Source organism: Lemur catta, chromosome 22 (assembly GCF_020740605.2).
Source record: "Lemur catta isolate mLemCat1 chromosome 22, mLemCat1.pri, whole genome shotgun sequence".
NCBI classification, from domain to species: Eukaryota; Metazoa; Chordata; class Mammalia; order Primates; family Lemuridae; genus Lemur; species Lemur catta.
Window position 1 is genome coordinate 12400152 of NC_059149.1, and position 143577 is coordinate 12543728.

Here is a 143577-nt window from a genome sequence, read left to right on the forward strand (position 1 = left end):
GGCAATCTAGAGAAAATCACGCTGGGCTAGGAAGTGGGTAGCCCAGGTTCACTTCCTAATCCAGCCACTAATCAGTGTGACGTTAGGTTTTTAGCTATTCTTTACTTTCTGTGTGCCAGGCATTGTGGTCAGCGTTTTGCAAACCATTTAGCTCACTTCATCCTTAGTTTAGGTATTAGCCCACTTTATAAAGGAGGAAGTTCATGCTCAGACAGTTAAGGATTTGCCCAGGATCACGCATCAGGGAAGATACAGAGGTGGGCTAGTCTGGTAGCGATTAGCTAGCTAGAGTCCTTCCGATTCCTTCCATATGTTCCCTTCCGTGTGACTTAACTCCTTCGCCGGAGGTGGGGGAGGCACCGTAGCGTCCCCTGCCTCTCCCTTTGCAGCTAGGAGCCGGGTCCCGCAGCAGGACCAGCTGGGGAGCTGTGTAGAGCTGACTTCTTTTGCTCCAGCCGAAGAGAAAGAGCAGAGCAGTAATGGCAAGATGCTAAGAGCTGCCCCCGCTGCGGTGCATGCAGCCCCGCTGTGCGCAACTCAGCACCACCTGTCCCTTCTGCAGTAATCTGCTCCCCTGTCCCCCCACCCTCTGTTCTGCCTGCCCGGAGCCAGTTGACCCTGGAGTCGCATGGTCCCAGAGGCTCACTGGTATGTGGCAGCCTGTGTGTGCCTATATATAGAAAGACACACGGGCGCAGGGGCCACCACTTACTTCCTCTGCCTGCTTCTCGGTTTCCTCCTCAGCCAAAATAGGCCCGTGATCACCCCTCCCTGCCTGGTGAGCTCATCGGCCAAGGCCAGCCTCCCCCTGCTCCCTCTTCTCCTCCCCTCTCCCTCCGCAGGACGGAGGGGCCAGGGAAGCACAAACAGGCAGGAAGGGGACGGTTATTTTCAGGACCTGGCTGCATTGTTGGTTCTAAGAGGGAGAAGAGGAAGGGGAAAGCCCACCGGCAGGGGCCAGAAGTGGTCTCGTATTTCAAAAAATCGCGGGGGTATTTTTAGTCGCTTTGCTCATCCGACAGCTGAGAAAGCCACCTGTCTGCAGTTGTTGGCATGATGTCCCCAGCTAGGATGGCCCCAGGGTCTTTGCTTTTTGCAGTTTTTCCTTGCAACCTTTTCTGCCCCATTGCAGTCCCAATGTAGTCCTGGCTGAGCTGAAATCTGTGTGTGTGATGAAGGGCCAGCGCCGAAGCCCTTCCCCACCATCAGCCAGACGGGAGGGATGAGTGCAGGGGAGGGGGACACCCCAGGTACCTAGGGGAGGGCCCAGCGTGTGCTGTGTGAATGCAGCCATGTGGCAGGCGAGGCAGTGGAGCCTTGAGCTGTGTGGCAGTCAGTCCCTCCTCGTTCCCCAACACAGAGTTACAAACACAGGCTCTTCACCACTTCCTTGTTTACTCTGCACGTCCACGGAGCAGAGCGGTGGTGTCCTTCTTCCTCAGATGGCAGCTGTGGCTGTGAGCTTCTCACCCCAGCTTTGAGAACAGCCATTCACATGAGCTTTGGACACATCCTTCCCTGCCTCTCCCATTTGGAAGTTGTGTGCATAAAGGCCTTGCCTGGATTAAGGAGTTCTCTGCACAGCTAAGGATGGGACAGTGGGGGCCCTGGTGAGCTTTAGCCACCCCTGCAATGAGCAGGAAGCAGAGAGTGCAGAGAAGGTGGGGTGCAGTGGATGGGCTGCCCCCAGCCCCATGGCAGGAGTCGTCTGGGACTGGAGTTCTCAAGGCTCCAGGAGCACACAGCCTGCCCAGGTCACCTGACAGCCTGGTCCCATCTGCCCTACACTGTGCTTCCCGCCTGGCTCGGCCCCAACCTTCTGTGTCTTCCATCACCCGGGGAGCAGCTTCAGCCTCCGCCGCGCCCCGGAGCATCTCTCGCCCCCTTCAACTGGGGCTCTTGGTGATTTGAGGTTCTCTTTTGCTGACTTGGGGCAGCACTCCTTTTTCTTTAAATGGTCAAATAGTAAATATTTTTGGCTTTGTGCATCATGAGGTCTCCATTAGGACTACCCAGCTCCCAGCAGAGCACAAAAGCAGCCATGGGCAGTATGTAAACTGCAAGCACGGCCGGGTTCCGGTAAAACTTAATGGACACTGAAATTTGAATTTCATCTCATTTTCATGTGTCAGGAGATATTATTCTTTATTTCTGTTTTCAACCATTTGAGAGTAAAAACCATTCTTAAGGCCGGGCGCGGTGGCTCACACCTATAATCCTAGCACTTTGGGAGGCCGAGGTGGATGGATCGCTTGAGGTCAGGAGTTCGAGACCAGCCTGAGCAAGAGCGAGACCCCCGTCTCTACTAAAAATAGAAAGAAATTAGCTGGACAACTGAAAATATATAGAAAAAATTAGCCGGGCATGGTGGCGCATGCCTGTAGTCCCAGCTACTCGAGAGGGTGAGGCAGGAGGATTGCTTGAGCCCAGGAGTTTGAGGTTGCTGTGAGCTAGGCTGATGCCACGGCACTCTAGCCTGGGCAACAGAGTGAGACTCTGTCTCAAAAAAAAAAAAAAAATTCTTAGCCTGTGGACCCTGTAAAAACAGGTGGTGAGTTGCGTGCACCCCTCAGACCAGAGTTTCCTGCCCCTGCTCTGACTTGCCGGGTTTCCGATGCTTCCTTGCGATGCGCCAGGCCTGTGTTAGGACGATCAGTGGGAGAAAGCCCCCACAGCTTCCCCTGTTATAGTCCACGTACAGGAGGCCAGCCGAAGCTCCCTGCAAGATTTGGAGAGAAAGATCCCCCCCCACTGAAAATGGCACAGAATTAAGTGCATAAATATGGCCCCAGCCATTTGCATAGTGAGCCATTCTGAGTTGTAGGGTGTGTCCCAAGACCAGACCATATCCTCGGGACTATGATGTATTTTGCCTAATTAGAGGAACAGGCCACATTATGTGGTAAAGAGCTTGGGCCCTGTAATCACATAGACTCTCATTCAAATCCAGACTCTGCTGCCAGCCAGCTCGGTGACATTTGGGCAAATTACGTAATTTCTCTGGGCTTCATTTTCATCTATAAAAGGGAAGGTATCTCCCTCTTAAAGTCTGTCTGGATTCCGTGAGGACATATATGAGCAGATGAGCGTCACGGCAACACATAGCGAGTGTTCCCTAACCATGATGCTATCGCCCCTAGTAACGACATGCCATGCTTTGGCCATTGCGAGTTAGGCCGTGTGCAGGCCACCAGCTTAAACTGAAAAGAAGAGAACAAAGAAGGCATCGTCTGTGTTGTTTGGCACTGCGAGGGGAAGAGTGTGCTTTGGTTCCAGAATACTTGTGTTCTCCGGGTGGAAAATTCCCCAGGGTCAACAGAGACTTATTTATCCTGCTGTCCTGGCTTAATGGAAATATCCCTTTTAAGAATATCTATCTGACTCCCTCTGCGCACTCAGTAAGCACATTGTTGATATGTATGGTTTGGGTACCTCAAGGAATTCACCACACTGGGAAAGGGCGGGGGAAGTGAATGAACTATTTGGGGGACTCTCTTGGCAGAGCACCCCAATCTGTGTATGAGACCTGGCAGAGGAATTCTGAGGCTAGCCAGCCTGAGCAAGAGTCTTAGTCCTTAATCATTGATGGGTGGCCTGTATGGGTCCAAACCACGCCCCATGGTGTCCATGGGACAAGCCCTGCTCCCCTCCGGAAGAATGCCCCGTGCAGCCAGCCGGCCTCTCCTGCACCACATTGCTCTGTGTGTGCAAAAGCGTAGTAACCTGCTTTCTCTCCTCTTTCTCCCCCAGCAAACTCCGGAACCAGGCACAGAGCGAGCGATATGGGTATAAGGAGGTAAAGTGCCACGTGCTTCCCTGAGACTCCCCCCTACTGCTTGCCCCGATAAGAGAGGGGAAGGGAAGGCCCCCTCGATCTCCCCTGGCCTGGAATCCCCCTGGGCCTCACCTCTGGGCCTCCCTGAGGCTAACTCCTTTCACTGTCCCCAAGTCTGGCTTGCACCAGGCAGTCCAGAGCCCTCCCTGTCACGGGAGAGAGGGAGGCGCCGCTGTGAAAGGCTGGGGACTTGGTCAGTACTACCTGGGTGGCCCTGTGGTTGGTTTCTTTGGACACTGTGCCTCTTCTTTCTCCCCAGGTGGTGCTTAAAGGTGATGCCAAGAAGTTACAATTATATGGGGTAAGCGTGCTGGGACAGCATTGGGGGGGACCCCAGCAGGGAAGGCAGATGGTACCTTTCTCCACCTCTCAGCCTGGACCCTTTCAGGAATCTTCTTAGTCCCTGCCTTCATACCTCCTTTGGCCAAGTGAAAGAGACTCACCGCAGCAGGGGATCAATATATGGAATTCATTATGTCTGGAAGCAGCTCAGGCAGAAGACATGACGGGTTTGGCTAAGCAGTGGCACGTGGCCCCAGGAATCCGGCAATGCACAATCCTTAAGGGGAGGATGGACACACCACTGCATGCCTTGGACAGATGGCAGCTGACTTTCCCCGTGTTCAGCCCCTACATCCTGGTTTCACTGAAATAATAATAATAAGGTCCTTTTACTCTGGTGTATACCCTGTCCTAACAGACTGTATCTGACTAGTGTGCTCATTCCTACGGCTGTTCGCTGTTCCCCCACCTCTTCCCCCCAACCCCTACCCCAATTCCTTAGGTCCCCTCAACTCTGACTCCTTTAGGAGTTGGCCACTTCCCATCCCTCCTACCTATGCTGTGCCTTTGAGGTCACCTAACCCATTTCCCAGGGCTTCTGTCCATAGCCACAGACACTTCGAATCAGAGCATGTTTGTGGTTGTCAGGAAGCAAGGAGGATCGCAGTATCCCTAAACCTGAGACCGCCTAGACATGGCCTCATTTTGTCTGCTACTATATCTCTGCTAGCGCAGGCGTTTAAGCCCTCTTGTAGGAGAGTCATTCAGCTGCGATCAAGGGGGTTAATGTATAGGGACATAAGTCTGGATTTAAAGAATGTAACTGACCACACACACCATACCCCCATCCTTCTAGCTGCTGTTGATAAATCCCCCCTCGCCAAGTGTGCTAGGTTAGAAAGGATTTGAAGCCATTCTTCTAAAACAGCACTGTTCTATGGAAACTTCTATGTTAATAGAAACGTTCTATATCTGTGCTGTTCGACGTGGGAAGCGTTAGCCACGTGTAGCCATCGAGCGCTCAAAATGTGGCAAGTGCAACTGAGGAACTAAATTTTTAATTTCATCTTAGTTTGCTTCATTTAAATTTAAATTAATAGCTACACGTGGTTAATGGCTACCATATTGTCAATGCAGTTTTCTAAACTATGGCAAAAGTTTCTCTGGCCGACAGAAGGGACCGGGCCAGAGCTTCATTTGCTTGGTTGGGGAGGAGATCGTGGGTGTTCAAGATGGGTGAGTGAGGTGCTTCCCCAGTCTCCTCTGACGTGCCCGACTTTCTCCCCGCAGCAGACCTGCGCCGTCTGTCTGGAAGACTTCAAGGGGAAGGATGAGCTAGGCGTGCTCCCGTGCCAACACGCCTTCCACCGCAAGTAAGTGGGGATGTGTCGGTCGCCCTTGGAAGGAGGAATAACCAGGGAGCATCATCTGGAACGTCCCAGTCCCTGCCATCTCCCACTCACCCCTCACCGGGGGTGCCCCGTGTCCTGTCTGGACACCAGGCGAGCCAGAGGAGGGGGGAGGTTGAGGCAGGGATGGGATGTTCTTGTTCTGAGAAGCAGCTGCAGAAGTCTGGGGTATTCTCTTAGCAATCACAGCTCTTCCTTCATCCGCAGGTGTCTAGTGAAGTGGCTGGAGGTGCGCTGTGTCTGCCCCATGTGTAACAAGCCCATCGCCGGCCCCTCCGAGGCCACCCAGAGCATTGGGATCCTACTGGATGAGCTGGTGTGAGCGCTACCTCTGCACCGAGACCTGGAGAAGACCTCTTGCCTCGTGGGTGCCTGGTCCCTCTCTGCAGGCACAGCTCCAAGGAACAGGACTGTTGGGGGGGTGATGGTTCCCCTTGGCTAAAGGGGAGGCTGGTGCAGGGCTGGGCTTCCACCGTCAGACTTGCCCCACCTCCTGCCTCCTGAAGCCTTCCTCCCTGCTCCTCAGTACTGGTGGCACCACTCGGCGAGACCACTGGATCCTGGTACCAGACTGTCTACCTGCCTGGTCCCTGCTCTTGGGGAAGGAGTTCACCCCAATCAACAGCATGCAGAAATCCCCTTTCAAGGTTCCCCTTAGGGAGGACAAGCTGTCCTGACCCAGGAAGGATGAGACGGGCTCTGCCCCACCTACAACCTTCCCTCTCCTCCCCACTCCTAACGCAGGAAGGTCAGAAGGAAAGATCAAGGAACCAAGTGCTCCCACCAGAGGCGAGGGAGGCTCTGTATGAAACAGAAGAGCAGGGACATCTCAAAGGAGAAAGTCAATGTTTACATGAGACCTACGGAAACAAAGGCCGCTGGCGGCCAGCTGGCTGCAGGGTAGTGAAGAGGCAGCCCCTGCCCCCTGCCAGGACCTGAGGTGCTAGCCCATCTCTCTCTTCCTCAATCTCAGAGCTTCCTATTCCACGTGGGGGTCTGTGGGCCCCTCCAGAGGAGGGCTTGTTCCATACTCAAATTGATTCCCAGGGGCTTTTTGTAAAGGATCAAAAGGGGCCTGGGGAGGAGGGTGTCTGAGGTCAAGGTAGCAGCAGATACCTTCTTCCCCTTTGTAAATAGTATTTTTGTACTTCATTCTCACCATCTCAGGATTTATACATGGATCCCCAGCATGGAGGGAGGGAGGGGGACATTTCTGTTACTTCCCGGAATGGGTGAGGGTGGGAGAAAGTTATGTATTTAAAGAATTAAATTTAACAAGTTTCTCTAACCTACTTTTGCCTGTGGTTGTGGCCAGTTGGCTCTTTTCTGCCAATAGCAAAAAGAAATTTCTCTAACTGCCTCCTCTCACTTCCCCATACCCAAATCAAACACCCACACGTGAAAGTTCCTAATCCTTAAAAACAAAAACCGATCTTAGATTATTACCTGCACAACACAGGCTAGGACTAACACCAGTGTACATTAAGGACTTGCTAAGCCAGGTTTATTCATCTGACTTCCAGAATATTTTTAAAGGAGGTTGATGTTTTCAACCATAGCATTCAGTCAAGTAAGACTTTAAATGAATAGACTTTAAACCCGTAATTCAAGCAATCAGCAGTGCCCTTTAAACACACCTAAAATGGTCCAGGTTGCTACCAAAGAGGCTTGATCTCTTTTATTGTACTTTTTTCTTAGCTGCTATCTGACAATCACTGCCACAACTGGCCTCCTGTGCCAGACCTAGCAGCAGTGCATGGTGACACTGCATGGCCCTGTGTGCACTCTGACCTTGCACCCCTGCCCTCCAGTTTTGCTCTGTCCATGACCCAAGGGGGGCACCGAATCAGTAGTGGGTATGCAAAGTGCATTGAGAGTGCTGGGAATTGTTTTCTTGGCCATGATGAGCACGGAGCAGCCAGGCCACGGTTGCCTGCTAGGTGTTGAACACAGGAGGAATGTTTGCTGAGCAAGTACAGCGTGCGGATGATCATAGATACACGAGACGTCCATGCACCCAGAGGTGCCAGGCCCACAGGTAGGTGTGATTGTGCTATGAAGGCTGTCGGCACAGTTTGGGTGCTTGCTGCACGGCCCCAAGACACTGGGGGCACCTGTCTTGGTGTAGGGTCTTCTGCCCAAGGGTGCACCTGTCCTTGCCACTTCCTCCCCCCACCCCAACTTTTGCTTAAAGCCCCACACCCTGATTGCTGCTGCCAGCTTGCTTTACCACAGGAATAAAGTGCATTTCCGAAGCAAAACACAGAGCCTTCCTTGTATCTCCGGCTGCAGCCTCGTGGCAGACACATCTTGCTGGGATCAGGCGGGGAAAGCGTGGCCAGTAGGTTGGCTGCAACTTCCCTGATGTACCATCTCCCCTTCCTCTTAAGGAAAATTCATCAGTGTTAGCAAAACTCTGATGAAAATGCTAGCACTAAGACATCTGTGTTTGCAAATTTGAAGATCAATGTCCCGAAGTCAAAAGGACTGTGGGAAACTGCCTTGTAGTATTTTTAGTGCTTTGAAAACAGGCAGAATGTTACCACTGTGCACAGAGAAGGGAAAACAGGATATTGTTTAGCCGATCGGATATGAGCTGGCAGCAGCTGAGCACAAGTTCAATAAGCACAGGTCCCAAATTCATAGTCACGAGTGTGGTCTTGTTCCTTGGTTCAGTGTTTCTAGAGCAGCTGCTACCTGGGCCAGGTGCTGGGGGACAGGATGGTCCTCGCCCTGGCAAGTGGGGTGAGCACTGTGTCTGGGGTGAGCAAGCTTGTATGGCTGGGAGAACTTTGTTTAAGTCGAGGCTTCTAGTGTGCCCAGCACCCAAATTGTGTTTATTGTACCCGATAGGTAGGTGGTTAGCCCTCCCCTCCTTGATTTCCTATGACCTTTATGTCTCTTTGTGCCCAGGGAGATTTTTGAGCTACTGAGCACTCTTCCCAGTCTTCACGGCTCTCCATTGGTGCTGGGCATCAGGACATTTTTCTGAACCACTTTCGAGAAGGCCCTCCTATTCCTTTTCCTCCCTCTTCCTTTCTTTACCCATTTTTCCCCTCATCCCAGGCTGTTTTCTGCTCTTGCTGAGAGCACCAAGCCACTGCCGGACCCTCCCGATGGGCCAGGATTGTCATGCATGGTTCCAAGGATACTCAGATGACTAAGGATTGACACCCAAATCGTGGTGTAACCCCCCCTTGCAAGAACCAACTCTGAGTTTCTGAGTGTTTGCAGTTGCATATGTCCATTATTTCTCAGGAAAGTGGCTGATACCCTCAAGGACAGGAACAGAAGTCATGGTGACTTTGATACAAGGTGGGGGCGGCCAATAAATCCAAACCCAAATGAAGGAAAAACTAGATTTGCTCAAGTGTCAGAGAAATCAACCTGGAAGCACTGTGAACGTCAGGTCGGGCATAAGTCAGAAAAAATCAAAACAAATCCCAAATGCAGTGGAATCATCCTTTCTGCCTCCTTCAGTATTGACCAAATTTCTATTGGATTCTTTTACTCACCTTTTTTTGATGGCAGAAAAACAGAGAAGCTACAAAAACCCCCATAAGGAAGACATTGGAGTATTTTACATCTGGAGGGTCAAGACCAAGAGGCAGTCAACCTAGCAGTGGTCTTCAGGATTAGGTTGTAAGCATGAATCTCCATCACAAACTCAGACCTTCTAGAAGGTATTGTTCTCTTCCCTTTGAATTACCTTTGACCCTGAGCCACCAACCTTCTGAGATAATGGGAAATCCATACTATGTCTGCAATGCTGTCTTTCCTTCTAGAAATATTCATGTATCTCAGAGTCTCACACAGATCTATGCTCCCAACACCATCCTTCTAGACACACCATTTAACCATTGAGCTGTGTCCTCTGGGACCCTGCTTTGGCCCCCCGTCTGTCATGCTTGGGGCCCAATTGAGAATGTGGGAAGCTTGCTGTCCCAGCTTGTCCAGGCCACACAGAGCTGCTCGCATTGCCACCACCTCTTCCCTGGGAGCCAAGGGGCAGGTCCCCACTAGCCTCAGGACCAGCCACTTTCTTTCTTTTCAAGCAGAACAGCTGTAGAGTCAACCACCCAAATTCCACCATGAACATTTCACTTTATCAAACAGCTAGCAACAATATTTTTTTTACATGCATTGCAAAGAAAGCTTCAGATACCAGTATACTTCTTACATTAACTTACACAGCTAGCTTTTTTTTTTTTCTGCAAGTGAACTGAGGACGAACATAAAGTTGCCTTGAATAGGAAGATAAGCAGAGAATTTGCTGAGAAATTTTGCAGAGTAGCTCTGACTTCGGTGTGGTTTTAGGAATAACTCAGGTATGAAATCATTTTATATTTAAAATGTGGTGATGGTGGTGTAGAGTTCTTCACTGCCTCAGTTAACTTTTAACCTTGCTAAATTATATGCTGCGTGTCAAAGCAAAGACAGAGAGAGAGACAGAGAGAGAGAGAGAGAGAGGCATTGGGAGGGAGGACACCCTTTGCTTATCACACATATTAACATTTCTTGCGCCATTACTCATGGAATATTCTTGTTTTGGACTTTTTCCACACCCTAAATTTAGCAAGCTAGAATTATCTTTTAAGTACCACTTTGAGCAACCATTTTGAAAGGAAGAATGCTGACTAGAAGGAAATCTGTGTTTCCTCATGGTTAGAATGTAATATCCTTAACTTCATCACTCTGCCAAGAAGCAAAATCTTATTCTATGCTGACAATATGGCCAATGCAGTAATCCCACAAATTCATCACAGGTTTGCAAGATTAAGAATTTATACATTCAGATTTAGAAACATGAGAAACCGATTTTGCTGCCGGGCAATGAATTACAGGCAACCTTGTGTTATGTGCTCCGGAAGTTGTGCACATTGAATTGAATAATTGCTTTCAACATGCCAGAGGGATTTCATTATTTAAAGAAATTCTATGTCGGAGTCTTTGTAGGCCTAAAACATTCTTTAAAATGGGATTTAAGGACTTTTTCAGTTTTTAATTTATGTGTTTTGAAACACTAACATCTGCATATAAAATATGTTTTTGTTAAAGTGAGACATTCCCGTAGGATAAAAAAACTAGAAGTAATTTCTTTAAAGTCTGCAATGTGAAACACACAAAGTGAGTACTGAAGAAGAAAAAGCAGTTCCGAATGAATGATTCTTGTTCATAGTCATTAGTTTTAAAGGGGGAAGAGCTCAGTCTTTGAGAGACAAAAGGGTGGCTGGCAAGAGTCAGGGATGAACTGTGGCTGTGTTTTGGAAAACACGGGTGCTTGCCCTTCCACTCCTCATTATGAGATTAATTTGTATGGTGGAATAAACAAAGCCAGCTCTGGAATCCAAAGAATGGGTTTTAAACCCAGCTCTGCCTCTAATTAGCTGGGGGACCCCCACCCTACATCCTTAGTCTTGCTAAGCCTCATTTTTCTTCTCTGTAAAATGGAGATAATAGTAACCACCTCGGAGTGTGGTTAAGAAAGTACTTTCAAGAATGTATGGGAAAGACTCAAAGTCACACTAATATGGGCTATTTCTGTTTCTAAAACCATAGGGAATTATGCAACCAAACGACGAGACTTAATGAAAAGTCTGTAAGAAATAAGAAAGCTCATGTATTTCTCCCCAAGGATCCTAATTAAGACAGCTGTCTTTTATTGAGCATGTCCTAAGTTATAGGAACTGCATTCAGGATTTTCTTTATATTTAGTCAGAGCTGATATCCATTGAATGTGCCATTTGTAGAGAAGTCCAATATACATAATTGTACCTTTTTTTTTTTTTTGAGACAAGGTGCCCCTCTGTCACCCAGGCTGGAGTACAGTGGACCAATCATAGCTCCCTACAAACTTGAACTCCTGGGATCAAGCAACCCTCCTGCCTCAGCCTCTCAAGTAGCTGGGACTAATTAGCCTGGCTAATTTTTAAATTTTTTGTAGAGATGAGGTCTTGCTCTGTTGTCCATGCTGATCTCAAACTCCTGGAATCAAGCAATCCTCCCACCTCAGCCTCCCAAAGTGCTGAGATTACAGGCCTGAGTCACCGTGCCTGGCTCAGTTAAGTTTTTAATGGTGATGGAATTTTGGACAAGAATGGAAGGGGCCAATAGAGGGCCACTGGAGTGGTTCTTCAAGACTTGGACAGAAATGGTGACAGCAGCAGGAAAAAAAAAGAGGATGATTAATATTTTCATGATAAAAACCAATAGGACTTAACATGTGGGAGGGAGGGAATTAGCAAGGATGACACTCAGGCTGTGAGCTGCAGAACCAGGTGGATGGAAGACTGTTCAAAAGAATATGAAGCTTGTAGAAGGAAAAGCTTCAGAGGGGAGGATATGAGTTTTAGTTTCGAAAGGTTCACTGTACCCATGTGGAGATACCAGATAGAAATCTGAATGCATGATTACGAAGCTCAGCCAAGGATACGGGCTAGAAGTCCACAGGGAGGGGACACAGATGATATTGAAGGTCACAGGAGGCCTGGGATCGCCCCTGGAGAGAAGGCTGGGCTATGAGAATAGTTTCCGAGACAAAGACCTGAGACACTACAACCTTTCGAGACTGGAAGGAAGCAACAGATCTGGGAAGGGAGGAGAAAGACAGAGGGGTGGGCTCACCCCAGGTGAAAGAAGAGAAGCATTTAAGGAGAGAAAGATCAAAAGCCACGTGCTTGTCAGAGACCATATAAGAGGGATTTGCAAGTGTCCACTGAACTTGGCAATGAGGAGGCTACCGTTGGCTTAAGCGCGAGCAGTTTTGCCAGATTTGGGGGGAGCAGGAAGCATAGAGTGTGTTGAAAATGAATTAGAAGAGAGAAAGAAGCCATTCCTAAAAAATTGAAAAAAACCCAGAAATAAGTGAATCTAAATGTATATCAAGTTGGTCACGTAGCCATTGTATTAGTCAGAATTCTCTAGAGAAACAGACCAGTAGGACAGATGGACAGAAAGGTAGGTAGATGGATACACAGGTAAGAGGAGATTTACTATGGGAATTGACTCACACGATTACGGAGGCTAAGAAGTCTCACGATACATCATCTGCAAGCTGAAAAACCAGGGAGGTCGGTGGTGTGATCTAGTCTGAGTCAAAGCCCTGAGAAGCTGGGGATCACTAATGTAAGTCCCAAAGTCTGAAGGTCTGAGAACCTGGAGTTCTGAAATCCAGAGGCAGGAGAAGATGGGTGTCCTGGCTCCAAAAGAGACAGCGAATTCACCTTTCCTCTGCCTTTTTGTTCTATGCAGGCCCTCAGCAAATCTGATGGTGCCTGCCCACATGGGGTGAGGGCAGATCTTACTTATCCCCTGATTCAAATGCCAGTCTCTTCAGGAAACACTCTGGCAGACATGCTCAGAAATAATGCTTTACCAGCGATCTCAGTATTCTTTAACCCAATTAACACCTAAAATTAACCAGCACAGCTATGTAGGGAAAAAGTCTATTTCAAGTGACTTGGAACACGGCATTTGGTTGTAATTATTTACTAGGTGTATCCTAAAGACAAAAAAGAACAGCAAAGAAATCTTAAATTGTGTTCGATAATCTTATGTTTAGTAATAATGCTATTATTATTTTCATACATTTACGTGCATATTTTAGGATAAAGCCAATAAGTAATTATGTTATTAGGAACCAAGATTTCAGGAAAAGAGAGGAGGGATATGTCTCATATTAAACAAGCATAAGTCTAAAATCTTAAATTTGAACTGCAATATTAATATGAATTCATGATTTCTTTTCTCCTTTTAAAGAGCACATATTTCCCAGACGTGTCCACTGAGGCCTAGAAAATGAAAATCAATAGGAATTTGGGAGCAATGGTATCTCATTCTTCACAGTGTAGCCCTTGAATAGCATTTTCCCTTAGAAGACACCAGGGCTCTTTGGAGAGATCATTCAATCTCGCCATTCTAGAAAGCAAGGAGGCAATCCAAGACTACCGATCATGTTTTTTTTTTTTTTTTTTGAAACAGAGTCTCACTTTGTTGCCTGGGCTAGAGTGCCGTGGCGTCAGCCTAGCTCACAGCAACCTCAAACTCCTGGGTTCAAGCAATCCTCCTGCCTCAGCCTCCCGAGTAGCTGGGACTACAGGCATGTGCCACCATGCCCGGCTACTTTTTTTCTATATATATTTTTAGCTGTCCAGATCATTTCTTTCTATTTTTAGTAGAGACAGGGTCTCACTCTTGCTCAGGCTGGTCTCGAACTCCTGGCCTCAAATGATCCTCCCACCTCGGCCTCCCAGAGTGCTAGGATTACAGGCGTGAGCCACCACACCCGGACTACTGATCATGTTAAAAGAACACAGAAGCCAAAACTAAAAGACTCCCATTGGCAAAAGATGGGACAATTTAAGTGTAAAAAGGATAATGACAATGGAATAAAACTCATCATATCTATAAAATTCCTATGAAATTAACAAGAACAGCAAGAACAAAATATCAGCTATCCATTGACGGTTGCTAGGGCACTGAACTCATTCTAAAAATTGGTAAATGAAAGGAAAGGATCAAGCCTTTTTTATCCTTCCTGTACAAACTGTATTTCAGGGTGATCAAATAACTAGTTGGTGAGGACCAGCCTTAGAATCAATGTTAATTTTTTTTTTTTTTTTTTTTTGAGACAGAGTCTTGCTCTGTCACCCTGGCTGGAGTCTACAACACAGAGGCATCATCATAGCTCACTGCAACTTCAAACTCCTGGGCTCCAGTGATCCTCCTGCCTCAGCCTCCCAGGTAGCTGGGACTACAGGTGCATACTGCCACACCCAGCTAATTTTTCTATTTTTTTGTAGAGACAGGGTCTTGTTCTTGCTCCGGCTGGTAATCTTAAAAATTTTGTAGCCTCCTATGCAAAAGGATATAGTGGTTGCCTTGCTCTTACCAGGCATTCAAGGACTGTAAATATTGTACTATCATTTTTCCGTTTGGCCTATAATCAGCAAAGTAGCTCCGCTGCAAGCAATAATTATCTTACAGTGTGTTTCAAAATCCTATTATTAACCATGTTTAGACCATATGAACCTTGAAAGCATAGTCAGAATATTGTGATGCTTTAATCACATTGGTTGCTACTCTTAGTAGAATGAAGGGGAGCAAACGCTCCTATTTTACTTTCTCTCACTTTTGTTTTTCCTTATGTAGAGGGCTTCACCACCAATTGTCAATCATATGGTCTTTGGAAAGCTGAGAGGTATGGCTTAGCGTTTATTTCCAAATTCCCTGGAATGTATTCCAGCCTTCCATTTTTTCGTAAAGGCAATATTTTTAAATTTAATCTCTTTATACGTAATCACACTCATACATAATTTTATACAAGTACATAGAGTAACATACATGTTTTGTAAAACAGTGTGGTCATTTCATTTGTCTTTCCTTTTTCTTTGGTTTGCTTAGCCCTTCCGCCTTCCTCTCGCCCTCCTTTTTTGACGTCAACATCCTCCCAACGTCACCCATCCATGCTGAAAACCTGGGAAGGATCCTCCCATATTTCCTTCTTGCTCAAGTAGTCTTATAACTGCGCACAGACAGAGCATTCTTTTTTAAAAGCATTGTCTTACCAACAGGGGTTCACAGCATCTCCCACGTCTTACGTTCACCATTTAACAAAACCTCGCGGAAACCCCTCCTAGACATTTGGTTTAGCTCCATGTCCTTTTTACAAAAAATGGCTGGAAAATTCTCTAGTGTGGACGTGCCATTGATGAGTCTTTACTTTGTTTCCAGGTTTTTGCCCTATGAATAGTGACGCGATGAACCTACTCATTTACCTTTATAGTCTTGAGTCCCTATCTGTACATACGATTATTTGTATTTGACAGTTTCAAGAGTAGAGTTACCATTGAATTTCTTTATTTTTTTAAGAGATGTTGCCAGATTGTTTTCCAAAAACTGCAGAAAGAGAAAGAATATGAAAGGAGAAGGCAACCTTGGACACAAATGCCTACTCCATGAATTTAAATTGTGTGGGTTGCATGATGGGGGAGGTATGGTGTGAAGACCAACCCAGTTGTCCCCTGGGCTGGGCCTCTGTTGAGTGCCATTCACTTGGTACACAGTGAGAGTGGTGTTGGAGGCTTGTGGAACTGAAAGGTTTAGAAAGAAAGGGTGGAGCTGGGAAAAGCACAGGCTTTGGAGTCACCGGTCCTAAGTTTACATGGCAGCCCTGCCACTTTCCGCTGTGAGATCTTGGCAAGTTGCTCAACTTCTCAGAGCTCCAGTTTCCTCATCTGCAAAACGGAGATAATGATGCCGGTCTCAGAGGGTTGCTGTGTGAGGAAGTGTATGTATGTAAGGCCCACAGCTGGTGCTCATTAAATATGACAGATTATTTATCAAACGCCTTCCTTGTGCGACACTGTGTCCCCGACCAGATGAAAACCTGTTGAAGGCAGCAACTGTATCTCATTCATCTTTGTATCTTTACATATCCAATCCCTAACTTTCTTTTCCCTCCCACCAACTATGTCAAGGTCTTTTGTTCAGTTAAATAAGCATGGATTAAAATAAGAGCAATAATTTATGACTCAGCAGTGGATAACATAAGAGCAACAACAACAATTTCTTTTATGGGTCATTTCAGACATTCACTAAAGACAAAAGAGACTAAAGACACGATCCATCAACCAGCTTCAACCCACTGTCAACACGTTGGTAATCTTTTTGTTCTATCTCTCGAGCGCTCCTTCCCCACCACCCCTCCCATGGAGAATTTTAAAGCAAATCCCAGATATCATGTCACTTCAACTATTGAGTAATACTTGTGTGTATTTCTAATGGCACTTCACGAAGTGTGGTCTGCAGGCTCCTGGGGGTTACCAAGACTTGTTCAGGGAGACTGCTAGGTTGAAAACTATTTTTATAACAATACTAATATATTGTTTGTCCTCTTCATTCTCATTCTCTCAAGAGTACAGTAGAATTTTCCAACACAGACTGAATGCAGCAGCAGACCTGAGCATCCGTCTGACACCTATGAAACTAGATATGAAAGAGAGTTGCAAATGTTTACAAATTTGTTTACAGAAATGTAAAACAATGCAAGTCTCATCACTCTGTTGCCCAGGCTGGAGCGCAGTGGCATCATCATAGCTCACTGCAGCCTCAAAGTCCTGGGCTCAAGTGATCCTGGGACTACAGGCACACGCCACCATGCCCGGCTAATTTTTCTCTTTTGTGGAGATGGAGTCTTATTATGTTGTTCAGGCTGGTCTCAAACTCCTGGCCTTAAGCCATCCTCCCACCTCACCCTCCCAAAGTGCTAGGATTATAGGCATGAGCCACCGCACCCTGCCTAATTCCAGAGCATTCTTATCATCTGAAAAGAAAACCCCATACCCATTAGCCGTCATTTTCTAATTTCTCCTGCCCCCTCCTTCGTCTGGCAACCACTAATCTACTTTCTGACTCTACTGATTTGCCTATTCTGGACATTTCATATAAATGGAATCATACAATATGTGGCCTTTTGTCTCTGGCTTATTTCACTTAGCATAATGTCTTTAAGGGTCACTGATGTTGTAGTATCTATCAGAGCCTCGTTCTTTCTCATGGCCAAATGATATTCCATTGTACGTAGATAGCACATTGTGTTTATTGATTCATCGGTTGATGGACTTGGGGATTGTTTCCACTGGCTATTGTGCATAATGCTGCAATGAGCATTCGTAGCCAGGTTTTTGTATGAATACATGTTTTAGTTCTCTTGGCTATATATCTAGGAGTAGAATTCCTGGGTCATATGGTTAATTCTGTTTAACTTTCTGAGAAACTGTCAAACTATTTTCCACAGCAGCTCCACCATTTTCTATTTTAATCAGCAATGTATGAGCACTCTGATTTCTCTTCCCATTTCTTAACATCCTTGCCAAAATTTATTTCCAGTGTTTTTGATTCTAGCCATCCTAGTGAGTATGACTCAATAACTTTTTACAGTGTAAAGGGTCCTAAGACTAAACACTTTGAGAATTGCTTTTCTAACAAATAGCTTTAAAGACTACATAACCATGCCAACGTTATCAATCTAAAAAAAATAACAATAATTCCACAAAACTGAGTAACACCAGGATAGTCAAGTTTGCCTGGGACAGATCCAGGTTACACCTCTGTACCAGCATAATTATTAAAACTGCCTTCTTGAACTCTCATCATATTCCGCTTCAATGACAAATGATATAAACACCCTAAAAGCTAGTCTAAGTTCACATTTTCCCTATTGTCTTAAATATGTCTTTTTTAATAATTTGTTTACTGAAAATAAGATCCCACATTGCTGGCTGAGATATCTTAAAACTTTTAACCTATATCAGTTCTCCCTCCACGCCATTGCTTTCATGCTGCTTATAATATTTATTTAAGAAACTGGGTAATTTGTAGCATTTCCCACATCCTTGTGTTGACTGATTATACTATCTTGGCGTTTTTTGTTTCTTTATCCTCCATATTTCTTGTCATTTGGTAGTAGATCTAGAAGTTTGAGTAGGTTTAGGGTCAATTTTTGTGAAAGGATTTTTCACAGGTGGTGCGTACTTCCTACCCCATTGCCTCAAGAGGCACATGGTGTCTGGTTGTCTCAATTGTAATCATGTTAGATGAATCAGTAGTTCAGTGATTAATTTTCCCATCAATCCTTTATCTCGTAATTGTAATGACCATCGGTGACTGTCCTTGTCCCCATACTTCATTAGAGGGTGTGAATAGTGACTACTTTCTAATTCCATCAGTTCTGTGGCACTTTTTACCCTCACAAAACATACAGCAGAATAAATGCTTGATTTTTTTCTCTTTTATATACCAGTGTTCAAAATAAAGAGTTGGTTCCATAGGTGAGCCAAAGGTGGATGAGGAGGGATTGTTTTTAGTATCACCAAGAATTCATGGATTTGTACATATTTGAAATGTTTCAATTCATTGCAGTCATTATTCTTTTTCATGCTCAGATTGTTCCATCTTTGGCAACTAAAGGGTGCCCCCTCATCTTGGATCTTGTGTTATTTTTACCTAACCTCAGAGGCATTTGATAGCTACCTTGCTTTCCGGCATAACAAAACACTACAAGCTGTGCACTGCCTACCCCAATTCTGAAATCAGTCATTTCCTAAAAGTTCGCTGGTTCCTGTTAGTGGGAAATGGCATTTAGACTATGAATTTGGACTACGGATGCTCATAGCTATTGGACTGTCATTGCTTCTTGGTCCGTTCAGTGAACACAATCAAGATATACATATTTTGTAGAATGAGAAAACTTAATTATGAAATCACACTGACAATGCCAATTCAAATTTCAGATTATAGAATTTATATCTAACTTCATGGACTTGACACTTGTTTCTCTTTTCACTGAAAGCCTTGGTTTCTAACAATCTTAAGATAATTGCTTATTTGCTATTTTTACATAGATGTAAATTATACACAATATATGTAATAGCAGCCAAATAACGAGTATTATTACTAATAATATTATTACTAAATGCAGTTGATTTCTTTGTCATTCTTGTCTGTCCTTAGTGTTACACTAAGGATATGCAGTCAATGAGTTTTAAAGTCAGTTTCTTATTTTTCTATGTGGTTATGCTAGTGACTCAATATACATTTTATTTCTATTCTTTTAGGAAATACTTTGTTATTTTCTTTTCAAAAATAATTATGTAAAACATTTACATGATTCCAAAGTCACAACTATAAAACGCAGTATATATATAGAAGTCTGGCTTCTATTCCTATTTACTTCACCCTGTTCTTTTCTTATGTGTAACCAATTTTATCAGCTTGTCATTTATACTCTATTGCTTCTTCTTTAACATATAAGCAAATGCACACAAGATTATTTCTATTTTCCCATCTTTCTTGCAAGAAAGGCAACATATACATGGCCTCTGCCCTGTTTTTTTTTTCACTTAACAATACATCCTGAGTTCCTTGACAGTCCACAAAGATGATCCTCTTTCTTCTGTACAGCTGCACAGAACTGCATTGTGTAGATGTACGTGGTTTATTCAGCCAGTCCTCTGTGGATGGACATGTGAGTTCAACAAACATTTATTGCATGAACAAATTGTGCCAGGCACTAGGCGTAAAGACATGGCCTCTGGCTTCAGGAAACTGAGGGTAGCGGGGGAGATCTCTACAATACAAGTACTTTCCTCATAACCAAGTTCGTGCTTGGATCCACTTAGCACAAGGGGCACAAGGAACAGGGAAGAAACCTAACGCACAAGAGGGACACAATAACTGTCTATTGATTGGCATCTTGCTTCCACGAGGGCCTTTATACGGGAGAGTCCCCTTGGGAGCAAATGGTTATCAGTGATTGAAATTGCTTAGAAAATCATGAGTGCCACCAATTGGTCAGCGAGGGTAGTGAAAGAGGTTCTAATGGCAAAATTCCCCCGGAAAGAGGAAATGTAAGTTAACCCAGCAGCTGTGGTTTAACAATAAGAGCCAACAGCTATATATTAATAGAATTTTCCGCTGAACAGACATTGTTCTAAGCAGTTTACATATATTTAACTCCTTTATTTCTCATAACAATCCTCAGAGGTAGGGATTGTTACTACCCACATTTTTTTCCAACAAAGTAATTAAGGCACAGGCTGGGCTCAGTGGCTCACGCCTGTAATCCCAGCACTTTGGGAGGCCAAGGCCAGAGGATCGCTTTAGGCTAGGAGTTCAAGAACAACTTGGGCAACACAGTGAGACTCTGTCTCAACAAAAAACGAAACAAAACAAACAAAAGCTGGGCGTGGTGGCACAGCCCTCTAGTCCCAGCTACTTGGGAGGCTGAGGTGGGAGGATCACTTGAACCCAGGAGGTGGAGGCTGCAGTGAGCTGTATCTGGGTGACAAGAGCGAGACCCTGTCTCTAAAACAGAAAGACAAGAAAGGAAAGAAGGGAGGAAGGGGAAAAAAAGAAAGAAAAGGAAAAAAGAGAGAGAGAAAAGAAAGAAAAGAAAGAAAGAGAGAGAGAAAGAAAGAAGAAATTAAGGCACCGAGAGGTTACTGAACTTTCCCCAAGGTCACACAGCAAGAAAGAAACAGGGCGGGCAGGCACGAGGACATCGTAGATGGGAGAGTTGCAAGTAGCGTACCAAGAAGGGCGTGCCCCCTCCAAGGTGGGACAGAAGTATTGTATGTGTCCCTGCACCATAGCCACCTCCTTGGAGGACATTGGATTCTCGGCATGTCTCACCCCTCCCTAACCGCCCCCCACCCGCGCACAGTCCACACCTCCCACTGGATCGGAAGACCCTGCAGGGCTTTCTCTGGGCTCTCTGGGGGCGGATGCGGGACGAATGCCGAAGCCCACAGGCGACCTGCTGGATTCGCTGCAAAGATTCAGCGCCGGGAGCCGCGACATCCCCCGAAGATCCCCCTCCGGGCAGTGGCCGGGCGGTCTCGCGCGCGACCCCTCCCGCTGTCCGAGGCCCATCTCTGCGCGCGTGCGGTGGCACAGATGAAGTTGGCCTCCTCGGCCTCCAGCCACACGGTGGAAGCTGTGAGAGTCCCAAGTTCCCGAGGACAGACTGGCGCTGTGACGTCACCAGCCCTGGGGAACCGAGGGTCCGGCGGACGCAAGGCCACCCTCAGGGGCGACAACGATGCCGACCCGGCGCGAGAACGGCTGACACACAGCGACCGCACGGCGTGTGGTCAAACCGAGCACAGGACGGCCGGTTCCCTCAACCCCGGGGGCCGGGGCGGCTCTCCAGGCTGGCTCCGGGGATTGTCCCAGGCCCCGGTCGTGGGTCCCAGGGACCGTGCCCCATACGCCAGCCTTTTAATTCCACAACGCTTCTGATCATAAACGAAAAAACTAGTTTCAGAAAATCAGGCCAACACAAACTGGAACATTACTGCGCGTTAAGTTTGTCACTGGGCATCACACTCTCCCACACAACCCCTAATTAAAAGATCCCCTGAAGTTCATGTCAGACGGGTAATGTGCCGACGTCGTAACAAGGTTCCAGGGAGGCACATCTCACGCATGCGCGTGAAAACCCAATCATCACGCTTATGAACTACAAAAGGATCAGCGTGGGAACGCTGTTAAGGAGCCCCAGGTATGTGCCACTAATTTTACAGAAAGGGTGACCAATATAGTCCATATATTCAGTCTTGATATATAAAATCCTCTACATTAAAAAAAATCACACTGCCATTCTGTGATTATTCGTTTTGTTTGTGTCTTAACCGATGAAAAGGGAAATAAAATTAGAAAGCAGATTGTTATATATGCAAATATATTCTCCCTGGCTCCACCTTTCCGCCTTTTTTCTGAACCTGGATCTTTATTGGCTTTACGACCGTAGGTCGTGAAATGACGGGGCGTTACGGCAGTATTGGCGGAAGCTGGCCTTGTGCTTTACGGCAGCAATGTTAGCTGGGTCCGGATCCTGCTAGTCACGGGCGTTCTGTGGGCAAGCCTGCAGGTACCTGTCCCTTGTGCTCGTGTCATGGCTCAGGGGTTTATTTCTTAAACTTTTATTTTTTTTTCTTTTGAGACTTCAGAAAGGCTGTAGTAATTTCTCCACTTCACTGTTACAAGCCTGAGACCCTGTTACCGGAGAGGTCCCTTTCCCTTTTCGGGGGTCCCTTCCCTTACACGCACTTTATTGTTATCCCGGTGAGACTCCCCGCTTCTCCAAGACGGCTCGCCGTTTCATTTAATTTGATTTTAGTTGTTTATGTTCTCTGGGAGAAGTCCAGCCTCCGGTGATCTCTCTTTAGCGGGATCACCTTTCCCTCTCTCCCTTCCTCCTCCCTCGTCCTCTGGGGGAGACCAGCCTTGGGTGCTGCCGCCTGAGGAATGGAGCTTGACAGCGCGCGGGAGACCCGGCCGCGGGGGGGCTCTTCCTTGCCTGGAGACTGGTCTCCCTCCGCCCTTGGACAGGCCTTCTCGAAGGTTTTGCACCGTCTTACCGGCCAAGAGGCACGACTGGGCAAAGCAAGAGATGCAGCTCTTAAAGACCTCGGCGCTCTAATAGAAGACACAGAGTGTGATAGATTATTTGAGGGGAGCGGCGCACCGCTCCGCGGAATGCCGGAGATACTAGGGCAGGTGGCAAAGGCTCTGGAGAAGTACGCAGCCCCACCTAAGGAGGAGGACAGTAGAGGTGAGGGTCACAATCAAGTGGCCGAGAGGGCCACAGAAGTTGGGTTACTGTTTCTTAAGCTGTTGGGGAAAGTTGAGGCTTCCAAGAATTCTCTGGTCTGCCCTGAATGGAAGACGAGTCTCCGCCACTTGGCAGGACCCATCTACATTTTTGCCATCACACACAGCTTGGAGCAACCGTGGACCAGCCCAAGATCTCGGGAAGTTGCTAGAGAGGTCCTCACGTTACTGCTTCAAGTTACTGAATGCGGTTCCGTGGCAGGATTCCTACGCGGAGAAAATGAAGATGAGAAAGGGAGATTTACTATGATAATGGGACTTCTCAAACCCGATTTGAATAAGTAAGTACTCCTTATGCTTTGCCACCGACTTGAGCCTCCGCCTCATGTTTTAGAACGTTAGAGCTCAAAGGAACCGAGTGTCTTCGTCAGTAAAATAAGGGTGTTGTAATAGCACATCTCTTAAGGTCCAGAAAGGTTGTGATTTGCTATAAATGGCATAACTGGGTAGTAGCAAACTTGAGATCATAACCGACGTCTTCAGACTCAGTTTTCCAGGGACTCTTTCCAGCCCTCATGACAACTGCCTTGGAAAATTTGCAATTCTGTCCCACTTATATGGAATTAAGTTAATAACTCCAAACTGTTGGAATTTGGATGGGGATTTGGAGGGGATTTAAGTTCATGGTTTGAATTTAGACTTAGTGATCTTGAAACTCACCATTAGTTACTAGATAGGGGTGGTTACCAGATAAGGAAGCAATGATTGGGATGGAAAAAATAAGAACACTTTAGATTGCTATTAGCTAAAGTACTTCTGGTGGGTTTCACTTACTACTTTGTTGGCACTGGGGTGATGAGCTGTCATTTTACTGGGAACATGGACTTAAAAAGCTTGATTTTAAGTCTGGTGCTTCTTTTTATTGCTCTGAGTAGCTTAGACAGCCTCTCTGAATCTCAGTTTCATTGCTTGTAATATAAAGATAATATACCTATTGCACTGTTACTATTTTGTGGATTAGTTGAGTCATGTGTGTAAATTCATCTTATAAGCTATAAATTGGTGTTCAAATATTGATTCATTTGTTTCCTTAGTATAATAATATGTTTCCTTTACTCCTCTTTCACTTTTCGATACATCCTCACTGTAACCACCACCTGTGATTGTAAGTGGCTACTTCTCATTGGATTGGCTTTAGACCCAGAGCCGGGTGATTATTAAATGTATTTAGTGCAAGTTATGTAAATTATTCTGATCCAAATCTTGTATAGTATAGAATCAAGAGTTGTCTTATGTGCGATGTATTTTTTTCAAGGACAAGAAAATACTCTGTTTAGCTTGAACTGGTTAATTTTCTTTGCTACTTAACACCACCATGTCACTTTACTTGATGTGGTTTCATGTGTCCGTTTAGGGAATCCTGGAAGAATAATCCTGCCATCAAACATGTTTTCTCATGGACTCTGCAACAGGTCACTCGACCCTGGCTGAACCAACATCTGGAAAGGATACTTCCCCCTTCATTGCTTATCTCAGATGATTATCAAACTGAGAACAAAATCCTGGGTGTACACTGCCTGCATCACATTGTGCTTAATGTGGTAAGCAACCTCTGCCGTCTGTGCTCTGTACTGATGGGACAGACCAAGTCATTCACAGCTGTTCCTCATTCATGCTATCACTATTTTATTTTTGAGTCTATCATTGATTAACTGGTTTTCTATTAATGCTGTTATTAAGTTTACTTATTTGTAATTTTCCTCCTTGTATTTTTCCTCTGCCAACCTGGTATTGGATCTCATAGGTAATGTAATAACTAAAAGGATAATTATAGAAGAAACAGGAAAGCATGGGTCATTATCAAACTGAATAATGAGACCTTGAGTGATTGACTTCCAAGAACAACAATAACAAGGACAAAAAAAAAAAAAAAGCTTCTACAGGTATCAACTCCAAAATGTGAAGAAGAAAGAAAAAAAAGAACAAAAAAATAAGATCAGAACCTGAAATGGATTATACCAAAATGTGCAAGCTATTACTCAAGGAAACTTTTTTAAAAAGAACTTTGTACTATGAAGCTTGTAAATTATACACATAAGTAGAGAGAGTGGTATAATGAATCTTAGTGTACCCATAATCCAATGTCAGAGATAATCAACATTTTGCCAATCTTGGGAAACTTTTCTTTTAATTGGATAATTTGTCTAATTCCAGCCAGCTGCTGATTTGCTGCAGTATAACAGAGCCCAGGTTCTATACCATGCCATTTTCAACCACCTGTATACACCGGAGCACCACCTCATTCAGGTAATCATGATTTGTTCATAACTTTGAGTTCTCTAAATTTCAGTAGAAGGTGGCATTATGTGATTAGGAATAGTTGAGAGACGTTTTCCTCTCTTGGAAAGCGAGGATGGTAACCAGAAGCTGTTGCCACATTGAAAATATCTCAACACCAAGCAGGCATCCACATTCCTCAATCAGATAAGCCAGTGTTTTATCTTCTTCTGGGTCAATTGTGTATCACTTTGGGGGCAGCTTTATGTCTGAATAAGTTCTATTTTTATTAATTGTTCTTAATTAAATGTTCTTCCATCTGTGCTGCTTTATATCAACACACACACTTGAAACTCCTTGTATATTAGATATTTTAGTGTCATTTATTCTTTCGTTCAACAGACATTACTTGAATAACTATTATGTACCAGTAACCATTGTAAGTTCCAAGAGTAAATGAATCAGACAGAGTTTCTGGCTTTAGGATATCCTTTGGAGAGACATTTATGTAAATCTATGAACATATGTTTATGTATCCACATGTATCTACAGTACAGAGCGATAACTATATTAGAAGAGGTTTGTATAAAATGCAGTGGGTATTCAGCAATAGGCAACTAACCAGGCTTGGGGTGGTATGAGGGATGGTTTTAGGAGGCTTTGGGAAGGAGCTGATAATTGCTTTTATGAAGGATGAATAACAGTTTCTTAGAAGGAAGAAAATTTGAAGAGGTAAGAAACAGGCTATATAAAATTAGAGGTAGAAGCATCCTTTCTTTCTTTTTTATGCCTTTCCTACCTCCTCTCCACCCCAGCCCCCTACCCCCACTGCCTTTCTTTTTCTTTTTCTTCCTTTTTTTTTTTTTCTTTTTTTTTAAGAGATGGGGTTTCACTATGTTTTGCTCAGCCTGGTCTCATACTCCGGGCTCAAGCGATCCTCCTGCCTCAGCCTCCCAAGTAACTGGGACTACAGGTGCGCACCATGACGCCTGGGTAATTTTTCTGTCTTTAGTAGAGATGGGGACTCGCTCTTGCTCAGGCTGGTCTCGTATTCCTGAGCTCAAGTGATCCTCCTTCCTCGGCCTCCCAGAGTGCTAGGATCACAGGCATGAGCCACCATGCCTGGCCCTGAGGAGAAACTATTAACTTGAGACTGTCAGATCAAGAGAAAGAATGTAAAGGAATAAGCACTTAATATATTATTACTAGTCTTTTAGAATTCTATGACATGGACCCCAAGGACAGTGGATTAATTAAGTTCCTAGAAAAACCAGTGAGAACTGTGAGTGAAAATAGATGAACTATAGTTTCCTTCTATTCCTTCCTCCTAGGTCGTGCTCCTGTGTCTGCTGGATTTATTCCCTGTCCTGGAGAAAGCCCAGCAGTGGAAGGGGGATGGAGCTCGACCTACCACACACTGTGACGAGGTGCTGCAGCTGATCCTGACCCACATGGAGCCAGAGCACCGCCTTCTCTTACGCAGGACCTATGCAAGACACCTACCGGCTTTCGTGAAGAGGTGAGTCCCTGGGCTGCTGGTCTGGCCGTGTTCCCCAGCTTCAGCACTTCGGCATCACATTTTCTCTTTTGTCTTTAGGTTGGGGATCCTAACTGTCCGGCACATGAAGAGGCTGGAGCGAGTGATCACTGGTTATCTGGAGATCTATGATGGACCGGAGGAGGAGGCTAGATTGAAGATACTGGAAACTCTAAAACTTCTCATGCAGCATACTTGGCCCAGGTATAGCAGTCAGGCAGACAGGTGTGCTAAAAGGAGTAAAACTCAGCCGATTTTCTGTTCAGAACTTGCCCAGGTGTACATTCAGTACAGAGTATCAAGGACATGCCATATACTTGAATACCTCCCATTTGCACACACCTATAGGAGTTTGAACTGAGCAGGTGGCATTAGAAAGATAAAATAAACCTATAGTTACTTCAGGTGCTCATATTTGACCCTTTCGCCAGGCATCAGTTCCAGATTCTGCCACTATTAAATCACTTCTCTTTTAAACTCAAGTATATCTTAAGACTGGCTTAGATTGGTGTTCTGAAGACTACTCACCCAGGTGCTCTTTGATCCCCACAGGAAAAAAAAAATTCTATGGTCAAGTAAGTTGGGAAACCTAGGTTGTACATCTCTCTAGATTTATAATGTATATTAGAGTATAAAAGGCCGTTTGGAAGTGCTGCAATAAAGACATGCTTAATGTGTTCATCCTTAACACATTAACTGCCATGTGAGCTGTACTTAAGTCACCCTAGTTTTGAGCCCAGGGCCTTGTGAAGCATATGTAACTCACATGTCTCTTTACCTTGGGAGCCACGTGAACTGTTTTTCAAGTTGCATGTAATTCATGCATAGAAAATAATAAAAAATAACGAATTTTTCATTAAATTAGGATCATTTTTGTTTTTGAAGTTTTTATTCTGTTTTCATAATAAAACACTGTGGCCTCATGGAAAAATTTGTTTTTTTCTAGTGTGGCAGTCAATGTGTTAAATCTAATTGAGAGTGCAGTACTTCACAGCACATCATTTCACATCTCCAGTGATCAGAATGCTAATTTAGGATTTGCTTGCTTTGAAAGCATTCCAGCTCTGGCTTGAGATAGGTGTCAGGAATAAATTGGAACCCAAACTGTTGAGTCAGCAAGAGTCTTTCTTGCACAACTGAAAATTTAATTCAACCAGAGAATCCAGTGCCCCAACAACATAGAGCATCTATTCTGGACCATAGTCTCTCACTTCCTTATAAATGTACAAGGAATCCAGAGTAACTTTCCCCCATGACAGCCTTTCTCTTAGTCACATTTGTAACTAGATTGCATTTGTTTACTTACTATCTTTCTCCACTGCTGAACTATAAACTCCAGGAAAATGGAAGACCGTATCTATTAGATTCCCCCAAAGTGTACCCAGTACCTGGCATTAGGTACACAAATATTTGAAGAATGAATGGACATGAATAGATGAAAAAAAGAAATTGTATCAAATTAATTGTGTCAGAAGTTTAAAGAACAGAGACCAATATTTCAAGAAGGGAAAAGTGAACAAATGTAAGGAGGTTAAAAAAGAAATATGTTGTCTGTGTATGAGGGGGCAGAGGCTGGGAAATGGAGGGTAGAGATTATAAATTGAGTAACAGATGGAGGGCTGAGAGGTACACAAACCATAGGGAAAGGGTGAATATTTTTTAGATTAAGGGAAAACTTTTTTCTCTCAGTCACATTTCTGTTCATAAATATGATTTATTGTGCATGTTTTCACATTACAAGTTAAATTATTTTCTAGATTTTATTAGTTTTTTTTCATTGTGGTAAAAAATACATAAAATTTACCATTTTAAAGTGTAGTTTAGTGGCACTAAGTACAATCACAAATGTTGTGCAGTCATCACTGCTATCCATTCCAGAGCTTTACCAAAGGCATAAAAACTTTTATAAAAGTAAATAATTAGAAATAAATAAGTTGGACTTAGCTCATGGCAAGCTAGGATCTGAAATTAAATGACAGAAATTTCAAGATGACATTTAAGTTTCAGAAGCCTCACTTTATTTTTAACTTCCAGGCCTCAGATGGTGTAAAAGTTAAAGGTTTGTGGGCTCTCTCCTGTTCTGTGGCCAAAAGTACAGGCCTTTGGTAAGGGGTGATCCTGCTTCCCCCTTCTCAGCCCATGAGGGGGCTATTTCCTTATAGTAGAACCAAACTTCTGGAAGCAAGGAAGGTATTCTTAGGCTAGCGCGCGCGCGTTTGTGTGTGTATGTGTGTGTGTGTGTGTGTGTGTACACGCACACATATGTGTATAGGAAGTATGCCAACAGGAGACTTAAGAAACCTGGAGTGGAGTCTCTGGTTCTGTTTCCAGCTCTGTGGTTTTTTACATCATTTAACTTTGGCTTTAGTTCCTTCATTTGTGAGATGAGGGAGGGCTTTCCACTAGACAGCCTTTGGTCTCTTCCAATTTTAATATCCTAATTTAGAGTATGAACATAGTTTTTCTTCTTGATTCCAGAATTTCCTGCAGACTTGTGGTCTTATTGAAGGCTCTCTTGAAACTGATATGTGACGTAGCAAGGGATCAAAACCTTACCCCAGAGTCTGTTAAAAGTGCCTTGCTACGGGAGGCCACAGACTGCCTGATTCTCCTGGACCACTGCTCCCAAGGACAGGTGAAGGTAAGACAGTCTGCGACTCAGTTTCAGCAGGGCCTCATTATCCTCAGGTAATTCCTATGATTGATAATAATTTACTATGTGCCTGACCAAGCCTGGAAATGAACATGCAGAGTTTCAGGTTTTTATCTCTGAGCTCTCTAGCCTTCGGTAGAGTTTGTGCAATATCTTATTCATCTTTTAAAGTTATTCAGAACTATTTAAACCAAAAGGCACAAGGATCAGCAGATGTCACTGGGGCTAAGGGCAAGAGAGAATGCAATCAAGAGTTTGGGGCAGGGCACAGTGGCTCATGCCTGTATTCTTAGCACTCTGGGATGCCAAGGTGGGAGGACTGCTTGAGGTCAGGAGTTTGAGACCCCATCTCTACTAAAAATAGAAAAAAATTAGTGGGGCGTGGTGGCACACACCTGTAGTCCCAGCTGCTCAGGAGGCTGAGGCAGGAGGATCACTTGAGCCCAAGAGTTTGAGGTTGCTGTGAGCTATGGTGAGGCCACCGTACTCTAGACTAAGTGACAGAGTGAGACTAAGTGTAAAATTTAAGTTCTGTTCTAGTCTTCTGAACTTAAAAAAAAAAAAAAAGAAGAAATAATGAGCTATAAGCTCCCAAGGAGTAATAATAGATACAGTAATTCAGATCTCATAATTTTCCAGTTTTGGGGGGCAGCTATCTCTTTGGTAGATATTTTTCAATATTCTTAATTATCCACATGGAAATTCTTCCTTTGGTTTTACTCCACAAAAGTTAACTTCTTAAAGCCAGAGCATATAATAAATGTATGTGTATTTACGTATGTATTTAATAAACTATTGCCTCATATTTTTACCCCACTTAGAAATCCCCAATTGAAAGACTGAAGGCAGCATGAAAAGAAATTGATATCCTAAAAATATTTAGAGATAGTATGGTTTGTTGTTTTACCATTTTATTCAAACCATGTTATCTTAGTTCTTTAGTCTTTAATTAGACCCTAGATCAAACCTAATTTGTCTTGGCTGGAATTAAGCTGTTTCTTCATACTCAGAAAGAAGAATCAAGGCAAAAGGGGCAAAAATAATTAAACAAAAACCCCAAAGCCTGTCTGGTTTCATGTTTCAGGGTCTCCTGGCCAACATTCCCCATAGCTGTGACGACAGCAAGGTGGTGAACTGTATCAGAAAAGTGCAACAGGTTTCTGAAGGCGCTCCCTTCGATGGAACTTAAGATTTGTATGACTTTCCCAAGAGGAAAGGATTTTTCTTCTATCTGATTGTATGAATGGAGTTACTTCTGGAAAAAGGTATTTATACACTAAACATTGTTTAAATTAGAACTGCTTTTTCCTTCTTTCTTTCCTTTTACCTCCCTAAGTGTAGGGAAAGGAGAACAAGAAAAAATTGAAGTCTTACCATTTCTAAATAAAGTGTGGGAGAAAAAAGGACACCGAGGAATTTAACATTTAAAATTTAGAAATATTTACACCCACAGTCTCATCCCAGATTCAGGAACTCATCTGTTAAGCTTCTTGGGCTCGAGCTGTTAGTTCAACACATATGCTATAAAAATACTCTGTTCACAACTTAAGGCTTTCTTCCACTCACTCCAGATTTCTTGCCCCACTGAAGTGACATAAATATTAAAAACACAAATATTGTGTTAAATACAACACAAAAGAGCAAAAACTGGAGGTGTATATGTGTTCAAGATAAAAAAAAAAAGTTCCAAATGTTCAGTCCTGTGTACAGTCGTTTGAGGGGAAATCACGTGGTCTTGGCCTTGGCCACAGGCTCTGTCTCCTGCTCGTACTCTATCTCCACATAGGCCCGTTTTCTCCGTAAGGGTCCTTTCAAGGGTGTTTTGCCTTTGTGTCTCACTTTAAGGGCCTTTTCTTCTTCCTCCTCTTTGGAGGATTCAGCATCCTGATCTTCATCGCTGCTGGCATCCAGTTTATCCATATCCTAATACGGGGAGAGAACAGGTGAAAGAGCAGGGAAAATGCTAGACTTCTCCAAACTCCCTTCATTGTCTCCTCTATTTAGAACAAACAAGAATTATTCACCTGTGTGTGTTCAGAACCACCTCCCCCATTTTTTTTGCTGCAGGCCAAAGCACAATTTTTTTTTTTACCTATAAAGCTCACCTCAAAATCACTTATGTCGCTCTCTTCTATCTCATCATCTTCCACAAATTCTCTTTTTCCCACATCCTAAAATAAAATATACCTGTTAGGTTCAAAATACATAATGAAGATTCAGTTTAGACGTTGAAATCTTTTATTCTTTGATAAGTAAGTGCATAAATAACATAATCAGAACCAGATTCTACTTACTAGGCTACCAAAATTAAGTTGTTCCTAATTTTAACATTTCTGAATTAAAAACATTTTAGCGCTATCAGACAATTTTTATTCATAATTTAAATCATTAGTGGTAAAACATCCTCATTTTAATTGGTTAAAATCTATAAACAAGAGAAGCTTTACAGTTTGTCACCTTGCAGAAAAAATTTTAGAATGCCAATAAATAAGACTAAAATTGTTAATTTATAAATGATTTGTTAGGCAAGCCTGGAAGAACAAAGTAGCCACTGCTAAACGAAGATTAGTGTCACTATAGGAAAATAATGACCAATTACTTTTGGTTAGGGGACTGAAGGTGACATTCTGTAAATTACATACAAATATCTAGTTCTCTATAGGTTTGTTTGAGAAAACAAGACTTACTTCTTCATCATCATCTTCATCATCTTTTTCCTCAGCATCTGAAGAGTCACTTTCTGTCTCCTGTTGTTCCAGGGCCTTGTCAAAGGCATGGATGGGGAAGTTGTAGATGTCGCCATACTGAAGAACATAAACACAGATTGGCTTTAACTACATTTGGATATGACACTTGAAGTCCCACTGTCTGGCAAGCATATTCTTTTCTCTTCAATGATTAAATGAGAATACCTGAGTTGAGGGCTAATATTTCTATGCTATTTTCAAGCCTAGAGCCAGCAGTATCCAAAAAACTCATTGACATTTAAATAATCAGTGGTTACTATCAAATAGGAAACGTCTATGGAGGGTGGGACCAGATCATTTAAACTTTAGTAGTCTATAAAACCTATGCACGGGGACAAATGTAATTTTGCTGACAAGGGGAAATAGTAAGGAAAAGGATATTTTAATCATGTCTGTATAAATGACACTAATTTTAAGAAAGATAAAAACTCATTTTAAACTTAAAAGACTATATAAGGGATACAAAACCCTGTGGCTTTTATACAGAGATCTGGAATTGTTGCATTTGGGAATAGGAATTAGGAAAAATGGCAAAAAGGGAGAGGTCTCTTATAGTGAATGCAGTATCAAGGGGAACCAAAGCATTTTATGTGCTGTATCAATGAACTAAAATGAGGAAGCCAGACCTATATGGATTTATTTTATTCCAGGGATAAAATCATAGTTGGGATCTCCCTAGCATCTTAAAAAATAAAATACATTTCCCAATATTTCCTAGCATGATACTACCACCTAAAGAATAAAATTTGTACCCGAAAACTACTAGCTTTCTCACCGTATCTTGTTTCAGTCTCTCCAGTAATTCCTTCTCAATGGCATTGTCTAGCTGAGCAGCTATTAATGCTTTCTCCTGTAAGAGAAAAAGAGAAAACCTATTTAATTCATTTGCACCCATTTTTCAGCCTGCAGAAGTGGAAGAAACTACCATTTTTTTAATAAGGACGATACAATCATTTTCCCCCTTGCTATTACTGGCTTCTGTCTCTCCAACCAGATATACTTCTTCTTTCCCTCCCAAACTTTCTTTGGAACCTTTCAATTTCAAAATTCCTATGGTTTATAAACAACATTCTTAATCAAATTCTAAAAAAGCTTTTGACAGGTATATAAAACATGTAGGTCTACATATATTTAAGTGCCTCAAAAAATTGGCAGCCCAGAAGCCAGACTTTATAAAAGCTGAGAAAAGGGAACAGAGATCTTCAGCCATTTACATTTTAAAAAACCACGTTGGATTCCATGTGACAGAAAAATAGGTAAAAAAATCTTTTTCCAACAATCTCTCAGAAGACGTATAACATCAACCTGTATGACCCAAAACCCAAAACATAAAAATCTAACCATGACCTATCTTTCTAGCCTAAAAGTTTGCACTAATTTGATAGTGAAAGTCACAGAGGGTTTTAAAGTGTTACACATAGAAGCTATGTTAGCATGATAAAGCATGTGCAATGATTCACAATGTTGGGAGACGAGGGGCACATGGATCAGTTAAAAGGCTACAGGTGTGTTCTGTGTTATTCTCTAAAGTGGTTGCTTACACCTCAGGGGTGATCCACTAAAGTAGAGGAAGAAAATACTCAAAACTTATGTGTCCTTTTTTCTTTAAAAACTTAAGTGTTACTAATATTTTTCATGTATACTGACATCGGTGCCTTCACTCCGTCCATAAAGCAAATAGGTGTATGTCAGATATGGTGAGCAGGATAGCTTGAGGGAAGACAACCCCGTATATAGAGTTTATCAGTAGTAACCTAGCAGAGGTTTTAAAAACAAATATATTTAATCTGTCCCTTCTAGTGACTAATGGGAACAAAAGCATCAAAAGATTATTAAAGCTATTTCTTAACAGGATATGACAAATGATCAGGCAAACGTCTGCTGGTGAAAGCGAGGTAAGCAAAGCAAATTGCAAGAATGATTGAAAATTTGAGCTTGTCAGGAAAAGCTGATTCTTGGAGCTTGAAGCAGAAGAGAATTCAGCTTGAGTGAGAGATCAGTGGTGTGAACAGGCAGACTACGCTGGGACAAAGTTTAGATTCTTGACTAGAGAATAGAGAGGATAATATTACCATCACTATTCATTGCTTTCGTAACAAAACTGCCCAGTTTATTCCAAAGAAGCAAATAACCCTAGATCAAAAGTGGATTTCCTGTTCTTTCTTTTTTCGTGTCCTTTTTAGAGATAGGGTCTTGCTCTGTTGCCTATGCTGGAGTGCAGTGGTGCAATCATAGCTCACTGCAGCCTCGAACTCCTGGCCTCACGCAATCCTCCTGGCTCAGCCTCCCAAAGTGCTGGGATTACAGGGTGTGAGCCACTATTCCTGGCTGAGTTTTCAGTTCTTTACCAGCAATTTCAAAGTCCAAAAACTCAATTTAGCAGCCAAATATGACTAGAATGGACATGAGGCTACTGCTGAAGGTACTATGTAAGACAGGCAACATCAAAATTCTGCATTCTGAAACATTTGACCTCAAGAATTTCAGATAAAGGAGTTGTGGATCTCTAAGATATTCTGTTCCCTATTACATATACCACCCCACAAAGTGCCCATATTTTAACCTGCCCTAAAAGTCATGATCTTAAGATATGAAAAATCAAATGTGTTAGGCAACTGTTATCCATTAGTGAACCAATATCCAGAGCACAAACAGTTTATGTAGACAGTGGTGACTGAATCTTTCTCATGAGCTCTGCCCACACAGCCCTCCCCCAACGAAAATACAGAAGGTATGAATATCAGAACAGTTACCTCTCTTCTTTTCTCCCTACGTTCCACCTTCTTACTCAAAGGAACAAGTTTCCTCCTAGGGGAAATAAAAACACATCATCAAATAATGCAAGTTCACATGCTCTGTATTCCTTTTAAAAGATGAGAAAAAAAGGATTGGAATTGGTTTTGTAGAGCTCAGCTCCATACAGCAAGATACACTACTTAAACATTTCTAGAAATTTAATGCTATAAATATAAAAAGTCAGGCATTTTTCTGTATACTTGAATATGGCTTTTTGTTTTCTTTAGGCTTTCTGAGATTCTCAGGGCATTCACTATGCTAAAATTAATGCTTCAGTAAACTAAGAAAAAGGAATTTTCTGTAGAAAACTAATCTTTAGCACTGTCTGCAGACCACAGTGAAACAGCATTAGGGCCTGACACTCCTTGAGAAGGGAGTCTATTAATTCTGTGAATTTCATATCACCCTTTAAAATTAGTTTTCAATGAATCTAGGGTAAAGTTCTTACATTCCTGTTCACATTTTTTACATCACTTTCTAATCTCTAATGTTAAGGTTCCCTCAGGAGTTGGAAAATTTTCTGAAGAAGATTTTCAGACAGGGAGGGTAACCAAGTTATACTCAACTGTTGTAGAAGTCCTGCCATATCAAAGGGCATTCCTGTAATCTGAGGTAAAGCTTCTTAGCATATCATAAAGATTCCACAAAGTTGAATTTAATACAAAGCCCTGAAGTTTCTCAATCTCTTAGCTTCAAAACATGTTCCATGAAAGGAAGGATTTAAACCTTTAAACGATCCAAATACTTACTGTCGCTTTAGTGTAAGTTTTCTAATTCGAATTAGGTATTGGGTGATCTTGGTGAATCTCTGCTTACATTTGTGTCGAATGAAACGAGGCCAGTAAATTAAATTTTCATCAATTTGCTCCAGTGCTTTCTCATAGTTTTTATTAAGCCGGACCTACCAAACAGAAAAAGGAAGTTTGCAGGGTAAGGATGAATGATTTATTAGATCTTCACTGTCAACAACATTTACAGGGCCCAATAAGGATGGCTTTAAAAGCTTAATCTAGATATGGTCAAGGAAGAGAGCATTATAGCCAAGCGTGTGCCATTTATGCTCTTGATCAACAGTCACCGTAGTTTTGTCATAAGTCTTACCCGTTCCCAAAGACGCCTAGGAAAAGCTGCTCGTTCTATAACCTTCATATACAAGTAGCACTGTCCTAAAGCATGAAGTAAAATACCATTAGTGTTATTCACAGAGACTAAAGAACATCCCTTTAAAAGCTATTGACTAGTTCTCATGGAAGTTAAAACTAGGGAGTTACCTTTCTCTTCTTTAATAGTGGCATACTGACTATTTGCCAGGGGACAGGACGACCGATTACATAGTCCAGTCAGGTTGTATTCATTTCTGCAGAAGCCCTGAGTCTTGGTTCTAGAATGAGCAGAAAGAAACAAAGATACATAGTCCAGTCAGGCTGTATGCATTTCTGCAAAAGCCCCGAGCTTTGGTTTTAGAACGGAGCAAAGACACAAAGATTGTAAGATGGGTTACCAAGAAGGCAACTGAAGGAATCTCAGTCCAAGTTGTAAATCCACACTCACCTTATTTTGAAGGAACAAAATTGCTTGTTTCCTAGTGTATCCCAGATAACCTGCAAGACAAAGTAAAAACCCATTGCAAATGTTCTGACCCACGAGATGCCATATTAATTCAAGAAGACAATGTCCTAGAACAGTGCCTGCTTTACTGAGAAGAGTCTTTAAGGAATGAGAAAAAGGACTTTGTAAAATAGCCTGACTTGTTAACTTTTCTTTACACAACAGAGTCTTGTAGAACAATGAAATATGGATCAGTAATAACCAGAACTCTATTACCCAGAGATAAAGTTTCATTACTATTTTATAAATATTTTTCCAGATTTCTTTCTATAAGTGTATATTTCACCAACCGTATGCCTACGTGTATATTTTTAGCAACATGAGATCATATATATGTATACTTCATAACTTTCCTTTTTTACTTAATATGTTCATTATTCACTGTTGAAGGCTGCACAGTACTAGATTTTTGGATATACGTATGTAATTTTATCTCATTGAGGGCAAAGAAAATTATCTATTGCTATCCTCCACTAACTAATGTGGTCTTTATTCATTCTGCATTTATTATATACTTGATTTATGTAAAGCAGTGACATCTCCAAGTCCTGACACAGAGTAGGCACTCAAGAAAGATATGTAAACAAAGTATCACAAAGTAACAGTAGGCCACATAGAAGTGCATGAGAGTATGGCCATCTTTTTGTGAGGTGCCTTGAGGAATTGGGAAAAACCTTTAAAGCAATTAAAGGGAAAACATGAAGAAGGATGAAAGAATAGAACACACTGTGGGAATTTTCTAGGTGTGTCTGGTGGGGGATAGTAAGAAACTGGTAGGAGGAAAAGAAACTGGAAAGTAGGGAGCTCATTTAGGCTGACAGCTTTCTATATAATCTCTAAATTGATGATTTTAAAATCATCTCCTGGTCAGACTTCTTTCCTGAATACCAGACTTGTATGTGCATCCAGGCCTACTTGACATCTCCACATGGATATCTAAGAGGTATAAATATTACCATATCCAAATCAATTCCATACCTCTCAATAGGGCATTCCTTCCCTAGTCCTCCCCATTTCAATAAATAAAATCACCACTGAATTATGTTTATATCTAAAATCGCTTGATTTCTCCCTTTTCTTCTTCACTGAACCCATCACCAAGTCTTGTCAGTTATACTGATCTAACAAGTCCCAAATTCATCCATTTCTTTTCATCTCCACATTATTACCTTAGTTGAAGCTACTTTCATCATACCCTACCCTCCTTACTTTCATTCTTTCAACTTAAAACTTCCTTCACACAGCAACTGAAGAACTTTTCAAAAACGTTTATCACATCATTAAAAACCCTAAAAACACGTCCTGCAAGACTCTGCATGATCTTGCCCTGGCAAGCATATCAACTTCATTACCCCTCGCTCTCAACACAGTCACACTGGTGTCCTTCATGTTCCTTCTCTCATACCTTCAGTTCTGTACTTTACTGTTCCCAATGCCTAGATTGCTTTTCCCTCACTCAGTGGCTGGTTCATTCTCATCTTTTAGATCTCAGCTAAAATGTCCTCTGTTCAGAGAAACCTTCCCTGACCTGGTCTCTCCTAATTACATTCTACTTCATCACTTCTGCTTTTTCATAGTACTATGACACAGTGCAATTGTTTTATTTATTTGTTCACTATCTGTATCCCTCCGCCTCCCCCCGTGCTCCAGGAGAGCAGGGACTTTTTGTCTGGCGTGTTAACCACCAAATCTCCAGTAGCTACCACAGTGTGCAGCACATTTTAAGCACTTAAATATTTCTCCAACAAAAGAACTAAATGAGTGAGTCTAAGCTGCTTCCGAAATTGACTTGGGCACACAGTAGAGCAAATGTAAGGAAAAACCTAACTCCGGAAAAGCAGATTGGACAGTAAGGTGCACATGGATAAGAAGGATCCTTAAATCCGAAGTCTAAACTTCGCGGCACCCCCTTGCCGCTACCCCTCCCCCAAGTCCGGAGCTGACAGCTGACAGCATGGCACAACGTCCCTCACTGCAGGCACCAGGGTGTGGATACATCGACCCTGTGGGTTGAGGTGGCGGTGTCCTGTCCCCATAACCCGGCTGGGCAGCGGGCTGCAGATCCCGGTTAGACACATGAGAACCCCACGTTCAAAAATCGGGGTTCAGGAAGCTTCGCATCTGGAGCAGCACGAGGCAAACAGGCCAGCACAGTGCGCGTTTCCTGAGTGTCCTGAAATGGGCACCATTCCCTGCGCGAACCCCGGGGTGTCAGAGCAACCGGAGGAGACTCACATCATCTGACTGCATGGTGTCGGCGGTTCAGCGTGTGGCGCCTGGTCGGCCCACGGGAGCAGACATGCTGCTTCCGGGAACTCACTTCCGGAAAGCGTAGTCTCGGCTATCGCGAGAAGCGCAGAGACTGCCGGGAGTCCACCGCGACCCCTGGCGGGCTGGCTGACGTGCGCGCCGCCACGCCTCCCCTCGCAAGGACGTCCGCGCGCGCGCGCGCCGCTCTGGGCTGGTGGCGCGCGGGCTCCCGGGGGCCGTGACCTGGTGAGAGCCCCGCGCAGCGTCCCCGGGCGGCCTTCTCCGCGCGCGGCTCGTGGCCGGCCCTGCGTACCGGCTCCCTCCTCCCTTTTTATGTCCCCAGGGGAAAAAAAAGACCTGTGCTGCTTCCTACCGTTTTAAAAAGGAAAGTCCATTTTAACACCACAAGCATAAGAAGAGCGCAGTGGCAGAATAAGGACGGGCCCTTACTTTGAATGCCGATCACGTTGTGAAGTAGTTCAATATATTATAAATGATGTAGTTTTACTGCCTCCAGGTGAAAACCGCCATTCGCACCCGCTGTGTTGGAAAGCATTGATTTAGCACCGGCTTCGGAGCCAAACACGAGTTATAAAAACTAACCGCCTTTTACCAAGTATCTTGGGGCGAGTCATTCAGTATTTACCAGCCGGCTCGCCCACTGCAGAAACGGGGCGCCTGAGCAGTGGAGGCGCGTTTCGTGCACGGGTTAAACTGCATCCTGCGAAACAGCCGCGGCGGTTCTCACTGCCCGCTGCGCTCTGCAGGGCTGGCGTGGAGACCGAGGGTCGAGTTACCCACACGGACCCCTTCAAGCCGGCAAAAGCAAGGTCAAACGATGGCGAAGATGTTAGAGCCGGATTCCCTCAGCCCCGGGAACAGAATGACAGAGTCACTGAGGCTGTAAAAGGCAAAGGAGTTTATTGACTAGTTCGAACTAGGGTCCAAGCCCCGAGCACCAACGCAGTGGTCTCTTTCCATGGGCAGGGACCCCGCGCAGCGGGAGTACATGTCTTTCATATTCTTTGCTGGAATTTGTTACAGCCAGTTACCTCTGACAAGGGGACATACGCCCCTCATAAGCTTATTCACGTATTGATCAGGCCTTGGCCCCCTTATCAGTAAGCTATTCGTGGTTGTTTTTCTCTAACTATATTGGAGCATTTTTTTTTTTTTTTTTTTTTTTAGCTATCGCAACCAAGCGTTAAGCAAGCAAGCCTTGTATACAAAAGCGGACTTTGGCTGTTAGCTATAAGTTAAGCAAGCCATCACAGAATTAACTAAAATATTGTTTCAGTCCTGTTCTACAAAGAAACCAAAGGCTGGACTACCCGCACACACGACGCTTTGTAAATTGCTTTAAGGAGGGAAAATGGTTCCTTTTTTCCCCCACTTTGATTTAGTATCCTCCCGCACCACCAACAGATGAGATGAGGCCTGTGAATAATCTTTGTTTTAAAAAATAAACTTTCAATTTTGGAATAGTTTTAGGTTTACAGAAAAACTGTGAGGCTAGTACAGAGAGCTCCCATCTATCCCATACTAGTTTCCCCTATTATTAATAGCTAACATTAGTTTGATACATTTGTTACAATTAATGAACCAATATTGATACATTATGGTTAACTAATGTCCATACTTTATTCAGATTTCCTCAGTTTTTACTTAATACCCCTTTTCTGTTCCAAGATCTCATCCGGGATCCCACATTGCCTTTAGTCATCATGTCTCCTTTGGCTCCTCCTGGCTTCGACAGTTTCTCAGACTTTTCCTTGTTTTTGATGGCCTTGAACATTTTGAGGAGTAAGGGTCAGGTGTTTTGCACAATGCCCTTCCATTGGTATTTATCTGATGGGGTTATGAGTTTGGAGGAAGACCACAGAGGTATGGTACATATCAAGAATATTGTATTAGTCTGCTAACAAAATAGCACCAATTGGGTCACTTAAACCACAGAAATTTCTTTTCTCACAGTTCCGGAGCCTGGAAACCCCAAATCTGCAGGATTGGTTTCTGTGGAGGCTTTTTCCCTTGACTTGCAGGTGGCCTTTTCTCTGTGCTTCAGCATCTCTGGTGTCTCCCTCTCTCTCTCCTGTGAATAATCTTGACTTACTACCACATCTTAGAAATAGCTCTTAGCAAGCTTTTCCCCTAAAGAACAAGGACTTCAAGGCTGGCCCAGGTGGCTCAGGCATACAATCCCAGCTCTTAGGGAGGCCAAGGTGGGAGGATAGCTTGAGGCCAGGAGTTCAAGACCAGCCTGAGCAACATGGCAGGACCCTGACTCTACAAAAAATAGAATTAGCTGGGCATGGTGCCACACACCTGTAGTCCCAACTACTGAGGAGACTGAGGCAGGAGGATCACTTGAGCCAGGAGTTTGAGGTTGTAAGTGAGCTGTGATGAGGCCACTGTACTCCAGCCTGGCCAACAGAGCGAGACCCTCTCTGAAAAAAAAAATTAGTTGTTAGATCTTTAAAATTAGGAAATATATATAGAGAATAGGAACCTTGATGTGTGCAAGGTAGCTTGTTGGAAGATTAAACCTGATTAGGCCACTCATCTGTAAAGCACGTGAGTTTGTTTGTCCACAATCAGAAGACTAAACTGTTTAGGTGGAGGTAGAACAGGTAGCTTTCTAGCAGACCACGGAGCTCACCAAGAGCAAGAGATATGGGTTACACTACATCTCTCTGTAATGTAGTGAGTAGCTGGCTGAAGTGGGAATCATTATCAGAGGTCCAGCATCTCTTTATTGATATGTTTATGTTGCCAAAATAATAATCAGGCAGCCAGAACTGCAAAGAAGAAAAGGAAAAAAAAATTGTCATTGGAGTTGGATGGTCTTGAGTCTGGCACAACCATCAAAAGTCCTATGGGGAAGGTGATTTCTGCCTCTCTTGCCGATGAGCTTGCTCTTTCAGAGTTTTGCACCAGTGTCTGAAGAGCATTTTAGCTCTTCTTCCATGGATATCCCTTGAGCAACTCAGTATTTTCTTTTGCTCATCGCAAAGTTGCCATGGGTGGGTGGGAATCTGCTTCTATTTGCTTTATGTTTGCCTTGCCTTTAGTGCAAGGGGAAGACATGATGAGGATCCTGAGACAGAAGATAAAAGATGGGAACTCTTAGACCCTGGGGTAGAATATATTTGTGATTCCTTTATGACTGTATGTTTACCACAGAAGGTAGACGGGGATGCAGAAAAGGTGGGATGCATCTTCCCACCTTTACCTACTTCACCTGTCTTTTCCATCCCATGTGAGAAAGGGAATATTTAGAAGGGAAATGTAGGAATGGGGGTAGGAGGTGATAAGGAAAAAAAAGATCTACAGAAATGAGTTTCAAACTTGGCTGTGTTCAAACATCAGAATCAACTTGTGAATTCATTAAAAATACAAATTTCCTTGGTAACATCAGAACTGCTATGCCGGAGACTCAAAGAGTAGAGCTCCCAGAATCACGTAAGATAGCGCCAGACACATTAGGCAGTGCAGGAACTTGTCTTTGAGAACTAACACTCTGAAGCAGTTAGTTCCCTCTTAGAAATAGGAGAATGCAAAAACTGAAGTTGTCTAAACAAGGTCAGCAGGCTCCCTCTTATAATTTCTCTGCCTTTGCCAACTTCATTCACTCCCACAAACAACTTTTCTTAGAACTACATTTAAAAGAGTCAGGTTTCCTATGAAGCTGGCAAAGCTTAAGTTGCAAGGTCCCTCCAGGCCCGTTGCACAAGCCCATCCAGGGCCTCTTATTTTCTCATTCTAAAAAAAAAAAAAAAAAAATCAATTTCATACCCAATTTTGTGGTTGTAATTTTCTACTTTTTTTTTTTTAAGGTGAGTCTCCAAATTATATAAGCTTCAGGCTGTACAAATCTGCATCTTCTTCAGCCCTTAGCAGCTCAGAAAGGTCAAACCAATCAATGAAACTGGTTGATTATAAAATCTTCTATTTAACTCTATAATAGAGAAGCCTGGGTTCCAGAACTAGGTCCTCTGATGATACAGCATTCTAACCCAGAGAGTAAGCACAGTAGTTAAGAATGTAGAATCTGGCTGGGCGCAGTGGCTCACACCTGTAATCTTAGCACTCTGGGAGGCCGAGGTGGGAGGATCGCTCGAGGTCAGGAGTTCAAGACCAGCTTGAGCAAGAACGAGACCCTGTCTCTACTAAAAGTAGAAAGAAATTATCTGGCCAACTAAAAATATATAGAAAAAAAAATTAGCCAGGCATGGTGGCACATGCCTGCAGTCCCAGCTACTCGGGCGGCTGAGGCAGGAGGATTGCTTGAGCCCAGGAGTTTGAGGTTGCTGTGAGCTAGGCTGACACCATGGCACTCTAGCCCGGGCAACAGAGTGAGACTCTGTCTCAAAAAAAAAAAGAAGAATGTAGAGTCTGCTGTTAACACAGCCATGTTCAAATCTTGACTCTGCTTCGTTGAGTAACCCTGGGCAAATTGCTTAACCTTTCAGAGTCTTCATTTTCCCGTCTGCTAAATGGGTGCAGTAAGAGAAACTTCTGCATAGGGTTGAGATAAGCATGAAATGAGATGATCCTCATGAAGTATTTAACAAAATGTGTGATATATAGTAAATACTTAGTACGTGCCTGTTATTGTTATAATAATTACTATTATTGATACCTAGGATGGAAAACCAAATGGTGGGCCTGGTCACATGTATGGGCAAGGATTATTAAATCATTTATTGCCTGTTCAAAACACCAGGCACATTGCGTAAGCACTTCAAAATGTTTTTGTTAAAGTATTTTGGGACAATTAGCTTATTCTCTTTAAGCCTCAGTTTCCACAGCTGTAAAGAAAAAAATAAAGGCCAGGTAGGCACTTGAATAAATGAACTCACAACTCCCTGCGTGGGTTCTGTTTCTGAGTATGCATGGCTAATGGCCTTCTTAAAATCATTAGTCTATTTGCCGATGGGTTTGGTATCATGGTGTAGAGCTGGGGCCTACAAGCTCTGCAGTAGTCGGAAAGGGACTTGCTTTGAGGGTTTGATTGTCATTATGAACGCAGAAGCACATCTGTTGGTCAGTGGAAACTGTGGACAAATTTTTTCCAAGGAGAAATAGCCAACATTTTGGAATAAGGGGCCTTGTAGAGGAGTATATATAGCAGTTTTTGTTTCCCCACCCCCAGGAGTTAGCTGTCTTATGTTAATTTTTCTAACCATTGTGGGGCATATATTTTATACAAGACTTTTTTTTGTTTGTTTGTTTTTTGAGATAGGGTCTCAGTTGCCTGGGCTACAGTGCAGTGGTGTCATTATAGTTCACTGCAACCTCAAACTCCTGGGCTCAAGCGATCCTGCTGGCTCTGCCTCCCAAGTACTTGGGACTACAGGTGCTCACCACTGTGCCTGCCTAATTTTTAAATTTTTTGTAGAGATGGGGTCTAGCTATGTTGCCCAAGCTGGTCTCAAACTCTAGCCTCCAGTGATCCTCCCACCTCGGCCTCCCAAAGTGCTGGATTACAGGCGTGAGCACTGTGACCGGCCAAGACTTCTTACAAAGATGTTAATCTTTGAAATATCAACAGTAATACTTATTAGTTTGTGCAATTTTTGCCTTGCCCTTAAATGAAGTCTGTCCTTCCAGATTGGTCTATTGGAGCAATGCAAGGACAGGTCTACAGGAACATGTGCTTTGAAATTCAGTTATTCTAGCACATGAACCAAAGTAAGAAAGAGAGTAGAAGGTGGAACAGGAATGCTAACAAGAACTTCCCTTTTAAATAAAGTGATCCTGAGTATATCCCACTCATATTTCTCTATGTTTAGAATATAGAAATCTTAGATGAGAGGCCTTGAATTCACTGAAAGCACATTCAAAGATATTTAGCCCAGCTGCCAGCCTTCAGGCAGCTGTGAAGGAGCATGTGCCGTGTAACACATCCCTCCAAAACTCAGTGGCTTAAAACAGTAAGCATTTATTAATGCTCGTGTTTCTAGGGGTCAGGTGAGCAGTCTGCTGGCCTGGGCTTACTCATGCATCTGCAGTCACCTGGTGGACTGGCTTGTGGCTGACTGGTCTACGATGGCTTCATTCACACATCTTAGAGTTGGCTGGCTATTGTCTGGGATGACAGGGGTGACTGAGCCGTTGTCCCTCATTGTCCAGAAGGCTATTCTGGGATTGGTCTCCTGGCAGCTGGGCAGGATGGCAAAAACAGGAATGAGAGTATGCAAGGCCACTCGAGGCCAGGGCTCATAGCTGGCACCTTGTCCCTTCTGCCACACTCAGTGGCCAAAGGAAGTCATAGAACCAGCCTTGAGTTTTCTTCTTTGACCCATGTGCTATATAGAAGCATGTTGTTTCATCTTCACATATTTGGGGATTTTCTAGTTATCTTTCAGTTGCTGACTTCTAGTTGAATTCCATTGTGTTCTGACAGCAGACTTTGTACAATGTCTATTCTTTTAAATTGGTTGAGGTGTGTTTTATGGCCCAGTATACCTGTCTTTTGAAGTACATCTACATCCAATTTATCAATCTTGCTGTTGTGTTGGATGTTTTCTGGAAGGAGACACCACTATTATCTACCTGTTTTTACAGAGAACTTAATCGAGGGGCTCGTCGCTGGGGCTCCGTGGGGGCAGGACCGGGGTGAGGCAGGCCTAAGACACCAGATCACTCCCAGCTCCCTGCGAGTGCACCCGGCACTGGCAGGACACGAGAATCTGTGCTTCCTTAAATTTTGAGTCCTAGGCAGCACACTTCCCTCACCCTAGTCCCAGCCTTCTCAAAGTCTTGAGTTACCTCCCCACATTCTCACCTCCGAGACTAGGGCAAGGTAATTTTATTGGGATTATCTAGATTTGGAACTCAGTAGCTTGAAGTCAGTCAGTTTTCCTTTATTAGTGTCTATTCCATTTTTGGCCTTCTTTAACAAAATACGTTAGACTGGGTAATTTACAAACAACGGAACCCTATTGCTCACAATCTGGAGGCTGGAAAGTTCAAGATCAAGGTGCCAGCAGATTCCCTATAGGGTCGGTGCCTCATGGAGGTGCCCTCTGTGTCCATACACTGCAGAAGCTCTCTCAGGCCTCTTTTATAAAGGGACTAATAAATTTATAAAGGCATTATAAAGGCACAAAATTCACATGTGAATTTTGGGGGAGGTGACTCAAACATTCACACCATAGCAACCAGTGAAATCAAACTAAATGATCCTCCTGTTCAGTCTAGCAAACACTACGGAGAGACAGTGAAAGGTACCCAGCCTTAGTGCAGCTTACAAGGCTCTTGATTTTCCTGAATAGGTGACTCTGCATATGCTCAAGTCCTAGCACAACTGGAGAAACAGAAAGTTTTCTGTAACTTGTTAAAGAAGGGGGCCTCAGGAGCCTTCCCGAGAACTTTCAAGAAGGGGTGAGGCCTCTGGCTGGCTGCACCCCGTGCTCACATGGGAGGGGCAGCCCCGCGTTCCTGGAACCGAGGTCCCACATGTTTTTATTTTTATTTTATTTTGTACATTTTTTGAAGACAGGGTCTTGCTCTGTCACCCCAGCCACAGTGCAGTGACATCATCATAGCTCACTGCAACCTCCAAGTCCTGGGCTCAAGTGATCCTCCTATCTCAGCCTCCCGAGTAGCGGGGTCTCCATGTGCACCACCAAGCCCGGTTATTTTTCTATTTTTTTGTAGGGAGGAGGGGCTAGCTATGTTGCCCAGGCTGGTCTCGAACTCCTGTGGTCCAGGAATCCTCCCGCCTTGGCCTTCCAAAGTATTGGGATCGCAGGCGCGAGCCCCCGCGCCCCGCCCCACGTGGTTTTAAATAGGGCATCAGTGAAAACCCGGATCCGGTGTAGCTGCGCCTGGACAAGATCGGCGTTCGCCCGCCGTCCGCGCTCCGGTCTCCCGGCCCCGGCGGGGCGCAGGCGGGACGCAGGCGGGGACCGTCCCGCGCCCGCCAGGTGAGTGGCGAGCCCCGCGTCTCCTCCGGCCTGGGTGCAGCCCGGTGGGGGCCGGGGCGCGGGGCCGGGGAGCGGGAAGAGACTTTGCTGGTGGCCCTGGAAGCCCGGCCGCAGGAAAGCCGGCCCTGCGCCGACCGGGCAGCGTGTGTTTACGCGAAGGACGGAGCCCTGCGCAGAGCGGGAATCCGAGTCTGTCTGGGGGACGTAGGGACCCCGGGCAGAGCCACTGCCGGAGATCGGAACCGAGGCGGCTGCCGCAGCGGCCCGGGGGAGGCCGCGGACGGGCCGGGGCCTCCGCGGGAGCCGGGGGGAGCGCGGACTCCCGGCCGCCGGGGACCAGGGTTTCCCCGGTTCTCCGCGGTCCCCCCGGTCCCGCCCGGCCCGCGGCCCAGGGATCCAGGACCTGACTCTTTCCCGGTAAAACAGGAAGGAGAGCAGGAGTGACTCCATGACAGGCTGGACCTCCTGGAATAGGCCTAAGTTTCGGTTTCCCCCAGGCGGGTCCTCCCCTTCCCCCAAATGAGACTGATAACAACTAAAAGGTCCCGAGACCTGGAACCAACCAATCGGGAGCCAACACGATCAGCCACTCTTGAAGGAGCAAATGAACTGAGGGGGAGGGGGGTGGTGTGCCCAGCCTATGTAACCTACTGAAAAGTAGAAAAACTTAGTTTTTACCCCAGGGCGGGGTCCTGGTTCGTGGAGAGGCCACTGCGTTGGTGCTCTGGGACTTGGACCCTGGCTGGAGCTAGCTAATAAACTCCTTTGCCTTTTGCAGCCTCGGTGACTCTGCCTCTGTGTTCCTGGGGCCGAGGGAAACCGGTTCTAACATTTTGGGGGCTCGTCCGGGATCCGGAAACCCCTGGAACGGAATCCAGACCCGAGGAGGAGTTGGAGCTCTGAGAATCTGTGCGGTGCAGGTAACTAGGCCCTGGGAAGTGACCAGCAGAAGGCCTGGGCGGACGCGCTGGAGGGTCACTGGTCGGGAGCAGAGGGAGACGTCCCCGGCCCCCTCGGTAGTTCTGCGGCGAGGCCCCGATAGGGTCCCTTTGGGAGGGAAACCAAGTCGGCCACAGGGCCAAGAATTAGGGATTTGTGGAGCGTCTTATCGTCATTGTCGATCCGTATTATTGTCTTGTCACCATTGTCGTTCCGTATTTGAGTTTTTGGTGTCAGTTTGTCGCTCGCCTCGTCGCTTTTGTCCGTGTTTTATGTTTCTTCTTCATTCATAGGACTGTGAACTTGATCCGATGTGCAGAGAGACGATTCCTGGTCCCGAAAATCCCTTGATTAACAACAGAGTTAGATGTCCCTTTTGTCGCAGAGGGGGCAGATGAGGGTGGACTGATAATTCTCCACACCCCGTTACTGCTCCTTCTCCTCCGCAGCCTACAGCGTCTCCCAGTCCTTGGCCCGGGACTCCGCCAAGGCCCCGGGACCCCATCTCCTAAGGCCATCCTTTCGATGATCCCCTCAGTCTTTGGAGTTACTGCTTTTTGGTTGCAACTTATCATAGCTCACTAGCTCTGGCGTTCGGTATCGGCTTATACTCCGTCATACCTCCATCTTGGGGACCTCCAGAGAAGTGCGCTCTCACACTTTTCTACTGGGTCGTAGTGGGAGTCCTCGCGTGGCTCCGAACTGCCCCCCCTACCCCCCAATATTCTAACTCTTTTTACATTTACAGGAATGGGACAGACTCAGATGACGCCTTTGTCTATTCTCATAGATCATTTTAAAGAAGTCAGGGATCGGGCTCATAACCTCTCTGTAGAAATCAAGAAAGGCAAATTTATTAAGTTTTGTGAGTCCGAGTGGCCACCCTTCGGGGTTGGGTGGCCCCGGGATGGAACATTCGATCTTAGTATTATTTGTAAGGTGAAAGAGATTGTCTTCAATAAAGGGTCCCATGGCCGCCTGACCAGATCCCATACATCATTGTCTGGCAGGACTTAGTCCAGGATCCCCCACCCTGGTTGAGGAAGATCCTGCCCCCAATAGGACACAGGAAGATCATGGTAGCGAAGGGGGCCAGGAAAGAGGGAGAGTCCAAATCGGGACCCACAAATGGCGCTCCTTCGGGCTCACCCCCTGTTCTTCCGGATTCCACTCCATATCCTGACCTAATAGACCAGGAGTGGAATCTGCCCCCTCCTTATAACCCCACGGTGGCCCCAGCCCCAGCTGCTGCAGCTCCTCTGGTGGACGGCCCGGCATACGGGACCCGGCAGCGGGCCACTAGGACGCCAGACCCAGAACCAGTGATGGCTCTCCCCCTGCGTGCAATAGGGCCCCCACGAGCAGATGGGGAGCAGGCTTACCAATATTGGCCATCTCGACTAGTGATCTCTATAACTGGAAGTCTCAAAATGCCAACTTCTCGGAGAACCCTAAAGATCTGATTAACCTCTTAGATTCTCTTTTGTTCACTCACCAGCCCACCTGGGATGATTGTCAGCAACTACTAAAAGTTCTTTTCACCACTGAGGAAAGGGAAAGAATACAGGGGGAAGCACGGACACTGGTTCCAGGAGATGACGGTAGACCCACCGCTAACCCAGGGATCACAGACCGAGCGTTTCCACTCGAACGACCCCCTGGGACTACAACGAGGCTGAAGGTAGGGAGCGTCTCCGGGTCTACCGCCAGACTCTAATGACCAGTCTTCGAGCAGAGGCACGAAAGCGACGAATTTGGCTAAGGTAGGAGATGTTCGCCAGGAGCCGGAGGAGAGCCCGGCGGCCTATTTAGAAAGGCTAATGGAAGCCTTTAGGCAGTATATGGCTATGGATCCCACTGTGGGTGAGAGCAAGGCGGCAGTAATGATGCCTTTGTAAACCAGGCAGCCCCCGATATAAGGAGGAAAGTACAGAAGATAGATAGGCTATGTGAGAAGACACTGCAGGATCTATTAGAGGTGGCTGAGAAGGTCTACAATAATAGGGAGACCCCGGAAGAAAGGCTAGAAAGAATCAGACAGGAGGACAGAAAATTCCAGGCTGGGGAAACTAGAAAAGCCAGCAAAGAGATGGCCAAAATTCTTCTGGCGGCTACAGGGAGCATGTTAGGGAGAAAAGAGCTCGGGGAGGAAGGAAAGGGCCGCCCCCGTAGGGGAAGGCTAGAGAAGGATCATTGTGCATATTGCAAGGAAAGGGGGCATTGGGCTAGAGAGTGCCTGCTTAGAGAGCACCAGGGACCTACTCGGGGTGCTGGGCGAGGTGGGGTACCGAGCTAGTGCTACGAAGGCCCAGATCTGCAAGGAAGAGGTCACCTATCTGGGATATAAAATAAAAGGAGGTCAAAGATGGGTGACCGAGGCAATGAAACAGACTGTGTTAGGGATACCCACTCCGACCTCATGTTGCAAAGTAAGGGAGTTCCTGGGGTCAGTGGGGTACTGCCGCCTCTGGATCCCGGGGTTTGCAGAGAAGGCTCGACCCTTGTACGAAGGATGCAAGGCAGGGCAGGCTTGGGAATGGACTATGCAAATGGAGGGCGCCTTCCGAGCCCTGAGAACAGCCATGTTAGAGGCCCCGGCCCTAGTGCTCCCTGACCCCACAAAGGAGTTCCACCTGTTTATAGATGAGAAAAAGGGACTATCCAAGGGGGTGCTCACGCAGACACTGGGACCTTGGAGGCGGCTGGTGGCGTACCTGTCCAAGAAGCTAGACCCGGTAGCAGCGGATGGCCGGCGTGCCTGCGGATCATCGCAGCCACTGCTTTGGGGGTCAAAGACGCCGACAAGCTCACCCTGGGTCAGCATTTGCACATCACCACCCCTCACGCCATAGAGGGGATCCTGAAGCAGCCGCCGGGACGATGAATCACGAACGCGAGGCTGACTCACTACCAGGGACTTCTGTTAGACGCCCCTTGCATCGAGTCCCGGACTCCTGCCATCCTGAACCCAGCCACGCTTCTGCCAGATCCGGTGCCAACAATGCCTGAACACAGCTGCCTTGAGATCCTGGCTGAGACCCAGATGGCCCGGAGTGACCTGCAAGACCGCCCCCTCGAGAACAGCGACCTGACCTGGTTCACGGATGGGAGCAGCTTCGTCCGGGACGGACACAGGTACGCAGGGGCGGCCATAGTAGATGAGCAAGGCAGGCTTATCTGGGCCACGCGCCTTCTGGCCCAGAAGGCTGAACTGGCTGCATTGACAGAAGCCCTTCGCTGGGCCCAGGGGAAGAGGCTGACGGTGTATACCGACAGCCGCTGTGCCTTCGGGACAGTGCACATACACAGAGCCCTCTATAAGGAAAGGGGCTTCATCACGGCAGAGGGCAAAGAAATCAAGCATAAGCCTGAGATACTTCAATTGCTAGAAGCCATCCTGTTACCGAAGGCAGTGGCTGTAGCCCACACTCTGGGACACCAGAAGGGGGACTCCCTAGAAGCTTGGGGCAACTGGGCCGCGGATGCCGAGGCCAAGAGGGTGGCAGAAGGACCCACACTGACAGATGTCCTGCACTTGAGCCTGCCGCCCCCGGGGATGGGAGAAATACCCCCTCAACCGGACTATTCCAGTACGGACATGAACTGGGCCAGAGAAGAACTGCGGGCGACGCAGGGTAAGGACGGCTGGTTCCAGGATGGAGAGCACCGCCTAGTAGTTCCTGAAACCTTGGGGACCACCTGCCAGGACACTTGCTCCAGACAACGCATCTCAGCAAGAAGAAGATGTTACAGCTGCTGGACACTGCACAACTCCGGTTCAAATCACAAGGAAAGACAGCAGAAAGCATTGCCAAGAACTGTCGTGCCTGCCAGGTTATGCAGCCGGGGAAGATCAGAGGGACCCATGCAGGTACCAGGGAGCGGGGGAGGTGGCCAGGATTGTTTTGGAAAATAGATTTTACAGAGGTAAGACCAGGGAAATATGGGTGCAAGTACTTGCTGGTCATGGTAGACACCTTCTCAGGGTGGGTAGAGGCTTTTCCTACTAAAGGAGAAACTGCTTTAATAGTGGCAAAGAAAATGTTAGAAGAAATAGTCCCCAGGTATAGGCTGCCGGAGAGCATAGGGTCTGACAACGGGCCAGCCTTCACAAGCCAGGTTAGTCAGGGGCTCGCCCGGGCGCTGGGGGCAGATTGGAAATTACATTGTGCATATAATCCCCAGAGCTCGGGGCAGGTAGGAAGAATGAACAGAACTCTAAAGGAGACTTTGACTAAATTGGTTCTGGAGACTGGCGGGGACTGGGTGACCCTCCTTCCCTTCACCCTGTTCCGAGCCCGGAACACCCCCTATCATCTAGGCCTAACCCCCTTTGAGATTGTATACGGCGCTCCTCCACCTGTAATACCAAAAATGATCTCTGGGGCTCTGCCTGAAAACCCTAAAGGAGTGCTGCAGGCTGTACAGGCCCTGCAACGGGTTCAGAGCCAGGTCTGGCCTGCCCTCCGAGCCTTTTGTCAGACAGCTCAACAGGAGGGAGAAAAGGCTAACGGACATCCCTACCAGCCGGGAGATTGGGTATGGGTAAAACGGCATAATAGCAAAACCCTGGAGCCCAGGTGGAAGGGACCTTTTCAGATTATTCTTGTTACCCCTACTGCCCTAAAGGTTGACGGAGTGGAGGCCTGGGTACACTACTCCCACGTAAGACCTGCCAACAAGGACGAGCAGGAGCAGCAGCAAGCTCAGTGGAGGGCCTCGGCAGATCCAGAGAGTCCCCTGAAGACCAGACTGACTCGCGTGACAACCTGACCGCCACAGGACCAGTGATGAAGACACACGGAATAAAAATGCACGTGGTGACTGTTATATTCATAACCCTTATGGGAAAAGCAATGACTGACCCAAATCCCTACATGCCCCATAACCTCACCTGGGAAATCACTAACTTAGAAACCCGTGAAGTTTATAATAGGACTTCAGGAACGGCCCCACTAAACACTTGGTGGCCAGACCTGTATTTTAATTTAGAAAAAATTAGCCCTCTAGAAGAAATGGAAGGGGGAAAGTGGAGGCAGGACCAGAGGCGAGTATCCATGAGCCGGAATGGGTTTTATGCATGTCCAGGGTTTAGAACAGGGGAAATGAGACGCGTGTGTGGGGAGATCGAGTCTCTCTACTGTGCAGCCTGGAGGTGTGTGACCACCAATGACGGGGAGTGGAGATGGCAGGTACAACCTCTTTTCATCGAAATGTCCTATGTCCGGCCATGCACACGAACCAGGTATGCCTCTGACTGTAACCTGATACGTGTGAGGTTCACAGATGAAGGAAAGAAGGACAGACGGTGGGTCTCGGGACTATCCTGGGGACTATATCTCTATCAGCTCCCATATTTTGGCACTGTGATACAGCTTAAACTAACGGTTTCTCCCATCTCGGGCACTGTGGGACCCAATCCAGTGCTGGGGGAAAAACAAAACAGCCCACACCCGACTGTTGCCCCACTTTGACTTTCAAGGACCCCGGTGGCAAAGGCGAGAGCGTGAGCAAAGAGAAGGGTGGCTTGAGTCATGGTTTAATAGCTCCCCTTGGCTGACGACCTTGCTTTCCACTTTGTTAGGACCCCTAATTGTGCTCCTGCTCATCCTCACTTTCGGACCGTGTATTCTAAATAGATTAGTTACCTTTGTAAAAGAGCGAGTCAATACCGTGCAATTGATGGTACTGCGACAACAGTACCAAAGGCTGAGCCGTGACTCCTGCTTAGAAATGGGGGAAATACAGGACCCCCATGTACGAGCAAGAGTGCTCGTAGGAACAAGAAAAAGGGGGGAATGTAAAACAGGAAGGAGAGCAGGAGGGACTCCATGACAGGCTGGACCTCCTGGAATAGGCCTAAGTTTCGGTTTCCCCCAGGCGGGTCCTCCCCTTCCCCCAAAATGAGGCTGATAACAACTAAAAGGTCCCGAGACCTGGAAACAACCAATCAGGAGCCAACACGATCAGCCACTCTTGAAGGAATAAATGAACTAAGGGGGGAGGGGGGTGGTGTGCCCAGCGTCTGTAACCTACTGAAAGGTATAAAAGCTCAATTTTTTACCCCAGGGCGGGGGCCTGGTTCGTGGAGAGGCCACTGCGTTGGTGCTCTGGGACTTGGACCCTGGCTCGAGCTAGCCAATAAACTCCTTTGCCTTTTGCAGCCTCGGTGACTCTGCCTCTCTGTTCCAGGGGCCGAGGGAAACCGGTTCTAACACCCCAACGCGTTGGGAACTGCTTCTTTCTTCCCCACGAGTCTCCCCTGAGAAATCACTTGTTGCGTGAATTTTGTGCCCGAGAGTAGCAATCCCGACTTCCCAGCTGCAGAGAGCATTGTGTATTTCATGGGGAAAGTGCCCCGGGCGAGCGCCCAGAACAACAGCAGGTTTTGGTCATCAATTTGCAAGCCATTTCTTAGGGTTTGTTTGTTTGTTTTTTAAGTTCAGCACAGGCTCTGCTCATCTTACGTATTTTTACAGCCTATTCGTACCCTCAGAACAGAACTCATTTTGTGTAAGATACAGAAGTAACATCCATGTGAATTTAAGGCATTTTCTGGGCATCTTTTAGTATACAGCAAATGCCACGCAAAATGACTTATTCTAAACGCCAGAGCTCCCACAGACTGCCCCCTACTGGCTGCCACAGCTCCCTGAAATAGGTAGAGTGTTTTATGCATGATGTGATTGGATTGTTAATTGCATTTGTGCAATGCTTGCAACTCTGGCTGGGTACAACTTTGAATACAGCAAGTTGGCCTTTAGGATCTTATTCCCTTCATCCATGCTTCCTTCTCAAATGAGACTTCCCAGAAGCTCCTGACCAATCCTGGGCTTGCTACTGGTGTCGCGCTACAACTTTGGCCCCATTTCTCCGTGGTCCACCATAGTCTCCAGTGGAGACTTGGCTTGGCCATCTGCATTGAATAAGCAGCCCAGGTTCTTGCACATTGAAGTTTGAGAGCCACCAATCTAGACAGCACCGTAGTCTCAGTTATAGAACTTTCTGCTTCTCGTGAGAAAAGACAAGCCAGAGACAATGTTGTAGGGTCAGGTGATCATTAAGGTCTACTCCAGTGAAATTGCTGTGATAACTCTTCATTTGCTGGGCTCTTGCTAGATGGCAGTGTGTGTAACAGTGAATTAAATACAGTCTTAGCTGCTACTATGTTGCCATTGCTCATCTTTTGTTCTTCAACAAGAAAAAAGTAAGTTTTCAAGTTTTATGTTACAAACAACATTTTTGAAGAATAAATCTGAACTAGGGTTACATTTAGGAAATAAAAATATGGGCTGGTTGGGCGAGGTGGCTCACACCTGTAATCCTAGCACTCTGCGAGGCCGAGGCAGGAGGATCTTTTTAGGTCAGGAGTTCAAGACCAGGCTGAGCAAGATCGAGACTGTCTCTACAAAAAATAGAAAAATTATGTGAGCGTGGTAGCACACGCCTGTAGTCCCAGCTACTGGGGAGGCTAAGGCAGGAGGATTGCTCAAGCCCAGGAGTTTGAGGTTGCAGTGAACTATGATGACACCGCTGTATTCTAGCCAGGGTGACAGAGTGCAACTATGTCTCAAGAAAAAACTATGGTTTGGACAGTGTTATTCATACATGTATACATATTGTTCAGTAGGCAGACATTTCCAACCCATTTTTTTTTTGAGTCATAGTTGCTCTTTCACTCTGGCTAGTGTGCGGTGGAATAATCACAGCTCACTGCAACCTCAAATTCCTGGGCTCAGGCCATAGCTGCTGACTCAGCCTCCAAGTAGCTGGGACTACAGGTGCTCGCTACCAGGCCGGCTAATTTTTTCTATTTTTAGTAGAGATGGGTCTCTCTTGCTCAGGCTGGTCTCAAACTCCTGAGCTCAAACTCCTGAGCTCAAGGGATCAGCTCAAGCCATCCTCCCTCCTCAGCCTCCCAGAGTGCTAGGATTACAGGCATAAAACCACTGCACCTGGACTCCAACCCACATTTAAATAGCTTTGATATTTGTAATTTAAAGAGTTAATTTCAGCAAGAAATTCAATATCAAATTCAATTACTGGCATTCTACAATGAACATTTGTTACAGTGTTTCTGAGCATAGGTTTTTGAAAATTAAAAAAAATTAAGTTTATTTACGATGTTTTTCGGGTAGTTTTTTCCTTGAGAATCAAATTAGAGTTTTGAAAAGAAAATGTTGAATTACTAAAAAGGAAAAATGAAGTGAAAGTAATCCTAAACTTGTTATGTACAAATATTTTTTTGTTTTATATTTCCAGAAATCTTAATTTGTGATAATTCAAATTATTTTGATTATTGTCTGTTTACTTGATTCATCTTTCTTCTATGGAGAGTTTTTGCTCCCGGGCACTATTCATGGGATCAGGGAGCTTAATTTTGAGATGAAACCACTAGAAGGTCATCTGGTCCAGCCTTTTGTCTTTAGGCTTGTGGGGTACTATTCACCTCTGTTAGTGTTATTTAACTGCTTCCTTATGCATGATTATGTAAATGGTAAGAGCAGATGAGTGATCTTAATTCAGATCTCCTGCCAGGCAGGAAAATTGTCACAAGGTAACCTATAAGCCCTTCTTGGAGAAAGAATAGTTATTAAGGGAACCTCACAGGAAAACAAAGATGAAAAAGAGTCCCTTCTCTTGAGGAGTTGCCACGGTTCTTAGTGTGATACATGAACTTCACAGTCTTGTGCTCCCCCCCAGCCCCCCAGCCCCCCCCCCCCCCCCCCCCGCTTTTAAAATCTATGCTTCTAATTGGGGTTTTATATCTGTCTGTCTAGGTCTGGGTTTTTATTTAGTTTCTACATTAAATAAACCCACTAAGTACCCATTCTTACGAGGCTGTATTATTAACACTGCATAATTTGAGGGCTTCCGTATGTGTCTGGAATTTAAGAATTCTGCAATAGGAATGGAAGGTGCTGTGGCTACACTGTCTGTCTCCCCACTAATCTCCGGTCCCGATGCACATGGCTACCCATGTCTCTTTCTCCTTTATTATTCGCCATTGGTCTTGCCTGAAATGTGTGCTTGGTTGAAGAGGATGACTTTCCCAGATAGACCTGTGCAACCCAAAGCACTCTTTGCATAAAAATAAATGCTGAGCAGAATATGAAGTCCATCAAAAAAGAGCAAGGGACACATTAATACAAATATTGATAAAATTGGGTACAAGGGGAAACTAGAACCATCAAACCACGTTCATCAGGTGCCCAAGAGATGGTCTCAGGTACTAGGGCATTCTGCAAATTAACAAAACGGGCCAACTTGTTAATGTTCACCAGTTGTTTTCTATACACCTGATAAAGCAGCTGTAGAAAGTTTCCTGAATCCCCCAGCTTCCTGCGTTCTCTCTTGCTCTGATAGAAACGAGCCCCTGCTGATGTGGGTCTACAAACCGACTTGGAGTTGGCAGGGGCAAGGCTTCCCAAAGGAGGTGGCCTTGAAAGGCTTGGCGAATGGCTAGGACGGGGAGAGGGGTGGCAGTGCTCCAGGGGAGGTAGGAGAGCACAGAACAGGAAGCTGCAGGAGTAGAAGGAGCCGACTATGCGTGGTGGAGACCAGGAAAGGACGCTGGAGAAATACAGTGGGGTCCACAGCCATATGGTCTTGTTTTCTAAGCTAACAGAGTTTGACCTTTATCTTGAGGTCTTTGGGAAGCCATTGGAGGATCTTAATCAGAGGAGGGATATCTATTCAGTATTCTAGGGGCTTTTCTTTGTAGCTCAGTGGAGAATGCAAAAGGAAAGCAACAGTTACTAGGCTTTTGTAGTAACCAGGGAGGGATGAATGAGGAGGGTTGAGCTATAGCGGAGGAAGGTAGTTACAAGTGCCTGAAGAGTTGTCCAGGGGCCCTCAGATACCTCATCAGTTTACCACGTCATCTCTTTCCAAGGACAGTCACCACGTAAGGAGTGTTCTGGAGATTTATACCTTGCACAGTGATCACACCATGGGAGAGTCAAACCTACTTGAGAGATTGCACTTTAGTGTGAATGATGTAGGTGTGTTAGATACGTTTCCTCTAAAAACTCTGCCTGGCATTACCTTTAGCTCAGTTTAGATGGTCACTTATTAACCCAGTTGATCCCCCAATTCCTGGAGCAGAAATGAGCAAAGAAGTTCCCAAAGCTCCCTGCCTTCTGCCTCCCCTCTCTCTCCTGCCAGTGGGGAGAGGGAGGGAAAAGGAGGGACCCACCAACTATTAGATTCTGAAAGCTCCCCATGTCACCCAAGGCTGGCTTCTCATTTTGTCAGAGACACGGGGCAGAAATCATCTCTTGGTTACAATTCTGAGACTCAAGCTATACCTATATTTGGCCAACATTTGAAGCTGGCACCCTCAGGCTGCTAATTCTTTTTAAGATATTCAGTCTCTCTTCTGTCCATCCTAATTCAAAGTAAAGTGGAAAATTTAGAATTATTATAGAATGAAAGTGGTGCTGGTTTTGACGGCATAGCACTTACGAGGTCACACTGAGCTCCAAACCACCCCTGGGTGGCAGGTGACCAGCTGGGGCAGTGCTCACCAGCCAAGTGGTGCATTTCAGAAGCTCAGCTCCTAGGGTTAATAGGGCTGGTGAGTGAGTGTCCATTGCAGATGTTGTCTACCATGGTTGTCTGAATAAATGCATGGTTCTGTCTTAGAAAGGAGTATTCTGGGGCATGTTCTTGGAGGGCTTTGAGATTCACCCTGCAGGCAGCAATTGAAACAGGGAGCTTTCCTCTTAGCGTCCCATTCAATTGGAGCTTGTTGGCCTTCGTGCTTCAGGACGGGTGCTCTGCAAGCCCATCTGTCCCACAAGTTGGAGGACCGCTGATTTGGTGGCAGGCTCCTGGGTAGCTAATACCATATACAGTATTAGATTGACTATTGCTGCTGTAAATGTGCCCTGAGGCCTGGTTGATTGCTGCATGCTATAGATCAAAATACCACTGTCTGCTATGACTGGGCTCTATTCTTTAGTGATGAGTAGTTGACCATAGCTTGGTCCCTGAGACTCTTCAATACTTCTGACCTTGGGAATGTAGCCTAAGTTGAGATTCTCTGGATACAATGGAATTTATAACCTTAAATTCTTCTGTCATTGTTCATATAGCCACTCGAAGATCCTTATTTGTGGGAGCTGGGAATGATAATACCCACCTTGCCTACTTTTCAAGTGGTTATAAATAAGATTGAGTAGAGCGATATATCTAAAGACCATTGGAAAATGATATAATTTTACTCCCACTTAAGGTGGTAATATTTATTTCACTACTGAATCTGGGTTACATTAATTTAGCTATAATAAATTGCTTTTGCACATAAAATGAAAATTAGATAATCTTTCTGTTATGCAAGGGAAAGAAGTAGTAATGGTTAACATTTATTATTTGCTATGAAGAAACTGGGGCTTACAAAGATATAGTAACTTGTACAAATTTATTAATATATTATGTTTAAGTGACCAGGATTGGAACCCAAAATGCTACCTCCACATTTTACGTAGTTAATAGCTACTAGCATCTACTGAATAGAAGGAAAGGTACTTTTCAGGCTCTTATGGATTTTTGTTCCTTTTACCAGCTGACAGACAGCTGTTGTACACAAGTTTTCTTTTTTTTTTTTTCTCCTGTGGTTCAGGCAGATAACTTGCGAGTATTAGCATTACATGGTGGGGATTTCATAATATTAATGGACATGAACTTAAGATTGTAGTCCTTATCCAAGTTATAGTTTTGGGAAAGTTACTTTACTTCCTTCAAATTCAGTTTTTTTCACCTTTGAAGATGAGGATAGTTAATTGCTACTACATGTAATTGTTGGGAGGCTTGAATAGCTTATGCCTGCTAAGTATTTAGGAAAGGCCTTGCTCGTAACAGGTTACTCAATAAATATTAGTGATCTCCTTTTCTTTGGCAAAGTGAGAATTTTCCCTTTTGAAGTTCCAAGTGATGGGGCAGCAATATATTTTATAGGTTTCATTTTCCACCTAAAGATATAATAAAATTATAATAATCTTTAAAGATAAGGATAATAAACATTTATTGTATATTATTATGTGTCAGACTCTGAAATAAGTATTTTGCAAATCTTATATAATTCTCACAATAACCCTCTGATTAGGTACCATTATCATCTACTTTTGGAAATTGGATTATGGAGAGGCTGGGTTAAGCCAGCTGGGGAGTCAAGATTTGAATCCTGGTGGACTCATTCTAGAGCCCATTCTTTTAGTCACTGAGTTTTGGGAATTCCATCGATGAAAGAAGAGGAGTATACTTTTGGCAGTTTCTAAGACCAAGAGTCATTTTGTTGTTGAGGGGGGAAAAAAAGTAAATCAAGGTAGACCCATGAGAAGGGAGCACACCTTTAAGATCAAGGTTTTTAACCAGAGTTCTATATCATTTCTACATTTCTAATTATATCTTCAATACTATACCCCAGAGCTACGTAGATGTGACTCAGCATCCCATCTGTGGAGTACTGGGAAGCCACACTTCCCTTGCTCTGGAATGTTGATCCTTGTCCCACTCTGAACTGCAGGACATTGGACTTCATAGAATCTTGGGAATAAAAGGCATTCTGTGGGGCCCTTTAGTTCATTTTAAAAACTTTTTGAAAAGACCTTCCATTTCAGATAAATGAAAATCTTATTTTCAATCTTCCAGAGCATCATATTGCCCTAACAACCCACCGCTTCATTGCATTTGCCATAAAAGACTTAACAAGTGAATGGATATTCACAGAATTCCTTACGTGGTGGCCGAAGTCATGTCCTTGGTGAGGGGGCGGGGCATTGGGGCCAGTTGATTGTGATTTTTGATCAACACCTGAACCTTTTATTTTCTTCCTAATTTTTACAGGAATGGGTAGATAGTCCCAGTGGTTTTTATTCCACTATTCTTCCCCTTTGAAACTTAGGTAGAAAGACATGATTTCATATAAATGACTTTGGAATTCAATCTTCTGATGGCAGAGAAAATTAAGTGGAAAGAGAATTTTAGATTTGGGACCCGATTATAGATTTGTCACTTTTTTCTAATGGGCTGTGTGGCCTTGAGTAAGTCACTTTACCTCTCTGGTCTCAGTTTTCTTACCTGCGAGGGAGGTATTAGAACTACATGATCTCAAAGGTTCCTTTTAGTTTAAAACTTCTAGTTTCCACATGATAACCCCACGAGACTACACTTATCAAATCTTCTGCACTGTGGCTAAAAGATTATCTGTTCTTTTGTTACAGAATTTTTTGATACCTTCTTGTTTGAAGAATCTCCAGCTGCTCTTGATGATAGCCTAAGAAGACGGCATGCTGTTTCCTCTCGATGCCAAGCCAGGCCCACTCAGAACCTCGGATCTCAGTCCTTCATGGAGACCGGGTCCCAGCAGGAATGGCAGTGCAGGAAATTGGCACCCAGATGGTTCCTCCACGTGAAGCCGTCTCGGGCTATGGGCTGACAAGAGAACACCTGGTAGCTAGGTTAGCCCCCCGTCAGTCACCCGGGGCAGGGCAGCATGGTGCGGATTCAGAGGAGGAAGTTTCTGGCATCTTGCCTGTGCATCACAGCTACCATCTTTCTGCTCGTCACACTCCAGGTACCAAGAATTTGGGTTGTGCCGTGTTGATTCTTGGGCCTTTGCCATCTGCCTCTCCTGCCCCGTCCCCTTCTCTCAGAACTCCAAGTATTTTACTTTTTTCTTAATCCTTTAGGATCAGGGGTTTTCTACTGTTTAAGACAGGGAAATTTATTTATTTATTAATTTTTTTAACAGATGAAACTGAAGTTTAGTGAATGGATGTGCCAGGCAGAAAGAAAGTCATTGAGATGGGAGGTCAGTTTGTGATTCTTGAAGAGCCCTGGTTTTAGAGAAACAGAGAGTAAAGCTTTGTCTTATTGGGTCAAAGCAGGGTGGCTTCCTCAAAATCTATTGTTACCACTTTTGAAAGACTGCATTCTTGAAGATTCAGACCCCATCCTGAGAACAAGATAGTCTGTATCTTGCAGTGAGTGCAAAATACAAACATCTGCGTAAATAAATTTCTTAACATGTGCCACAAGGCCAAGAACTGCGTTTGGGTGAATGAGCTGAAACGTTTCTTTAGTCTTTTCATTTATTTCCTCCAGTCAGTTATTCTGAACTTGGTTTACTGCTTTCAACTTGGAGTCAATATTCACCAGTGGGTAGTGAAAGTATAGCTATCCGCTTGGCTATGGTTTGCACCCATCCAAGTACCAGCTGTCCATTTCAAAATCCAAAGGACTTGTGAAGATGATTTGTGGACATGAGTAGTTCAGGTGTGGGACTGGTGGAAAGTATGTGTTCTCCGGGCTGCTTTGCTCTGTAGGGTCTCCCTTCTCCTGATGAGGACTGAACGAGATCGTGCTCATACAAGCACTTTGGCAGCCAGTCTGGCACGTACTTCCGCCACCTGCTGCTGCCAGACTGGGATTCTGATCAGAGGAAGCTTTGACTCCTTCCTTGTCTGTCTGGAGGTTTGCAGGTTCTGCTGCACCAAAGGGCTGCAGTTTTCTGCTGCTTTCTGTGGGAAGTTATGAGAGAGCTTTGATCCTAGTAGGCGTTCACTTTGGCACTTTTTCCGGTTATGAGGAATGCCTGCATCTCAGCTAAGGTGCTTTCCGTTTGATGTCAGAATACATTGGCGTGTTTTTGATGTGCATGCCGTTTCCAGAGCGTGAGAAGTGGCCTGATGACTGGATCTAAACCTTTGTGGCCCAGTTGCAGTTTTGTCACCGACAGTATGGTTTGGGCTGTGTCCCAGTTCTCACTAGTACACTGAAGGCTTCAGTGTTCAGCATGGTGGTAATGCTAATTTAAAAAAAAAAAAAAAAACAAAAAAAAAAACACCGGAAACGAAAAAATACAATGCCTACAGCATCAGAACCATTCCTGTTTTGAGTGGTTTGTAGGCTGGGCAGGTGAAATAATTTGCCACACGGGTAGGATAAAGGAAGGATGAATTAAAAAAATCGTGTCATGGATCTTATATCAGCCTGCTAGGTTGCTGTAGCAAACCACAGACTGAGTGGCTTAAACAACCAAAATTTGTTTTCTCACAGTTTGGGAGACTAGGAAGGCCAAGATCAAGGTTTCAGCAGGGCTGTTTCTCTCTCCCTGGCTTATAGATGGCTGTCTTCTCCCTGTGTCTTCACGTGGTCTTCCCTCTGTACTTTTCTGTGTCCAAATTTCCCCCTTTTATAAGAATACCAGTCATGCTGGGTTAGAGCCCACCCAGGTTAACTTAATTACCTCTTTAAAGACCCTATCTCCAAATACAGTCACATTCTAAGGTAGTGAGAGTTAGGACTTCAACACATGAATTTTTGGGATATATATAACTCGGCCCATGGCAGATTCTATAACAGAAATTATTGAATTAATAATAATCGAAAAACAAAAATGTTATGCTTACCTCCGGTTAAGCTAGAAACATTGTAGTTGTCTGGAAGAAATCATTCATCTTAGACATTGTTTTCCATTCACATTTAACTATATTTTGTATATACCCTCTAAATTTGGGGGGTATATGTATCTTTATGTATTTTTGAATTTTACTTTTTACTTGCACGAAGAATTCAAGAATACGTTTGGAATGTTTTAAAGCAAATCCCAGATGTAATAGCGTTTCACCTGGATATATGTTGCTATGATTCTCTTACAGATAGGAATTTTAAAAATTTAATGTGACCGTATGACTACTATCACACCCAAAAGAATGAACAATAATTACCCTCTGTGTCCTAGGCCATGGTCAATTTTTCTCAATTGTCTCAGAAAGTCTTTTTATAATGGATTGGTTTGAATCTGGAACAAACTAGCCCCACACGTTGTATTTAGTTGGTGCGTCTCAAGTTTTATGTTTTGATTTGTTTTTACCATCAAAGTTTCTTCTGCCCCACCATTTATTCCAGGTCATGAATTTGTTGAAGAAACTGGGTCATTCGTCCTTTTGAATTTCCTACATTGTGGATTTGGCTGATTTTATCCTCATGGTTTTATTTCATATGTTCCTCTATTCTCCCATATTTCCTACAACCTGGTAGTGATATTTGAAGCTAAGTGTATTTTTTAAGCTGTTTGGCAGAAGACTCTATCCTTAAAACAATTCCTCTTATTTGGAAATGAACTAACACCTCTTACAGTAGACATTGATCAGAAATGTGGAACAAATTTTATCTTTGAAGTTATATCCCAGGGCTTTCTAAAAGTCTTTGACTGACCAGTTGTCACTGCAGGGGAAGGTCAGATGAAAAGCTAGTTTGTGGCTACAAGTCAACTCCATTCATTAAGCTACTGGGGAAGAGTCATGATATGACCTCGTAAAAGTGCTGAGAAAGCTATTGGCAACAGTTAGACTTTAGTTTTCAGTGGTGGTTTGGCTGCTCTAATGCTGCCTTTGGTGTTACAGATGATGTATGATATTTTACAGCTAATATAATTCCGTTTTTTTGGAGTACTACTTGGCTTTCACTCAGGAGTTCTTCACATATATATGTTTTTTTGGCCTTGGACACCTTTGAGAATCTAATGAATGTTATGGGCCCTCCTTGTGGGGAGTTATAGAATCCACACATCGGAGATCAGTGGCCTTCTTCTAACACCAGGATGTAGCAAGCACATAAAAAAGGCAACACTCTTGGCTGCTAAAAGTAGGATCTCCGGGGCACACAACCCTTCATGGCTGCCCCGTGGAGGATTTAATGTATAAAAATGTGGACATGCCTTTGACGGCTTTATTTGTTTCCTGGTCTTGACTACTAAAGTCATTTGCATATGAAACAGATCAATCCTTTCTCTAACGTATTTTTACAATGCCATATCAATATCAAATCTCAAAGTCTAATGAAAAGGCAGCACTTCTGGAGTTTCTATTGCACCTACCCTGCCCTCTGGATTGCTGTTAATAACGGCTTAGCTGTCCCGTGACCCAGGCTTACACTATCGTGAAATAAATTAAAAAGTTGCTTTTTAGAGGGAGTTAGTAGAAGCCTAGGACTCATGGTCTACCATGTGGATAACACAGACTCTAGGGAATTTTGACGTTCGATGTTACTTCACCATCTCAATACTATAGTGAGTATTCCTAGAAACATAAAATCCATGTTATGACTCCTTTAATTGTCATAAAAAGAAGCCAGTTGGTAATTTATAACTTATTTTCCCTGGAGTAATCTCTGGCAGTAGTCAGGTAATAACCCTATCCTAGGTTTCATTAAGACTTAAAACTATTTCTGGATATTATATGTACCGACAGAATGGAAGGGAAATGTTCTATTGTAAGCGTTTAGTGGAATTATCAAGCATCCTTGCCGGTCAGTAGGTATTTTGGAGGTCGTGTCCACACCCTGATCCCTGAAACCTGTGAATGTGTTATTGTACGTGGCCGAAGGGACTTTGCGGATGGGATCAGTGTGACACACTTCGAGGTGGGGAGATTATCCTGAATTATCCCGATATAATCACATGAGTTCTTAAAAGTGGAGAACTGTTCCTGGCCGTGGTCAGAGAGAGAGGTGAGGCAGAAGAGTCGGAGAGATGCAGTGTGGCTGGTTTGAAGGTGGAGGAAGGGGCCGTGAGCTGAGAATTGTGGGTGGCCTCTGAGAGATAGAAAAACCTAGAAAGCAGATTCTCCTAGAGTCTCCAGAAAGGAACATCACCCCACTGCTGACCCCTTGATTTCAGCCCCCCCCCCAGTGAGATCTATTTCAGACTTCTGGCTTCCAGAACTGTATGCTAATAAATCTGTGTTGTTGTTAAATGACTATTTGCGGTAATTTGTCGCAGCAGCCGTAAAAAACTAATAAGAGCCTCCATCATCAAGACGAATGGGACATAGGCAAAAGGAAATCCAACTGGAAATAATCATCTTCCCTTGTAGGTAGTGGTGGAGCTGGGAAAATTTGAGAGGACGAAGTTTAAAGATTCCGATTTGCAAGATGGACATACGGAAATGGAGGAAGTGCCTCAACCTCTGAGTCCAATCCTTAAGAAGGAAGCACTGGCCTTGAATAGGAAAAAAACATCGGACGGCGACAGCTACCCCGTTATGCTCTGGTGGTCCCCGCTGACCGGGGAGACGGGAAGGCGGGGCCAGTGTGGGGCAGACACGTGCTTCTTCACCATCAACCGCACCTACCTGCATCATGACATGACCAAAGCTGTCCTCTTCTACGGTGAGTGGGGCTGGTGCCTTTCTCCCTTTGTTTGCTGTTGTCTTTCTCCAAAGCCGAGTCACTGCTTACCTGCGAAGAAAGAGGTGGTGATGCTTCTCCCTGAAAACACTTTGACACCCTAATTTCCTTCGCACGTGCTCTGGGAAGGCTGGAGCACTTAGCAAATACAGTGAACAAACAGGCCTGACCGACATCGAGGTGCTTGGCCAGGCCGCTGGGTATTTACGGAGGAGAAGCGAGATTTCTTCTCAGCTTTCTGCAGGCAGGTGTTGTGCTTACCAAATCTGACATTCAGAGAGTTGGGTACTCCTTATCCTGCTGACATCAGTTCAGACTGGCACTTGTGATAGCACAGCCAGGAGATTTTGATGACTGTAACAGATGTTTAATTGGACAGAAGCCAAACATGATGTGCTTTAATTTCTTTAATGTCAGATTAATCAGAAATAAAAATGAAAGGGTTGTTTGGCATCAGCTTTCCAAGGCAAGTTGGCGTTCAGCATTTCTTGAGGCTGATGATATGTCATGCTGGGATTGAAGGGCAAGCAGACCCAGGGAGGTGGAGTTAGCAGGATGCCAGCAGCAGTTAGAGAGACGGGGCTCCTGGCTGGTGAGTGGTGGTGGGGGGCGGGGAATAGACAAGCAAATGCACCGAATACAGGCAAGGTTAATTGCTTACGTTGGGAGTCAGTGAAAGGAAATCTGTAGCGTGGGTATAGGCATTTGTGTGTGTTTGTGTGTGTATGTCTAATGCTGGCTTGGGAAAGGCAGAACTGAGATTGGGATATGGGGCTGAATCATTCTCAGTGTTCTGCCTAACGATGGCTTAAATAAAGCAGAAAATGGGTTCAGCAGGAATCGGGTGGTATATATGCCCCACTAGCTGGTCAGGGCTACTGAACAGTGGACACGAGTGCCCTGGTATAAGTACACATTCAGGGACATTCCAGGTATTTAAAAATCCAGATCCTGGGCCAGGCGAGGTGGCTAATGCCTGTAATCCCAGCACTTTGGGAGGCTGAGGCGGGAGGATCACTTGAGGCCAGGAGTTCAAGACCAGCCTGAGCAAGAGCAAGACCTCATCTTTACAAAAAACAGAAAAATTACCCAGGTGTGGTGGTGCACACCTGTACTTCCAGCTACTTGGGAGGCTGAGGCAGGAGGATCACTTGAACCCCGGAGTTTGAGGTTGCTGTGAGCTATGATGACAACATTACACTCCAGCTGGGGTGATAGAGCAAGACCGTGTCTCAACAACAAAAAAAAATATAGCCCCTATGAACCTTCCTGATTGGCCCCATCAAATGGAGCCCCTCTTCTCTAAATTCCCAAAGGGCATTTTATAGCTCCTTTATGTCATTTAATTGAGCAGCTACTATTAATATATGGCAGGCACTGTGCCAATCATGAGGAATAGAGAATATAAATAAGTTAATAATGCCATTTGGTCTTGTACTGTGTGATCTTCTCGTCCCTAGTAGAGTGTAAAGTTCTGGATGATTGGGCAACATCAATTCATCTTTGTACCTCCTCTCAGTCCCTACATGTGGCTCAGTGCTTTGTATGTGGTAGGTGCTCAGAAGATATTCAGAGACTTAGAGCCATAGAAGACCTGAGAGTCTAACTCCTCTTTGTAAAGGTGAGAGGACTAAGGCTTAAGGAGGTTGAGGATATGCTAAGGTTGCACAGCAGTTAGTAAGAGAGTTGGGTAGAGAACCAAGGTGTCCTGACACCTGATTGGGTGATCTTTCTTTCACCTAGACCGTATTTGAATGGATGCCCATGAGCATAATTAACCCTGGATATTTGGGTTTTGAGATTAAGGTGCATTTTGTCTTTTTTCTTTTGAGATGGGTCTCTCTGTCCCCTGGGCTAGAGTGCAGTGGCCTGATCATAGCTCACTGCAGCCTCAAACTCCTGGGCTCAAGGGATCATCCTGCCCTAAGCTCCCGAGTAGCTCGGACTACAGGCGTGCACCACTATGCCCTGCTAATTTGTATTTTTTTGTAGAGACAGGGTCTCACTATGTTGCTCAGGCTGGTCTCCACCTCCTGGCCTCTAGTGATCCTCCTATCTTGGCCTCCCAAAGTGCTAGGATTACAGAGGTACACATTTATTTATTTTTTTTAACAAACTGAATTAGAAATTCAATTCATTAATAAGGTCTGTTGAGCAAAATAGAATGCAGACAGCACACTTCTCTGTCTGAGGGCTCCAAATTCTAATTAAATAGGTCACTTCAAACTGCAAATGGGATTCTGGCACAGCAGGATTGAAAAAGAAGAGGGAGAAAAAAATGATTCAAAAGCTGACCTAATTCAGGGTAAAGGAAACTCAAAGGATTATGTGACCTCCAAGCTTTTGTAAACCAGACCATTTTTTTGTTTGTTGTCTTTCCATTTGAGAGCTGCAAGGATTTAGCTACATTAACAATTCTCTGAAACAAATGTTAATGACTCACGAGTGAGTACATTATTTTTTTTAATTAAATGTCTATAGAGTTGCTGCAGTTAGTCTCACCAACTGTCATTGTGGTGATTTAAACACATAACTGCATTTTAAACAGTTCTCTTGACAGGTGTCCCTCAGAAAGGTGAGGTGGGCGGGCCTTTCACCAGCACGAGGGTAGTTAGAGACGGGAACTGCTTCTGTTTTTGGTGAGGTTAGGAGGAGGAAGACCATGGAGTTGGTCCACCTTGAAGAGCTGCAATTCAGCTGTCCTATGCCTGGCTTATAATAAATTACACAATTCCTAGGCTTTTTTGCTTTGTAAGGTAACTTTTGGGGAAAATGTTAATTATGTAAAGACATTAATATTTCTTACAGCTAAGATTCTCATTTCCTTCCATGAAAAGATTACATATTAGCATTACTTGATTTCCAATATTTCCAACTAAAAAAATAAATGAAATGTTGCCAGATTCTAAGGGCAATGGCTTTGGTGAGACTCCTAATGTTCAATGTTAAGGGTTGTTCAGTTGGGACTGGGAATTCTCTTAGCCTGTTTCTGATGTAGCCTGTCCCTTGCAGAACCCTCTCTGTTCTTCTATAGCATCTGATACATGAAATTTAAAGGGAGAACACGAGTGCCTGAAATCTGGCAGCATTTCTCAGGTTAAGCTTAAAAGATCTGACAGGAAGCACAGAAGTGACAAGTGCCCACAGGCAGGTACTTCTCTTCTGACTGGTGTCGCGAGCCAGGGGACAGATTTCATTACTGCCGTTTCTGCAGTTGGGGCCTCCCCTCCCTCTGGGTCTCGGCAGATCCTGTGCCACCCAGAAATCCCGTGACACAGGCTGGCGGCTCCATTCTTCAGAGCAGACAACCACATCTCGTAGGCACACAAAATCAGGCCACGCAGCTTTGACTGATGTGTTTCTCTTTGCTCTTAAAAATTAAAACAAAACAAAACAACTTACGTGGAAGAATACGGACAACAGAACCTTTATTTTTTTTTACAGATTTTACGTTCGCGGTTTGATCCGCCTTATCTAGATTGTTCTAGGCACAGATTCGAGTCTCCTGGCCTTCGAGAGATGGGGCACTTGGGAGCCACTTGCCTTCTGGGCAAGACCAGCTGGCGTCCGTCTCTCAACCAGCTTTGTGTGATATACTTAGTGCATATTCTGGGATGCCCTTAAAAATATTAAAAACTTTGTTTATTAGTGAAAAAATAACCTTTCTGAAGGAAGTCAACTAGTAGTGCTAATAGTGGAAATGCAGACAAAGTCACGTGTTCCAAGAAACAGTGGTTATTAGGCAGAAGGTGGCAAGGTAAATAGATGAAAGAGTCGAACATTGGACTCTCTTGTTGGTTTGGATCTGTGCGAAATAACTCCATTTTTTAAGGATATCAGAAATCACGTGCTGTGATAGTTGGGATTTGGGAGAATTTGAGGGTGTCTCCGGGTGCATCCCTTGCTGCTGCCAGGGTCTGTTCTTTATCCATTTATATTAATACAGCCGGCATCTGAGAAACATTTATTCTGTGTGTAGCCCTGTGTCAGGTGCTGGGGTCACAGGGGTGAGCAGAACAGGCTCCGCCCTCGTGGAACCTGTGACATGTGTACGGAGGATGCCACCAGATAGCGATGGGCATTTCGACCTGGGAGTGATCAGGGAGGCCTCTCTGAGGACATGACATTTGGAACTGAGACTTGAAAGACGAGAACATGTGAAGATGGAAGGAAGGAGAGGAAGGCGTATGGGATGAGGGGCCAGGGCACTGGGGCTTCATTAGACAGAGTGAGAAGTTTGCGTATATTCTAGGTGCCATAGGAAAATCTCAAAAGGTTTTAAGCAGGGGTGATATGATCTGATTTTTATTTTGTATGGTTCAGATTTATGGGAACTGAATTAAACACCAGGCCCTAACTGGCAGGCTCACTAAAGAGGAGTAAGAAGTGGCCTTCCAGCTAGCTGGCCTTTCCGGCTGCAGGGATAGTTTCGAAAAGAATGATCAGTGAATGATTTTTTAAATGCTTCTTTTTGCTACAAGGAAACTTATCAAAATTGAAAGGAGCAGTACAAATTTCCTTTGAAGGGCTTATTTAGAGACTTTGGAAGATACTGAAAATCCTTTTATTCTTTTAAAAATGCAAATGGAATTAGTTAAAATATTTTAATTTATGTGTATGATAGCTAAATATTACCATTTGGGCAACTTTATAATAGGTTGCATTTTTCAATGTGTTCCAGTACCACAGTTTTTAGTATATTGAGGCTTTTATTCATATAGAGGCAGCATATTTAGGCTTTCTGTGTAGCAGGCACAGCGATGTAGAAGGAGCGTTGATCACGGCCGGGCGCGGTGGCTCACGCCTGTAATCCTAGCCCTCTGGGAGGCCGAGGCGGGTGGATCGCTTGAGGTCAGGAGTTCGAGACCAGCCTGAGCGAGACCCCGTCTCTATTAAAAATAGAAATAAAAATTATCTGGACAACTAAAAATATATATAGAAAAATTAGCCGGGCATGGTTGCACATGCCTGTGGTCCCAGCTACTCGGGAGGCTGAGGCAGGAGGATCGCTTGAGCCCAGGAGTCTGAGGTTGCTGTGAGCGAGGCTGACGCCATGGCACTCACTCTAGCCCGGGCAACAGAGTGAGACTCTGTCTCAAAAAAAAAAAAAGAAAGAAAGAGCGTTGATCTGGAAATCAGAAGATGCAGGTTTGTGTTCTGACTCTGACACTGGTCATGTCACCTTGAGCAATTTACAAGTTTCTTCATGGGAATTTGTAGATGTATCCTTGGTTTTCTGTCCCATCGTTGCTCATATATGCCTATGATTTATTTGGTTGCTAGCCTTGATTGATAACAAAATATCCAATGACAGCGTTATGCCTCTGGGAAAATAAAATCGTCCTTAAGATATTACCTTTGTAACCAAGTTTCCAAGAATGTTTTGTGTTGAAACTGGAAAACCGTTTGCAATCGAAAATGTGAATTTTGATGATTCCTTCAAAGGAATTATGCAATGAGGGTATTCATTTAGCCACGTGGGCATAATTTTGTCTTTGAGGAGCACTCAGTTATTGGACTAATGCAACATCTGGTAATGTCTGAAAGTGTCAGAACCAGTGGTCTCTGCTTAGAATACTGTCCTTTTACTGAGCTAATGCAGAACAAAAGCATGGATCCAGAGGGATAAGATGTAAATCCTTCTCTGCTGTCTCTACCCAGCCGAAGAAAAACCCAAAATGTACACTGTTCAAGGGTAATTGCTCATGTTGCCATAAAACTGTAAAGCTAGTGAGGCTGAGGAGGGTTTCAGGTCATTGGATTTAGTTGTCTGCCACCGTGCAGGAGCTCCCAGTTCTCTTTAAAACAAATTTTTAAAATTTCCTTTATGATCAATAAAGCTCCTGGTTTCTGAGACCCAAGTCTTTGCCACATGATTGGCTTGGGTGGTCCATATTCCCTTTCTTCTCAAGCCGACTAAACACTGGTTTTTATTTTCATACTTGGTATCCAGCAATTGGCAAGCTCCCTAGTTAAATCATCCCATAATTTGAGGCAAAGGCAAATGACCACACTCCTAATTTCCCAAGTTTCCTACTTTCAGCCTCTAAATTCAGTTTCCCAAACTGTCCCTGGTTGAGTTCCGAGTGGGTTGAGAGGAGTTGAAGGCATAAAGATGAAATGAGCATTTTTGGTTTTCCTGGCAATGAAGTTACTTTTGCTTTTGCTCATCCTGTAACGCTGAGCCCCTTGGCCAAGGCTCTTTCAAGGTCAAGGTACCAAGTACCAGGTACCAGGACGCCATCGTGCTCAGACAAGTAGTTGATTCTGAGTCAGAGTCCGGGTTTGAAATAGTGGCTGGTAATGGGGTTGGTGCTATAGGGGGTGGTGAGTTTAGGTAGGTGGGGAAGTTTGCTAGGCTTCAACATGAACTGGGTGATTTCACCTCATTTAAGATCAAGTGTTTCTCCTCGTTATTGTCTATACCTGTACCTCCTCTGCCTGTTTATTTCTCAGCATTTTGGTTGTTTTCTCCTTCTCCTCTCCCTCCTCCTCCTCCTCCTAAATTTCATTATGTGTTTCTGTCATGAATTATAGAAAGTATATGTCTTCTTTGTACCGCCTTAGCCTAGTCTGCTCTATACTGTATTATTCCTTGGAAGAAAAAAGCTGAAAGTTGATTTACATTAGTTCAACTCTTATTAAATACTCAGGCTAACAGAAAGAACTTCTTTTTTGATGAACAAAGGCAGGTCTAATTTTATACATTTCCATGCTGTGCAGAGGTAATGGTGACATTATTTGGCAGGGAGAGGGGGAACATGCCACAGCTAAACTGTACAGCCCCAATTGTTTACGAAACCCTGTTGTTAGAGCAGATAATCAGTTAGGTAGGAGCAAGAGAGGAGGGAACGGAAAAGTTAGTTAACTGGCTCGAACAAACAGCCCTTGAACCAATAGACCAGAGGAGAAGAAAAGAGCCATTAACTTCCCACTATTGCACAGGTACAAAGTGACCTGTCCCCCATGATGTCACAATTAAAATAAATTAACATCGTGGTTTTGACCCCCACCTTTTGGGAAAAACAGAGTCACTTTCTCGAGAACAGACTTTCACTTCTGCACAAGCCTTTCCTAAGCTACTATGGGTTGTGTGCACATCCTGAATTCCTTCCTGTGATGTCAGCAAAAACCTTTATGTCACGCTGCGATGTGACGGGAAGACCCGGGGTGAGAGTCAATAAGTGTCAGGCTGAATTCATCTCTACCACTTGTTAGATCTGTGACATTGGCACCTTGACTTAATGCCTTTAAGTTTCTTTCCTTCTTTGTAAGATGAAAATGGTAAACCCAATTTTTAAAGGGCTTTTGTGAAGGTTAAATATAATTCATGTAAAGCGTACAACATATTGCCCGGGGGTGTGGTAGATTGTCAATAAGTTGCATCCTGAGACTTAAACATCCTGTTTATGTTCAGATGAGCTGCTATTAATATATAAAGTTAAAGAGCAATGGTTCATAGGATTATAACATCGTCTTGGTCTGGCTTGTGGGCTGCTATAACAGAATACCTGAGACTGGGTAATTTATACTGAACAGAAATTTATTGGCTCATAGTTCTGGAGGCTGGGAAGTCCAAGGTCAAGGGACTGGCATCTGAAGAGGTCTTTCTTTCGTGTTATCTCAAGGTAGAAGGACAAAGAGAGGGTGAGAGAGAGCAAGAGATCACACTCACAGCCTCAAGCCCTTTTGTAATTGGCATTAATCCATTCAGAGGGTGGAGCCTCCCATGTGGCCCCACCTCCCAACACTTGCCCTGGGGGTTAAGTTTCCAACACATGCTTTTCGCAGGCCACATTCAAACTGTAGCAAATACATTTAAAAAACTATACTAATCAAGATGGTTTTTGGGGGAAAAAGATATTTTTTTTGAGTAGGTGACCATCTCTCTTGTTGTAAGGCATCCATCTATTTTGGGAAGAATAATACCATTACAGGAGAAAAGTTTGACATTCATACTCAACGTTGACATTCATAATAGGATGTTTCCGGTAAGAATAACAACCTTCAGAAAGTTATTCTATTCTCTTGAGGGGATTTTCTAAGTTTCTTTAGCTCCCTTTAACATAACAAGAACCAAGACTAGAATACTCACTGCGTAGATTTTTCCTGATGTGAACATGCTCCTTCCGGCTGTGACAGTTTGGTCATGAGCCCTGCTGCTCCCTGGTAGGCAGAAGGGGAGAGGGCCCCCCTGCCTTCTGGTCTCAGGTGTTGGTGGGAAAGAATCAGGAGAGAGAGGTAGAGGGCAGTGTTTTATATTTGCCCTTGCCAACCCCAAATTCTGCTTTGAGATCGGATGTTGAAGAAGGGACTTTAGAAATATCTTGATAAGTTGAGGAAACCACAAAGACAACAGGTTTTGAGCTAAACTCATTAACTGGGCAGACTGGCATGGCCAGGCAGGGGGCTTCTGGACTGCTCCCCAAGCTTCTGTGTGCTCTAGAATTTCATAGGCCACATGCTTAACATTAGTGAAATTTATGAGTATTATACCTCAGTTTAAAAGTTCAAGAAACCTTACTATCTAAAAACATTCCTCAACTTTACAACATGTCCTTAAAGATCACTTCTTAAAGGGATTACAGATATAAAGTGGATGTTTTATATATGTCTCTTTTTAAAAATTTTTTGTAGAGATGGGGTCTTGCTATGTTGCCCAGGCTGGTCTTGAACTCCTGGCCTCAAGGGATCTCCTGCCTTGGCCTCCCAAAGTGCTGGGATTACAGGCTTGAGCCACCACGCCCTATATATGTCTTTATATCATGTCAGATGTCTGCTTAAAGTGAGGGTGCCAAGTGAGCGCCTGGGCCAAAGCCTGGGCAGAGGTGCGTGGTGGAGACGGGTAAGGTGGCTATACACTTACTTGCCCAGGACAGCCCGGTTTTCACCTGCTGTCCTAGTGTCCTTTCCAGTTAGTACCCTCTGTCATTCTTAAAGGTGTCCCAAGTGTGCCATAAACTAAGAGCTCCATCATGGGAGAGACCTAGGGAGGGTGGAAGGACCCAGGAAATCTGAAAGGCCGACATTTTTACTTAAAGAGAATGAATGTTGCCTAAAACCATCCTGAGAGGACAGGTTTAAGCTTTTATGTTAGATGGATCGAATCTATTGTTTTTCCTTTTTAAGTCCCATGGATGGGGACTCCTGAGAAAAACTGGATTAGTTTACACAGAAGATAACACTTCACTTCCCCTGCATAATTTGAGTACTGTGTTAGCAAATTTTGCAACCTGTTCACTGAACAATTACCTTTTCCTACAGCTTCTTTTGTCTTAGCTGTGCTTTCTTTCCTGAGGTTTCTCAAGCTGCTTAGACAGGATCACTGTGAGCCTCATGGCTCGTGGTTGACATTTTTCTAGGACTATTTAGCACCAAGGTGGAGTAGAGGCAGCCTCCATTTTTCACAACTTCACATTTTTCTACTCTTTAAATACTGTCTACAGTATCAGTTTACTTAGCAGATATTTTGTGGCTCTTCTCTGATTAACAGACTTCTTATCTGAGCTGGGGGATGGACACGCTTGGAGCTCTGAGTGGCGGGGGCGGGGGGCAAGGGCAATATACGTAACCTAAACTTTTGTACCCCCATAATATGCTGAAATAAAAACAAACAAACAAGCAAACAAAAGCATTCTGAGCCTTTAGGCAAAGCTTTATTTCTTTAAAACACAATTGCAAATCAAAGAATGTCTGGACCCACCTATAACCTGTAATGAAGACCCCACCCCTTTGAGATAGCTCACCTTTTTGGGTCAAACCAATGTGCACCTTCTGTGTATTGTTTTATGGTTTTACCTGGAATATTCATCTCCCTAAAAATGTATAAAACCAAACCTTAACCGGGCTGTCTTGGGTGCATTTTCTCAGGACATCTTGAGACTATGTGCTCTTAGGGCCATGGTCACACATACTGGGTCACAATAAACCGCTTTAAATTATTTTACAGAGTTTGGGTTTTTTTCTATTAGCACCCGTAATGTGCTCAATCCTACCGTAGACCTTGTAACACTAGCTGCTTCCCCATCTGGAATGTTCCTTCTCCCTCTTCATTCTCTTTGCTCCACTCATCCTTCAATCTCAGCCTGCATTGCTGCCTCCAGGAAGCCCTCTTTGACCCCTCTGACAAGGTCAAATCCCCTTTTGTAGGCTCTAATAGCATTTCATAACATATTTGAGTTTTGGTATTCCATTGACATGCATATGATTATTTGATTAATGCCTGCTTTTTCTATCGTACGTGAGCTCCAGGACAGCAGGGACATTTTCCAGTTGTGCTCACTATTTTATCCCCCATATCGAGCCCAGTGCCTGCCACCCACCTCAATAAATGCTGCCGGTTCCTGAAACCCGAAATGAGATTTCTGTGGCCAGAGCAGTGACCTGTTCTATTTGTTGCCAAGAGGGGGCAGCAGAGAGCTGCCACAGTCAAGGCCTCTGGCTTGTTTAGGGTAGTAAATCCAGTTTGTCAGGCTGTTGAATCGGGAATGGAGAAGGGGAGGGAGGAATGTGGAAGTGGAAACTGAGAAGCAGGAGAAACAGATTATTCAGAAGGAAAATGGAGTGGCGGTGAGGAGCTCCTAGCTGGAGTCAGGTAGAGGAGGCTGGAAAGGGGTCTCAGCTGGGAGTGGTGCAGTAGTCGGTGAACCAGCACCCTGCTCCTCCCTGGGCCTTTGGGGGGTTGGAAAGCACCCCGCCCTGGTATCCCCGGAAGCCGTAATGATGCAGGCAGAGGTGGGATAGTGAGGGGAGAGACTGGTTTCTTGTTGGCAGCAGTCTTGCTTTGGAAGCTTCTGGCATGGCAGGTGGTGGCAGTTCTACCCCTTGCATGGGACATAGGGCTAAAACAAGGTCGGGCTGTGGGACACAGGGAAGAAGAGGGGGTGTGAAAACTAACACTTTCTACATAGCCTCTGTGTTACAGGCACAATGTAGTCTGATAAGGCCAATATTTTCCTCATTTTAAAGATGAGGGTGCTGCGGCTCAGAAAGTTACGGTAATATGCTTCAAATCATCCTGGGGCTAAACTGAGTTTTTAACCCTAATTTCCTCGGCTCCAAAACCCATGTGCTTTCTCATGTATTCCGGTGACATCTTAAAGATTTTGGTAATGGCTGTCTTTTCACCTGCTATGCCTAAAGAAAAATCTACCCTTTTCAGTTATGTGCCCTATTGGTAGATTCAAAATTTATGCTAGAAACTATTACCCCTGTTCTTGTTGGCTTGTGGGAAATGAAGTGCATCATAAATACAAAATATTGCATTTTAGGCTGACAGTTTATAATCTCTGATTACCAACAAAGACTTGGAAGTTGAAATGTCCATGTTCTATGTGGCATGTTTGCGAGGGTCAAAAATGGCACGAATTTGCAAGAATTGTCATCTTGCTTTTCTATTGAGGGATATGAATTTACAGGCAGGTTCTTTTGGTCAAGTGTTAAGTGAATCCCAATGTAAGGAAAAGGATCTCTGCTCATAGAGCATGAGCAAGAATTAGAATCACCTTAAAAGCTCCCTAAAGAATTTCTGACCTTGATTAGAACTACCAGGGAAGGAGCATTCTTGTGAAATCCTCTAGGAGAGCACTTCTCAGTGGAAATCAAATCCCACTTGTCGTAGGTATTGACCACAGCATGACGGAACACCCCAGTCCAAGCCTGCCTGTAGCAAAAGCTGATCTTCCTGATTAGCAAAGCAAGTGTGGGACCCAAGGTCTCCGGCCTGGGGCCTCCGGGTGGAGGAGCAGCAACTCTGGAAGCTGCAAACTGTTGAAGTCAAGCGAAGCACAGAGCGCTCTCCTTCTGTTATCTAATAGCAGAGGAAAAACTTCTTGGAACTGAACGCGTCTCAAAGTTTTGGCAGGGAGAAATATGTGATTTTATCAAATAGTAAATAATGCTCAGCAAGGAAATACATTCTTCTCATTGCAAAGAAAAGAGTGCGGGGAAAAGCAGTTTTATTTGTTTTTTTTTTTTTTTTTTTTTTTTTGAGACAGAGTCTCACTTTGTTCCCCGGGCTAGAGTGAGTGCCATGGCGTCAGCCTAGCTCACAGCAACCTCAAACTCCTGGGCTCAAGCGATCCTCCTGCCTCAGCCTCCCGAGTAGCTGGGACTACAGGCATGTGCCACCATGCCCGGCTAATTTTTTCTATATAAATTTTTAGCTGTCCAAATCATTTCTTTTTCTTTTTGGTAGAGATGGGGTCTCACTCTTGCTCAGGCTGGTCTTGAACTCCTGAGCTCAAATGATCCGACTGCCTCGGCCTCCCAGAGGGCTAGGATTACAGGCGTGAGCCACCATGCCCGGCCTATTTGGTTTGTTTTTGTTCTTTTTCTCCTTTCAGGAGGGGCTGGAAGGCAGCAGGGTGGGCCTTTTGCCAGTTAATCTCCCTCCTGGCATGATTCACACCATATCATCTGTGTCACCTTGCCCCTATTTGTTAGAGAATTAAGTTGAAGCCCTTATTAATGATAACGGTGACCACTTTCCTATATGGCATGACACACTTAAAAGAATACTGCGGATTGCCCCTAGATAACAAAACAAGTTCTGAAATCAATCATTGCCAAATTTTCTTAATGTTCTTTGAGCATCTACCACCTGTCAAACTTCTTTCCAGCCCTGTATTTGATTCCGAAGGCATATCCAGTACTATCAAGGAGCTGAGGACAGATTAATGGGTTCTTTCCCCCGGCTGCATAAACAGTTGTTTAGAACTCAGAACACACTGCTTCCCAGGCCCAGTCATCAAAACCTGTTGAGTCCGTAATACTATAAAATTAATAGTCTCAGCCTGAATTCTGGGTCCTAGTAATAGGGTACTAATCACATGGGGAGGATAAAAGATCCAAGAAGAAGAAGAGAGAAGATGGTATTTGAAGTTTAACAAATAATAATAATAATAATTTTCTAGTTTACAGAATTCAAGGTGCTTTTCCATGATCTGACACTAGAGGGCAGTGTGTACAGTAAAACGTCGCAAGGGAGTAGACTACTGAATCTTAGCACTTCGAATGATGCTTTCCTTTTTTTTTATTTTCTTATTTTATTTTTATTTTCTTCTTTCTTAGCGTCCAGAACTGTGCGAATCCAATGATGCTTTTCTTATGTCCAAATATCACTCCTTTCTTTTGTTTATTTCATTACATAAATAAAGGGAAAAAGATATTGAAATCATATACCCTCATAAAAATATGTTAAGAGGATGACGAATTTTGTTAATTTAATTTGGATCTTAGTAATACTTGGATAATAATTTAAAGGATCAAACAGTATTAAAATTTTTTTCATTAAAAACTGTTCTCCTCCCTTCCTCTCCACGCCTGCTTTTCCTATAGTTTCTTCTGGAATTTACGTTCATATTTTTATACAATAAGTATATACATTTCTTGAGGCAAGTGATTATTTGGTTTATTTTGAATGAATTTCCCCAGACACATGTTTCTGCTCCCCCTAAATCTATTATAGTCAAATTTTGTTACATCAGAAGTTATTATTTACAATAAAATTGTTATAATTTTAACTTATCATCATGGCAATTTTCATATGCAAACAAGGCAGATAGAATGATACAAAGAATGCCTGTAATACTCTGCACCTAGCTTTGACAACCAGTGGTTTTCTTATTTGTATTTGATTATCCCCATATATCTGCTCTTCCTCCCAATTATTTTAAACAAATTCTAAGTATCATATCCTTTCACCAGCATTGTTTACATTATTACGACTATGAAAATATTGTTTAACATAGAACCAGTGATTACATTTCATTTTTGGTATATTTTATCTAAAATTAATAATTCTCTTACAATTTTCTTAGTTTTGATTAATTACTTATCAATTTTATTTTAACAGTGTTCCATCAACTATATGAAATGCATACATATATAAATTTTAGATAAATGTAATTTAAATAAATCATCTAACATATTACATAATCTATCAATTTTACTTTCCCCACAGGAAAGATTATTCCACAGTCCCCCTCCTTCTCTCTTCCTTGTTTTAAATTGATATATAATATTTTTACATATTTATGGGGTACATGTGATGTTTTGTTACATGCATAGAGTGTATAATGATCAAGTCAGAGTATTTGGAGTATCCATCACCCAGTATTTATTATTTCTATGTGTTAGAAACATCTCCAGTCCTCTCTTTTAGCTATTTTGAAATATACAATATATATTACAATATATATACAAATATACAATATATGTTAACCAATGCGGGTTTGTTCAACCCTTATTGTTACTTACAATGTCAATCTCATAATTTTAGATACCTATGCTAGAGCATTTCGAATGTCTTAAATCCAAAGTTATCTTGAATTTATTATGTCATTGTTAATTTTAGTTTTTAGCCTTTGAGGTTGAAAATATTCCTTGGCAAAATGAGTTGAATAAGCTTTTTTTACAAGGTATAAAATAACACCATTTTCCCTCCATTTTATCAATCTTAGCACAGTGTATTAAATATAGTCACCCTACTCTGCTGTTTAACATTAGAATTTATTTTTTCTATCTAACTGTATTTTTGTACCCATGAGCCAACCTGTCATCTTCTCCCTCTCCCTTCTCCCCTTCCCAGACTCTAATAACAATTATTCTACTCTCTGTCTCCATGAGATCAACTTTCTAGTTCCCATGTGTGAGAACATGAGCTATTGGTCTTTAAGTGCATGGCTTATTTCACTTGACATAATGACCTCCAGTTCCATCCATGTTGCTGCAAATGACGTGATTTCATTCTTTTTCATGGCTGACTAGTATTCCATTTTGTACATATGCCACATTTTCTTTACCTGTTCATCCAATGGTGGACACTTAGGTTGATTCCATATCTTGGCTGTTGTGAGTAGTGCTGCAATAAACATGGGGAACAGGTGTCACTTTGATACACTGATTTCCTTCCTTTTGGATAGATACCCATTAGTGGGTTTGCTGGATTGGATGGTATTTCTATTTTTAGATTTTTGAGAAATCTCCATACTGTTACCTGTAGTGGCTGTACTAATTTACATTCCCACCAACAGTGTGTAAGAGTTCCCTTTTGTGTACATCCTCACCAGCATTTATTATTTTTTGTCTTTTTAATAACAGCTGTTCTAACTGGGGTAAGATGATATCTCTCAGTAGTTTTGATTTGCATTTCCCTGATGATAAATGATATTGAGCATTTTTCTTGTTTCTTAAAAAAATTTTTTTTTTTTTTGTAGAAATGGGGTCTTGCTATGTTAGCCAAGCTGGCCTCAAACTCCTAGCCTCTAGCAATCTTCCCACCTTGGCCTCCCTGTGCACTTGGATTATAGGCATGAGCCACTGTGCCTGGCCTAGTGTTTTTTCCATATACTTATTGGCCATTTGCATGTGTTCTTTTGAGAAATGTCTATTCATGTCCTTTGCTCACTATTTAATGTTTTTTTTAAATTACTGTTGAGTTCCTTGTATATTGTGGATATTAGTCCCTTGTCAGATGAATAGTTTGCAAATGTTTCCTCCCACTCAACAGGTTATCTCTTCACTCAGTTGATCATTTCATTTGCTGTGCACAAGCTTTTTAGTTTAATACAGTCCCGTTTGTCTATTTTTGTTTTTGTTGACTTTGGTTTTGAGGTCTTAGCTGCAAATTCTTTGCCTAGACCAATGTCCTAAAGTCTTTCCCCTATGTTTTCTTCTGGTAGTTTTGTAGTTTTGGGTCTTATATTTAAGTCTTTATTCCACCTTGCATTGATTTTTGTATATGGTGAGAGATAGGGGTCCAGTTTCATTCTTCTGCATGTGGACATACAATTTTCCAAGCACCATTTATTGACAAGGATATTCTTTCCCAATGTATGTTCTTGGTGCCTTTGTTGAAATCAGTTGGCTGTGAATATGTGGATTTATTTCTGTGTTCTCTATTCTGTTCCATTGGCCTGTGTGTTTTTATACCAATACCATACTGTGTTGGTTATTATAGCCTTGTAATATATTTTGAAGTCAGGTAATATGACGCCTCCAGCTTTGTTCTTTTTGCTCAGGATTGCTTTGGCTATTCAGGCTCCTTTATGGTTCCCTACAAATACTAGGATTATTTTTTTCTATTTCTATTAAAAATGACATTGGCATTTTGGTAGGGATTGCATTGAATCTGTAGATTGCTTTGGGTAGCATGGTCATTTTAATGATATTAATTCTTCTGATCCATGAGCGTGAGGTGTCTTTCCATTTGTTTTTGTCCTCTTAAATATCTTTCATTAATGTTTTGTCATTTTCCTTGTAGAGATCTTTCACTTCTTGGTTAAATTTATTCCTAAGTATTTTATTTTATTTTATTTTTCTGTAGCTATTGTAAGTGGATTGCTTTCTTGATTTCTTTTTCAGCTAGTTCATTATTAGTTTATGGAAACACTACTAATTTTTGTATTTTGATTTTGTATCCTGCAATTTTACTGAACTTATTTACCAGATCTAAGAGTTTTTTGCTGGAGTCTTTAGGTTTTTCTGGATATAAGATTATGTCATCCACAAAGAGGGACAATTTGACTTCCTCTTTTCCAACGTGGATGCCTTTTATTTCTTTCTCTTGCCTGATTGCTCTGGCTTGGACTTCCAGTACTCTGTTGAATAGGAGTAGTGAGAGTGGGCAGACAAGGATGAAACAGCAACAAAGTAGAGCCTCATATCTTTGATGAACATAGATGCAAAAATCCTCAAGAAAATACTAGCAAACCAAATCCGACAGTACATCAAAAACATAATACACCATGATAAAGTGAGATTTATCCCATGGGTTCCAAGGATGGTTCAACATATGCAAATCAATAAATGCAATACATCAACAGAATGAAGGACGAAAACTATATGATCATCTCAATAGATGCAGAAAAAGCATGTGATAAAATTCAACATCCCTTCATGGTGAAAACTCTCAACAAACTAGCCATAGAGGGTACATACCTCAACATAATACAGGCCGTATATAACAAACCCACAGCTAACATCATATTGAATGGGGAAAAGCTGAAATCCTTTTCTCTAAGAACTGGAACAAGACAAGGATGGATGCACACTCTCACCACTCCTGTTCAACATAGTACTAGAAGTCCTAGCCAGAGCAATCAGGCAAGAGAAAAATAAAAGGCATCCAAATTTCTCACAATTCTGGAGGCTGGGAAGTCCAAGATCAAGGTGCCTGCGGATCTGGTGTCTGGTGAAGGTTGGCTTCCTGCTGTGCAGACAGCCACCTTCTGGCTGTGTCCTCACCTGGCAGAGAGAGATAGAGAGGGAGAGAGAGAGAGAATGAGAACTCTAGTCACTTCCACTTCACATAAGGGCACTAATCCCATCATGGGGGCTCCACTGTCATGGCCTCATCTAAAACTTATTACTTCCCGAAGACTCCGTTCCCCAATACCATGGCATTAGGGCTTCATTGTATGAATTTTCAAGGGGCACAAACATTTTATCCATAACACAGTGACAGCACGTTTTTTTTTTTTTTTTCAAAAATAAATATAAATGAAAAAATAAACAAAACCACTCATGGTCTTATATACCCAGGAAGTGAAATGTTTTTTGTTTTGTATTTTTTCATTTTCTTATGTGTGGACCCATTATTGCAATGCCTTGGTGTCCAGGGTCTCTTAAGATGGCAAAGCAGAGGTATGACAAGTGACATGAGAGAAGTTCTTCATTTGAATAAAGAGTGTTTCCTAGTGGTTCACTTGACAGGCTTCATACCACTGGCTGTACCCAGACCCACAGCAAAAATATAGTACTAATAACAGCCCAGGCCTAAGGGGCTTCCGTGCTGTGCGGCTACAGCGAGGCTGAAGCGCTGTGAACGACACAGCCCTGGTTTCAGATTCTTGCCTTCCTGCATGGCTTTGCAATGGAAGAGCGAATTGAATGGATCAAATTACAATTCTAGCTGTACTGTCATTGCTGACTGTCAGTTTTTGAGGCCTTTTCAAGTTTTCACCGTTGACTTACTATCGGTTCCCTGTGCTTCACTTTTGTCTTCCTTAGCCCTGTGTTTACTGTTTTTCAAGACATGTTGAGGCCTTATTAAAACAACTGACTTGGTAAACGTTGATTTCAAAGGCTGTGAGTTTCACTAACATTGAGGATTTTCTGTCCTAGTTCTTTAGACTAACGAAGATAAAAATGTGTATTCAGCAAGGACAGGCTTTAAATACAATGCATGGTTATTTATGTTCACTCTGTCAAGTGGTTTGTGTTGCCTGTATGATGTGCATGACGAGATGTGACTCTCAGTGTCCAACCTGTGAATGAAAACTCGGAAATTGTCAAATGCCTGTTCTGAACTGGAAGTGGTGATTTCAGTACAGATGGTCAAGTACAGTGAAGAGTTGGGAGTTTCAGAGCCTTGTGATGCTGCCCAGTGAAATTGACAGGTGCTTTTTTTAGAGCTGGTCCTAAGACAGTGTTCTAGACTACTCTGTCTTCATTTGGCATATTGTTTTAAATCCAAAATGAAGACTTAAAAAAAATCTCGCATCTGTTTTCTTAGTAACTAATGGTGCTGTGTGAGTTCATTCTGAGATAGAGCCATTCAGTGAAGTGGAAACCAGCACAAATTAATACAAAAATAAAAATATGACTTCGTGGTTCATTTTGGTCTAGTTCCAGCTGTGCTGTAGATTAAAACAACTTCGGTGTTTCCCAGTCCCACCCCTTCATCCTGATTTTGTGTTATTCTATCTTCATTTTCTTATGTACCTTGGATCAGCGAATGTGCTATTTTTCTCATAACGTCACTCACCAATTCTAATCCTCTAATTCCTTTCATGCAAGCTCAATGGTATCTCTGCGGTGCCATTATTTTTCCTGAGCACTAGCTCCAAGTTGCTGGAGGAGGATTTATTTTCAAGGTTTGGCATCGGAATAGCCCAGACCGTAACACCCAGTGGCTTTCCACTGCTCATTATTAGACAAGAGGGGGCTTGGTGAGGTGGTAGGAAGCCTGAGCAAATGGCTGTGAGGGGCGGCCATCAGGAACAGGCTGCCTGCCTGCAGGATCTGGCCTGGGCAGATGGTGCTGCCCTGGGGTCCCTGCATGCCAGCTCCGTTTTCAGGCTGCAGAGGATACAGTTGGCTCTGATGTTTTACTGGGCTGGATTCTCCGCTCTGTACTGGACTTCATTACATACCATCAAATGGAGGAGTCAACCTAATAACTTTCCATTTCCCAACCGGGTCATAATTCTGGGAAGACGCTTGGCTGTTTGGGTACAGTGCAAAGACCCGCTTTACTGGCTCACAGGAACCGGCAGACATTTGGCACGTGGAAACATACACGCACGCACACACCCGAAGGCTCAGGGGTCTTATCTCTTGCCAAATATGTATCGAGTGGGAGACTTCTGGCATTTCACTTGAAAAAAATTTCCGTGCGAGTTCATAGAGAGTTCCCTGCGGGCTGTTTGACGGTTAGGCTGCTTTCCTCTCCTGCAGCCGTCACCGGTAGGCAGCACCTCGTCTCCCGTGGGTGCTACGCTCCTGTCTCGGGGCCGCACAGCGACGGGGCAGATGCCGTCGGTTCCAGCCTCACATGCCAACTGTTTGCAGTGCATGCCAATCCGCTGGGCAGTGTTGGCATCACAGAAGAGGCAGGGAACTGAAAAGTGATCTTTGCATCAGGGCAAGCTAAAAATCGAATATTCAAGGACTGTTTGCCTATGGAAGGACCACTTGGTGCACTGAAGAACATTTGTTTGCATCCTCTGTTCCCCTCCCAGGTGCTTGCATCCTCCTGTCTTGGAAGTCTACGCCTTTCTGTCCTAGTATCCAGCCAACTCTCGGATGCTTCCTTGGAGTAAGGCAGGCATCTTGAGAGGGGCAGAGCCCACCTCCTAACCCAAAGCTACTTCACACATTTTTATTAGATTAGGTTCCCACAGCTGGGATTATCTCTGCGCTAGGAGCTATTTACACCGGGCCGGTCTGTTGCATTATTCAGAGGCACTGAAATTTGCACCATCTCCCTTTCTCTTGTGCCTCTGGTCTTCTGGTCTTTGATGAGTCCATATTTATAACAACAACAAAACAACATGAAATAGGGGAACATTAACTATGCTTTTCTTTAGGTATTTCCAGAGAAAGAATCTGTACAGTTTCCTGTGGTGAAGGACTGTACAGATTCCGAGTGAATTTTGAATTTATTTCAGATAAGGGAGTGGAGGAATGTGCTGCCCCCTTAGAGTCTTGAAAATGAGAGTTGAAAGTGACCCCAGCTCTTTGCATGCAGCAAAGCCTACGTCTAACTCAGAAATCCCCGCCGGCGGCAGCCCTAAAAGATACCGCTCAATCCGTCCTGGATCTTTTTGTTGATAGAAAATCTCACTCTGCTTTTTAAAACCAGCTCTTTAAATGTGAAGTTTACATAAAATAAATGTACACATTTTTACGTCTGCAGCTGATGAGTTTTGACAGATGTTTTAGTCATCTTCCTCTCACTCCAGAAAGTTCCCTCGTGCCCCTCTGTAAGTCTGTCCCTTCCCCTGGGGCCACCAAAAAAACAAACAAAACCACTGAGCTTATTTCTATTACTATCGGTTAGTTTTGCCAGTTTAGAGACTTCATATAAATTGAATTGTACACTATGTACTCTTTTTTTTTTTTTTTTGGTCTGGTATCTTTTGCACGGCATGTTTTTGCGACTCCTCTATTTTCCAATCAACAGACTAAACTCTGATTTTCAGCCTGTGTTGTAAACTCACATGACAACAAATAAGGCTTGGGTGAGTGTAATTGTACGCCTCTTCGGCCCACACTGAGGCAATGGGAGGGCCTCAACACTTTTTTTCTTTGATAAGAGTATGGCCTGGAAGTGACTAACTGTCCTGAGTTGCCCAGAACTCAGGGAGTTCCTCCGATATGGGATTTTCAGTGGTAAAAAAAAGACAAGTCCCAGGCAAATTGAGACAGGTTGCTCACCCCAACCTCCTCTCAGGAGTTCTATAAAGAACATTAGACACCAGGTGTAGGAGATTCTATCCAATAGGAGAAGGACAAGATGGCAAGCTAGTACAACCTCTATGGGAAACAGTATGGAGATACCTCAAAGAACTGAAAGTAGACCTACCATTTGATCCAGCAATCCCACACTGGGTATTTACCCACAAGAAAAAGAGACATTCTGTAAAAAAGACATCTACACTCAAACGTTTATAGCAGCACAATTCACAATCATAAAGATGTGGAAACAACCCAAGTGCCCATGAATACACGAGTGGATTAATAAAATGTGGTATATGTATACCATGGAGTACTACTCAGCTGTAAAAAAAAATGGTGAACTACCTCTTGTATTATCCTGGATGGAGCTGGAGCCCATTCTTCTAAGTGAAGTATCCCGGGAATGGAGAAACAAACACCACATACTCACCATTAAACTGGTACTAATTGATCAACACTTATGTGAACATATGGAAGTAACATTCATTGGGGATCGGGCAGGTGGGAGAGTGAGAGGAGGGGATGGGTAAACTCACACCTAACAGGTATGTCGCATGCTATCTGGGGGATGGGCATGCTTGTAGCTTTGACTATGGCATTGCAAAGGCAATTTATGTGACCAAACCATTTGTACCCCTGTAATATTCTGAAATAAAAATAAATAAATAAAATTTTAAAAAAGAAAAATAAACACTTTATGTTTCTTTACTCTGAGGCTCTCATCCACAAAGGACCGACCTCTGGGAGAATCTTTCTGGAAGCCAAATCCAGCTGGAGGTTCTCGCTGAGGGCTGGCATCACTTACCTGATTTCAACCGAGCACATTCTTTATGGTTTGGTTTCCTATTTTATTAAGGACATATTATGTTTTATGACTTTTCTACCTACCAGAATACTATTTTAAGAGCTTGAATATTGCCAACATTTAATGTTTTTAAATGTAATCAAGATTATGAAGTATGTATTTGAAAGCATTAAGATGAGCAAATGAAATTAACGAGATTTGTTATTTCAAGCTGCTTGATTTGATGGACTCCAGCTTGATTACTTTGATGTCAGTTTAATCTTTAAAATCCAGCCAACTTTGCGGCTGAACTATGAGGCGTTGTTCTCACTGGGCTTTTCAGAGGACGTGTGCAAATTTCTCGTTTACATCTGAGATAATTCATTAGCTGGATGTTTGCAGAACACATGCACCTGTTTATGTTCAAGTAAAATATAATCTGCCAACTTTCCTTTGGAGCAGATGAAATACCTGGTATTATGTGATCGTGCCACATAATTTTCCACATAAATTCTGAAATAAGATATGCTTATAAGCAGGTAGGATTCCAAGGGTGATATTTCCTAAGTACTACTGAGATGATGTGGTGGTTTTGAAGTGTATCTGTGAGCCTTTATGTATTATACAAAGTTTGTGAGGCTTTTTCATGCTTCACTTTGAGAGATGTCTCTGTGTTTTCTGCTAATTTTTAGATTTTCAAAAATTATACAAATAATGCATAGATATGTCACTACAGCAACATCTAAACAATAAATAAGTCTGCCAGACAAAAAATGAAATTGTATCTTTTTCTCGAGTCCCATGCCAGTCAGATTAATGGCTGTCCTTCCAGAATTTTTATGTAAAATTGAATTTAGCCTGTAGTTTTGTCTGTTTTTTTCTTTAACTGAATCATATCATAGATATATATTGCTTTTTCCACTTGAACATGTTTTGAAGATCTTTTTATGTTAGACCATATCAATTTACTCAATTATTTTTAAAGCTATTCTAGAGTATGGAAGTAATACATTTATTTAACCATTCCCGTCAATGTTTTTTTAGGTTATTTATTTGTTATGTTACTATGAACATAATTGTGTGTCTCTGCTTATATTTAATATGTGCTATTATTTCTGTGGATATCTGAGTTGCTGTGGCCATGGATAAATTAAATTAAAATTTGGGTACACATTGCTAAATTAGTCTCTGAAAAGCCTGTACCAATTTCCCCTCCAAGTTTGAATTTTTTTAACATGTGAAAAATTGGAAGCAAAATAAAACTAGATAATTCAATTTTGCAAGCTCAAACAGCAAATTGAGAATTGGTTCTGCTTTTAATGAAATTTTATTTATTGTTTACTTACACATTTGATTTGTATAAAACTTCTCAGAAAAGCCTAGGACACTTGGCTTATTGATTTATGTGCCAGTTATAATTTCACAGATTTCATATGAGGTCAGAATTAGAATGAATCTTAGTGTTTCCCCATGACTGACTGCTAAGATGCTTCTATATAGTAAGCACTCATGAAAATGTGGTCGGCATGGAATAATCAAGGAATTAACTCCAACTGAAAGAAAGATCTTCCCTACCGAAGCTCAGGGTAACAGTTGAGTTCTTTAGTATTTCCTTAATATCTCATTTTCCATTCTTATAACTCACTAATTCTTTCTTAAATCCTTGATTCTGTGAAAAATCATTTTCTTTGCAAAGAATTAATAACTGAATGCCATAATATTGCTAAGTCTTCATTATTTTCTTATGAGGTGATAGTGCCACTTACTAGTCTACCATGAAATATTATCACAAGTAATTAAAATAAAACTACTATATTTATAAGAATAAATGAGTCAAGAAAAAATTCATAAGATGATACAGTGATTTTCTCATCCGTTTCACTTATTTCTCCCTAACTTAAGATAGACTTTTATGTTCCCAGAAACCTGTTGACCTCAATTGGTAGAGATAGAAGTCATGAAATTTAACAGCTAGTAATGTGAACTGAAATTCCTGTTTGCTTGCGGAGTACTGATATTTCAGATGGCATTTGTGTGGAGGACTGTCCCATGTTTCAATGCTTTGTTTTAATTTTAAGATTTTCTTTTCTGAGACAGGGTATTGCTCTGTCACCCATGCTGGAGTGCAGTGGCGTTATCATAGCTCACAGCAACCTCAAGCTCCTGGGCTCAAGCAATCCCCCTGCCTCAGCCTCCAGCATAGCTGGGACTATAGGCGTGTGCCACCACACCCAGCTAATTTTTAAATTTTTTTTGTAGAGATGGAGTCTTGCTATTGCCCAGGCTGGTCTTGAACTCCTGGCCTCAAGCGATCCTCCCACTTCAGCCTCCCAAAGAGCTGGATTACAGATGTGAGTCATCGCACTCAGCCTTAAGATTTTTTAGAATTCCCATTGGTTCCACATTTGAGCTCTATCTGCCTGACTGCTACTTGCTGTTAGTACACAATTCCTACTTTTACTTCTTGTGTACTCTCTACCTTGTATTGCCAGAATGAGCTAAGGCCTGGCTTTTACAAGGTAAGACCTAACAATGCATTTATTTATTCTCTGAATCTCTTTGAGTACCCACTACATTGGAGATACTGTGTTAGGTTCTGTGCGCAAAGGTTAACTAGAAGAGCTCCCTGTCTGATGGGGAGCTAGGCAGGTACGTGTGTAATTGCAATTGAGTATGATCAGTACTGTGGCTCAGATCCACGTGACAAGCCACAAAATAAGTGAACAGGGAACAACTAACATGAGGAGTTGGGCAACTTGCAAAGCTCTTCCTGCAAAAGTATTCACTTCCTAGAGTCCCATTGGCAGTAGCAGTTTAGCCTATCTAGAAACAAAGCCAGAAAGGTGACATCTGCAACACTGCTTCCTAAACACCAACATGCAGACTTCCCAGACCCTAGGCCGTAGACTAATGCCATCTTCATTCAAATGCATTAGGCCGCACATATCAAAAACCTGACCAAAAGTGGTTTAGCCAGGAAGGCATTTATTTATTAAATTAGCCAGAAGTCTGGGGCAGGCAGGCCTGTTTTGTTCAGCATTCAGCATGTCACTGAAGACATCCTTCTATTGTCATTTCGCCACATGTCAGTGAGGCCTTTCCATGTGATCATATGATGGCGGTAGCAGCTAAAAGCTCTGTGACCTCACCTATCCAAGCACATCCAACAACCCCCAACTTTGTATGAAGAGACCCCTCTCTGAGAACCCTCATTTTCTCCCTGCATGTCATGTGTTTTTGCCGTGTGCACCTGCTTGCCCGTTGGCTGCCTGCCGGGCTCAGCTGCAGACGTGTGGTGCAGGTGTGTCACGCCTGTGCTGCAGCCTTGGAGGACAGGGAAAAATTGAGCCATGGAGCAAGGGGCCTTGCCTGTCGGGCTTCCCTTGCTATGATGAGAGTAGATGTGGAAATGTCCTTTTCTTTTGAGGCCCCTGTGTTCTTTCTTTGAGCCATAGTGTCTACAGGGTAGGGTGTTTGGAGACAAATTTCATCTTACTTTAGGTATAAGTAATGTGAGATGAACTAATCTCACTATAAATTCCTTTACTCAAGACATGTCAGTAGTGACTCCACTGGTGAGTTGAAATCAGTATGTTCTTACTTAATCCTGTACACTCACATACTCGTAACACACTCACATGTATACACTTGCATATGTACACACACACTATCTCATACGTGCACATACACACACACACACACACACACACACACACACACACACACACACGGGGAAAAAAGGGCCAGTTGAACGTTTCTTTTCTTTGGGAATATGGGTGGTGCTCCTTCTTCTCTTCCTCCCCCTTCTACTCCCTCTTTCTTTTGCATTTTAGAGCTCAATAAATTTTTTTGTATTGAGCATGTATTATTTACTAGAAATTTGATGATAAAAATGTAAATAAAAGAGTTTTTTGTATGGTTTCTTCTAGACTTTTTAAGGTTTTGTGCTTTACATTTAAGTTTTTTATCCATCTTGAGCTAGTTTTTGTATATGGCAAGAAACGGGGTCCTGTTTCATTCTCCTGCATGTGGCTATCCAATTTTCCCAGCACCATCGAATAGGGCTTCCTTTCCCCAGTGTATGTTGTTGTCTGCTGTGTTGAAGATCAGTTGGTTGTAGGTAGATAGTTTTATATCTGGGTTCTCTGTTCTGTTCTATTGGTCTATGTCTCTACTTTTATACCAATACTATGCTGTTTTGGTTACTATATCCTTGTATTATAATTTGAAGTCAGATAATGTGATGCCTCCAAATTTGTTCTTTTTGCTTAAAATTACTTTGGCTATTCGGACCCTTTTTTGGTTCCTAATGAAGTGTAGAATTATTTTTTCCAGATCTGTGAAATATGACATTGGCATTTTGATGGGGATTGCATTGAATCTGTAAATCACTTTGGGCGGTATGGATATTTTAGCAATGTTGATTCTGTCCATCCATGAGCATTAGATCTTTTCTTATTTGTTCATGTCCTCTGTGATTTCTTTCATCTGTGTTTCATAGTTCTCCTTGTAGAGATCTTTCACCTCCTTAGGTAAGTATATTCCTAGGTATTTTATTTTCTTTGTAGCTATTGTGAATGGTATTGAGTCTTTGATTTGACTCTCAGCCTGACTCTTATTGGTATAAGGAAATGCTACTGATTTGTGTGCATTGATTTTGTAACCCAAGACTTTGCTGAATTTATCTATCAATTCTAGGAGTCTCTTGATGGGGTCTTTAGGGTTTTCTAGATACAAGATCATATCATCAGCAAACAGGGATAGTTTGACCTCCTTTTTCCCAGTTTGGATACCCTTTCTTTGTCTTGCCTGATTGTTCTGTCCAAAAAATTATTGGAAAATGTTTGTTTATATCCCTTGCTTTATGCTTTCACTGTCTTGTTCTTTTTTGACTGCCACAGGGGAATTGAATTTTATTCGTTTAAAGTATTGGACGTTGGTCTATAAAATACAAGTTATTCATTATATTACTAGAGATTCTTAATGTGGCCCTAAAAATCCTTGAGCAAGTTTGTTGCTATTTCAGGAATGACACAGGCACATTAGAAAATCAAACTGGGAGTATCCTAGACATGATTAACTTTGGAGGACAGTGCTTTATTCTGTACTGTTTCTCTCTTGAGTAGAGAGAGACTCTAAGATGATTAAATGGAGTGGAACACTGCAGGTTTTCAGAATGAGGAGAGTTTATTTCTCCAGGTCACAGCTTCCAATTGAGGTCAAATGTGCCCCAAAGGCTACATGGTGTAAAATGACTGGGCAGTTTCCATACCTACTTGGCGGATAGACTTGCTTTGAAAAAAGCACTCAGTTGGTGTCTTGATCATTAGTTTCAGAATATAAACCTTTGATTTAATTAGCTTGAAGATTGATGGCTGTATTTAGTACATTCAGTAAAATGTCCCTCCAGCCAAGAGTCTAAGGCAGACACATGGATAGTGTGCACTGAAATTTTAGTTGCTATTGAAGATATCAGCAGTATCAAGTACCTTCAGATGCAATGCACCTAACTTGGGAAAATAGCTGTTTCTTCACCCACTTTCATAATTTAGATTTTGCCCCACAAAGTGGAAAAATTGGGAGAATACTGTATGAGTGTATACACACAATGGAGTAATACCATGTGATCATTAAAGAGTAGCTCCGTATGTACTGATACAGAAGTATCTCCATGGTAGTTATACAGATAATGCCTGGTTCCCAACAGTGTGTATGTTTTCATTTATGTGAAAAAATTTTTTTAATTCTAAAAAGATTTTTTTTCCAAATTTTAACATCCCTGAAACCAACATGTATTTTGTAGTTGATAACCTTCCGCCAGTCTTTACCAGCCGGGTAGCAGCAATGATGTAGTATGAATGCTTGCATGGATGGAAACTGGGTTGTTCTTTCATCTAGAATAATGGGGCACCTGCAGCCCTGTGAGGCTTCCATCAACAAACCATTGAATGACCATTTGAAGAAAGTATATGAGTCTAGTTCGGTGTCTGAAAACTTTCTTGGACAACCTCTGGTAATATCAAGAAAGCATCACCATTAAAACTTGGAGATGTTGTCAGTGGCTTGGAAGAAAATCTCAGAGATGATAATGGAGCTCTTTTAAGCAATGCTTTATTGCTAACAGTCTTAATATTATAGGGCAAAATATTATATAGAAAAACAGACATCAAAGATTGAAAAAGTGAGAAGAATCAGACTCTTGAAATTTTGATACTTTAGCCAATTTAACTTATATTTTTCTAGAAGTGATATTCACAAGAGTGATAAATAATAAAAATCTGTAAGTAAATTTAAAAGAGCTTTCACTAAGTATAAATTAAAATTCTAGGTATAAGAAAGCATTATATCATAGTTTAATCAGATATACTTTCCTCTTTCCTTCTGTCTCTCCGTCCTCTCCCTTCCTCCTTCCCTCCCTCCCTCCCTCCCTCATTCCTTTCATCCATCCATCCATCCATCCATCCTTTCATTTTTAAAAAAATGCAAAACATACAAGAAACTGTTGACTGAGGGCAGTGTCCTGGGTGGCTGGGGTATGGAGAGGGAGACTTACTTTTCCCATATAATCTTTTGTTCACTTTATCTATCTATCTATCTATTTATTTATTTGTTTATTTAAGCAAAGCTATGTGTATTCCAAGTTTCCATAGCAAATGGTTATCTCCTGCGGTTATCACTCTCAAGACTTTTTTTCTGAGTCTTTTGGTTGTCTCCAGATCTGTAACTAACATGCTGATGTTACTGTTCCATGATTTTTCAGTATGAAGTATTATCGATTGACTCCTTATCTTGGAAGATAAGGATTCAATCTTTTACTCTCTCCTTTCAACACATACATATTCACCCTTCATGAATCTCCCCTCCACATATATTATCACGTTTGATAGATCAATACTCACTCTTTACATTATTATGACTATGCAAATGATATTCATGGGTGAACCAGAGAGTACACTGATTACTTTTCTTGTTTGCCCTGAGTTAATAATCGGGTAATTGGGTCTTATTCTTTTAATTGCTGAATTTTCCATGTCCTTATCAGTAATTCAGCCCTTAACTCTTTGACCAGTCAGAAATAATTACTCCTTTCTTTCTCCTGCCATGGCTATTTGCATTTTTGTTAGTCAAGATTCAATTTCAGCTAATGGTTTAACATTTACATTTATAATCATAATAATCCCTTGGGGCTTATTTTGTTCATCTTTGAAGCCCCAGAGTTCTTAGTTTAATGCTTTCCAAATAGTAGGACTCAGTAAAACTTTGCTTTTTAGAAATGGCCATGCTTTTCTGAGTTAATAGTGTTGTCTCCTGTCTCCAAGTATGTTGACTGCAATAGAATAACCCATGTGTGACACATAGAAACACCTTAACATGTTTAATAACTTTTAATAACTGAGAATGATAACTGAGAATAAATTCTTCACATGTCTTCAGAGATATTCACAACCCCTCTATGGAGTTATGTAGCCTTGTCATGAAAGTTTCATATCAGAGCTCAGCAGAACATTCTGGAAACTCTCTGAACTGGCTTTGCAACCTAATGGAGGGCATTGCCTTAGGCTGCACCGCAAACGATTACCCCTGCTCTGTTTTCAGCTTGTTTTTCCCAAAACCTTCCCTTTTCACAACACCTAATTTTCACTTTTTCTAATTATTGGGAGAAACTGAATTTCATTGTTGCTTGGATTTAGAAGCTGTCAGAAGTACTTTAATTTGCTTTAAGCTTATTGTAGACAGCTGTAACAGCTGTAAGGAAGCTTTTGAGCTTCATGAAACAAACGATTTAATCCAAGGCAGGACATGAGAAAAGAACTAGGTGAGGTCACTGGGAGATTAGTGACAGCTGAGGTGATTAACAATAGGTGTAATTTATGAACTATGGCTATCTCCTACATAGTCATGTTTTGCCAGTCGTTCCACAGGCTTTAACATCTTTTGACCATAGTTTTCACTTCAGATGGGTAAATGGCTCTCGAGTAAAATCTTTGAGCAATAAAAAATTCTTTGTTATCTCTGTTTACATTAAGTATCAAGAAATACAATGGAGAGGATTTGTAATTTGTGATAAAACTTATTTTTTTTTAGTTTTTAGTTTTTGGAGACAGAGTCTTACTCTGTTGCCCAGGCTAGAGTGCCATGTGTCAGCCTAGCTCACAGCAACCTCAAACTCCTGTGCTTAAGCAATCCTCCTGTCTCAGCCTCCCGAGTAGCTGGGACTACAGGCATGCGCCATGATGCCAGGCTAATTTTTCTATATATTTTTAGTTGTCCAGATAATTTCTTTCTATTTTTTTTTTTTTTAAGTAGAGACAGGGTCTCACTCTTGCTCAGGCTGGTCTTGAACTCCTGAGCTCAAGCAATCCGCCTGCCTCGGCCTCCCAGAGGGCTAGGATTACAGGCGTGAGCCACCGCGCCCGGCCTAAATATATATATTTTAATCATGAAGGTATATATGCTAAGGTGGAAGGACCGAACATTTACTAGCTTGTTACGTTGATGCATAGCTTTTCAATACGTACACATTGGTACACAGGACTCTGTACTCTTGCTTCAAGCCCTGATTGCAAAGTTAATGACCGGCCTACAGCACGGGCTCAATAAGGGGTATGAGAAATTACCAGGCTTAGGAATAGTGTAGACATACTTAATTGAACATGTGTAATTGAGAAAGGGCTGCGTGATATTTGATTAAAAGGACTCTTGAAGAGAGATGGCTGGAGAAGAGGGAGGAACATGGGTCCAGAAGTCAGTATGAGAGCTCTTCCAGTCCGGTGGTCTGCCACAGTCCCCCTGCAATGGCTGGAGCCAGGATATCTGTAGAATTGCCTATGCAGCTAGTTCCTTTGCTCAGAATTCAGCATAAGGTATAATCCTAGCCTTTCCCAGTTACTGGCACCATTCTTTCAAATTTTCAGTTAACCCTCAGAAGCTTGGAGAAAATAAATGACCCGATAGAGTTGTGTGGATTAAGTTGAGAAAATGCATGTGAAAAGTCTTCAAAAATAGCAGTGGGCTCTGCAAATGCTAGGTGATAACATACGAGGTAGCCCTTTGGTCTAAACTAGTTTTCCTTGAAAGTTTTAATTCTGTTGGAGTATTTTTTGGTGGGGCCACATTTTAGAGGACACACAGTTTTATGGTAGAGGTTCTTTTTTTTTTTTTTAAAAAAAGAAAAAAGCAGAGATTATCTTTAGAGAGCGTTTTGCGGGAGCATTTCTGCTTCCCAAATTGAGGCATGCCACCTTCCCGAGCAGCCCGGGGTGTCCATGTCATTAGCGTGCGCGAGCTGGCCAGCATTTCTGTGCATGGACTTGCAAATGCAAGGAGTCATGCGTTCGGCGGCGATCCTTCTGGTATTTTACTGTCAGCGAGTCTGACATATCTGTTCCCCACCTGGGGTTTGCAGCTCCAGATAATTGAGTCACACTTCGTTAGTAAAGTGGGGTTAATGATGCACGTCGCCTTGTGTTTTCACCAGTGTGTGTGTGTGGGTAGTGAAAGAAGAGGACGTGTCCCTGCCGGAGGAGAGGGCAGGTAAACACATCCCATAAAGTATGTCGCTCCTCGGCTTCCCGGCTACTTCAGATCTAGGCTCCACCGTCAGCAATCTGGCATCCTCGGCCAGCATTCATTTTATTCCATTTGTATTCCAAGTTGCCATTCCCTTTTCAGCGCACGTTCGTGCTTAAGGTCTATTTGTCAGCTGTCGTGTAAAGGAACATACACATTTGTCAGTATTCAGCAAACACATAACACCCCAGAGGAATCAAAGTTTGAATCTGAAGTTGTTAAATGTAAGAGGCAGTGAAGATGAGCGTAGGAAACTAGTGAACCATTCGCCTGCAAGTTCGTCAACATTTGTACGGATTTACCATGGGTTAATTGATTTGCATTTCTTTAAAGACCCCAGTTCCAACTCTTTTGTTGTAGTCAGCTGGTAACTGGAGTCAGGAAGAGCTAAATAACTCAGTTGTTTCCTGAGCCAAGTCCAGTACCTTTTAGAAACTGCTCGGTATCGACACTCCTATTCTAGGCCATGAAGTCCCTGGTGAAATATTATTTTTAATAGTTTAGGTCTGTCATGGTTCTAATTTCAGTTCTCTTTTTGAATGTTTACCATCTGAAGCTCTAGGCTTAGGAGAGAAGCTCAGAGGGCAAGATGACCTATTTCTACTCTTCCCCAGAGAAAGATTGTCGTTTGGAACAATCTTATACAAAACCGATTTTAATGGGATCGTGCATGTGCGTGCGTGAGCACGTGTGTGGTTGTGTTCTGTGTGTGTATCTCCGGGAAGTTACTAGGAAATGCTTTTTCACATAGTAAATATGGGGAATACTTCCAGACAGTTAGATCCCTTTAACTATTAAAGAGGCACCCCCCACTGTTAAAGAGAGCCCCACCCCTACAAACTAAACAGAATTCAGATGGACGTAGGACAACTTCACATTCTCATTTTTAAAAAGATGTGTTGCTTCTTCATACATGAATATGAATATTGTTTGCTTAGACTCTGGCTACTGTAGATTGCATGTGTGAGGGACCTCATCCTCTTCCCCCTCTTCTTCCAACATCGAGATTCTAATAGCAACTTGGATGGAGGTAGAATGAACCTGTAAGCCCCCATCTCCCAGGCAGCATGAGTCGCAGGCTCATTATAACTGGTGCGGGTTTTCCAGTCCTATTCCTGTTACCAGCACAACCTGAATGGACTCTCATCGTGGCCACGAAAGAGTCGAGACACAGCCAGTTTTAGTTCTTCCTACACTTGAGTGATGTAGACAAGCTAAGACAGAATTCGAGTCCTCTCCATTCTCTGAAGCAGGCTTTGTGTCTTTCTACGTCCGTGCTCTGCGTTTGAGATCTTTGCCATGATGCACCTACACTAAGCCGGATTAAGAACCACACGTGTGCCATCTAGCAATTAGCAGTGGACAGTGACCTGTGTTTGAGTCACTCATTCAGAACCCCTGTGCCTGAACCGCACCCCCCCCCCAGTTAATTCTGGGCTTCCTTTTGTTTGAATTTTATCTTCTTTAGTCACTAATCTTACAACTTTGATCCCTTTCTCTGATTCCAATGGATTGGACTCTAATACTTTCTCTCCCAGGTTAATGCCTTGACTCTCTATTATGCCTTAGGTGGCAACTTTAGGTCCTAACTCAGTTTTACAGGTTCCATTTCCCGTCACTGGCGACTTGACCAGCTTTTGCCCTTTTTGAGCAGCAACTATTGTACTTCAACGTGACAAATTGCCTTTCTTCTCAAATTTCCTTTCATGTCCTCCCTTTCCTCTGTCTTAATGATGATTCACCTTTGTCAACCATCCAACTCTATATATTCCATTAAATTTCAGGTGTGTTAGGTGAGTATTCTTTTTGATGCTAAAGATCAAATATAGCAAATGCCAGGTAAACAAGTATATACCCATTTTTTACGCTTTAGTAAGTGATTGCTGACGATTTAGAATAAACGCTTGTTATAAAGGCAGAGGTACTGTCTTCAGCAGTTTTCTGTGCTGAGCACATGTCCTCTGACATAATCTTATCTGATCTTTGTTTAAAAGGCTTTCTTGATTAATTGATTTCTCATTGATGCACTGTTGGCACCAAAGAGTTTCTATTTATTTGAGCGAGTATGCACTGGCATTAAATAATTAATTTTTATGAGCTCCATCAAAGGATTTGTTTTATTCTGCTGCAAGTATTCGTTTGGTGGTATTTTTCCCCCCTAGTGGATGCTGGAAGATCAATTTTTTTTTTTTTTTTTTTTTGGCCATTTCCTCATGTTTATTTTTAAAAACTCAAATCAGGGTCCAAAAAATCGTCAGTGTCAGGAACACTTCAGAAATTCTCTACTACTTATTGTGATATTGTCTCCATTCTTTTTTCTCGGTTATAGAAATAAGTTCTTCCTGACTGGATCTCGACCCACACAGTCAGGAAACAATTGCTTACCGCATCCATCAATTCTGTCTGCACATTATCATGTTTCAAAGGTTTGCCAATTAATCCTGGGGAAGCCAGAATCACTCATAATTATAATCCTGTTACGCCTTCTTTTATTTCTTGATGTGCTTGTTAATTCCTGTCCATCCTGCGGTGGTCTGTGACATAGTGCTATTATCAGCTATTTCGTCCTTAAAAGCCTCTTGTCTGCCACTTTGACAAAGATTGATTAACTGCACTTTGTTGAAATCAGTCATTTTGGATTTTAAAAATCTATCCTGTATATTTCTTCTGGCTACTTTTGCATGATTTCACTTTTTTTTTTTTTGCAATTAATCCACCAACCTGGTTGCTTTCCTTTTTTGGCTTCATTTCTCTTACTCATTTCTTATTTAAGAGCTGTCTATCTTTATCTCTTTTTATTTCTCCTGTCCTCTCCTAGACAGCACCTCCGGGAAGAAAGGACAGTTGCAGGAGGCAGTGGAATAAATTCTCCTTTAGATGCCGGCTAGACACTACTCCCATTTCCTTTTTCATAAAATGAGAAAGATAGTTCTTCTCCTAAGTGATCCTGTCCCTAAGCAGTTTCTGGGGTGAAAGCCACGATTGGCTGCCAGCCGCTTTGCAGGGACATTGTCACAGGCTCCTCATTTATAGCTTCAGACTCCTCCATATGCTAATCTTACCAGGTAGACTCAAACTGAGACCCCAAAATTCTTTCGGACATACTAATTAATATTTTCTTTTCTTTTCCTAGGTACTGACTTTAACATAGATAGCTTACCTCTGCCTAGGAAAGCCCATCACGACTGGGCCCTTTTCCATGAAGAGTCGCCGAAAAACAATTACAAGCTCTTTCATAAGCCGCTCGTCACCTTGTTCAACTACACTGCCACATTCAGCAGGCACTCCCACTTGCCACTAACCACCCAATACTTGGAGGGCATAGAAGTCCTGAAGTCCCTCCAATACCTAGTTCCTCTGCAGTCCAAGAACAACCTTAGGAAAAGACTTGCTCCACTGGTGTATGTACAGTCAGACTGTGACCCACCATCCGATAGGGACAGCTACGTTCGCGAGCTGATGACTTACATCGAGGTTGACTCCTATGGGGAGTGTTTACGAAACAAAGATCTCCCCCGGCAGCTGAAAAGTCCGGTCTCTATGGATGCCGATGGCTTTCACAGGATCATTGCCCAGTACAAGTTTATCCTTGCTTTTGAGAATGCGGTGTGTGATGACTACATCACCGAGAAGTTCTGGAGACCACTGAAGCTGGGCGTAGTCCCCGTATATTACGGATCCCCCAGCATCACAGACTGGCTGCCAAGTGACAAAAGCGCTATTCTCGTCTCCGAATTTTCTCACCCCAGAGAGCTGGCAAGTTACATCCGACGACTGGATCATGATGACAGATTGTACGAGGCCTATGTAGAATGGAAGCTGAAGGGTGAGATCTCTAACCAGAGACTTCTGACAGCTCTCAGGGAACGGAAGTGGGGTGTGCAAGACATCAACCAGGACAATTACATCGATGCGTTTGAGTGTATGGTGTGCACCAAGGTGTGGGATAATATCAGGCTTCAGGAAAGGGTAAGTGCATCAGGGTCTGGCAGAGAGACACTAGGCTGGTCACCTGGATGGTCTCTGCCCTCCCTTCTGGGGTTGCTGCCTCATTACTGTTCTTTATCCTATGGGAGAGGCTGGGCTCTGCAAGATGGTTGAATATTTCATTGCTCTCTCTGGGACTGAAGTTTACAAGCCATGTCCTTCTTCCCGAGGGTCTTCAGTTCTCCTTGCTCTTCCTTCTGGAGGACAGCTGCACTGCAGGTTGGGCAGTGACCCAGGGAAGCTATAGAAAGAGAGGAGAAGGCCCAAGCATAAAAAAAATTAAGAGCTTTGCATATCATCTGCATGGTCAGTCCTTTAACCACTCTACTGACGCTGTGGCAAAGCAGTACGGTGACTTCTGCTGGAACTTTTACACTTTGGCCCAATGGCTGCCATTTTGAAACTCATTTTCATTTCACACACACAGTTTAACCGCTGTCTGTCCTTCTCTCTCTCTCTGATTCTTGCTTTTTCTCTCTGTGGTGCCCACACATGCTTATTAATATATAAACTATTCAAATAATAAAGGAGATAATCCTTAAAAATCGTTTTCTTAAATTATTAGGAAGTTCATAGCCATGTCTCCATGTGTCTAGATTACTCTTGACACTCGTTTGCTTACTTTATTTATTTATAATGGGAATGATCCCACTTTATGTATAACTAAATTTGTTAAAAGGAAATTTATAGAAAAAAAAGATTAGTTTCAATTTCTTGAAATTTTTGAAAAGTAAAGGGGCCCACACGTACCACTTGTCTGCCTCCTAGATACACATAATGTTTTACCTAAATTCTCTGAAGACAAACAGCTTTTGTTAAATATTTAAATGTTTATTTAGGCTCTCATATTAATTTCAGGTCAAGCATAAACCGAAACAGTGTGTGAAATTATTTTTAGGTATCGTACGCATACTATATGGGGCTTTCATATACTAAATATGTATATGGTTAGACAAATTTAAAATATTTGAAACATCATTTTTCATAATTTAAACAATTATGAAAATTTAAATTCTTCTATCTGGTTTTATATAACATTTTAGCTCATGAAATTATTTTATGTCAAGTGTCTTGGTCAGCAACAGGAATGCTAAATGTTACGTCATTCTTCTCAAAGAATGCATCCTGATTTCCAGTGACTTCCTTTATGATTTAATTTATAGGGCTGCATTATAGCAAAAAATAAAGTACACCACGTACACACATGTGTGCATGCACACACAGGTACACATACACACATACAACTGTAAAAACACATCAGAGAGTAGAGTCCACATTAATTGCCCATGCTATACCAATTATTTATTCTCAAAATATATCAAAGCAGAAAATAGAATTTCTGAGGGTGATGACTGGCCTGGGCTAGCTTTCAGGATCATTTCAAGGCTTGGAGATGGTATTCACAGAAAACTGAAAGAACTGTGCAAACCCTGACTGCTCCTGGGCCTGACTGAGTGCTGATGGAGGGTTAGGCAGGGTGTGGTGACATTGGTGAACAGCTTTTAAATAGATATGAGGTCGTTCCTGCTTTTCCAACAGAAACAGCTAACTGGTGGTGGCATTTCAGAATGCCTGACGGTGGCATAATTGAACGTCCTTCTCTTTGGACTCATTGAGGAACCTGAGGTAGAGTGGGCTTTCCTCCAGTGTGCTCTGATTTCCCCCAGAGGTGGTCAGCGAAGATGATCAGAAGGCTTTGCTTGCATTTCAATGAAGTAGTTACAATTCTAAAATGCTAATGTGCTGATTATTGAAAAGCAGAACAAAACATACTATGAAAGCAAATTAAAAGGTATTAGAGCAGTTTTTATTTGCACTTATTTCACCAGATTTATTACAGCAAAACTTAAAGTAAGCTACTTGAATATGTTTCTTCTTTTTTTCTTTTTTAGCCAAAGAAAAGCTGAAAGAAATAATTTGATTTCCTCTAACTCTATTTTTATCTTGTAATTGACAATCATTCAAATTGCTGTGTTTGAATGCAGACAATACTATTAGAATATCAAATGCATTTGCCATTTGTCTACTCTGCTTCTGCTGTCCTCTCTCTCTCATAGGTATGCAGACTGAGTGTATTAGCCATCTTTTGCTGTGCAACAATATTACCACAAGCGTAGTGGCTTAAAACAACATACATTTGTCATCTCACGGTTTATGTGGGTCAGGATTCTCATCGTGGCCTACCTGGCCCTCTGTAAGGCTGCGTCAAGGTGTCAGACAAGGTTGTATTCCCATCTGGAGGCTCAACCAGGGAAAGGTTTGCTTCTAAACTTACATGCTTTTTGGCAGATTCTTGGGGCTGTAGGACCAAGGGCTTTAGTTTCTTGCTGACAAGAGGCTGGAGGCTTCCCTTAGCCCCAAGAGGCCACCCACAGTTCCTTGCCTTGTGGGCTTCCCCATTGGGGCTGCTCACTTCCCCAAAGCCAGCAAAGAAGCCAGAGACTCCAGCAAGGCCAGTGCCATGGTCTTATATACATAATCACACATACTTTGTTGGCTGTGCCATATTCCATTGGCTAGAAGCAAGCGAGAGGTAGCACCCACAGGCATGGTGCTATAGACGAAATGTTTGTTTCCCACCCCACCCCTAAATTCATATGTTGAAATCCTAACCCCCAATGTGATGGCATTGGGAGGTGAGGCCTTTGGGAGGTGATTAGGTCATGAGGGTTGAACCCTCATGAATGGGATTAGTGCCCTTTTATAAAAGAAACACTAGAGAGCTCGCTTGCCTCTTTCTGTCACACGAGGACATAGTGAGAAGATGGCCATATATGAACCAGGAAACAGGCCCTCACTGGGCACTGAATCTGCAGGCGCCTTGATCTTGGACTCCCCAGCCTCCGGCAGTGTAGAAATAAATATTTGTTGTTTGAGCCACCCAGTCTATTGTGTTCTGTTATAGCAGCCAGAATGGACCAAGACACAAGGGGGGGCATGGATTATACAAGGGTGTTAATACCAGGTGGTGGGGACCATGGGAGCCACCCCTTGTGAATCCGAATAAGCTTATTCTCTACTTTTTGCACTTTCACTATGTAGGGACCACCCCATGAGTAAATTTTCTTTCATTAAAGAGTATTTATTGATAAATGATCCATCTCCAAAGAGGCTGTAGGGGGGACAACATTTAATCATCAGATATGTAGCTTCATGGGATTGAGATCAACCTTTTAAAAAATAGCTTTATTGAGGTATAATTATGTACAATAAACTGCACATATTAAAGTTGTACAGTTTGATTGGTGATGATATGCAGATACCTATGAAACTACCCCCACAGTCAAGATAACAAACATTTCTATCATCCCCCTAAAAACTTCTTAATGTCCCCTTCTAACCCTTCCCCCTCCACTCCTTTCCTGAATCAACTACCCATCTGCTTTTTGTCACTTTTGACAAAGAAGCCCAGGCACTTTTCTGGAACTGTACATAAATGGAATCACATAATATGCAATGCTGTGATAATGTGGACATTCTTGATCATTTATCAGTAGTCCATTTCTGAAATATACATGTACCAAAATTTGCTTGTCCACCTACCTGTTAATGGACATTTGAGTTGTTTCCAGTTTCTGGCTATTATAAATAAAGATGCTACGAACAGTCATACAAAGTGTGAATGTGGAAGTCTTCATACGGACATATGCTTTCAGTTCTCTTCTGTAAATATCTAGGAGTGTAATGGCTGGGCTGTATGGTAAATGTATTTAACACTTTGAGAAATGACCAATTGTTTTCCAAAGTTGTTCCAGCTTACCTGTTCATCAGCATTGTCAGAGTTCCATTCATTAACACTTGGTGTAGTCAGTTTTTTAATATCTGACATTCTAGTGGGTGATTTTGGAGATTTTCCCAAAACCTTTCTGATATTAATTTTTAATTTTTGAAATTTATTTCTTTTTGAGACAAAGTCTCACTATGTTGCCCAGACTGGAGTGCAGTAGCTATTCACAGGCACAGTTATAGCGCACTGCAGCCTTGAACTCCCAGTCTCAAATGATCCTCCCACCTCAGCCTCCCAAGTACCTGGGACCACAGGTGTGTGTCATTGTACCTAGCTGTGATATTGATTTTTAATTGAATTCCACTATGTTATGAGAACATGCACTGTATGGCTTCAATCATTTTAAATTTGAGACTGGTTTTATGGTCCAGAATATGGTCTACCTTGGTAAATGTTTTTTTGTGCATGTGGAAAGAATGTATTAATATATTCTGCAGTTGTTGGGGGGAGTGTTTTATAAATGTCAGTTTGATCAAGTTGGTTGATAGCTATTGTTCAAGTCTTCTGTATCCTCTGTGATCTTCTGTTTGCGTCTGTTATTCAGAGGAGTATTGAATCTGTAATTGTGCATTTGCCTATTTCTTCTTTCAGTTCTGTCAATATTTGCTTCAAATATTTTCAGGCTGTTATTATGTACTCAAGTGTTTAGTGTTGTGTCCTCTCCACGAATTGACCTGTTTATCACTTTGCTCTCTAGTCTCCTTCAGAGGAGGTGCTGGTTTGGTTGCAAATGTTCTGTTTGCCGAGCAGAAGGAGAAAGTGGAGCCTGCCAGCATTCATTATTGGAAGTTGCATGTAATTCCGCCATGTTTTAAGTCACGTATTAGCCTAGATTCCCCCCAAAACACAGCCTGAGCAGAGGGCTTTTGTACTGTTATTTCACTGGGGAGTACAATCTCAGCGAGTGAGCGTGAGGGACAGGCAGAGTGAAGCGGGGAAGGAAGGAGGGACAACACAAAGATGTGATCTTGTGCTGGCCACTACCAACCATGACTGATGGCTTCGTCTATGGGACTGCACTCCCCAAAAGCTACATAATCTTTCTCAATATCTCTTTCTCTGTAGGAAGAAAGAGGGAAGAATTTATCCACTGGTTCCTGTCTCCCATTGGTCATAGGTTTGTCCCATGAGGCGTCAACTTCCCCACACTTGGGGAATGCCCATGTGCCTGTCAGCTTCCTGTGGAGTCTCAGAGCAACATCAGTGTGGCAGCCTTCGGGCAGGAGATGAAAGGCTTTGGTGCAGGCAGGAGGTGATGAGAGGTGATGTTCTGCCAGGTTATGTCTCTGTGAATTCTGTCAGAGCCCATGAGGAGCTGCTAGAACAAGACACCATTATGAGAGGACATGAAATGATGAAATGAATGGTGTCTAAGGCAGTCCTCGCTTTCATCACTCAGATTCATTTCTCTCCCCGTTATATCCAGATTTTGTACTATAGCATTTAACAATTATGAGCAGGAATGCCATCATTTTTTCCCTAGAGGAAGTACAAGTCCAGTTAGTTATGGAATTCTCTTGAAAATGTCAGTCAGCCCAAATCTCTGAATAACTTCAGACAAGAGGGTTAGGGGAACAAGTCCTAGACCTCACTGCTGCAGCTGGTCCAAAGGCAGCGACTGGAATACATCCTCTTCCTCCCCCACAACCCACTCTTATTCCCTTCACTCTTGGCCGGCGATTATACTAGTCTGCGTTGCTTGCCTGGTAGAGTGACCCAGAACTTCTTCCCTTAGGAGTCTGCAGCTGCCTTACCCCTTGTAGGCTGTGATCACTGCAGTGACACTTTCCCTTTCATCACTGTGCATGGACACTGCCCGGTCCTGGACATGCCCTGTTTGCCTCTACTGTGTAGTCCGTTACCACCACCAGGGCAATCATTTCTTTATTTTCCTGCTGGTTACTGGTGTGAAGAACTCAAAGGGACCAGGTAGAAGTTACAGTTCCATAGGTTCAAGTTCGTTGGGAACCTTCCTGTGCCCCTTGTGGAAAGGAACGTCCCCTACCCCACTAACCAGGAACCAGGAAGCTCGGAAAGCCTACGGTTGCAGGGATGAGAAGCACAAAATAAGCAAATGGGTCACTGGGAATGATGGTGAGATTAGTTAATCCTACTTCAACTGCCTGGTTCCTGTAGCTAGTCTAGCTGTTTGTAGTACAGTCTCATATGTGGACTGCTGGCTTAACAAACCCAAAGTATTGTCCTTGGGTTGATACTTGAGCTATTGCAAAGTTCTTTAAGGCCAGCTGCTTCTGAGTGATGGAGTATACAGTGAAACCAGTGAGTCCTGTGTCCACTGTCACATCGTCTGTTGTCACAGTGGCATGTGTGCATTATGACGCCTCTTTCACCACACAATGGGTACCTAGGTCTGAGTTAGCATCATACAAGAGATCATGTTGCTAAAGAAGTTATTCTGTAACCCCCTGGATGATAGTGCTGGCAGAGGTATGGGGCACAAGGACAGCCCCCATACATGTATCTAGAGTAAATGTCAATTTCAGCAAGGACAAATAGCTGTTCCTTCTGGGGTGAAAGGATTTTAGTCTGTCACTAAGAGGCTGGATGATCTCGTCAAGGAATGGTGCCATATAGAAAGGTCATCATTGATCATTGTTGTGCTGGTACGTTAGATACTCAACATCGGCAGTGATGAATTCTGCCTTTGGGAGTGGGAGCCAAAGCTTTTCAGTTCGTGCATAGCCTTCATCGTTCCCATAATGTCTTCTCTCCTCATGGGCCCATAGAACCAGCATTGGGGTGACAAAGGGGAGAGGCTGCCTGAAATACAAGGACAAGTCATACTGTCTACCTGCTTGTTGTGAGTGTCCTCTCTGTTGGTGGGCATTATTATCAGATGTTGACTAGAGCAGTCCAGGTCCCCAGAAAAGAGTTTTTGAGTGAGTTTACACTCTCCTTTTGTATCTTGGCTTTCTAGCTATTCCAAGCTGACATGGTCATTTATATTTCACCTTTAACAATTTATTAAAATTTTACTCAGGAGGCTGAAGCAGGAGGATTGCTTGAGCCCAAGAGTTTGAGATTTTAGTGAGTTATGATGATACAACTGCACTTCAGCCCAGGCAACAGAGCAAGACTGTGTCTCAAAAAATATATATATATTAAAATTTGAACTGATTTCGTGTTACCTGTTTTTGTGGTGGTCACGCTTCCTCCTCTGTTCTATCACAGGTGAAACTGATCATTTATCTGTCTCTCCTTGGTCAGGTTTGTCACTCTTTGGGATTCAGTTCCCTGATGGGCTCAAGAAGTTATGAATTTGAGGATTATCTGATTTTTTCTCATTGTTAGAATAGGAGCCATGTTCTCTTTGGAAGCAAAATCTTTTAAAATCATCCTTTAGAAGCAGCTGGTTTTTCTGCCCATGACCTCAGCTGGACAGGGATGCCAAAACTTAGTTACTTCTAAAAATGTCATAACTTTCATCAGACACACGTCCTTCAGGTCACACTGTGAAATATTTCTGGCAGAGTATTAGAGTGAAAGAGCCCGTTTCATAAGGTTCTTTTCTCTGTGATGTCACCTTCAGATGGAACTTTATCCTACACTGTTGAATGGACTCATCTCCTGAGTGGGTGGGCAAGGAAATAGAGTATTATTACTCATTTTCTCATAGAAGCAGTTATGGAAGGTCAGGGTTGGGAAGGTTATGAAGGGTTCTATGGTCAGTACAACCACCAGCTGACTCGTGATTCAAGTATCATGAACAAGGTGTCTGCTAATTTGTGCTGGAATTTTTCTAGTGCTGGGGATTTCATTACTTTTTAAGATAGCCTATTTTTATCTTTTGTTTATACATATTATCTTTTGTTTATATTTATAGTTTTTATGGTGAACCCAAACGTCCCCCTAATTAATTCTTAGCTACCTGCTTCTGATCCTTTAGATCAGTGGGCTACAGCCTGGCGTCTGGAACCTACCAGCCACTAAGGTGGGCAGTGGCCTCTCGAAAGTTTATGGTAATCACCCTAGGACCGCCTTACTTGATTCTGTTCTGCTCTTGCTCCAGATACAGTCTCAACTGTGAACTCTGGCTAACGTAGTCCCCATTTTGAGCCCAGCTCTAGTCTTTTGAACTTTATATTGGTAGTTAGACTTCCCAGGTTTTAAGTCTTAGGCTTTCCTAATGGTCTGCAATATGGATTTGCATTCTGGTCCTCTGAGCTTGGTAAAGATTCCCTGCTCAAGTTCTAGGCCCATGGAGCCAAACTCCGTGGTCACATGCAAGAGAAGGGAGGATTTGAGAAGCTCTATCCTTCACACTCTACCAAATAAGTTAATGCACACTAGTACTTACAGTATCTCCAGATGCTCGAAGACAGACTTTATGTTAATTCAAAGTCATCTCTTCCTCACACTGAACACCTCTAATGTCTTCTCATATGTTTCCTGTGAGAGTTTTAAGGAAAAGAGGACATGTTGATCCAATCATAGGTAGCACCCAAATTTTTATATTTCCAAATTGGTTTTTCTATTCTGCTTTCTAGATTTGGGATGGATGAAGAATCTAATCATTATAAGCCTGATGCATGTTACTATCTTCCCATTATTATTATTATTATTTTTTAAGGAAAAGATATACATGCACACAGGTTAAAAAAAATCAAATAGTTCTACAAAGGTGGTTAACAAAAACAGCAGTCTCTCAGTTTTCTCTTTTCCCTCCTCCCCAGTAGTGACCACATTATTTAGGTAATTATTTAATTATTTCAGTCTTTAACTGATGTTTCTAAATAACATGTTTATACACTATTTTAGCCATTCAATGTTTATGTGATTATGACTGTGTGACTGTCGAACTGTGTAGTATACTATGATGTTTTAGCCTTACCTGTACAGCTTTTTGTCTCTTCCTAGTTATTAATTGTCTTATTTGATTGTTTTTCAATGTACTTGTCCCTAGTTCAATCTTTGTAGATTGCTTAAATCTCCTCCGAAGATATTGAGATCTACCAGGTATCTAGCTTGTTTGATCTTGTGGAAGGGAGCTCTCCCAGAACATTCTGACCTAATCCCATGTGTGTAGTTGTCCTCTGCCTTAGTGTAGAGTTGCAGCCTGAGATCTACTTTCCCTAGCATTTTGGAAATTTTCTTTTTTTTTTTTTTTTTTGTGCGTGTTGACACCTCTGTTTCCTGTATACTTTGTTCCCCATTTTCTTAGTTCATTCTCTGGTTTTTGGCTGATCATAGCTTCCCTAGAAGAGGTACATGGGAGAATGTATGACAATGTCTTCATTCTACTCTGGCATTTAAGCAGTAATTTAGCTGAGTGTAAACTACTAAAATGGACATTGGTTTTCCTCACAGTTTGAAAGGTATTTTGCCATTGCCTTTTAAAAAAAAACTTTTAATTTTGAAATAATTTTGTTTTCAGAAGAGTTACAGAGATGGTTCAGAGTTCTGTATCCTCTTCACCAGGCTTCCACTAATGCCAATGTTTTATATAACCGTGGTGCATTTGTCAACACTAAGGCATTTGTAGCAGTGCACTGCTGCTAGCTAACCTGCAGACATTCGTCATGTTTCACCATATGTCACCAACATCCTTTGTCTGTTCCAGGATCAAATCCAGGATACTAGGTTGTATTTAGCCGTAATGTCTCCTGAACTTGTAGGCAATTTGAAGGACTTGGACTTTAACTTGGAGTGAGAAGAGCTGCTGAGTGTAGCCTGCAGTGCCCTGGGGGTGTGGAGTCAGGGCAGTTAGTTAGGAGACCATGAAAATAAACCAAGACTGAGCTTGGACCAAGCTCCCGGCAGCATTTTGTAGCTGAAAGGTACCATGCAAATGTTAGGGAATTCTTATTGTTTGGTGGAAACATCTTAGTATCAGAGAGAGGTGCGTGTGGTGGAAATACGTTAAAACCAAGGGGATTATTTGTAACATGTGACAACATAGATGTAAAAACAATGCTTGGTGAAAAAGTAGCAAATGGAATGAGATATAAAATATAATAATGTATAAGAAAATTAAAAACAGATGCCCAGAAAATGAGAACACATTTTACAAAAGGCATTGAAATACACTTCCAGGTAAATACAAAGAACTGCATTGAACATATTAAAATGTTTGCCAGTGGGGAGGAGGGTCATGGTAGTGGGATAGAGGGGGAAAAGAATAAGGAAACAAATCAAACAAATAACAAGAAGGAGGAGAAAGCTTTAGGACATGAAGAAAACCAGGTTCAATCTTGGGTATACTGTTTGGGACAATTTATGTAACTTTTTTGTGCCTTAAATTCCCACCTCTGTAAAAATGGGATAGTAGTGCCTATTTAATATGCTTGCTGTAAGAATTAAATGAGACAGTTTGTGCAAAATGCCTGGCAGAGTGTCTAGTGCACAAAATATTCTCAATCAACGTTAGATACTCCCTTTTCCCTTCAACTCTGCGGAGTTAGAGATATTTGCTTTAGGGGAAGGATTAATACGTGCTGTGTCCCATGATTGTGAGATGGGAACACAGGAATTATGCTTCCTTGTCATATATTTTAAATTCATTTCTCCCCTCTCTCAATGCAGGGCTTCCCACCCAAAAGATGGAAGGCAGAAGATACTCATCTGAGCTGCCCGGAGCCTACCACGTTTGCTTTCTCTCCTCCCCGGGCTCCACGTGGGAGCTCTTTGCGAGAGATGTGGGTACGAAGCTTTGAACAATCCAAGAAAGAAGCCCAGGCACTGAGGTGGCTGGTGGATAGGAATCAAAATTTCTCAGCTCAGGAGTTTTGGGCCCTAGTATTCAAGGACTAATTTCAAAAATAGTATCGGAATGACGTAGACTAGAACCTTCTAGAAGTTTATTTTCTGGGTTGCCTTAATCTTTGAACCTAACAGCTATTGACTATCCATTAGGATAAGAATTAATTGCTGCAATACTCATAATAAGCCCTGTCAAAGAATAGATGTGAATTACCCTTAGGGGTTGCCTCTATATTTTTTTATACTAAAAAAGTAAATATTTTTTATGGACACTGGTCACCTTCAGTTTACACGTCTAGACTCACGTACTTGCTGCCTTTTGTGGACATTCACCTGAGTTAGAGCAAGCGCTTTCCTTGCACGATGGAGGCAGGTTCTAGCTGTGGATTCTTGGTCCTCACTGCACTCTCAACAGCGTCCTGGTATTTGGAAGCCCGGTGTTCTCTGATGCTGAGTGTGAACATGAAGTGCATTAGGACTTGGCAATGAGAGATCCCATCTGTTGGTTTCCAGGGATGTAAGTGAGTAATAAAAGCCGTTTTGGGCCCGTCTGCCATCTCCTCTTCCAGTGAAAAGGACATATGCCTGTCTACCTTCTCCATACCCTGAGTCGCCTCTCTAACCTTCCTTACTCCTACCTGCCCCCCCCCCCCCCCCGTGGCCTCCCGCTTTGCCTTCAGAGTGGGATGTCTTACAAAGCCATGACTCCTCCTTGTGTGTTTTGGTCAGTGAGATGTTACCAGTTGTCCCTTATACTGCTGAGCCGAATAAGAGCGAGAATTGACGGCCTGTATGTTTTGATCCATGTGAGAGTAGAAGTGGAATGTCCCCAGGAACTCCTATTGTGTTGAAGCCGGTTTGTCTTGTCTTAGGACGATGTGCAGCCTGTCGTGGTAGACAGCCACAGGCATTCAGTTTGCGAGCGTTTCCCGTCATTTCTGATCCTGCCACAGAGAAGGTTCAGCTGTCTAGTCTGGAGCATCTAGCAGAGCTCCATAAAAAACAGGAGGGAGCAACACGGGATCACGTTTTCCTTCCATGTGAAAGTGGGGAGGCTTCTAGGTGAGACTAAAGCCTGTTGCCACCGATATGTCACGGTTTCCGTATTCTTTTTTTTTTTTTTTGAGACAGAGTCTTGCTCTGTTGCCCGGGCCAGAGTGAGTGCCGTGGCATTAGCCTAGCTCACAGCAACCTCAAACTGCTGGGCTTAAGCAATCCTTCTGCCTCAGCCTCCCTAGTAGCTGGGACTACAGGCATGCCACCATGCCCGGCTAATTTTTTCTATATATATTTTAGTTGGCCAGATAATTTCTTTCTATTTTTTTTAGTAGAGACGGGGTCTCGCTCTTGCTCAGGCTGGTCTCGAACTCCTGACCTCGAGCGATCCACCCGCCTCGGCCTCCCAGAGTGCTAGGATTACAGGCGTGAGCCACCGCGCCCAGCCGGTTTCCGTATTCTTTATCGTGGAAGGTCGTAAGCCTCCGAGGGCACCCGGAGGACAGGAAGGTCTCTGACGCTCACGTTCATGATATGGCATAAGGGGGAAACTTAGGAGTGCGTCCTCAGCACCAACTGTCCTTCCATTGCAGGTGGTACCTGTGGTGTCCTTGTTAGTGAGCAGTGTCTTTTGTAGGTAGCTCTCTCTGGCCGCACCAGCCAGCATGTGAGCAATGAGGCCTGATCCCTGTACCTTCTTTTAGAAGCAAGAAGGACCACATTGCTGAGTGGGAGAAGGTGTTTATAACTGGCTTCTTCCCAATTTCAATCGTTAACTAAATATGATCTTGGAAATATCTCCTAACCTCCGTGGACCTTAATTTTTGTATCTAAAGAGAAATGATTGAGCTGGTCTTTAAGTTTTTTTTTCTGTATAACATTCTTTAATTGTTTATCAACATTAAGAAGTTTAATTTTGTAGATGTGTTTACTAAGATGGTAACAAACTATTTTAGAGCCTGTGTGTATTATTCAAAGGAAGCACGCTCTTTGGAGAAAGGAGCGTAACTTAATGGGTAGTATTGGGGATGGAGGGGGATTTATCTTGGCCGTTTTGTTTGATATTGTTAAAGAAGTAAGGGCTGGAAAGGGGGAATTGTTTGTTAAAGGCCAGATTTTAAATTTTATATTAAATGGTTTTTTTGAACCCCCAAAAGAAAGCCCAAGAGATGATTCATGTGTCTGGCAAGATGTTATCGTGGTAGCTTCTGTTTTTCTCCATAAATGCCTTAAGCAAGCAAATATCCAGTGCTTATATGCTGCATGGATGTCGTAAACCTCAACATTTTATGCAATCTTGTTGCATCCTAGTTCTTCATCAAGAGGTCATAAATAAAATCCTCTCTAAACTTTTTCTAAAGTGTGTATCCCTGAGAAAATTTAGTGAAATAAAACCATTGATCATTGAATGCAGTATAAAGGGGAAGGAAGATAGAGAAGAGGGAATTCCAAGGGATTGAAAATGGGATGTATTTCAAACAATAGAAATTATGTGTTCTTTGGGACTCTGACTATCCACAGACTTGAGACTCTATTTTTATGATAACCATTTGCTGCTTCTGTAATAGGGTTTCCAGTAATAAGACGATGACCTCTCGTCTGACAATTGCTGTTATGAAGTGAGAAGTATGTCCTCGTAGCAGGATTCTTAACTTGCAAAATGGCGCTACATTATTTAAATCCCATGTAAGGTCCCTCTGTACGTTTCACATGTGTTGATATCATTATGCCACACCTTTCTATTTACCTCGTGGTCTCCATTTGGGAAATATGATTAGGAAAGTGACCTACCTCACAGGGCTGTTGTGGGGGATGAATCATGGCTGTGAAGGCGTTTGTACAATGCAACATTCTGTTTGGTGCTTCCTTACATTTTACTTGGATTATTCTCAAGGACTAATTTTCAAAGCGTATGACAAGGTAGACAGAACCTTTTACAGAAATGTTGTAGAAAATGATTACTAGTGCTAGTCAGTAGTCGTCACTTCTTCACCTAAAAATGGATGCAATTTTGCCCTTTGGTCATGTAGAAGAAATGATATATAATATAAAATTTCACAACTTGAGTACTAATTTATTGCTATTAAAGACTAGATTCTAGTAACTAGAATATCAGTTGGGGTCATCATTATTTATCAATAGCATAAATGCAAACAGTGTTCCATGTACTACTCAGAAATAAAAGACATAAAAATGAGCATCATTCCTTCAGCCACACAGTGTGTATTAGACATAGGAGAACCAGCTCAATATCTATTAATATAAAACACTGTACAAATCCAAGCACAGTACAGACCTGAACTTTATATTGTGCATTTAAAAAAGTCATTAGTAGGATTCAATTCCTGCTACAAATGACAATTCATTAGGAAAATTTGGTTGTTTTAGTCTGTTCAGGGTGCTATAAAAGAATACCATAGATTGGGTGGCTTGTAAACAACAGAAATTTATTTCCCATAGTTTTGGAGGCTGGGAAGTCTAAGATCAAGGCATCAGTAGATTCAGTGTCTGGCGAGGGTCCGCTTTCTGTTTCACGTATGGTCAGCTTCTTCCTGTGTCCTCACATGGCAGAAGGCATGAGGGAGCGCTCTTGGGGGTCTCTTAATAAGGGCACTAATGTTATTTATGAGAGCTCCACCCTTGTAGCCTATTCACCTCCCAAAGGCCCCACCTCTTAATACTATCATAGGGGTTGGGATTTCAACATGAATTTTGGGGGACATAAACAGTCTATAGCATTCTATTCCTGATCCCCCCAAATTCATGTCCTTCTCACATGCAAAATATATTAATTACATCCAAACAGCCTCAGAAGTCTTACCTTATTTCAGCATCATCTCTTAAATACAAAGTCTCATCCGCATATCATCTAGTGCAGATATGAGTGAGACTCAAGCTACGTTCATCCCAAGACAAATTTCTACGAAGCCAAACAAGTTAATGCACTTTTAAAATGTGGTAATGGTGGGACAGGCATGGTCTAGACATTCCCATGCTAAAAGGGAAAACGGGAAAGAAGAAGGTTCCCAGGTAAGTTCAAAACCTGATGGTAAAAATTCCATCAGACCTTCAGGCTTGAGAATAATCCTCTTTGATTCAATGCTGTCCCTTTCAGGACCACTGAGGTGTCGACGTCACCCCCATGGCTCAGCAGGACAGCCCCACAGTGGCTGTCCACTGCACCTCCTCCCGCACGCATAGTTCTCCCTGGCTGGGGTCATGCAGCCCTGGCTCTGGCTGCCTCTGTCCTTTGAAACCTAAATGGAGGCAGCTCTGTCCCCCAATCCTTGCACTCTGTGTTCGGCTGCCTGTGCCCTCTGGACAAATAGCCACCATGGCCTGTGCTGCCCTGGGGCTTGTGGGAGCTGCACCTGCGGAGGTTGATGAGTGTGATGCTGACGTGCAGAGACTGGAGCCTGTGACGTAACGCAGCACCACCCAGCAGGGCTAAAGTCCCACAGGTGCCAGTGGTCCCTCCTTTGAGGTCCCTCCTGCTCTCTCCCACCCCCTGCCTGCCCTTCTACCTGGGTCTGTGATTGGAGCAGCAGCTCTGATGATTTCTGGATCACCTTCTGCTATTGTCTTAGAGGATAGCTTCTGGCTTCTGTTGAGGCGGCTGATCCCTACTAATGCTCTTACCAAAAGGTCACTTGGCCACATCCTTAATGTTCTCATTTTTTGCAATATGTATAGGCTGAGAATTTTCCAAATCTTTTAAGTTCTTTTTTGCATAATAATGCCATCTTTAAGTCATTTCTCTCTTCTCACATTTTATTATAAGCAGTCAGGAGGAGCCAAGCTGCACCTTCAACGCTTTGCTTAGAAATAGCTTCAGCTAAATATTCGATTTCATTGCTCACAAGTTCTTCCATCCCCAAAACCCTAGAGCATGAACACAATGCAGCCAAGTTCTTCGACACTTTATGACAAGGATCACCTTTTCTCCATTTTCCAATGTGTCCCTTGTTGCCATCTGAGACCTCATAATAATGGCCTTTACCATCCATATTTCTGCCACCATTCTGCTCAGGATTACTGAGATATTCTCTAAGATAATTGAAACTTTTTCTATGGCTCTCTACTTTTCTTTCTGGGCCCTCACCAGAATTGCCCTTACCTGTTCATAGTAACGTAGGCCTTTTCTAGCATGCACCTCAAAACTCTTCCAGTCTTTACCCATTACCCAGTTCCAAAGCCGCTTCCACATTTTTAGGTATTTATACAGTAGCACCCCACTCCTGATATCAATTTCTACCTTTGTCCATCTTGGCTGCTGAAACAGAATACCATGGACCAGGTGGCTTATAAAGAACAAAAATCTCTCATGGTTCTGGACTAGGAAGTCCAAGATCAAAGTGCCAGCAGATTCAGTGTCTGGGGAGAGCCCCGTTCCTGATTCATAAATGACTGTCTTCTTGCATTGACCTCACATGGCAGAAGGGATGTGGGAGCTCTCTGGGGTCTTTTTTTTAAGGTCAATAATCCCATTCATGAGGGCTCTACTCTCATACTCACTTCCCAAAGACCCTACCTCCTAATGCCATCATATTGGGAGTTAGAATTTCAACATAGGATTTTTTGGGGGGAGGGACGCAAAACATTCAGTCTATAGCACCAATATAGAGTTAATTTTCAGTGAATGATGTTGATTACCTTAAAAGAAAGATGAGTACAACTCTGCATAAGTAACATATGCCTGTCTTGGAATCTTCAGAGTATACCGTAGAGAAGTTAACAGACCAAGAATAGCGGTGGTTAGTTTGTGTTTAAGTATTAATGTCTTTGCAATCCTGAATATTTTACAACAAACTTTCTCATCCTTCTTTAGGAAATTTCTTTCATTTTATTTTTTATTGTTGGTGGTAATATCTTTATGATTCTAATGTCAACACATATCTTATTTTCTTCTGATTACAGAAATAAAAATGCTTGAAAAACTCAGAGGGGATACAGAATTATGAAGTATGACTCTAGATTAAGAAAAACCTAGTTTTATTCATCACTCTGCAATATACTGTCTTTCTTATCTTGGTTAAGTTATTTGTTTGGCCTTTCTAAGCTTCAGTTTACTCATCTGTACAATGAGTGTTATAACATCCAACCTCCCTGTGAGGTTGTTGTGGTGATTAAATAAGCTAATGTTCATACTTAGTTCAGTAAATGCTGGCTGTAGTGGTTATAACTATCTGTACCCATTACATTTTTTTATTTTTTTGCAGAATTTGATTGAGATTTGTCCAGTAAAACAGAGTGATTGATGATAGTACCAAGGGTAATACTGTTTTGTTCTCAAGTTATTTGATGCATATTTATTGTGTTGTGACATAGGCATTGCACCAGGCACCATTGCCAGTGTGAATAAGATATGCGAGAGAGAGCTGTAAAGGGTTCTGGATAGGGCTTGGTGATATTATGATGGTGTAAAAGCCAAGGACTGAGGAATGCTTGATTTATTCTCTGACTCTTCCTCTCCTATGGGATTTCTGATGGAGTTTTGCACGAAGCTCCCAGTAGCATAATGGGCCTCAAACAATCTCTTTATAGTAGCTGTGCAAACCAAATAAGCCGAGTTCACTCATTTCTGGTCAAAGCTGAATTTGAACATACAATTTAGTCTTGAAGCCTAAGTAGGGTATGATCTTTTACTGCCTTTGCATTTCCCAATTCTGAATCCTGGGACCAGCCTGTTCAATGTGCCTATACCAAGAAAGAGGAGAGAAAAATGACTAGGTCTGTGGGTCCTGACACTCCTTACTCATTAACCGAAGATCAATCAAAGAAGAAGGATAAGAAGAGGAACATGATCAGTTCTTCTCCCAGGAGACAAGCCTTCTGCTGTCCGTGTGATATGGATACAAGAATATGGAGTAGAATGCAGGGGAGCTTCCTTTTAAGTCATATTAACCTCTTTCACTGGTAATATGTGGCCACATCGATATCCTGGGATTTAACTCATTAAATTAGCAACCCCTTGATGGTAGGCTTATTAAGGAGATTGGCCAGGGGCAGAGGTTGGGGAGGGGCAGAAGTGACTCTTAGGATTATTGTCCTCTGAACTCCTTGGGCTCAACAGCCAAGGCTGTGGTCAGTCAGAGGTGTGGCCGTATCCCAAAGAGGATATGACCAGTCATGCACGCTCAACAGAGACCTCCTTGTGTCTTCCTGGGGCTTCTTCCCTGATACCTATGCTAGCTTCTTTGTATCCTCCTGGAACAGTGACATGAGCAGTTCAGTTATCGTCTCTGGAGCCTCTGAAATGAGTCAGCACTTGACATTGATTAGTGCCTCCAAGGGCATTTTGAGCATTAGGCCACAAATTTGTTTCTTTTATTTTTTTATTTTTCAAGGGTATTGATATTTTTATTTTTTTATTTTTATTTTATTCTTATTTCTTATCTTATTTCCCATGCAAACCGTGACCACATCATCCAACCTAACTCACCAGAGATTATACAACCAGCCCAAATTGGCCAGTATGAATATTTGAAATATTATCACAAACTCCTTATTTTTTAAGAAAACTGATTAGGTATTTTAAAAACTTTAAAGGCCATCAATGTAGGTAGGCAGTGATGGTAGGGGGTGTAATAGTAATTGTTTTGAGGTTGGGCATTATCCCAAGAGCTTTTGGAATGAACGTAAGTTGGTTCTTATCTATACGGAGTAAGCTCATCGGATGCATCCACTCATAGGGGGCAAAAGGCAGTTTTACATAAGAATGTCCTTAATGAAGCAATAAATATGATTATTTTTGTTAAATCTCAATCTTTGTGTATACGTCTTTTTAACATTCTGTGTAATAAAATTGAGGGTATATCCAAAAAATTTCTGCTATACAACGAAGTATAACAGGAGCTTCAAGAGAAAGTACTTGTGTGATTGAGTTGTGAGCTGAACTGGCAGCTTTTTCCGTGGAATTGCACTTTTGCTCAAAAAAAAAAAAATCTGGAAAATTATGCTGATTCAGTCTTGTGTTTTTGTCAATCGTGTTCATGAAAACAAAGTGAGCCTGTCACTTTAAGAGACTGATAAAATTTGTTGCCAATGATAAGTGAAAATTAAAATTGTGGAAACCTAATATCCACCACATTGAGTGACAACTTCCCAATACTTAAAGATTTTCCTGATGAGATGGGTGGTAATATTATTAGTCACAAATGTTACTTTTGACATTGACTGAGATATTATTAATAACAAATGTTACTGTTGACATTGACTAAGAACAGAGATCATGACACGGGAGGGTGTTTTTAGTTTTTTTATCATTTGTTTTCATAATTCAAAAAGAGGGATAGTGTTAGGGACTGGTGAGAGCATATTTAAATTAAGTTAAATAATATATTTTTAGTTCAGGAGTTCCATAAGTGAAGGTTGTAACAATTATTATTTGAAAACTGGGACAAGATAAAAGATAATCAGAGCTATCAATGAGGAAAAAGAAGCCTTTTGGTTTTTCAACTGGGAAACCAGAAAAAAATGTATTAAGAAACATGAAATATATACTTTAAAAACATATCGAGCAAATTTTCATTATTTTGGGTCACTCAGGATGTCAAGAAAATGGAACTGACAAAACCCCTGAAGCCATAAAGCTTATTCTAATTCTAGTAAAGAATGAGAATTGAGATGCTTTAGCAAAATATAAACCACTTCAACTAAGTTTTCATTTATTTTGCAGGAGTCTCTTGAGATAGAATTTATCTCCTGAATCCCGATCACTCTATTTGAAACGTAAAATGTGATACAAATGGGTTCTATTTATAGAGTATATCCAATGGGCTATATTATTAACAAGTCGTGTTAAAAGTACTAAAATTCAAATTTGGAGTGAGTTGGCAAGTCCAGAAGCAAACCCTTTCTCTGTTTTTTTCATTCTTCATTCCAGTGTTTATTCCTGCTCCCCAGGAGAGGAGAAAATTCCACTGTCAACACTGGGTGATTTCCAGCAAGAGAAAGAACCCTGACTTGAGGACTGGCAAGAGCCATGGTGAACCACAGGTGCAAGCAGTTCTGCTCTGGCCGGTCGACATCTGTTCACCTTAAATACAGAGGCTGGGCTGAGTCAATATTTCCTTAGCCTCCGTGCCTCAAAAAAGGGGAAGAGCTTTTTCTCATGAGCTGCATTCAGGCATCGTGTGTATAGTTCACACATCGTTAATAAGAAGACTCATTTCACCATTGAAATAATCCACTAGTCTGAGAGAATGTGGGTCCCTGAGGTGAGCATCTTTAAGGATCAAAGTTTGATCACAGCTGTCTTCTACTTCCTGTTTCTGTGGTCCAACCTCCCACCTCAAGTGTGCAGGTTCGCCTGTAAGGGATGGAGCACTTACTTCCATCGCTTCCCGAGGACAAAATAACACATGTCGGCTGTGGCACCCCTCCCCGCCATGTGTGTGTTTATTTTTGCAATGGCTCTAGGGCTGTTATTGAAAACACATCTTGGTAGCCTTTATTCAGAAAGACGAAGCAGCTCTCTGTGAATTTTTCTGGATACCTTTTCTGGAAAGACTGTGACAATAGGTAGGGTGACCTTATAATGTACCATCCTAACTGGGACACTTTAAGAATGAAAGGGGGCGCTATCGATTCAGCCAGGACAATAGGCATACATTGGGATGTGTGGTCACCTCGGCTCTAGGGGGCGCAGGGGAGAACGGGGTGTTTCAGCACTGCAGTGTTCAGGAACAGCCTCTGGGGAGGGGGTGCTCAGGTAAGAAAAAGGTTACTGATATTTATGAAGGGTCTCGCGTGTGCTGGGCACTTGATTGTCACAAGAACCATTTGAGGTAGGTCATTTTTGTTTTTTCCTTCTTTTAGAATACAAAACAAAACTCAAATGATTTAACCATGGTGGGGTAAAATTTTGCACTTTTTTTTTTTTTAATTGTGAGAGGTCATTATTTAAAATTTGCCAATAACTACTTTTTCTAGCAGTAGAGGAGACCCAAAGTTACCTCTGGAGCAATCCCTGGACACGTGGCTACGCAGGGCACTTGGGCTCCCTCTTGGGTTCTGCAGGGTGGGAGTAATTTTTTGTGCTTCGAATGGATGGTACCTCCATCCATCACCTTAAACGTGGAAAGTCAAAAGCCAACTATAGAAAGAAGTGGACATTTGCAAATAGGTGTGATGGACTCTCAGAAGGAAAATTATTGAGATTTAGGGACCCTCTTCCTCCTCACTTTCAGACCTGTTTTCCCACAACATCTTATTTGGGAAAAGTTTTAGAACTACAAAAAAGATGTAAGACTACTGTAATTAACACTTAAATATTCTTCAGTTAGATTCACCAATGGATAATCTTTTGCCACATTTGCTTTATCTCTTTTCTCTTTTACTTTTTTGCAATTTGAAAGTAAGTTGCAGACATCTGAATACTTCACCCCTCGATTTGCTAAGAAGGGCATTTGATGTCACCCTCCACGCCCTATCCTTATACCCCCCTGCCATGCAAGTCTCAGATCTGAGAAATAGACAGCGCTGATCAATTCTGTTATTCTCTCTAGTTTGATTCTCATCCAAAATTTCCTGTTTTTTTAATTACAGAGGACAACATATGATGGTTGATTTTATGTGTTAACTTGACTGGGCTAAAGGATGCCCAGGTAGTTGGTAAAATATTATATCTGGGTGTGTCTGTGGAAGTGTTTCCAGAGGAGATTAGCATTTGAATCAGTAGATGGAGTACAGATCACCCACACCCGTGTGGATGGGCATAAAACAGAAAGACCCACGCACTGCAAATTCTCCCTCTTCTTGGACTGGGGCATTCATCTTCTCTTGGTCTCATATATTGGTGCTCCTGGTTCTTGGGCCTTTGGATTCAGACTGGGAATTACCCATCTCTCACCCGCTGTCTTTCTTTGGACTTAGACCAGAGCCTTCACCATCAGCTCCAATGGTTCTCAGGCCTTTGGACTCAGAGGAAATTACGCCACCGGCTATCCTTGTTCTCCAGCTTGCAGGTAGCAAGTGGTGGGGCTTCTTGTCCTCCATAATCATGTGAGCCAATTCCCATAATAAACCTCATCTATCTGTCTATATCATATCTATGTCTATATCATCTATATCTATACCTGTGTCTATTTATCTATCTCCTACTGGTTTCCATTTCTCTAAAGAACCCTGACTAATAAGACAGAGCTCTCCAAAATTCATACTCTGCTCCCTCTTTTGAAAAACAAATGCCATAAATAAACTGTATTATAATAAGAGGCTTTCAAATTTTCAAAAAGTTAGAGAGGGATGACAATAACCGAGAGCAGAGGAGTATGCGTAATGAATAAAAAGAGTAAAAGGATGCACTTTCTGGGAAGACATAAAAATCGTGTTAAGCTGGTGAAGCAGATTTGTGTGGTGAAGCTGATGTACACAGTATAGTTCCAGAAAAAGAGGCTTCCTATGGGATTCTTGACAGAGGCCAAAGTCTTAGTTTCAGTTTCAGGAAATCCCCAAACAGGAAATAAGATGTTGCAAGCATTGGAGTTTGGGGACAGACTCAGGAGAGAGATAAATCTCAACAACCTAAAAATGGCTCTGTGACTTTTTGGCTTCTGAAGACATGAAACCGAGCCAAGGTGAAGCCACCTTCCTCACTCTCTCTGCAGCTGGCCCAAGTGCCACGATCTTACTACCCATCACCCCAGAACTAGTGTTTCAGCCATGTAACCACATTCCCCACGTCCTCGTAGGGCCTCCACTGAAGTTGCACAATCCTTTAGCAAACTAGAAGGTCATTCATGCAGGGCATGGAAAACAAGGAGAAAACAACCCCTAATCTTGTGCGGACAGGAAAGAATCTGTTTTGGCGGTAGCTAGGAGTGGGATGGCTGTAGCATTTAAGGTTTTTAGCAGTGATCTCAGAGCTGGCAGCCTCTGGGATGACCTTGGAAAAGACTTTCAGTCTGTGTCAACTTGATCAGCATCTCCAGACAAAACATGCGAGTTCAGCCAAACCGAAGGTTTCCAACGTTTGCCTGTTTGACATCCGTATAGGCACAGTCTTCACTGCCCTGGGCTTCGATTTTACTCTCAAAAAAGGTGTTGTGAAGGGACCTCCTCTTCACCCCCATCCCTCCTTGTCTAACACCCCCATCAGCAAATTATGGGGAGACATTCGACAATGCAGATATATCAAGCTATTGTACTATTTTCACATCTTAACCAGCATATGGCGGAGTTGGGTTTAGATGCATTTGGAGATGACTGGATGGTGACACTAGGGACTGGGAAACCTGAATGTGTCCATCAGGATTGACAAATCGTTTGAAATGTCGTTCTCGTGTGTGCTTCCTGCTTCCCAATTAAACAGGAAACGTGGGCTCAGGCTGTGCACAGCTTCTTTCATGTTTACACGTGTCCCCTATTTCCTCGGGGCACTGCCCACTGGGATAATTGATTAATCCGAGGTAGTCATTAATTGTTTGATGTCTGCTGTATGGGAGGAGAGGGTGGTCCCAGCGTGGTCTAATTTGAGACTAGCCAGGGGTGAGTGACAGGGTCTCTACGCTCTCATCTCCCGCTGACTCCCAACATCCAAAGCGAGCTTGACAATTATCTAACTCAGAGAGGAGCGACATGTGGCTTTTCCCAGTGGGGGCTTTCATTGTCCATTTGTGTCCCTTCATTTACTGCATCTCAGAGAAACCATGACAACCGTATTTGTCTCTGTTTCCCCCCCACCTAGATATTTCTGGTTCCATCTGTTAGATATTCACTGGTGAAGTCGACTTTTAGTCTCTTTTTCTCAAAATAAGTGGAAATACACTTATGTGAGTTCATTTAAAAACAAAAACAAAATAAAAACTGAAATGTGATACTTGGCTTGATCACCTGTTAAATACTGTCTTCTCGCTTTCTCTGTCTTAATTTTCACTGGCATGGGGACACGTTTGTGTATTTGATCCATCAGAAAGTTCCCGTGCAAGGTGCAGAGAGGTGACATCACTAGAGGAAAATAAAGCCCTGCTTTGTGGGTATTTGTGTGACAGACAAGTGGCCCCCTCCTTCCCAGGCCTTGTGGGGCATATCTTGCTTCTTTCTAACTCCAAAATCTCAGGTAATGGCAGCCGGGAGCACCTCTCTTCTTCCTCACAAGGTGGTTTTGCTTTCTAAGGCCTTTTCCAAGGTGGTAGAGTCGCATGGCTGTCTCATGAACATGACACCGAACGCTGGAATGAAGATATATGGCTCAATCTCAGTGGGACACGTACAGGACTTCTGTTTGTGGTGTAAGATGTCATTTGCAACTGAGTCCCCCTGACAGAACAGTCTGAGACTGAAGCGTCCCAGGCCTGGGAGTCCTGGTTTATGTCTGTTTTTGTCTTCGTTATTAACCTTTCTGACCTTGAGCAAAGAATTTTGCCTCGGTATGAACTCCAGTTCCTTCATATGTAGATGAAGTGGAATGAGATGACACATAGGCCCCCCAAAAGTATTAAAATGATATGATTCTGTCCTGGTTAAACACTGACTGGTGATTTTGCTTGTTTTCTCTGCTACCATTATATTATGGTTCTAGTCTCTACTCTCTAGGCTGGAGTGCAGTGGTGTGAACATAGCTCACTGCAGCCTTGAACTCCCGGGCTCAAGCAATCCTCCTGCCTCAGCCTCCCAAGTAGCTGGGACTACAGGCATGAGCCACCACGCCCCGTTAGTTTTTTAATTTTTTTGTAGAGATGGGTCTCACTATGTTGCCCAGGCTGGTCTCAAACTCCCTCCTCAGCCTCTCAAAGTGCTAGGTGTGAGCCACCACCTGGCCTCTATTCTCTTCTTATCTCACTTCATCACCTTTCTCACCTGTCTTGTCCCTTCCACATTTTCAGCTATTGTTAACATACTTATGACTTAAAACATTTGTTTGTTTGTTGGTTTTGGTTTTGGTGTTTTAAAAATGGAGTCTTTGTTGCTTGGTTTAGAGTGCAGTGGCATCAGCCTAGCTCACAGCAACCTCAAACTTCTGGGCTCAAGCGATCCTCCTGCCTCAGCCTCCCAGGTAGCTGGGACGACAGCCATGTGCCACTGCGCCCGGCTAATTTTTCTAATTTTTGTAGAGATGAGGTCTCGTTCTTGCTCAGGCTTGTCTTGAACTCCTGACCTCAAGCAATCCTCTTGCCTTGGCCTCCCAAAGTGCTAGGATTACAGGTCTTAAATCATTTTTAAAATGAACTTTACTGCATTATAATTACATAAAATACAATGCACCGATTTTGGATTCAGTGAGTTCTTTCAAATGTATAAGATGTGTATCTACCACCACAATCAAGATTTAAAACAATTATTCACCCCAATGAGTCCTTTGGTTCCCCTTTATAGTCAATACTTCCCTGTCCTGACCCCAGGCAATCACTGATCTTCTTTTTGACAACAAATCATTTTTCTCCTCAAAGCCATGCTTCTAATCTTGATCCACATATGTATGTTCAATGACCCACTGGGAAACTTGATGTAGATGCATACAGTCACCTGACCCTTGACCTTAATAAAATGGAAATCAGAATCTTTCTCCATAAATCTGAAAATCATCCTATATTTTGTCCTCGCTTCCTCTTCTCATGGAAATAAATCCCACTCAGTAATCTACTTCCTTAGTACATTCTCATCTGTCCCCTCCTTCTGCTGCCATTTTAGTTCAGACTCTCACCAACCACAGTCTAGTCCTGCCAAGTTCAGGAGCTGGTTGAGGATTTTCACTTCCACTTGTCCTTGTCTTTCGGAGTGTCAGGGACCCCAGCCTCTGTTTGGGGGCGATATGAGAACACAGCGCCTTGGAAAGGGATATGGCCATATGGTTCATTTCAAACCAGGCTCAACAAACCCCAGGCCCAGATGACTCTCCCATTTACAGAGTGGGTCACAGGCAGCATGCAGGGAGCTGTCAATAAAAATTCCTTGTTAAAGAACAAGGGGAAGAGCAGCTGGCTTGGCCACTTGCCCAGGAATAGGGCCACATTCATGAATTGTGACAAATGGCCCCGCTCCTACAGCTATCTGGCACTCATGGCCAAGAGAGCAGGCAGACTCTTGACACTGGACTGCTTCTTTCCATGAGGTTCCCCGAGATGCACCCCTCCCCCACGCATTAGAATCCACAGATCTCCTCCAAGGTCACGGCCACATCCTTCTGGCTTCCAGCTCAGACGACCTTTGCATGGCCTTTTGCCAACACATTTATCTGGTGTAAACTTTATACCCTTCTCACTTTAGGGCCTTTTTCTTGTAAATCAAACACGCCCTAGCTTAAGATCCTTTAAGAGCTACTCACCACCTTTAGGATAAAGACTCTTAGATATAGCCCTTGTCTGACTTCCCAGGCTTAGCTCTGACTTCTCCCCATCAGTGAGCCCTGGGCTCTGGCTGTACCAAACTAACTGCATGTTGCCCGAACACTCCACGCTGTCTTCATACCTCTACTCCTTTGAATAACCTGTTTTATTTCCTCTGCCTGGAGGGTCAGCTTGATAATTCCTGTTTATCCTTCAAGACCCATCTCAAATTGCTTCCTCGGTGGAGCCTGCCCTAATACTCTCAAAGGCTGTTATATCTCTTCCCTTCTCTCCTTGCACAGTTGTATTTCTCCTGTGTAATCACCACGCTACACTCCCATGCGGACAAGGAGGAAGCAGCCCAGCCCACACCTCACGTGGTCGTAACAGTTGACTGGTTAAGCTCACGTGTTCATACGTATATGTGTGTGCACATCTACACGCCCACAAGGAACAAGGAAGAACACGCTGACACTCTTTGACTTTTGGCTGCAATTCTACACTGCTGGCTCCTTTGCGAGTTTTAACGAGGAGGAGTTGGAACTTAGGAATGACTCCTCTGCTAGGTTTTATTAGTTTCTCGTTCTCCAGTTTCTTACACTGGTTCTGAGACAGTATGTCCCTTGTCCCCAGTTTTCTGGACTGTGTGGCATTCATCTGCAATACCATAGGCATGTGCTGTAGATTGTCTTGTTAAAATGTCATCAGTTTCCTGTTGTCTTCTCGTATGCTAGTCTGGTATGTGCCCGGTATCAGAAGGGGAAAGGTGACATGGGAAAAAACAGTCCTGCAAAGTCTATAAAAGGACTTATTACATTGTGATTTTGAGAATCTGTTTACATGTTTGTCTCCTGCAGACTGAGTTCCCTGAAAGTCAGATGGTCCTATAATCCCTAGTGTCTAGCACAGTGCCTGGCCGAATCAATCAATGAATTTATGAGTTTGAATTCTTCCTGGGTTTCTATCACCTAAGTTGATGGTTTATGTTAAGTAGCATGTTCTGCCTTAATTAAAAACCTTCTCACGAGTGAATAAAAATGTGCTTGACTATCTGCAAATATGTCTGAATTTAAAACATTCTCTCATTTAAAATGACCAATAAGCATAGGTGATATTTTCGTGTGCCGATGCCTCTAATTCAATGCGTTATGTTTTAAAATAGAAATCGAAGCCAAGTCTGGATAATTAATTTAGATAATTTGCCAAATCTTATCACCGGTGGTGGATGTGTAGACATGATCTATAGGTACAAGCACTATTTGGAGAACCTACTGTACATCAATAGGGAAGAAAATAAATTCTCAGAGAAAATGCAATTGCACAATATGCTTTTCTTATTAGCACTTTTAAAAAAGGCAGCTAAGTGTCAGTTCAGAGTGTTGACTGCAGAGATCAAGGTGGAGCTGTTGTTTTACTCAGGGATTGGAGCAGCCTGGAGGGTTTCTCTTGTTTCTGTACAGATGGCGACAGGCTTTGGTGACAGAACACCTGGATATCAGTTGGATTTTGATATATGTTCTGCAGAATAGTTGCATTGCTTAGTGTCAGAGAGTTGGGTAAAGCATTCTAAAAATCATTTGGCGATATATATGCCTTAGAAATGTCAATATGTATTATAATTTCTGATTTGATGGAGAAATTATACTTTCTCCAGGGGCTCAAACCTCTTAGAAGTTTTCTCTGATTTAACCCACCTCATGAAGACTCTTGGCTTGCTTTGAGTAACTATTATATAATGTTCATGTGGGCTGTCTCTATTCTCTATATTATTTTAGTTATGTTCATATGATGCCTTAGAATAATCCCAAATTGCATCTCACCTACTAGATTATTTTGTCCTAGGGGTTCATTCATGTCTTTCTTTGCATTCTCTATAGCTCAGTATATGTTCCAAGCATTTTTACATGCGGCTGTGATGTGATTTGAGTCTCAATACAACATTGCAAGGGGGAGATATTATCATTCTGCCTCTTGCAGGTAGGAAAACAGACGCAGGGTATCAAGTAATGTCCAAAGTTATACAGCGAATAAGTGGCAGAGTCCAGACATAGAGCAAAGTTCATGATCATTCTGCAAGATGCTTTTAAAAGAAACAGAATCAGCCCAAAGTACATAGTTTGGGGTCCTTTAGCTGACAAAATAAAATGGAGAGGCAGAAATTTTTACTTATGGACTGGGTGTATTTTTCATGTTATCTAATATTCTGTCTGTTTCACATTGGTAATTTATCAAGTGTGTCATCCAAGGCTCCACTTTTAACTGGTGCTTAACAGAGATGGGTTTGTTGACTGATAATGTGAACCAAACCCTCAGATGATAGAAGATGATCAGCATACACTGGTCTAGAAGTTTATCCAAAGCAGTCAGGCAAGTTCTAAGGAAATTGAGCTCACAATCGGGCAATTTGAGTGCCTCGCACAGTAGTTTTCTTTGTTCCTTTTCCCTGCACTGAGTGCTGGGCTATTAATTAAAAATGTAATAAATGCCAACTTCTGTAACTGTCTTCCTACTGTCTCCTTCCCTCTTTTCATGCCCCACTGTCTCCCTGCCATCATCATGGTACCTCCTTAAGGCACTCACAGATTTCATCCCTCGAAAATGAAGTACAAAAACATATTAAAATATACCACACAGGGTGATTCATTTTCAGAAGAAAATCAATCACCCGGAGCCTTGATGTTGGACCTGCCTTTTAAATGGCATAAATTCAATTTATCTCACTCTCAAGCTCCGTTGAATTTGAGTGTCTCAATCGCCCCATAGTAACATTGCTCTCCTTTTTCAGGGTAATTTAATAAAAAGATGAAAATTACTCTGTATACATTTTTAATTGCATCTCTTCAGATAAAATAGGTTAATGTCACAAGAGTCTTCTCTCCCGAATCAACTGCAAATGTGTTTTTAATGCAAACTATTTCAGTTCATAAGAAATCTACTGGAGCAACAGAATGCTCATGAAAAACATGCCCTGTTGGCTATATCACGAGTCCCAAATGCATGAGACAATTTCACATTAAATCTTTATTTTGATTTCTCTTATTAACTCTTTATTCCTGGGACCCATATAGGCTGTCACAGTTATAAAAGAGTCCTAAAACCAGGCCATAAATGAGATTATCTTTTGGTACAAAGTAACATATCCACATACAAGGGTAAATCAGACTGCTTGTACTGAGCAAAGGATTTGGCAGTTGTCTCTTGGATAATTTGGCAGCTGCGATCTGGGTTGCTTTCTGTTCTTTTGATATGCATCGGGGTCTCTAAGACATCTTAGATTTTAGCTGGAACATCTATTCTGTGGCTCTGGAGCAAGCCGATTTATTTTTCCGCATCACAGCCTTCCCCTGTGTTTTTGTTTTGCTCCAACAAGTGAAGAAAAAAGATCAGGGCATTAATCTCTCACTCCATTAGAAGGATCCATTTCTGTTTTCATCCAATTAGCGGCTGTAATTTGAAGCTTTCGGTGCCTGCCCATAAGGCAGGAGGCGGGCAGCAGCAAAGGCTGTGGAAAGGTTTCAGGGGGTGCACGGTGAGCTGTTACCATGAGTTTCCCTCAAAAGATCAAGTGTCAGACCTGCTCACTCCGGCCTGACCCTCAGATCCCTATGTATCCATTAAGCATCCTTATGTGGTTGCTCGGGGAGGTGACAGCGAGGCATCAGACAGTAAGGTCTCGAGCACACAGAACCAAAGTGGCCAGCAATGAATCCAAACTCTCAGCACAGCTTGCTCTCAGGGGTGAAGGATTTAAGATGCTGGCTTCTTTTCTTCTGTTAAAAACATAAGCATACCAAGACCTGGTAATTTTTTTTTTTTTTAGTAGGAGAGAAAGACACACAAAATTTATTTTATGGTTCCTTTGCATTTCCATTTCCATTTTAGAATAATCTTGTCTACATCTTCAAAAAACTTTGCTGAGATTTTGTGAGGAATTTTGTTAAAACTGTATATCAATTTGAAGAGAATTGACATCTGCAGCACGTTGAGTCTTCTAATACACGAACATGGTATTTCTCTCCATTCACTTAGATCTTCTTTTATTTTTCCGTCACCATTGTGTAATTTTCTGGATATAAGTATTGAACATGCTTTGTTAAATTTATCCCTAAGTATTGATTACAAGTGGCATTGTATTTTAAATTTTGGTGTCTATGTGTTCATTGCTAAGATACACAAATACAATTGATTTTGTATTTTTATCTTGTATCTTACAACCTTGCTGAACTCACTTATTAGTTGCCAGAGTTGTGAGTTGCTTGGGATTTTCTATGTAGATTATCATGTTATCTGCTAATAGAGAAAACTGGTTGTTGGGAGGCCTTTGATTACTTATCTTTACTAATTATAGGTTGTCAGGGGCTGAACTCTGTCCCCCACCCCATTCACACACTGAGGCCCTAGCCTCCACTGCCTCAGAATGGGACTGTATTTGGAGATATGGCTTTTAAAGCAATAATTAATTAAAAGGGGACTTAGGAGGGTAGCCCTAATTCAATATGATTGGTGTATTTATAAGAAGAAATTAGGACACAAGCAGAGACACAAGATATGTATGTGCACAAAGGAAAGACCAAGGGAAGACACGATGGGAATGTGACCATCTGCAAGCAAAGGGGAGGGGCCTCAAAAGAAACCAAATCCAAAGACACCATGATCTTGGACTTCCAGAACAGCGGGAACATAACTTCCATTCAAGCCACCTAGTCTGTGGCATTTTTTTATGGCAGACCTAGCAAATAATACAGAGATCTATTCAGATTGTCTATTTCTTCCTGAGTCAGTGTTGATAGGTTGTATATGTCCAGAAATTCATCCATTTTATCCAGGTTATCCAATTTGTTGGCATACAATTGTTCATAGTACTCATTTATACTCCTTTTTATTTTGGTAAAATTAGTAGTAATGTTCCCTCTTTCATTTCTGATTTTAGTTGACTAGAGTGGATGGGGTTATTATCTAACAGTGGATGGGGTTATTATCTAACAGTTTTCTGTCTTGCTAGGTCCCTTTCTTGGTCATTTGATCTTTTCTAGTTGTCTGGTTGGTTAGCTCTAAGTCTGGTATGTACTAATATTAGGTAAAAAGCAAACCCAGGGAGGTCTTCCCTGTGTCATTCCTTGAATGCTGAGTTCCTTAGTCAGTCCACCTTTTTCCCATCTTTCACAGTCTTCTTATGTTTACTTTATATAAAACACAAGGGTAAAAAGTCATACTTTTCAGAAGGAATACAGAAAAATACTTCTCCAGCTTTCTGGGTGCAGAGGTCTTCATTAATTTTTGTAGTTATCTGTGAAACGCGAGGACTGAATTCGATAATTTCTAAAAATCCCTTCCTGGTCCATTGACCTATAGATTTTCTGGTTTTAAAGCAACTAAATCCTAATTAAACCAACATAGCCACTCTTCCCTTTAGAAGGGGAGTAAACAGATTAAGATTGTCACGCGTATCAAACCAAAGGCAGAAGCTTCATGATCCCATCTTTCTTTAGAGGAGCTCCAGGTTAGCACTGAAGTTCAGGAGTTCATGTCTCCCTTTCTCTTTCCCTCTCTTCACTGCTGGTGAACATGCTCCATGGGCAGAACATCTTTCCTGACCTTTTCTCACATTCTGGTTACCCTGTTGTCAAACGGGAGGCTGACGAGGGCTATGGGAGGTTCTGAAGAGAGTACCTGAAGAGAGACAGGCCAGGTCTTAACTACCTGCCTCTTCACTTTTTGCCATCTTGTCATTCCCTCAGCCCCACATCTTGCTTCAGGGTCCCTGCTAATGTCTATTCTTGGGTAAGGCAACCTGTTTTAAGTAAGTACTTATCTCACATTGTTCTCCACATCAGAAACAGTTCCATTACATTCCACTGTGATCGCCTCACTACATCTGCCATATTTTGTTGACTTTTGGGGGTGGGGATTGAATCCCTAGCATATTCCCCCACGCTTCCTGAATTTCTTTCTCTGTTATCCTCAAACCTTCCCACCCCACAGGGCCAGTGGTGTGTTGGAGCTGGCTCTCACTGGCTCATGAAAGCCTATTGGTAAACTTCTAGAAATTTATGGGGCTGGTTGTTAAAAACAGCCACTATTCAAAATTAAATCGACTTACAATCAAATAAATTATATTAAAAACAAAGTTTAAAAATACTCAAAATCCATCATTTCCCAATTATTTTATTATAATTTCCTGTTACCTGTACTCTTGAGCTGATTTCTCTCTATTGAGCAGTATGGGGGAAATACCATGGAAGAGTGTGCTCCTGTCCATTTTCCTAATTCCACATTCAGTGACTGCACATTGGTAGCTTGAAACTTGTCCTGGTGACAGTAGTTATAATAAGGAAGTTGAAAAATGCTACAAATTAGGGCTGGATTTATTGTTTTGTTGACAATCTAGGCTTTAAAAAATGATAGAGAAATGTAGTGTGGATTAAACTTAAAATTGTGTCATGTCTATAGCTGTTAAATTACGAATAGCTAGAAATTTGAAGAAACAGTCTTCCAGTATTCAAAGCTACAGATGACCCTTGAAAAACATGGGTTTGAACTATGTGGTTCCACTTATATAATGTGAGGATTTTTTTCAATAAAAGTTACAGCGAGTGTGCCTACCTCTCCTGCCTTCCCTTCCACCCCCAAGACAGCAAGACCAAGCCTTCCTCTTCCTCCTCCTCCTCAGCCTGCTCAACTGGAAGATGATGAGGGCAAAGACCTTTATAAAGATCCACTTCCACTTAATGAATAGTAATAGATTTTCTCTTCCCTATTATTTTTTGTTTTGAGACAGAGTCTCACTCTGTCGACCTGGGTAGAGTGCAGTGGCGTCATCGTAGCTCACAGCAACCTCAAACTCCTGGGCTCAAGTGATCCTACTGCCTCAGCCTCCTGAATAGCTGGGACTACAAGCATGCACCACCACACCTGGCTAATTTTTCTATTTTTAGTAGACACGAGAGGTCTCATTCTTGCTCCGGCTGGTCCTGAACTACTGAGCTCAAGCAATCCTCCTGCCTTGGCCTCCCAGAGTGCTAGGATTACAGGTGTGAGCCACTGCACCCGGCCCCATATGATTTTCTTAATAACATTTTCTTTTCTCTAGGTTATTTTATTGTAAGAATACAGTATATAGTACATATACGAAATATGTGTTAATTGACTGGGATTATTGGTAAGGCTTCCACTCAACAGTAGGCTATGAGCAGTTAAGTTTTTGGGGAGTCAACAGTTATGTGGAGATTTTCAGCTGTGCTGAGGGTAGGTGCCCATAACCCCCAAGCTGTTCATGTGTCATCCAGTTCCATGGAGAAGTTATGCTCATGTCACCAACGAATGAGTTATAACACATGTCTTTCTTGTTTCACTGTTGTCTTATTTATAAATGTAAATAAAAATATCAACCAACATTCAAGTCAGAGCTATATTCATACCATCAGTGACTTGAGCAGCTTCTTTGACAAATTGCATACTAATCAGGCATTTAGTCATAGTTGTTTTCTTGTCAAAACATGGTTGAATTGCAATTATAGGTTAGTAACCAATACAAAAGTTTGGTAAAAATAAGCTAAGGCATTGTGTGAGAGTCAATTTCTATATAGAATTTACAATAAAATGTGACGTCCATTTTATTATTTGTGAACCATGTGCTGCAATCCTCTATATCAGTAAAATTTATAAGATACACACACACAGGCATTTTTTTCCTGGACAGCAGGTTGTTAAACATATATCAGTATACCACTCCTCAGACCCTAATACCTATCAAGGGATTTCAGACACCTTATTTTTAAAAGGTTCTTGTTATAACCAAAAGGATGCACTTCAGACAGTTTTAAGTGTGAAAAATCTTGCTCACTTGACTCAATTATCCTCAAAGCCTCTTTAGAGAAATATACTTAAAATGTAATCCATCAACTCACCAGCAGGTGTCACTGTGGTGTAGGGTCACAGTCAAAGCCTCCAGACTTGGGCTTCCTAGAGGAGCATTGGGGTTGAATTGCTTCTGATTAACTTACACATTGAAAATCTCCTGAAGTCACTTTCTTGACAGACATGTCACATCCAGGTCCTCTGATAACAGGCAGCAAAGTAACAGAGGCTGGTTCTGTTTGCTTGTTTTGCATTTTTAACTCTGCTGTTGTGTGCATGTTTAGAAAGCCAAGAACACCTTCTGTTCAGCTCTAGAACTGTGCATGGCCTTGCTATTCACAGTGTGGTTCATGGACCAGAATCATAAGCACAAGCTGGGAGCATGTTAGCAATCCAGAATCTCGGGCCCTGTCCCAGACCAGTGCACGGAAAAGAATTTGCATTTAGATAAGGTCACCAGGGATCCTTATGCACGTTCCAGTAAGTGTGAGAAGTACTACTGTAAGTGACCCATGTGTTGGCAGTGAGCGTGAAGCTATGAATAGGATGCAAAAGTAACTTTCAGCCTCACTGGTCAAGAGAATAAAGCTGGGGGAAAAGAAGGGACACTTCACAAGACAGAGGTCTGATACTGTCCTTAGCATGTGCTGGATTGCTTACCCTTTTTCTTTTTCCTTTAAGAAAAAAAATTAGGAGAGAAGAACCTTTCTAGATCTGTCCCTGCATAACCTGGCCCCAGAGAACTTCCTTAGTTCTGTCTCTTGCAACTTCACTTCCACACTCTGCCTTTCAACCATACTAAGTTATCTGCCCATGTGGCCTTCTCAAAACCCCAGTGTGATTATGTCACTTCATTGCTGAAAGTGGCTTCCTCTTGCTCTTAGGACATGGTCCAAAATCCACTCCATGATTGCCAAGGGTTCCTTGGATCTAGCCCCATCTTGCTTTGCAGCCTCGCTTCTCAGTACCCCGCTCCTTATACTCAGTGTGTATGTAGCACCCCTGGGCTTTTTGCCTCAAATGCATCCATTCTCTTGCTCTGGGCCTGTTGCCTGCTCCATTTTCTCTCCCTGGAATGCTGTACCCCCTTCCCTAGCTCTTCTATGGCCTGATGGACACTTCTTTTAAAGGACTTGGGGATCTCTTTCCAAACCCCTTAGACACATTCAAGTCCTTCCTTGTATGATTCTCCTCTTCTTGCATTTTCATTTTCGTCGTGCTTATTGTGTTTGTGAGTACTCTTTGCTAGAGGTCTCCTTTCGCCGGTAGACTATTTCTCTGTAAAGGAAGGGAGTGTGTCTGTCTTGTTCATCCAAAGATTCTCTCATGGCCTTCACTTCCCTACATGGCCTGCCGCCCTGCTGCACCCCAGTCCTTGATCTCTCTGCTTTCGTCTTCTCCTGTCACTCTTGCCCTCCCCCCTTGCACTCTGCCCCTGTTCTCCTCCAACACGCCAAGTGCCTCCTGCCATTAGTCTTGGTGCTGGCTGATCCCCCTGCCTGGGCTCCTTCCTCGCTTTCTTCAGGCTTTTAAGTCTTCTGGGCCAACCCTTGGCCATCCTAGAGGCAGACCTGCCAGGGGGGTTAGTGGTGTGCCTTGCTTTAGGTCTTGTACTGCATCTGCCTTCCAGTGGAGCATTCTGTTGCCCACTGATACACAGAAAATAGCTGATCTGTCTTGTAGACATTTACAAAGCTGCGACTCTGGTGAAAGTTCTCTTCTCCTTGGACAGGTTGTTAAGGCTGGCTTCTACACAAGCTCAGACCTGAAGGTGAAATAGAAGGGATACGTGCAGGTTATAGAGGGAAACATTGGCCATGGGACAATGGGCTGGGGCAAGAGACTTGGAAAATGGCGGAGTGGATTGAATGGCTGTGAGAGTTGTTTGTTATTTTTTGGCTGATTTAAAAAATCTGAGAAATGGCCAAGGCCCCTTCCTTCCTCATTGCTCACAAGTTTACAAAAATAACATTATTGGTGCAGGGGTGAAGCTAAAATGAAGCCAAACAATCCAAGAGGTGCTTTTTCTTAGCATGAAAAACAGTGTGTTGTTTAGAGAACAAATATGTGCCTCCATTTTCCCTTCATTCAGCTCACTGCTTAGAGAGCACCCACTCTATGCAACATCTTGCCTTTGGGACCACACTCCATTTTTCTTAAGCCAGCTCTACTCATATACACCAAACCTCCATACCCTGATGAATTTATCCTTGAAAGCTCACAGGTTAAACTGTCTGCTCCTATGGGAAACCTTCTACAATTAATTCCCTGTGAAGAATTCCTCACTCTCCCTACTTTGGTAGTATACAGTTTTAATCATACTATTCAGTATTATACATGTTTAATTCAGTTGAAGACATGTTTGTTGAATGTCTACACTCTTCTAGGAAATATGCTAGGTGCTGGAATTATAAAGGTGAAAAACTGCGGTACTTTTCCCTAGAGGATTACAATCAGGTTGGGAAGCCCACTGTAGGTGGACAAGGTAGAAAGAAAGCCACTGACTCAGAAATGTAAAATATCATGGAGTACCCAGGAAGCGGCCCCTCGCTTGGCATCACTGGGGCACAGATTTCCAAGGAAGCGAGTAAGGTGCAGCAGGCAGGACATGCAGGCAGAGGAAGGCAACAGCCACCATAAAATAACTATTATCACATTTGTGTTTCCCGCACTGGGCAAAGTGGTTCACAATAACACAGAGATGTTAAGTAACTTGTGCAACGCCACACAGCTTGCTAGTGGTAGAACCAGAATTTGACCCAGGTACAATGCAGTGTGAGAATTTGAATTTTATTATAGGTAAATCACCAGGACAACAAGCATTTACTAGACATCCTCTCTGCACGAGACACTTTTCTAGTTAATGTGCACGTTGGTATTTTCTACTAGCTGGTGATTCCTTTGAGGAATAGAAGTCTTTTCACATTCATCTTTATCAGCCCCATGTCTAGGAGAGTGCTTGGGATAAAGGAAACATTTAGGAGATAGTAGTTCCTTTTTCCTTTTTCCGCCTGGCCTTATTAAGGTGTTGCCCTTTTCCCTCCAATTGCTAAACACCAGTGTCTGTCTTCTCATCTCTTCGTCTTAGTGTTAAGTATTTGTTGGCTGATGAGAATTACAAGGGAAACAGGATTATTATTCTTTTATTCTCCCTTAGGTTAAGCTTTTGCTTAAGTGGATCTTTGGATGGAAAGCAACTAAAATGTTCTTTGAAGAGCAAAGACCCATTTATAAGAAATACCAAAGCCCTACTGTTCTATTGACGGCAGTCCAGAAACATACTAAATCTTGCAAGAACACCTCATTATGGACACGCATAATTCTTGGCTGCTTACTTCAGAGTCAAATGAAAACAAGGGGAGCCACCTTTCCCTTCTTCGTGAAATCTCTTGTGGCATTGGGGACTCCAAGTCACATCATGTGATGAATGGGAAAACCAGCCTCGTTTCCCTGTGTAGTATTGAGAAGTTGTGTCATAAAAGTAATCGTTATAGATCCAGTATCCTAATAAGCATCAAGAGAAGTATTAAGCAAAAGGTAATTCCCAGCTTTCCAGCTCCTGCATGCAGATAACGGCCTCTCCTTTAATAGACCTTGTGAGAATTAGATTTTGTCTCAGAAAATTCTGCAGTTGCTTTGCTTTCTGAAAATGTGCTTGGAAATGATCAGTAACTCTTGGCCTCTTTACATGTTCTGCTATATTTCAAATTTCTCCGTAGATAAGTGTGACTGATCAATAGCTATACAACTTCCCCATCTTTTCTACCCTGAAATACTTGTTAATTTCTAAAATCACGTGGCTCCTACAGATGGGGAAAGAAAAGGATTGATTGGGAAAGACAGGACTCTTGATGCACACATTGGACATGTTGGTATATTACTGGAAAAGCATAGAAGGTAGCCAATGTGTGCAATTCTTGGGTGTTATACAAACAGCCTAACAGTCTTTGGAAACATATCTTTAAATATTATGTCCAGTAGATTCACTAGGCATTACATAAAATGCCTAAATGTCACATAAAATATCAAAATTATCTTAGGTAATATGTTAATGATTGCATTTTTAAATATAAATTAAAAGCTCTATAGAGGTGTTTATTGATGGATAGATGTCTTCCCAGCCCCCTTTCCTCAGGGGAATAACCTGTCCCTTTTCCCCCATGTCTCTGTGCGTGTCCCTCTGCCATCACTGGGTTCTTTCTTCTTCTTCTTCACAGATTTGGGGGTGGGTACATGACACAGAATGACCAATCTAGGACTCCCTGGCCATAATAATGGGCTCATGGTTGGGTACAAAGCTTACCAGAAAATAAAGGCTTCTATTTCTCTGTCAAGGACAGCTTTGGATTGGGGGTGATTTTTAGATTAGACTTTACGCCATGTATGAAGGTGAATGATACGGACTAGTACCCATGATGAGAGGCTGTGGACTCAGGAACGGCTCCCTCCAAAGGATCTGTGCCCTAGAGCACCATCCACCGGGTATTATCCAGAGTGCCCCGTGGGACCACTGGCATATGGAAGAATCTGGGGACAGCTGCAGACATCTGCTTTCCACCCTTATTCTGGGAATTTAGAATAAGTGAGCTGCTTTTTTGTGCTTGCAGCCAAAGCAGAAGAAAACCCTTCCTGGATGACATCTCAGGTTCCATCCACTCCATGCTCTAATAAATTCGGTTAAATATGGACACACCTGGGGCCCAGAGGAAATCTTTATTGACCTGAGTCCCTGTGAGTTCATCAGCTTGCCCTGTAGGAGTCACCCCTGCTCAGGACATCTGCCCTGGAAATTCTGTTTCGCCAAGAAACATGTAAGCTGTCTTCAGTGAGTTTATCAGGTTTGGATCCAGTCAAGAGATAAGAGGACAAAAATCACTACTTTTCCCAGAAAAAAAGAAAAGACTAAATGAGAAGAGTTATTTATACTTCTGGCTGTCACCTTCGGGCAGACAGTTAAGATTGCCCTATTGAGTGGCCTCTGCTTATTAATAGAAGGAGGGAAGGCAAAAAAAATGGAGTTAATGTGGCGACAAGACATGACAGAGCCTCTGGTTTCCACGATCAGCCCAAAATGAATTAAAGCCAAATTATACCAACAAATCTGTCAGGCTGCCCTGAAAACAGGAAGTCTAGGCTGGGCCAGCAGGAATTAGTCACGGCACACACTGGCAAACCCGACCAGATCAGGGAATGAAAAATGTGCTTCATGTGCAAAAATTAACTTTTGGAATTTGTGCCGCGTTTTCCATTACCCACTTCTCTTCTCTCCAAAGGCCAGTCATCAAATATGCTTGGCTCACCGAGGCTCGGCTACACCATTAAGTGTATGGATTTGCATGGGAAATGGAATCTCGAGTAGCTGGGTGCCCTTGGATGAATGACCTCATCTTTCTGGACCTGAGTTTTGTCTTCTGAAAAATGAGGAGGTTGGCATCTCATGATCCTGGGATTTTAACTTTCTTGAGGATTAGGAAATAATACATCAGATGTTCATCACACACCCACGACATGTTCTAAGAAAGGGAACATACTGTGCTAAGAAATGGAGATGGAAAATGAAGAAGATACATTCCTTTAAAGAGTTTCCAGCGTCTGCAGGGAGACACATACTTAGAAAAATATATGATGAAAACAGTGATAAGGCCAATGGAAGTCTACGTATAGACATAAGGCATCTAACAGTGTGGCACAATGAGCTTTTCCCTGTTCCAGAATTGTAGTCAAGGCCCAAAGCTGAAGAAAAAGACGCTGCAGATACCACATTGCTAAGAAGCTCTTCAGCAAATGAGGCCAGTGCCTCTTCCTTAGAGCTCTTTGAGAGGGACCAGAGCAGGGCTGGCCCTACCTCCACCTGCCACCCCCATCCCTGCTTTCAGGAGAAGCAGACGGGAAGGTAGGGGGGTCTTGGTGGGGTAAGCAGGGCAATGTTCCAGCTGACAAGCTACTGCCTCCCATCCCTAAAGCCAAGCGAAGGGGGTTCTAAGAGAATTTCTGGGAAAGATTGGGGGTAACTTCAAGATGTCCTTGACTGGGTGTGTGCTGAGCTGTCCACCTCCCAGCAATCCGCTGCTGCTCCTGAGTACAGAGAATATGTCAAGGGTATCGGAGGAACGTGCTGGAATCCTAAGGCAGCACCTACATCATCCTCTTCAGTCCCATCCTCTCACGTGTTCCCTGAGGTTTGGGGCCATCCTTGAGTCAAGACAGTAGAGATCTAGAGATTTCTGAGGATAAAAGGCCCACTAGAGTTGGCCCCACTAACAGGCTTGAAATCGACTTGTGGTATAAAGTGTTTGGGGGAAAGATGGACAAATTGTATCTCATCTCAGTTCTGTACGGGCCTTACTTAGAAGGTAAGCTGAGCAAGGACTGGGCAGCTATGACTTCCCGCTTGGTCTGTTGAGTAGGTGACAGTGCTGTGAAACACACGAATATTTCTGGGAGAAGAGGGGGAGGGAAAATAATAATATCCAACATTTATTAAGCATCTACTATTTTCTGAATGTTTTACATGTATTAACTCATTTAATGCTCACCACAACCTGATGAATAAATATTATTATTTCTTTCATTTTACAGTTGAGGTTAGAAAACAAATTGGTTTTATATGTGTCAAATTTGAGGTACCTATTCAATAATCAGGTAGCTATAGAGTAGGGTCTTGGAGTTTCCATGTTGAATTAGGAGGTGAGTTTTTGTTGGACATTTGAGAGTGTCACACGTACAGTAATGCTTGTATCCTGAGAAAGTGTCCAGGGAGAGAGTGGACTCTCATTGAGGCAGACCCTGGGAAACTGGGCACTCCAGCACTAAAAGAACAGACAGCGGAAGAGACTGCTAGTTGCTCACTGTAATCCATGTTCTCTTCTTGGGCTCCCAGTTAGGTGACATTTCCCAGCCTCCCTTGCAGCGAGGTATGGCTGATATTTTGCCACAGGACTGGGTAAGCAGAAGTCATGAGGCCACAGTCTGTATGTGAGCTTTTATGTGCTTCTTACCCCTTCAGGCTGGCTGGGATGGGGCCCTCCAGGCAGACTATGGACTCCCCATGTTGAAAAAGCCCCCACCAGCCTGGCCTCTGTAGGGCAGAGCATGTCTCCCCACCCCTCCAAAACCTGATGACTTGACATTGCCCTGGGCTGTTAGGTGAGCGAGAAATACCTGTCTATTGTACTTGATCATTGTATATTTCCATTTGTCACAGTAGTTACCTACCCTAACCTAAGCAGAGCGAGCCTGTAAACACACCGAACAGCATTAAAGAGGGGCGAGAAATGTTCCACGCAGCTGCATCTTATGTAGAATTCCTATTTCCTTCACAAAGCAGCGTGTGCCTAGGTTAGATTCATAGAATAAGTCAATAACATGACTTCACTTAGTACAAGATTTCTCACAAAATATGTGAAGATCTAAATTCTGGGGTGACTTTTTTTTTTTTTTTTAGAATTTATTTCCCCAGAATCCCTTCCCAAACTTCTGATTTGATCTGCTGTAATATATTCTAGAATGCGAAGGAAGTCTAGAGTGACACCTCCCATCTCGTGCTTGTCCCAGGGACAAGCTCATTGCTGACTCCAAGGCATCTGACTCGCACGTACTCTGCACTGGACAATGTACCAGGGTCCCCTTTCTTTGCAGGCACAACACAAAGTGAAGGTCAATCAGCACATAATTGTGGGAACATTGCTGTGTTGAAAGCAGACTTCATTACCCTTTGTGAGTGCTACCTGATACCGACTGAGACATCATAAAAAGAAAAAGGCTTAATGTACCTGGCATATCTGCAAATCAATGTACTGTCGTTACTGTGGAGGATGCATGAGAACTTTGGTTGGAAAATGAAGCACCTTTCCAACTGCATTTTCCCCAGAATATTGTAATGGGATTTGCAGACATGAAGCACGCTGTCCAAATAATCAAGACACATAGTTCAGATGTTTTCTAGGACCAGCTGCTAAGTCATGATTCAGACACATGCCTTGCTGCAAATTCAAGCTCAAGCCACACGCAACTTTTAACTCTGTGTGTGTGTGCGTGCGTGTGTATGTGTGTGTGTGTGTGTGTGTGTGTGTGCCTGCTTCCCTGCAAGCCAGGAGAGCCACAGAGATTGGACAGGGAAATGAAATGCCCCAAAGGGCCATTAAATAGACCTCGCCCACTCGTAAAATTGTCATCCTCAACACTAAGATGAACTTGGGTGTGAAACACCTAATCATCATTTAAAAAACAAAACAAAACAAAACAAAACAAAAACCCCAAAGCCACACATATTGGGAAAACCCACCTTGGAAACAAAACCTAATTCACAGTGAACTCCAAAGGAAAAAAGGAGGAACAGAACAGAACGCACCCCGCTCACCAAGTGTGTATCTGAGAGACAGCCAGTCTCGTAAATTTCACATCAACTTAGTTTGGCCTCTAAACCAAATCTGCCTTAATGCTATTTGTAGATATAGATTGCTGTCTTTTTCATTACCGTTATCAAATGATGCATTTGCGGCTCAGCTCTGAGCTCCTTGACCCATTAAGTGGATTAGATTGCTTGTTGCCATTGTCCTTTTGGCTTCTGCTTTATCCTTAAATATTTTACCCTTTTATGCTATGCATATAATATACGTGCATTATTACGTATGGCATGCACACACACACACCTGCAATCCCAGTTGGCCTGACAACCCTAGCCCTTCTGTTTTATAAGAGGACTGTGTTCAAATCTCTTATCAGAGTCATCAATCCTTCCCCCGGAGCAAGAGTAGCAGCTGAAATCCTCTGAGAAATGGCATGTCACAAGCTCAGCTCAGGGCTCCTTGTAGAGCTACACTCAGCAAATTGAAGATCATGCTCCCTATTAAGCTCCTGGCTGGTGCACCGTGGTAGATTCATTTTCAGGAACAGCTTGGGCCCCCGCCCCTTTTCTGTCTCGCACATAATAATCACTCCTCCAGCCTACAGGAGCTGCGGCAGGAAAAAAAAAATCAGCTCAGGACGAGTCCTGATGATGTTATTAGCATGAAAATAGTTGCTCTTACGTGTTTAGGAAGAAGTTAAAGCGGGAAAAAATAACAGGG

General features: G+C 42.9%; 4 protein-coding genes and 1 non-coding gene across 12 annotated transcripts in view; 3 read left to right on the forward strand and 2 right to left on the reverse strand.

The window, feature by feature from the left end:
- Window positions 1–6818, forward strand: part of RNF122 (ring finger protein 122) — a 13779-nt gene extending 6961 nt beyond the window's left edge. For 2 of the 3 annotated variants that reach the window (XM_045535370.1, XM_045535372.1), the window contains exons 3-6: window positions 3751–3796; window positions 4095–4136; window positions 5408–5490; window positions 5734–6818. In XM_045535370.1, coding sequence (XP_045391326.1) covers window positions 3751–3796; window positions 4095–4136; window positions 5408–5490; window positions 5734–5848 — 286 coding nt within the window. In that variant the 3' untranslated portion in view covers window positions 5849–6818. The remainder of the gene's footprint in view (window positions 1–3750; window positions 3797–4094; window positions 4137–5407; window positions 5491–5733) is intronic. The other variant, XM_045535371.1, reaches the window with a different exon arrangement.
- A 14637-nt stretch (window positions 6819–21455) lies between these two features.
- Window positions 21456–21559, reverse strand: LOC123626760. The gene has a single exon (XR_006730997.1). It is a non-coding gene; the product is annotated as a small nucleolar RNA U13 (small nucleolar RNA).
- TTI2 (TELO2 interacting protein 2) lies at window positions 21517–32617 on the forward strand. 4 transcript variants are annotated; one of them, XR_006730875.1, is made up of 9 exons: window positions 21527–21589; window positions 21839–22982; window positions 24056–24242; window positions 24856–24948; window positions 26250–26437; window positions 26516–26659; window positions 28934–29096; window positions 30193–30373; window positions 31831–32617. XR_006730875.1 is itself a non-coding variant. In XM_045535437.1 (8 exons), the coding sequence occupies exons 2-8, from the start codon at window positions 22336–22338 to the stop codon at window positions 30295–30297; spliced, it is 1527 nt and encodes a 508-aa protein (XP_045391393.1). In that variant the 5' UTR covers window positions 21527–21589; window positions 21839–22335; the 3' UTR covers window positions 30298–30514. The 4 variants fall into 4 exon arrangements, 2 of the variants coding, with proteins under 2 accessions (XP_045391394.1, XP_045391393.1); XR_006730874.1 differs by having other exon boundaries at window positions 31868–32617; XM_045535437.1 differs by lacking the exon at window positions 31831–32617 and having other exon boundaries at window positions 30193–30514.
- On the reverse strand, window positions 30525–38579 carry MAK16 (MAK16 homolog). 2 transcript variants are annotated; one of them, XM_045535440.1, is made up of 10 exons: window positions 38495–38579; window positions 36203–36252; window positions 35923–36032; window positions 35753–35817; window positions 35401–35552; window positions 34609–34663; window positions 32631–32705; window positions 31799–31912; window positions 31214–31279; window positions 30525–31031 (listed from the first exon to the last, which is right to left on the reverse strand). In XM_045535440.1, exons 1-10 carry the CDS (start codon window positions 38507–38509, stop codon window positions 30834–30836), a joined length of 900 nt encoding a protein of 299 aa, XP_045391396.1. In that variant the 5' UTR covers window positions 38510–38579; the 3' UTR covers window positions 30525–30833. The 2 variants fall into 2 exon arrangements, with proteins under 2 accessions (XP_045391396.1, XP_045391395.1); XM_045535439.1 differs by having other exon boundaries at window positions 31796–31912.
- A 14948-nt stretch (window positions 38580–53527) lies between these two features.
- On the forward strand, window positions 53528–120568 carry FUT10 (fucosyltransferase 10). Of its 2 annotated transcripts, XR_006730876.1 has the most exons (6): window positions 53528–54043; window positions 60609–60961; window positions 65265–65559; window positions 100029–100864; window positions 111213–111906; window positions 120271–120568. XR_006730876.1 is itself a non-coding variant. In XM_045535442.1 (5 exons), the coding sequence occupies exons 2-5, from the start codon at window positions 60881–60883 to the stop codon at window positions 111438–111440; spliced, it is 1440 nt and encodes a 479-aa protein (XP_045391398.1). In that variant the 5' UTR covers window positions 53528–54043; window positions 60609–60880; the 3' UTR covers window positions 111441–111936. The 2 variants fall into 2 exon arrangements, 1 of the variants encoding a protein (XP_045391398.1); XM_045535442.1 differs by lacking the exon at window positions 120271–120568 and having other exon boundaries at window positions 111213–111936.
- Window positions 120569–143577: the final 23009 nt, after the last annotated feature.

Excerpts from the sequence above, each read along its gene's own strand:
- TTI2 (XM_045535437.1), top strand. The coding sequence starts at position 22,336 with ATGGAGCTTGACAGCGCGCGGGAGACCCGGCCGCGGGGGGGCTCTTCC. Across the intron at positions 24,949-26,249 it reads CGGAGCACCACCTCATTCAG|GTCGTGCTCCTGTGTCTGCT; the intron begins GTAATCATGATT and ends CCTTCCTCCTAG. Across the intron at positions 26,660-28,933 it reads ATGCAGCATACTTGGCCCAG|AATTTCCTGCAGACTTGTGG; the intron begins GTATAGCAGTCA and ends TCTTGATTCCAG.
- MAK16 (XM_045535439.1), bottom strand. Across the intron at positions 35,818-35,922 it reads CACTATTAAAGAAGAGAAAG|GACAGTGCTACTTGTATATG; the intron begins GTAACTCCCTAG and ends TTCATGCTTTAG. Across the intron at positions 32,706-34,608 it reads GTAGGGAGAAAAGAAGAGAG|GAGAAAGCATTAATAGCTGC; the intron begins GTAACTGTTCTG and ends TTTCTCTTACAG.
- FUT10 (XM_045535442.1), top strand. The coding sequence starts at position 60,881 with ATGGTGCGGATTCAGAGGAGGAAGTTTCTGGCATCTTGCCTGTGCATC. Across the intron at positions 65,560-100,028 it reads CAAAGCTGTCCTCTTCTACG|GTACTGACTTTAACATAGAT; the intron begins GTGAGTGGGGCT and ends TTCTTTTCCTAG. Across the intron at positions 100,865-111,212 it reads ATATCAGGCTTCAGGAAAGG|GGCTTCCCACCCAAAAGATG; the intron begins GTAAGTGCATCA and ends CTCTCAATGCAG.